General features: G+C 38.3%; 1 long non-coding RNA gene and 1 other non-coding gene across 2 annotated transcripts; both read right to left on the bottom strand.

The window, feature by feature from the left end:
• Positions 1-18,089: 18,089 nt before the first annotated feature.
• On the bottom strand, positions 18,090-109,748 carry LOC147572066 (uncharacterized). Its single transcript, XR_015246917.1, has 3 exons — positions 109,636-109,748; positions 42,526-42,611; positions 18,090-18,123 (listed from the first exon to the last, which is right to left on the bottom strand). It is a non-coding gene; the product is annotated as an uncharacterized LOC147572066 (long non-coding RNA).
• LOC112859834 (U6 spliceosomal RNA) lies at positions 107,662-107,768 on the bottom strand. The gene has a single exon (XR_003223564.2). It is a non-coding gene; the product is annotated as a U6 spliceosomal RNA (small nuclear RNA).
• Positions 109,749-144,179: the final 34,431 nt, after the last annotated feature.

The raw sequence follows: 144,179 nt of genomic DNA on the forward strand, positions 1-144,179 counted from the left end.
GAGCAGAAATGCACTTGCTTCCACCTGTGCAGTTGGAAAATGATGACAAAAATAAGTAGCACTCTTCCCTTAGTGAGTACATATCATTCTGGACACTTTATATATGGTCTTTCAAATATTTTCAGTATATCTTTAAGTTAGAATTTTTATTTCTGTTTCCAGATGAAATGACTAAACTTTGCTGTAAATGGCTGAAAAGAAACTTCTGTCTGGCTATAAAGTCAAAACAGTATCTACTAAATGATGCTGTTTTTCAAATCTCATGTCAACTTGATGGACTAGAGTCAATTGCAGTGATTTGGGCAATTCCTATGGTTGTCTTCTGATGAAGGTGATGCAGTCACATGAGCCTAATAACAGGGTAATGGTGACGTCAAAATCCCGCCACCAGCAGATATCTAGAAAGTGTAAGAGAAGCTGCTGATAAAGAGAATGCTGAATATTATGCATTTCACATCAGTAAAAACCTCTGACTCCAATTCTTATTCAATGATAAATATGGAATCTAAGACCAAAAGAAGTTGGTATCTGAAAAATCCCTGCAAGGCAGTTGAGCTGACTGTTTCTTACCACATCAGGAGACATTAGGTATTAATTAAGAATAAAATTTTCAGTTCAAACTGAATGTTTCTAGTGTGTCTGGCCCTAACGGGATAGGTATGCTTGAGCTATGTGACTCTCTTAAGCATTATACTTCTGGTTATAAGTTTTATAAGTAAATCAAAATTCCTTCCATTGTTTTTCAGTATATTAAGATTATTTATTCATATGTTTTCCACAAGAGATGAAAAAAAATCTCAAGTGCATATAGTGTTTATCCAATCTTTCCCAAGAGTCCCTTATGAAATGATTATAACTTCAAGTGCTTTTGTTACTATAAACAAACTGCTCACTGAAGCTTTGTCCCACAAATTTCAGTTAATCTATGGTAAATGCAAAGCAAAAAAACACCTGTTCATTCTATTACTTCTTGTTTTTCTTATATTTTTAATCTGTCTTACTCTAATTAACTACTTTGCTATACACAGCCCATGTTGCTTTGTCATCAATCAAAACTATCCATTTATTCTTTCATATTAAGTGACATTTAAACCCATCTCTCTAATAATTGCACACAGGAAAATAGGTCTTCTGCTTATTATACAGTTTTATAAGGCTCCATTCATTATTTTAATCATAACTAATGGGATGCATTACATTTTTCTTCCTGAAGGGACACAGCATCAAGTCTGAATAAATATCAAAAACAGGAAAGGTCACTCAGACATTCATTTGTCAACACACATGTGTTGAGTGTCCATTCTGTGCCAAACACTGCTTGAGTCATTAGGGATAAGACTGTGTGAAGGCAAAGTCCCTACTCTCACAGAGCTTATGTTCTAGAGGAAAGAGCCAAAACAACAAATGAATAAATAAATATATAATGCCAGTTGGTGACAAGTGCTAGAGAGGGAAATAAAGCAACATCAGGGATACAGTGGCAAGGAAGTGGTGTCTTCTGATTAGATGACCAGGAAAGTTCTCTTTCAAGGAGGTGGTAGAAGACAAGGAAACTGGGGTGCCTGGGTGGCTCAGTCGGTTGAGCGTCCGACTTCGGCTCAGGTCATGATCTCGTGGTTTGTGAGATCCAGCCCCATGTCGGGTTCTGTGCTGACAGCTCAGAGCCTGGAGCCTGCTTCATATTCTGTGCCTCCCTCTCTCTCTGCCCCAACCCACTCGCATTCTGTGTCTCTCTCAAAAATAAATAAACATTTAAAAAAAAATTTTTTTTAAAAAGACAAGGAAACTGAATTAAGTGAGTTAATGCTATAGGTGGATGTCTGGGTGAAGCATTTTCTTGGCTCAGTGATTGACAAGTTCAAAAGTCCTAAGGCAAGAGTGACTTTGATGTCTTCAAGAACAGCTAGAGTCAAGTCAGTAAAGATTTTGAAAAACAGTAGGAGAACTTATCACAGAGGTAAGCAGTGGTCAGTCACACTGGGCCTTGTGGGTCATGGAAAGGAAATTGGATTTTCTTTGCAGTGTGATAAGAAGCCATTGAGAAAAAGGAAAAGGCTGAAATATAAGTTATAAAAAGAGTAATTTCTCATAGAAAAGATACTGCAGGAGAAATAGGGAAGCCATGCAAAACTATTGCAACAAGTTAGGGAAAAGATGTTGGCTTGGTCTGTGGTGTAAGAAGCAGAGATGCTAAGAGATGACAGACTTAGCACACATTTTGATGGTAGAACGAACGAAATTCTTCTTTTTAGATTAAATGTGAGATGTGAGAGACAGAAAAGAGTCAGTGATAATTTCAAGCATTTAGTCTGAGCAACTGGGTTAACAGGATGCCATTTACAAGATGGGAAACGCTGAGAGAGGAACAGTTTGGGGGTTAATGGAGTTCAGGTTTGGGTATGCCATATTTGCAATGTCTATTAGTTATCCAAGTGGAAATATGAAGTAGGCAGTTGAATAAATAAATGTGTAGCTAAGAGGAGACGTTTGACCAGAGGTACACATTTTTGAATTATTGGTATATCTATAGCATTTAAACCTATTGAAATTGGATGAAATCTCATAAGATATCAGCTCTGAGGACTCAAAAACTATGAGGCCTGGAGGAAGGGGACCCAGCAGTGGGCACTGAAAAGAAGTGGCCTGTGAAGGAGGAGAGACATCAAGAGAGTGTGGTGGCCCTAGAAATCAAGTGACAAGAATGTCTAAAAAAAAAAAAAAAGAGTGATCAACTATGGCAAGAACTTGAGAAGTCAAGCAGGATGACTGAGGACCGAAGGTGGAGGTCTTTCTTAATCTTGTTAAGAATTCTTTTAGTGGAGGGGCGCCTGGGTGGCGCAGTCGGTTGAGGGTCCGACTTCAGCCAGGTCACGATCTCGCGGTCCGTGAGTTCGAGCCCCGCGTCAGGCTCTGGGCTGATGGCTCGGAGCCTGGAGCCTGTTTCCGATTCTGTGTCTCCCTCTCTCTCTGCCCCTCCCCCGTTCATGCTCTGTCTCTCTCTGTCCCAAAAATAAATAAAAAAAAGTTGAAAAAAAAAATTAAAAAAAAAAAAAGAATTATTTTAGTGGATAATGGGTGTTGAGGAAGTGGAGTCTGTGAGGATATACAACTATTCTGAGTGTTTTTCTAGAAAAGGGAGAACAAAATGGGGGTGGCTGTTAGAAGGGAATGTGGGTCAAGAAATGGACCTTCCTTCCTTCTTTTCTTTGTTCCTTCCTTCCTTCCTTCTTTCTTCCTTCCACTTGGGTAATTTATTTATTTATTTATTTTTTCTTCATTTTTTTTTTTTTTATTTTTTTTTCAACGTTTTTTATTTATTTTTGGGACAGAGAGAGACAGAGCATGAACGGGGGAGGGGCAGAGAGAGGGAGACACAGAATCGGAAACAGGCTCCAGGCTCCGAGCCATCAGCCCAGGGCCTGACGCGGGGCTCGAACTCACGGACCGCGAGATCGTGACCGGGCTGAAGTCGGACGCTTAACCGACTGCGCCACCCAGGCGCCCCTCCACTTGGGTAATTTAAAGCCTATCTGTTTATTGATAGAATTATGTATCTGGGAGGAAAATCTGGTGATGTGGGAGCAGATGGATATACAGTTGACCCTGAACAGTACAGGTGTTAGGGGTGCTGACCCTTCATGCAGTTGAAAATCTGTGTATAACTTTTGACTCCCCAAAACCTAACTACTAATGGCCTATCATTGACCAGAAGCCTTCCTGACAACATAAACAGTCAATTAACACATATTTTGGATGTTAGTTTCAGTATATACTGTATTCTTACAATAAAGTAAGCTAGAGAAAAGAAAACGTTATCAGGCAAATCATAAGGAAGAGAAAATATATTTACAGTACTGTACTGTATTTATCAAAAAAGTCCACATATGAGTGGACCGATGCAGTTCAAACCTGTGTTGTTCAACGGTCAACTGTAATTGCAAGAGCAAAGTCCTAGAGCAGGTGAGAGAGAGGTCCAGTTCACGGATGGTGTGGGGGCAGACCAGCTTCAGACTGCAGCAGAAACAGTGCAGTCTGGAAACTCTGGAGGGAGTTCAGCCGCAGCTCAGCTGATTGGCGGGGGGTGGAGGGTCATGAGGGTGTGTTTACGATTACTCCTATGTTCTAACTAACATACACTAGCTGAATTGCAATGAGTGGTGAGAAGTTGAAGGGACGATGGATGTTTGCGGGGTGAGAGGAAGTGCACTAGTTTCCTAGGACTGCTATAACCAAATACCACAGACTAGGTGGCTTAAAACAATAGAAATTTATTGTTTCACAGTTCTGGAGGTTGGAAGTCCTGAATCAGGCTGTCGACAGAGTCATGCTCCCCCCTGAAACCTATCGGGGAAATCCTTCCTTGTCTCCTTCCAGCTTCTGATGGTTTTCTGGCAATGCTTGAAAATGCATTCTTTGGCTTGTAGATTCTTCTTCCGATCTAAGTCATTATATGGTGTCTTCCCTCTGTGTGTCTGTCCCCCCTCGTAGTAGAAGAACACCAGTCATATCACATGGATTAGAGGCCCATCCTTCTCCAGTATGATCTCATCTCCACTAATTACATCTACCATAATCCTATTTCTGAATAAGGTCATATTCTGAGTAATGGGGGGGGGGCACAATTTTTATGGGGACACAATTCAACCCATAATAGGAAAATGTGAAATAGTTGGCCTGGAGAGGAGTGTGAGTCACGAGGTAAGACTTCCTGGCAGCTCTGAGGGTCCACTTAAGGCTGCCTTCACAAAGTTTAAGAGCTCTCTGTTTGGTCACCTCAGACTATGATATGACAGGTACAGGTGTGTTTCTTGTTTTAGTGTTTTTGTGTGCATTGGTTTTTGTTTTTATTGGTTTAGCTTTGATTTTTAAACCAATTTTAATGACTTCACTTTCTGCCTAGAGGACAAAGATATCACCCCTCCAAGTGGAAGCATGACCTAGCCAAGCAGCATATATTTCTTCCTACTGAAACTGCTTTTTGCTAATAGACCAAAAGAATAAAATATATTTTAAAACACCTGTTTATTTTAAAATTTCATATTCTTACAAACATAAAGAGACATTTGTATGGTGTAATGCAAATATACATTTTCTGCTATTAAATCAGCTGCGGAGTAAATCATTCTCAAACCAGATAGATGGTTTCTTTTTCAGAACTATTTCAGCTTATAAACAAAGAAATCCCCATAGAAACCTCACTAAAATAGCCTTCCTTTATGGGGAGATATTTAAAGGCAACACCTGTAAAAACATCCTTCTCTGAACTGTTTTTGAGGGTACGGGGAAGGGAAGGGGCAGTTCTGTGTTTTATTGCTTGAGATTCAGCCGGCACATTCCTAGTAGAGGAGAGCTGAGAATGACCAGACGTTTGTGAGGCAGAGGGAACTAATCCTAACAGGGAAGTTCATCTTTGCAGATGAAGAGAGGTTGAAAATAACTTGCCCTCCGTCTCTGAGTTACCCAGCCGTGGAGACAGGATTTGAACCCGGCTCCATATAACTGCGACCTCTGTGCCTTGCCTGCTTCACTACAGTGCCAGTGCGTACCTGGGCCATGCTGCTCCTCTCTCTGGGTTGTTATACATTATGCTAATCTTTGTTTGTCACCTCTACCAACTAGAATCGAATTGAGGGGAAGGCCTTTGTGGTGCTTTATTATTATTATTATTTGTAATGTTTATTTAGTTTTGAGAGAGAGAGAGAGACAGACAGACAGAGTGCTAGCAGGGGAGGGGCAGAGAGAGAGGGAGACACAAAATCTGAAGCAGGCTCCAGGCTTGGAACTATCAGCACAGAGCCCCAAATGGGGTTCGAACCCATGAACTGTGAGATCATGACCTGAGCCAAAGTTAGATGCTTAAGTGACTGAGCCACCCAGCTCTCCCTAGGTTGCTTAGTTTTGTAATGCTCATGATACTGTATGTATCAGGGTGAGGCTAAATCTGAGAGATATCAGAATAGGGTCAGCCTTCTTCCCCCTTCCACGTTGGTTTATACATGGCCTAAGGAACATCATCTAGTCTTTTCTTTCAATCCACAAATATTTGAGTGCCTAGTATATGTCAGGTATATGCTGAATGCTTCACAATGATCTCTTAACCTTGTCACACTACCAAGACCCCTCTTCTCATAAAAAGAATTTAGACAATGTCAACAATCAAAATTCAGACATACACAGACATGGGTGTGTGATAGTTAATTTTATGTGTCAGATGGTCCCATGGGATACTCAGATACTTGTTTAAACATTATTTCCTCAGTGTGGCTATGAAGGTGTTTCTGGAAGACGTTAGCATTTGAATCGATGGATTGAGTAAAACATGTTCCTCCACAAAGTAGGAGGGCAGCGTCCAAACCCATGAGGGGTTGAAAAGAATAAAAAGGAAGAGGCTGGTAGAGTTGTCTGCCTGACAGTTAGAGCTGGAATACAGTCTTCTCCCACCCTTAAGCTGGAACTTACACCATTGGTGTATCTGGTTCTCAGGCCTTTAGATTACGACTGCGATTACACCACTGGCATTAGTGGGTTTCCACAGAGCAGATCGGGGGACTTGTTTGCCTCCATAATTGTGTGAGCCAGTTCCTCTATCATCTGTATCATCTATATCTATATCTATGTCATATATCTATATCTATCTATATCTATATATCTATATCTATATCTGTATCTATATATCTATATCTTCTATAGCTATATCATGTATATCTTATTGGTTCTGTTTTTCATTTGTAGAATCCTAAGTAATACAGAAGGGTAGTAGTAAAATATTAAAGGAAGGTTATGGGGTTTGAAGAGAGAATCCATGCAGAGGGATTACCATATTACCAGTAAAATATTAAAGAAGTCTATGAGGTTTGAGGAGAGAATCTGTGCAAAGGGATTACCATATTACCAGTATGGCCTGGTGAGCTGCCTTTGCAAAGACCGTGAGCAGTAAGTGAAAGAAATGGCTCCTGGCACAGTACAGGCAGTCATCTGAGCCAATCTTGACCTAACTGCTCTATAGGGATGTGCATACCTGTGTTCGTGTGAATCTTGAAGAACCACTTGGGGCAGGCACCAATGTGCCCGGGCCCTCTAAAGCAGCCTAACACAGAGAGGAAAGAACCGTTATTCCCCTTTTCAGCTCCCAGAAGAGATTGAGTGGGCACTGGGGCCAGGGTTAAGTGTGGGCATCTAGCCTCGGCAGCAACCCAGATGAGTGATGGGAAGGGGCTGGATTACTAACCACAGGGGACAGGTGAAGACTGAACAGCAGGTTCAACAGCTGGGGCCAAACACTCAGGGCTGCAAGGCAAATGCTTAGAGGCAAGGTGGGGGCCTAGAGATGATGGGGACATGTTCAGAGCAAATCTTAAACAAGGGGTGGGTCTGGAATTGGTAGAATTTATGTAGCAAAGACATTGCATTTATGAGGCCAGGCCCTGTTGTAAGCATTTTAGACATATCAGTGCATTTAATCCTCCCACCAACCCCAGGCATCAGGTGTCACGATTCCCTTCAACAACAGATGAGGAAACTAAGCCACAGAAAGCCTGAGTTGCACAAGGTCCTATAGCTAATAGGTAACAAGGTCAAATCCAAAGTTGGGTATCTGGCTTGAGACTGTGCTTTCGGCCACGGTGCTCTGTTGTCTGAGAAATATGAATCTCTGGCCCACAGATTCAGGTAATCATTTGATAAACATCTGTTAAACTCTGTGCTAACCATATGCTTACTGCCAGGAGTAAAGTAGTGAACAGATAAATGAGACCCCTGCTTAAATAAAGGTGAAGATAAGAATTGGAAGGAAATCCCAGAAAATAGCATTTAATATTATAGCTGTATTATCTGATATGATAGCCATTAGAGACATGTGGCCAGTGTGACCAGAGAACTATTTTAAATTTAAATTAATGTGTATTTAAAATTTAAAACTGAGGGGCACCTGGGTGACTCAGTTGGTTAAGCATGCGATTCTTGGTTTCAGCTCAGGTCTTGATTTCATGGCTTTGTGGGTTCGAGCCCTGCATCAGGCTCTGCACTGGCAGTGTGGAGCCTGCTTGGGATTCCCTCTCTCTCCCTCACTCTCTGCCTTTCCCCAACTTGTGCTGTCTCTGTCTCTCTCTCAAAAAAATTGTTTTTAACTATTACTCAATTCAGTTATCAGGAGAGCTTTTAAGTACCTTTGGAATAACATGGGTATGTGAATCTATTTTTTCAACTGTAGGTTTTATGAAATCTGACTACAGATCAACCATTTCCTATGAAAAGTTAGTGTTTATATGGAGATGTGCTATCAGTGTAAAATATGGTCCAGATTTCAAAGACTTAGTCAGAAATAAAGAATGTAAAGTAACTCATTAATAACTTTTATATTGATTACATGTTGTAGTGATAACATTTTGAATGCATTGGATTAAATAAAATAGATTATTAAAATCAATTTCTTCATTTCTGCTTTTTTTTTTTTTTTTTACTTTCTTCTTAAGGTGACTACTAGAAACTTTAAAATTACCTCTGTGGTCTGCATTATATTTTTCATGGAGCGTACTCCATTAGAGAGTGGTAAGTGTGATGGAGAAAATAAAATAGAGTGATGGGCCATATAATGGAGGGTGTTGAGTAGCTAATTTAATTTTTATTTTATTTTATTGTGGTAAGAACACTTAACATGAGATCTGCTCCCTTAGCAGGTTTTTAAGTGCACAGCACAGTATTGACTATGCATGTTGCACAGTGGGTTTCCGAGACTTACTCATTTTGCATAGCAGAAACTTTCTACTCATTGATTAGCAAAGAAAGGTATTCGCTGATCAGGAATTGAACCCAGGTCACAGTGATGAGAGCACTGAATCCTAACCACCAGGCCCCCAGGTTGCTAATTTAGATTGTGATGTTGGGCTGAGATTTGAGGAATTTATTGGGATAACAGGAAAATGTACTAGGCGGAAGGAACCATTAATACAAGGAGCCTGAGGCAGGAACCAGTGTGCCTCCTGTGAGCGAAAGCAAGCAGGCCAGCCTTGGAGCCCAGCAGGCAAAGATGTCAGATGGGATGGCAGAAGCCAGATTACGTAGGGCCTTGTCAGCCAGGGCAGAGTTGAGAATCTTCCTGTAAATGTGATAGGAAGTGATGGGAGGGGATCTGAACAGGATCGTATCAAAATGTGATTTATGGAAAAGGGAGCTGGCGGTGTCAGGGCAGGTGGGGCGGGGATGAGGGCACAGCTCCTGCAGATCCTCACGCAGAGCAAAGGTCCTGCATGACATCCTAATGTTACCAGCGGCGCACTGTTTGAGCCGCCACAGTAGCATGCCTTTGGCTGTGGCCACAGGCTGGGGGTGGCCCTAGAATATTTGGGTTTCACTAGGAGCCGATCGGCATATATTACATATTCAATGGGTGTTTACTGAATTGAAAACATTGAGGGTTGCATAGTTTCTTGTGAGAAGTATAAGCCAAGTCCCGTGTCAGGGATATCCTAATTCCCTTTCCTCCCGCTTGGCAATGTTTTAGCAGTGGCTTTCTGAAGGTAATCAACCTTAAACCTTGGTGTGGAAACCCTGCTAACGGTCACGCAGGACCAAGAGGCTGACAGCCAGTGGCTGAATTCTCCTGCCTCTGGTCTTGTGGTGGGTTTGCGTGTGAGTGTGTCTGGCTATACAGCAGGCGATGAGCGACACTCTGTTGAGGGAGGAGGAGGTGCAGACACAGATAAGTGCTGATTTTGAACCATAGGCTTTCAGTAGGTGGGACTTAGCACATTTGGTTTCCTCAGTAGGAGGCAGCTGGCGCAGAGGTGAAAGAATGTTGTCACGGAAATGAGCAGGGTTGATCTTCACTGGCTTGGCCATTCTCTTCAGGGTGACCTTGAACAAACCACTTGTATTTCCTGGGCTTCGGGTACTGTTGGGGTGAACTACTCTTCTACCTCCTGATTGGGTATGTGAATCAAAGAGTGATTGGGTATGTCACTGATTGGGTATGTGAATCAAAGACTTAGTGAATACTACAGTGTCTGATTTAATCTCTTTATTTTCTCCTCTGGACTATCAGATTGCCACATAAACTGTGTCTGTCTGAAGACTATTAGTTCTGGACAATTTACATCTTATTTGAACAAATCTTTCCGACCCAACAGCATAAATTAATCAGTGAAATTTCATAACTCGTGCAAATTGGCTTTATCTTTATGTCCTTACAATAGATAGTTAGGCGAAACACACTGTAAGCAGTGTCTGCTATGCAACCCAAATATTTACATAGAGTCCAGAGGCGTAAATGGATATCCCAGAGTCTAATTACTGGTAAGATATAAAAGGGTTATCCAATCAAACCACAATTTTATAAATTATCTAAGGCCAGTTAGATGTTATAACAAAAGGTAAAGGGTAGTGAATTTATTAGGGTTTTTAGTATGAATTAATTTTTTCTCACTTCAAATGAGAAGGAGTTTTGAGAAATCAGATATTTTTAAGCTCATTTAAGTTTTAAAATCTAGTGAAGGGAAACAACCACAAGGTTGTGTCAACTCTGATTTGGTATTACACCCTTTTTAAACTCTCACGAGGGGTTCTGAAAAATCTGATTGTAAAGATGGAATGCTATGTGTCTCATAGCAGAGACTTGTGAGTTACAGCCTACAAAGAAATAGTTTTTGATACTTTCAACAGAAAAAAAGAGAATATATAAAGTGAAACCCACCTCTTATCACTATGCACTTGAATCCACAGTGCTAAAGTATTTAGGGCAAGTGCCAAAAGAATCATGTCCAAATCCCACCATAAAATTAAATCTGAATTGAGGAAAAAAAAAAAATCTGACTCTAAGAGATAAAATGTAGAATGAACTATGTTAGAGAAATCCTTACCATCTGTCTGGAAAGGAGAAGGTGACCAGGCAAAGGAAAAGGAGATTTTCCATGTTAAAAATGCATCTTTTTTAAGACAATAAAAATATTTGAAAAAACATAAATCATTCCTTCTTTCAACAAGTATGTGTTGAGTACTCTTAATGTTCCAGGAACTGTTATAGGTGTGAGGACCAGTTCTAAGTGTTGGATATGCTAAGTGACACAAACAGTCAATATAAATGGACTGAATAAGTCTGTGAGATTACATTAATTTATCGGGGGCCTAAAATAGTGTCTATGAAATGCCTAGCACTTTTTTTTTTAACTGTAGTAGTTCAAGAGTATATAAAATGTAGCATACTTCCACTGAAAAGACCTATGGTCTAGCTGGGCAAGCAGAATGCATGCATATGAGGAATGGTAGACTGAACCAAAACAACATAGAAGCAAACGCTGGAAAATCTGGCACAATTCATAGTTCTTACACTCTGATGGCACCTGAGACTCATTTTGTGATGTAGATGGATAGGAAAAGATTCAGGAAATACATAAATGGTGAGCTATTGCTTGAGAGAAGTGGAGAATGTAGATAATAGGTAAAAAAAAAAAAAAAAAAAAAAGGAAGAGCATGCATGAATTTGTTCTTTTTCTGGGCTTTGAGGACATGGCCCCCAAGGCCCTCCATTTAGTGGTCAGAGAGGAAGCTGAAAACCTCCACCAAAGCCATTCTGTAAAAATTAACTACCAATCACAACCCCTTTGGAGGAAGATAAAGCAGTGCCTTTCTGAATTTAAATGAGAAATCAGTGATGTAACAACTTTGGATACATTTGTCAAGTTTGCAAAGGTGCAAAAGTTATTGCCTGAGGGGGCCTTTGGGGACCACTCCACCACTGTCCCCCATCCCTGGTGGGCCAAGGACTCTCTTCTCACAGAGCAGATTCTATAAAAGAGACTTTTTTTTTTTTTTGCTTTTCTTCTCATGCCGATTAAACAGTCAGCATTTACTTTCAAGTAAATAATTGCCATATTTGCTTTTTTTCTCTCAAAATATTTCCTCCAGTCATTTCCTTGCCTGTACTTGTTAACTTTCTTCAAATTTATTACAGCAGCACTGTCTGGCTTTGAAGACCCTAAAAGCCATGGTGAGAAATGATCCTTCCTTAAGGAAACATTCTGGTGGATCTTCTTGCCACCATAACAAAGGTAACATTTCTAATAATAGATATAATTGTTACTTAAAAGTGTCAGCAAAGGACCTAAGACACACACTTTACAACAAACACTAAGAATCCCTGAGGGAGTTAAATAAATCCTGCCTTGCAGGAGTGTACAAGTTAAAACCATCGCTGAAATCATTTAGATGACCATTAGTTCATCTCTATGATATTATTGTGTAATTTTAACTAACACACGTTTTCAGAAAAAGCATTATTTCGCAATGTGGTATCCAGAGTTATACACTATATCTGGATTTCAACATACGTCATTGAAAGCTGACATCAGAATCACTCAATACGTTTCACCAAATGATTACATTTAAAGCCTGTTTTGAATATTTTCCCAGGTTTCTCCCTTTCATGAAATATCTACATCCACAACTTTTCTTTGTCAAATGAATCAGCTTAGACTTTTCTGTCCTGATCTCACTTGATCATATATCTACAATCCTATCTTAAGTATGTATTTTTTTAATAATGTCTCTACCCTTGTTGAAATATAATAAATCTTTAACTAATAAGCATAAAAAGGCTCTATTGATAAAAGGGCTGAACAGACACCCCACCAAAGAGAGTATACAGATGGAAAATAAGCATATAAACACATGTTACTCATATAAGAATGTGTGTATTACATGGTAACAAACTCAATTTTCTCTTTGAAAGAAAAAGAGTGACCTTCACCTTAAGGATCTGCTCTAGTACTTTTTTGAACGTACATCTGAGCACTCTCAAACATACATAGAAGTTCAAAAACTGGTAACAGTTTCTAAAACTCCAGTCCAATGTCTCTAACTGTAAGGAAATTCACTCTGATTATCCAACAATACTGAAAATGACAAAAGCTGAAATTGACAAGATTGGGATGCTTTTAAGAGATGCATACTATATTTGGTCTATATAAAGGCGTATGGCCAATACGTGTATGTGTGTATACACACATATATATCTGCTTATCTACACACAAACATATATATCATCATCAGCCTTCTTACAAGAAAACTGAGAAAAGTAAGAGGCGACTCAGGAGAGAGAAGAGAAAAGAAGAAAAAGACAGAAGGATTCAAGGTGCAGCAGTGACAGCTTTCAGAAAAGGCCATGGGAGAATGAGAAGTCACAGGATTCACAGAGAAGGCCAGTGACAATTCACAGAGAAGGCTTCCTGACAACAAGGAAGAAATGTTCTCTGCATTTGGAGTTGAAGATGCCTGTGAAAAACTGTACTTCAACTGTCCTTGAGAGCACCATCATAGGAATGGAAAAGAGGTGGCAATGAGATGGGTGAGAACACAAAGTCACAAACCTAAGAAAGCGCACTGGGACCTCAGGAGATCCTCAGGGCCTGCTCTCAGCCATCCTAAACCCAGGGGAGAATTGTAATCCATTTCTTACCAATGTGCTTGCTGCAGGCACAACAGGCAGTATAACAGAGAAAGAAAAGGAAGAAAGAAAGAGGGAGAGAAAGAGAGAGAAAGAGGGAGGGAGGGAAGGAGGAAGGAAGGAAGGAAGGGAGGGAGGGAGGGAGGAAGGGAGGGAGGGAGGAAGGAAAGGAGGGAGGGAGGGAGGAAAGGAGGGAGGAAGGGAGGAAGGGAGGGAGGGAGGGAGGGAGGAAGGGAGGGAGGAAGGGAGGGAGGAAGGGAGGGAGGGAGGAAGGAAGGAAGGAAGGAAGGGAGGGAGGAAGGAAGGAAGGAAGGGAGGGAGGGAGGAAGGAAGGAAGGGAGGGAGGGAGGAAGGAAGGGAGGGAGGAAGGGAGGAAGGAGGGGAGGAAGGGAGGGAGGGAGGATGGGAGGAAGGAGGGGAGGAAGGGAGGGAGGGAGGGAGGAAGGAAGGAAGGGAGGGAGGGAGGGAGGAAGGAAGGAAGGAAGGGAGGGAGGGAGGAAGGAAGGGAGGGAGGAAGGGAGGAAGGAGGGGAGGAAGGGAGGGAGGGAGGGAGGGAGGGAGGAAGGGAGGGAGGGAAGAAGGGAGGGAGGGAGGAAGGAAGGGAGGGAGGAAGGGAGGGAGGGAGGGAGGGAGGAAGGGAGGGAGGAAGGGAGGGAGGGAGGGAGGGAGGGAGGGAGGGAGGGAGGGAGGAAGGAAGGAAAGGGCAAAGAGAAATTATAAAGTGTGAAAGAAAGTGCTGTAGATAGTAGAATGCTAGCTTGCACTATTTTAGCGCAGGCATAGTGTAGCAAACCCAATAACACACTCTAGACCCCTCCTACTGTGGGATCCTATGGACAGTTATATCCACATATCATTATCTATTGCCAAGCCACAGTGAAATAAAGAGTGAAAGCAAATTTAGATTTATCTACTCTGGATACTGCTTATTACTTATCCATCAATAAAAATATGAGAATTTCATCTACTTGGCAACACTTGACGCTCCCTTCTTCCACTATTGTTTTGTTCCTTCTTTGGTAAACTTTAGAACTGGGATCAACTTCAGCCTCTACTTCTGTCCCATCAACTGTCTTCAGGGTCTCTCTCCCACTTTCATGTCTCAGATTCTGCCGGCTGTACCTTTACTTCGTGATTATCAGGACTCTTAAATCCCGTTTTATAACCATAAGCAAATCTCACATGTGCTTTATGTATAGGTTGATTCTGAAAACTGAAAATCAATAGTGCTTATATTATCATGAAGATGCATCTATTTTTCATTGCTTAGTGAATACTGTTATACACTTTAAAAGTGAAAAATAAAAGGGCTTATGAAGGAAAATCTTGATTATTCAGTGTGATATTAGTTCAATTACCTTGTATAGTAGTAAGACTTAGGAAGGGCTGTCATTAAAATTCTTTACAGATTCCATGTCATTCATTTAAAAGCTTTTAAAAAGAGGTATATCCATCACTTGCCTAATTAGAGCACCATGATTTTATAGCAACGATTCTCAGGAATCTCAGGAAGAAGGGTGTTTTTAAATGGCCATTATGCTTATTTTTAAAGGCAGAATATTTTATTTTAGTACCTAACTATGTTTATCTTCCAGAGAATAGATTTAGTGCTTCTAATTGAGACAATATATAAAACTTGATGTAGGTTATGGAAGTTGCAAAGAATAATACTGAAGTACATTAATGTGGCTTTTCCAGACACTGGATTTCTGAACACTGTTTTAGAGTTAAGCCACGGCTAGAGTTTAGCTTTCGCTGTGCTTGCATCCAGTGGTCACTGGTGAATAGAGAGAAGCATTGCTGAGTATAACCAGAAGAGAGGCTGGTTTTTCTTTCAGTTTTAGATTTAGGCTTTTCTTGTTTTGTTTCTTCCTTCCTTCCTTCCTTCCTTCCTTCCTTCCTTCCTTCCTTCCTTCCTCCCTTCTGCCTCCCCCTCCTTCCCCCTCCCTCCTCCCTCTTCCCTCCCTCTCTCTCTCTCTTCCTTCCTCCCTCCTTCTTTCTTTCTTTCTTTCTTTCTTTCTTTCTTTCTTTCTTTCTTTCTTTCTTTCTTAATGTTTATTTATTTTTGAGAGACAGAGAGTGTGAGCAGAGGAGGGGCAGAGAGAGAGGAAGATGCAGAATCTGAAGCAGGCTCCAGACTGAGCTGTTAGCACAGAGCCTGACACGGGGCCCAAACTCATGACCTGCGAGACCATGACCTGAGCTGAAGTTGGCTGCTTAACCAACTGAGCCACTCAGGTACCCCAGATTCAGGCTTTCCTAAGAGAAAGCCTTTGGTAACAGAATAAATCATTGCCTTTTCAAAGTTATTGCACCTTTGCTTTCTGTTTATAGGAAGTAAACTAGCACATGCAAAAAGAGTTTTCTTTCTACCTTATTCTTTTATCTTTAATAAATTTAAATGCATGTATCCTAATATCCTCAGGTTACCTGCCTTACTTATGCAACCATTTCTGAGGAAAGCCAGTTGAATGGCCCCGCCAACCCAGTCATAGCTGATTGGATCACAGATGGGTGCCAATACCCACCATAATGAAGACCTGGGGTGCAAGCGAGATAAATTTCTACCTCACCAAAAAAGATTTCTGCGGGGAGGATAGATGTTGAGAAATTCACAGAATTTATAATGTTTGAAAAATCATTCCTATAATGCCTGGCTCAGTTGGTTGGGCATCCAACTCTTGGTTCTGGCTCGAGTCATGCTCCTGGGGCTATAGGATGGAGCCCTGCATTGGGCTGTGCACCGAGCATGGAGCCTGCCTGGAGTTCTCTCTCTCTTTCTTTCTCTCTCTCTCTCTCTCTCTCTCTCCTCTATCCCTCTCCCCCATTTGCATTCTCTCTCTCTAAAAATAAAAACTAAAAAATAATCATACTTACAAAACAGGAGTGTAAGAGCAGTGAGGGACATTGTCAAGAGAATGTCTCAGGTACAATCTACTTTTTTTTAAAAAAAAAATTTTTTTTTAACGTTTATTTATTTTTGAGACAGAGAGAGACAGAGCACGAACAGGGGAGGATCAGAGAGAGAGGAAGACACAGAATCTGAAACAGGCTCCGGGCTCTGAGCGGTCAGCACAGAGCCCGACGCGGGGCTCGAACTCATGGACCACGAGATCATGACCTGAGCCGAAGTCGGACACTTAACTGACTGAGCCACCCAGGCGCCCCCCTTTTTTTTTTTTTTTAATTTTTTTTTAACGTTTATTTATTTTTGAGACAGAGAGAGACAGAGCATGAACAGGGGAAGATCAGAGAGAGAGGGAGACAGAATCTGAAACAGGCTCCAGGCTCTGAGCGGTCAGCACAGAGCCCGACGTGGGAGGTACAATCTACTTAAGATAACACTGCTCAGGCTATTGGAATCTTGATCATACTGCCACCATTGCAGTGGCAGTCTCTAACTGGTTCTGGGAATTTATGTCACTTTGTCTTGATTTGAATACCAGGTGAAGACACCTGGTTTTCTGAGCGTAGTTCATGCGACCATTCTTTGAGCCAAGCAACAAGGAGAAATTCCTGGCTTCCTGTGGCTGCTTCCAAAACATGCACCATGGAAAGTCTAAACAAATGGGAAGGAGGTTGGATGCGGGGCAGCCCAAATTGACAAAATCTCCTACAATACTTGGCCTAAGGGCTGCTCAACACTAGGCTCCCAGGAAGTCTATGAAGCGGTCTGAAGTGAGCGTTCTGCCCAACAGAGCTAACAGTTACAATGGAAACCAATCAGATGTTTTCTCTTAAAATGTGAGTCATACGGACAGAGTAGTTTATTTGAGGTTCTATAAGCTGAAAAGCAGAAAGAGAGAAGCCAATCAGCAAAAAAAGTAGAAAAAAGGAGGTGTGCCTAAGCAGAAGTCATGAAATAAGACTACAGAGAGTAATTAGGACCAGCAAGACAAGGATTTGTTCAATCGTCATTAGCACAAAACTAGAGAAGGGAGGGCACCTGAGTGGCTCAGTTGGTTAAGTGTCCAACTCTTGATTTACGCTTAGGTCATGAGCTCACAGTTCGTGGGTTCGAGCCCCAAGTTGGGCTCTATGCTGATAGCTCAGAGCCTGCTTGGGATTCTTTCTTTCCCTCTCTTTCTGCCCCTCCACTGCTTATGCTGTCTCTGTCTCTCTCTCTTAAAATAAATAAATAAACTTCTAAAAAAAGGAAAACTAGAGAAGGGAGTATCAGAAATGTTATACTGAAGAAAAACCAGATAATCTGGTTTCTAGAGATTATTGTATCACAAATGACTTTCCCATTCTTGATCTTTCATAAAACACAGATATTCCTATATCTCTTATTTTACATGTCTCTTTAAAATAATCTCTGCTTTAATTAGGTAGAAAGCAAAGCTCTTCCCACAAATAAATTTAAAAATAGAGTAGCTTACAAGAAATAGACATCTATATCTTGCAAAAGTAACATTTCACAGTAGACAGGTGGGCTTTACTCCACAGAGTGGAGGCATCTTTGCTAACTTTAACATGATACTTATGGGATTGTTCTAGTAATTTCCACTTAAGCCTGGAGAAAGGAAAGGGAAGAAAAACAAGTTCCAGAAAAGCATTTTTTAAAAGGACCTAGAAGTTACCCATTCAATGCTATGCACATCGTAATGGTGAGAACTTAGTCACATGACCACACCTATTCACAAGGGAGGCTGGGAAATTTCGTCTTTAGCAGGGCAACTGTATGCCTAGGAGAAAAATAAAAGAACAGATTTGGGGTGGAGGGAGGATGATAAGTTACCCTATATCCTAAGGTAATTTGAGCATGTCCCTGTTCCTAACGAGCCCTACTTTTATTTGGAAGTTATCTGATTCATGAACATCTGAAGAAGAAAACAAAAAGGGGTATTTTGTAGATAGACAAATGTAGACATCTTCTTGATTTTAAAAGATTAATATGTGATAGTATTCTTGTTATCATGCTACCAAATTTCCCAAGTTCTACCTGAATGATTCAGTCTATAGAACAGACTTTTAACCAAAAAATATTTGGTGCCTGTCCCTGATCTTCTTTTCGGGGCTTATGGATGCATTCTCCAGCTTCCAGAAGTATCAAATGCTGAAGGCTCACTGCTCTGCCTTCACTGGACTCATCCTTATCTGCAAGGAATCTCCTTGCCCTTGTCTACATTCCATTTTTTCACCCCCATTGGGGGTCTGCTGATAGCTAATGGCATGGGACACATTTGGAAGATCTACTTAGGTCCAGAACTCCTTGTAGGATTGATTGGCTGAGGCTTCAGTTGCAATCATAGTGTCAGATTTTCCCTTTTCCCAGTCCTGCCTTCCTCACTTACACAAGACCTATCTCCTGGGAATACTCTCCCAATAAATGTTTTGCATCCAAATCCCTGTATCAAAGTCTATATTCATGGAACCTGAACTGAGACGTCATGTGACCTGCAGGAGATTTTCTAAGAACTTGATCAATAATGAGTCAACTATAAGAACATTTCAATATGATACAGTAATTTGGTTATAATTTTTATATAAACTGTGGAATTCTTCATCACACACTATGAAAAAAAGTACTGCAAATGGGAGATATGTCAGTTTTAAATTAACAAAGAGGGAGTACCTGTGTTTCATTACGTATGAAGGAAAAAAAAACAGAAAATATTCTAAATGCTGTTGAGCATTCAAAGGACAATGTAAGATAAAAAGATGGAAGGTAAAAAAAATCACTTAGGAGAAACATTATTGACTTTTTATTCCATAATGCATTTATCAGAATAAATAGTACATGAACCAGGCAGCCTTCTGAAATCTTTTCTTTACACCATCTTTAGGAAACAGAATAATTAATGGAAATTTTGTGGGAAACCACATAGATTCAAAATAAAGTTCTCTTGTGTTTGAAATCAACATAAATTTATTTTCAACTGTATATGAAAAAGAAAATTTTAATCTAAATAATATTCTGTATTACAGAATGTTAACTATCTCTGTACTGTATCTATTCTGTTACATGAAATTCAAATTTCACATTTGCTTCTTTATCGTTCCTAAAGCTACCATGAGAAAATGTTAGTCTTCCAGCAGTTAAAAGAATTATCCATCTGTTAATCAGATGTCCAATATTATTTACTCTCTCCTCAGTAAACATATGTTCATTATATTTAGCTACCAAATGTGGCAATTCAATGAGAAAAATATTCCAAATAATGAATATAAAATGTGACTAAGTTTTTGGTAGCTAGTCCTTAATGCTAAATTCTAACAGTCTGAGAATGGGGTGAAAATGAAGGACATTACAAAGCATTCCTACTCTCTGATGAATCTAATCTATCAAACATCTCTGGACAGCTTCTTTTACTCAGTTCAGGTGGGTTTTGTTTTGTTTTGTTTTGTTTTGGTTTGGTTTGTTTTGTTTTGCTTTGTTTTATTTTGAAATAAGAGGAGCAGCCCCCTGAAACAAAAACAACAAAACTGAAAATCACTCTGAATGGTTTCTAAAATATAGACATCTGGTCACAAGTTCTCAAATATTTTTATTTTAAAAACCACACTTGGTTCTGACTGAAGTTTGGAGGGTTTGCATGATTGCTGTTTGTTTTATCATATAGATGTTTCTCTTAGTTTAGAGACTGGTGGTTACAAATTTCTTGCCTTCCCACACCCATGTATGCCTCTTTTTTCCTCCTCTGTGAGAAAATTTGAATATTGCTTTCAGCCACTATAATTTTCGTTCTTTCATTCCTTTTGTTTATTTAGTGTTTAAACATTTATTTGTTTATTTTGAGAGAGAGAGCGTGAGCATGGGTGTGAGCACATGAGATCAGGGGAGGGGCAGAGAGAGAGAGAATCCCAAGCAGGCTCTGCACTGAGGGGCTCGACCTGATGATTGTGAGATCATGACCTGAGTCGAAATCAAGAGTGGGAACCTCAACCGACTGAGCCACCCAGGTGCCCTCCTTTCACTCCTTTTAGACCTTAAATTCCCTTTCCCCAAACTAGAGAATTCCAAAGAAAGACCACAATGGACCTTAATACGTCTTTGAATCTGACACTGAAGAAGCAAGTATTAAAAACACGTGGGGGCAGGGGCACCTGGGTAGCTCAGTTGGTTAAGCGTCTGACTCTTGGTTTCCACTCAGGTCATGATCTCACAGTTTCAGGAGTCTTGATTCTGTGCTGGCAGTGTGGAGTCCGCTTGGGATTCTCTCTCTCTTCTCTCTCTGTCCCTCCCGTGCTCACGCTGTCCTTGTTTCTCTCAAAATAAATACACTTAAACAAAAAAAGGGGGAATAATAATGTTACTGTTGTTGTTTTTCATTTGTAAGTATATTGGTCATGAGGAAGAGGAGAAGAGTTTAAGATAGACAGTGTGCCTGTTAATGTTAGCAAATAATAGAGATATATAATCGAGGCAACTAATTCTTTATGACCCTGCTCTGGGCCCTGCATGAGGTTGCCATATTGTCACAAAAAAGGGATTTGGTAGTTGGATGTAGTGCCTGCCTTTCTTCATCTTTATTTACTTCTTAACAAACACATGGGGCTTTGACCTTAAAATTAGGTGCCCTGGGTTTCTAGTTTTCCTGTCTTACTTACCACCATGTCTTAGAGCTCACTTGTTTTAAATTTAACTCTGAGTTCATCTTGGGACATTATTCTGCCCTCAATTGTTCTGATGAGTTTGGCCTGAGGTGTCCAGGCCCTAGTACACCGTTGGCACAACACATCTGGGTAAAATATCAGTATTATCAAAAGACCCTATAATGTCAGGGTCAATGATTGGGGAAATCATGCTGAAGAGGTGTCAGGGATGTTTCACATTTCCTCCCTTTGTTAACTGAGGATAGCCCAGAAAAGGAACTGATCTGAAATTGACAGTGCCTTTCCTTGCCACTAGAATAAGTCAGCTGAGGATAAAGATATTAGAAGCTACCTTAACTATAGGTATCTATACCCAGAGAGCCCTGGCTTCATCATAAATTGTGGTTTTCAGGGGTCGGTACCCAGACTCAGGCTCCTGTAGACTCAGCCCCATTAGCAGACGTATCTGTAAAGCAGAAGTGTGAAGTCTGCCTTGGTTCATATAGATATTTATTATTGATAGCTGTCCTCTGATGCTAAGGGAAGGCAGTGTGCGTTGAACACCTTTGCTCTGTGCTAGTGCTAGCATTTGTTCTGGTACAATAGTAACCTCGGTTTGATTCTTTTTCTTCCTTCTGTGATAAGTTAACTATCGTGATAGTCTGAAAGGAAGTTCTAACTTTTCTTATGCTATAATCTAAAATGGACAGGAAGAACAGCTAAAGGTTTTGAGTGGATCGTTCTAAAAATAAACAGGAAGCATTGTTTTTATAAAAGGATTAGAAACTGAGTAAATTAATCTAAGCCACATCAGTGAGTTAGTGAAAGGGTTGAGGAACAGATTTCATGTTTTATGACATCTGGTCTGGTTCTTAGACTCCTTGTCTACTGTCTCACTGTGTGTTCCTGGAAAAATCACTTCCCATATACTCATTTTATGGGAAAATTACATTAAATCCATCTTATAAATGTACTTAGGGAAATCTCAAATCCCCTGAGGGCTGGGCTGGTGTCTGTTTTCACTTGCTTACACATGCATTGCTGCCTCTTGTAATTGAGGAGGACATTCCTGATGACTTACTATCTGCACGTTTCAAAAGACCAACTCAAAGCAAAGTCCTTTTCTCCTAACCCACAGAACTTTTATAGACCTTCATTCATGGAATGGGCTGTAAGGATCCTAGTGAAGCACGTCAGACAGTTGAATGCTTCAGACTTCTGTTCTCTGTCTCTTCAAAATTTCTACCTCTCCTTCAATTTTCAGTATTTATATAAGAAAGACTCCATTACTTGTAAATAGTTTTTAACACTTTCTAGTGTGTTAGCATGACTGATTAGATTCCACTGGCCATTCCAAGCAGCACTTGTGAAGGGCAATGCGGCGGAGACCAAGAGAGGAGAGCTCCAGGGAAGGAGGGGCCACCATGACTTTCTTACATTGGAGTGACAAGGGGTTTTATTCCCTGCCCTTGATTTTCTGCTTGGAAACTATTGCCTCAAGTACTAACTTTGAGTCCAGTATAGGTAAAGAAATGAAAGTCCCCATTTTGATGTGATCTTTATGAACGCATCATAGTCATATGGGCCAGAAAGCTGTTGAGTCATGCACCCAAATTCATGATGATTATTTGAGAGTAGCAGAGGGGACACTTCTGCTGCAGAGGAGTCTCTTGCCAGGCCCAGGGTCATGCAACTGGTGATGCCAATCAATTTACCTTTCAGTTCTACCTGATATTCTCAAGGAGACCTATTCACAGACATTCTGCTAAGTCAGTGTGTGTCTTTAGTCTGCCGGGTTCAATTGTGGAGGTGAGGTGGTGAAAGAGGCTACGGAGGTGGATTCCAGAGTCCCCACTCCTATTCAAACTCTAAAAAAAAAAATCCTGATTAGATCAAGACTTGGGTTTATGATTTCCTTGGGGGAAAAACACCCCCATGACTTCTTCATTCAGGTTTTTATACATAAAACAGAGCAACGTCATTTTTTCAGTAGAATTGTTAGCATAGCTTAAATAACTGGGAAATAAACATACATGTTCTACTTTTAAATATTCATGTCACAGTAGAGTAATTGATCTGAATATATTGCAAGGAACAGAGCTCTATCTCTCTCGATGCTGTCATCATGGGCAGAAAGAGATGTTTCAGTGAAGTATCATCAAAAACATGGGCCACATAAAAAATGTGAGTCAGAGACCCTATACCTAATCAGTCTTCTGAAACAAATGGTACTGATTACAACATGCCTATAGTTTCTTTCAAATTCTTCCAAAAATGATATACTGAATGAAATATATAAGCTATTAAAAATGAAGAGCAAGCAGGCAACTGGAAATAAAAGTGCTAACATGCCACTTTAAGTGGGAACACATGGTCCCATGGAATATGGGTGTGGACAATCTAATGCTAAAACAAGGGATTATAAGAATGACATTGCAAACAAGTAGCTTCAGAGCCCGAAGGAGAACTATTTTTCTCCTTTTCCACTGTCTCTCATTACTCCGTCATTTTGGAGCAATTTCCAGGTTCAGTGGGATTCAGGAAAAGCAACATCACTGGTAAAAACTCACCAATATTGGCAATATTCCCCCAAATGAAACCTACATGGGACTGTGTTAAAGCTAACACTAGTTTGTGTGATATTTCATAGACAGAGTGCAAACTGGACTGATTTATGTCTTTGTTTTGGAGATGGAATTTTTCATGATCCATTAATGGATTTCTTTTCTTGAATTCTGTAACAAAATGAGTAATCTGCTTCATTTTAAAATAAACAATGGGCCTTGAGAAAGCTCAACTTTCCCCTTTAATAACAATACTCAAAATATGCAATGTCCCAAAGGACAATTAAAAAAAAAAAAAGATAGTGCTGAGGATGTAATAAGTAATTACACGGGTATCCAAGATTATTTTTACGTACATAGGTGTAATTAACTTTATTCAGCATATGTTTTTATAAACAAGTAACATTAGGGGCACCTGGGTGGCTGGGTCAGGTAAGCCTCGGACTCTGGATTTCCACTCAGGTCATGTTCTTGCAGTTTGTGAGTTTAAGCCCTGCATCATTGTGGAGCCTGCCTGGGATTCTCTCTCCTTCTCTTTCTGCCCCTCTCCAACGCTGGTTCTGTCTCTCAAAAATAAATAAATAAACTAAAGGAAAAAAAAGCACAATTAAACAAGTAACATTACAACTGAAGCCTGTGGAATAGAGACACATTGTGTCTCATCACTCCTTGGTATAATTACCCATTTCCCTTAGTCAGTTGAAGGCAAACCAAAATAGTGTTTAAGCTATAGAATGGGAGAGATTTTAGTGACAGAGAAATAAAAACAAAAGAAATGGAAAGAGGCGAAAGGAAATTTGGGTCATCGGTCATTCTCTTTGCATGTTTTCTGGTTTTATATGTTGAGTGGTTTAGAAGATTTTGCTAACACCTGTGAACACACGGATACTTCTCTGCTAAAACTTGAGATGGTAACCAAGGCTATCAGGTAGCATGCCCCCTAATTAGAACATGTTTGGGAATGGACAATATGGACAGTGATTTACTACGGCAGCTGTACAGGGTCACTAGACCTTGAGTTTCGGCTTATGGAGTTGTACCATGTATAGCTTCCTGCATTCACTCACCAGCTAAATATAGTTTGTTTACTTGCTTGAATGGGAGGTGAAAGGACTATAGCAATACATTTTATACTATGCACCTGTTAGGAGGAAGAACTAACGAGTGAAGTCAGGAAGGAAACATTAAAACGTGTTTCCAAGGAAGCAAAAAAGAGTTCGAATCTGCCAGTCCTTTTGTCACAGGTTCTCTTCCAGCTATTGCAAACTGGTCTGTCTGCCCAAGTTACACTCTGTTTGAGATCATGGTTAAGGGCACAGATTTTAGAGTAAGGCAGGCATTAAGGTCAAATCTTAGCTTTGCCACATGTTGATTTGTTGAATGCTTGGCAAATTGTTAAGCTCTTGGAATTTCTAGCTCTTTATCCGCTCAGTTGATTTTCTCCCATGGGCGAGAATGAAATAAGGCAATGCATGTAAAATGCTTACCAGAATACCTATCACTTATTAGAAGAATAATCTATACTTGGAGGAGACTGTGATCTTCTACAACCCACCCTCTGTGTCACCGTGCTGAGGTCAAGTTTGATTCCCCTTCTTCCTCAACTTGGCTTTCCAGGCTCATTCTCATTTCCTACTCTGATCTTTTATCTTTTGTGAATTTTGCCCATGATCCCATGGTAACTTCCCTGTCCTTCCTGGAAGGAAGGAAAGCTTATCTGTTTCTTAGGACATTTTCTTTTGCCTTTCCTGCCTCCTTGGCAGGTTTTCCCCTGATCTTCATGTGGCTATTTTCCTTCTTTGGTTTGGTGTCATTTTTCATATCACACCCCCAATTAGACTTTTCCTGAACAACATTAGCCTTCTGCTTTCTCACCATTGACATTGCCCTATTTTTTTGTCTTCATAGCCCTTCTATTACCTTACAGTGGTTTTTTTGTATTTATTTTCTGTCTCTCTCCACTGGAACGTGAGCTCCATGAGACCATTGCTGCAAAACTAAAGTACTGTAGGACATGTAGTTAATGTTAAAATAGTATGTTGAATAAATGAATAAATTTATTGAACCTCTACTCTGTGCTAGAGACTATTGGGGATTAAGAATATTGTGGTCAGAAAAACAGACATCATCCATGTATGCTTGGAATTGCAGGGGAGGAAAAATAATTTACCCTTCTGTGTTCTCTGTTGAGATTTCCCTGTAATAAAAAGATTAACAAGAAAAAGACAAGCAGAATCTGAACAATACATATACCTTCTGTATACATGGGAAATACTCAGGAAAACAGAGTAACTCCCCCAAAGTGGCCCAAGCCATCACCTTAAATATCTTCCTCAGCCAAAGACAAAAGATGTAGAGAGGGGCGGGGTACCTGGGTGGCTCAGTTGGTTAAGTTTCAGACTTCAGCTCAGGTCGTGATCTGAAGGTTCGGTTTGTAAGTTCAAGCCCCGCATTGGGCTCTATGCTCTCAAAGAGCAGAGCCCAATTCAGATCCTGTCTCTCTCTCTGCCTCTGCCCTCCCTAGCTCTCAAGCGTACCCTCTCTCTCCCTCAAAAATAAATAAACATAAAAAAAAAAAAAAAAAGAAGTAGAGGGGTGGAGGAGTCAGTTTGGGGAGGTTTTCAGCAAAGCACAGTAAAGGAGAGTATAGTTGTTATGCAGATGTAAGTCTTGCCCTTCTCCATTGATAAGAGCTTCTCTTTTTCTAGAGGGAGGGAGACACCTTTACAAATGGAGATTCCCCTTATAAATGTAAATGTCTTTTACAAAGGGTGGCAGAGGAATTCCATACAAAACGTGCTGGCCCTGAAATGGCTCAGGATGGTGGAACCAGAGAAAGATAATGGTGTGGCCCACTGGATTCTCAGCCCACTGCCAGCTCCTTTGGGAATAAATCCCGGGAAGGGACTGTAGTGACTGAAATCCAGCTGAAAATCTGCAGATGGTTATTTTTTCTTTTCTTTTCTTTTCTTTTCTTTTCTTTTCTTTTCTTTTCTTTTCTTTTCTTTTCTTTTCTTTCCTTTCCTTTCCTTTCCTTTCTCTTTTTTTTTCTTTCTTTTACTTCTGCTCAGTTTTCTCAGAATGTTGATTCCTTCTTTAGCTAAGAAGGGAAGCGGGTAAGAAGGAAAGTCCCGCATAAGGTTTTTCCATGTTTTCACATTTAACTCAGAATAATATATATAAATTCAAGAATAGAAATGATTAATAATAATTTGAGATTAAATATACTTAAATTTTTAAATAAGACTGGTAAATAGAATAGAGAAATAGGAGTAAGCAAAAGTATATAAAATCAGCTCACTCATGGAACAGTCTAAAGATACCATATTTGTATAAAACTTGGATAATTAAAGAATTATGCCTCAAGAATGTCTTTGAAAGATCGTGATAACCACTAGTACTATTAAAAATATATTGAGTACTTTTTAAAACACTAGAGAAGCCAAAAGCTAAGAAAACATATTCTGCAGTATTTCACACAGCAGAAAATATAAAACAAATAAGACAGATGTATAAAATAAGTTGATAAAAGTGAAGCTGAAACCATCAGTTATGGAAGTAACATAAATTATTTTAAAACTATTTAAAAACAAAGACTCTTGGATTGCGTTACTAAACAAAATCCAGCTAAAAATTATGCATATGCTATAAATCTAACAAGTGAAGCAAGATATTAAAAAGAAATGGGCAGAGCCATCAGGAAAAAACAAAAAAAGAAAGTGAGGGAAGTATGGGTGTATAAAGTTAGCTGTAGGCAAAGTGAAAAGGTATTAAATGAGGGGGGGGGTCATTTGTAATTAAAGGAAAAATCTTACAAAAAAGCTTACCTTAAAATTGCAAATGTAATTCCCATGAGATAGCAAATGCTGACCAAGCTAACATCAAACTATGTAAAACGAAAACTATATAAGTCCAAAGAAATAAATAAAAACAGAATTGGAAGAAAATTTACTACCTTACTCAGTCCTGAGATTTAAAAAATTAAAACAACACCACCCCCCACCCCCCACCAAAAGAGCGAGAGAGTAAAACATTATAGGAATGTATTTCTTTTTTTTTTTTTTTTCAACGTTTATTTATTTTTGGGACAGAGAGAGACAGAGCATGAACGGGGGAGGGGCAGAGAGAGAGGGAGACACAGAATCGGAAGCAGGCTCCAGGCTCAGAGCCATCAGCCCAGAGCCCGACGCGGGGCTCGAACTCACGGACCGCGAGATCGTGACCTGGCTGAAGTCGGACGCTTAACCGACTGCGCCACCCAGGCGCCCCTGGAATGTATTTCTTTAAATTTGAATAATAGATGTAACAATTAAAAAAATTATTTTTAATGTTTATCTTTATTTTTGAGACGGAAAGAGACAGCATGAGTGGGGGAGAGGCAAAGAGAGAGGGAGACACAGAATCTGAAGCAGGCTCCAGGCTCTGAGCTGTCAGCATAGAGCCCGATGTGGGGCTCAGGCTCACAAACCTGGAGATTATGACCTGAGCTGAAGTCAGATGCTCAACCGACTGAGCCACCCAGGTACCCCAATAGATATAACAATTTAAAAAATCAAGTATTATTTTTCTTGTCTACTAGCTATGTGATTTCAATGCTCCCTCTGTAAATGAAAGATATTAACAATATATCGTCACACTGATGGAGTTTGGGGGTGACGATGGTGGGTTTGGAGCTGTCGGCCATGAAAGAATTCTTGAGGATGTCTTTGGTGCAAAAAGGTGATTTTATTAAAACAGGGGGACAGGACCCATGGGCAGAAAGAGCTGCACTGGGGTTGTGATGGGTAACTGATAATATACACTCAGGTTGGGGGAGGGGGTCAGGGATAAAGTCTCTAAGACATATTTTGGAAGCAAGGTTTTCAGGACCTTGAGGGGCTAGGTATTGTTAGGAAAACACCATTTATTACTGTTTAGTAAAACCTCAATGGTGAGACCCTTCAGGTGTATATCAGAGGGCCACAAGCTTGGAGTATGATTGTCAGCATATATCTTGGGGGAGTTGAGATCAAAGAAGTTTCCAAAGGAATTTTTATATGTCAAAGTAGACTTACAAGATCGTGAGGGGTCAGGATAATGTTAAGCCAAGGTTCTCTTTTGCCCTTAGAAAAGTATCATCATCAAGGTGGCTGAGCTCCTTAGAGGGAGGTCACTCTGCCTGTTTCAAGGACTTGTCAGTGGGCTATAGGCAGGAAGGGAATTTGATTTTTCATTTACCTTTGTTTCCCACATCATCATGGCAAGAATTTATGCCCCCTTACATCTTGATGAGGGTGATATTAGGGCTCCAGGAAATGGAGTCTGTAGGTGTCTGGACATTAGTTTATGGATAAGATTGCCTTTTTCTTGCAGTTTACTAAGTTATCCGTAAACTGAAGGAGACTCCTGTCCTGCATGTGACAGTCTATCAGTCAGCCCTTTGCTTCTTTTCCTCTCCCTTGTTCTTGGGCAGCTAGGAGTGTCAGAGGAATAGCACACATATCCCACCTGGCAGTTGTGGTGGGGGGGGGGGAATGCCCTTAGCCTGTTCTTGGCCTTCAGCTTGCCCCATGTTCCCTCATCAACAGTATGATTAGGTAGATTAAATGAGATAATATCTATAATTGCATAGCATAGTACCAGCTATACTCTTAAAAATGCTATTAATATTATTGTTATTAGTAAGAAAAATATTGCCTACTTATTTATTCTATCTTTGGGTGGAATGTTCTTTTTTCTTTTAATTTTCTTTTAATTTTTTAATTTTTTTTTTTTTTTTTGAGAGAGAGAGAGAGCACAAGTGAGTGGGAGAGCAGAGAGAGAGGAGGACCGAGTTTTTTGAGGCAGGTTCTATGCTGACAGCAGAGAGCCCAATGTGCGCTCCAAATTCATGAACTATTAGATCATGACCTGAGCCAAAATCAAGAGTCAGGTGCTTAACTCACTTAGTCACCCAGTCACCCCTGACAAAGAAAACTTCTAAGGAAAACCTGAACCAGCCAATTTCTATTAAAAATAAAAGTAAATAATAAAAGTTTATTTAAAGATAACACAGATACATGTAAATTTAAGTCTACCAGTTCTAACACTTAGAAACTATCTAGACATTATTATAACCTCAGAGATATAGCCAAAGTTGTACTTAAAGGAAAATTCATTGATTTAAAACTTTTGTTAGAAAGTGAAAATAAATAAACCAAACACTCTACTAGAGCTTTTTGAATGGCAATGGAATTACATTAAGGAAGCAACAAGAAACAAAATAAAAAGGAAAGCAGAAAGATGATGTTAAATATAAAAAAATGTAATTGTTACTTTGGTAAGCAGAATCATGTGTTTTCCCATCCCTCCCAGAAGTTCATGCCCTGATCCCTGGGACCTGTTAGGTTCCACAACAAAGGAGAATTAAGGTTGTGAGAGAATTAAGGTGACTAATTGACTGTTTGTAAAACAAGGAGGTTATTCAGGCTAGTCTGGATGGACTCAACAGAATCCGAAGAGTCCTTCAAGTGAAAGAGAGAGGCAGAAGAAGAGACAGCATCAGAGGCAGATGTGACTACAGAGGTTTAGTGACACGACGTGGAAGAACTGGATCCCTCCCTTGTGTCTAGCTTTGCAGGTGGAGAAATGGAACCTCAAGACAAAGAATGGAGGTGACTCTTGAAGTTGGAGAGGCAAGGATATGGAATCACCCCTGGCATTGCACTCCGAAAATGTCCTGCCCACATCTTGATTTCAGTCTTGAGACCTGCATCAGTTCTGACATACACACCCATGAAATGATAAACTGGTGTTGTTTTCAGGCATCAGCTCTGTGCAATTTGTTAGGGCAGCTACAGAAAGCAACCACAAATATATCCAAGAACTTGTATTAGAAACAATTAGATAAGACAAACTTCTGATTTTAAAGAGGATCAAAAAGCTCAATAAATAATGAGTAATATTTTAATGAGATTAACAAGAGATGAAAGTGATTAGAGTGAATATAATTCTATGGTAATATATTTGAAAATCTTGAACAAATAGGAGATTATATTGGGAAATATAAATTAGCAAAGCTGACTTAGATATAGGGGCCTGAATTAACTGATAATCACAGAAAAAAAAATACAAATATGTATAAAATAATTTTATTCAGGAATGTGTCTTTTTAGACTTTGGTGAGCTTATTTTTTAAATGCCAAGGAAAAGATTTCTATATTATGTAAGTTATTCCAAGATTTAGAAGAATAAAAAAGTCTATTCTATTCAGAGTATTTTATGAAGTTGGTAGAACCTTGACATTAAAACAAACGAAAGATAATCCAGAACAGTAAAGTGGACAACTTTATTTACAGATATAAAAATTAAAATTCTTGGAACAGAACTTAAAATATGGTTCATTAGTTTGAGATGTGACAAAAGTGGTGTCACCCTACAGTATGAGAGAAAGGTGCACAGCAGAAAGCGGATAATTATATACCCTACATTACACCAAAATATATTCCAGAGGAGGAAACAGTTAAATATTATTGCCATTAAAAAAAAAAAAAAAACTGGAGTATGTAATATTATCATGAAGGAAGGATCACAAATCGATAAGGAAGGGATACATCATTTTTAAATGGCACAGAAAAATCTAGCTATTCGCATTTAAAAGATAATTTTTAATACTGAGCACATCTTTCTCACTAAATTAAAAGCCAGATAAATTAGAGTTAAATGACAGAGCCATTTAAAAATGGAACTTTAAAAAAAGTTGCTTTGTGACAGGTAGGTTGCTCGGAGTCTGGACCAATTCTTGAAGATGTTGGAGGACTCTATTTGTTGGGATGCTGTATAAATGCCACTGGAGAGGTCTCTGATCATTCAAGCAAAAATATCTTCCTCTGGCCACTCCATATCTCTGCCTTTGTATCTCATTTACGGGACTCATTACAGTCTATGAGTGTCTCATTTATTTCTTGCTTTGTTTATGATCTGATAACTCTCTGAAATGTATGTTGCATGAAGCTGGGGACTTTATCTCATCTCCATTCTCTAGACTGCATAGAGCAGCCTATCAAGTAATATTTTTTTAGATAAATGAAGGCATGAATGAATGAATGAATTCATTTTTTTTCTGTAAGCCTTATGTTATTTCCTTGAAATCCAGGGGATATTCCATCATTATGGTTTATTCATAAATCATATAATCCATTTATACTTCAGATGGGAAATAAATTTGCCCAAAATTAGGTAGGGCGGAATAAATACCAACGTCCCATGTACTAAAGATGCAAGGAGCCCCTCTGGCATCTTATGATGCATCCATCCACAGACTTAAACCTAAACTCATGCATATGGATAACAGAGGGAAAAGCTTTTACTGCTGCAGGGGAATCAGAGAGAGACGTGCATAATACAACATCTTGATCGTATGAAGTTAAATTAATTACAATGTAATAGCTATCAACCAACCAGTTGGTGGAGTTGAATACCAGTTACAATTTAATACAGCCTCTGTTTATCCTCTAAGGGAAAGTTTCTATTTATCTTCAGAAGTTGCTTTGTAGGCACAGTTAAATTTTATAGCATCAGGAAACCAGTTGTAGCTTGGTAACCTGAAGGCTACCTCACTAGGAAAACAGAACTCTGATGATCTAAGATGTCTGACAGAAGAACAAGACAGGCATTGTGAAAAGGCTCCTGTTTTTATTTTTGTCTCTTTTCCATATTTACTTCCACATAAACAGTGTTTTCTCCACTACTTAGTTCTCATTATTTCCAAACCTACCATGCCTAATATTTGGTTTATTTAACAATCTTACTTTTGTTCTCAAACAAACCTGATGATAGTGTAACTAATGTCTTCTTGAATATGAGGAAACAATAATGTACATCACTTGATGTTTCCAGAAGTTTATTTAATGGTGTATACAGGAAGTATCAAGCTGATAATGATTCTGGAAAATGGAGTATCTATTTTCATCATATACTCAGGGCTGGAAATGATTTTTTTCCCCTCCTGAAAGCCCTCCCGTACATAAAGCATATGGAAAATACTGACGTTCCAGGGAAATACTGATGCCATAGAGAGAACACAGTTGCCAGGAAGAACAGAGCACTCAAGAGAGAGAAATGCATAAAACATCACCTGGCACATAATAGATTCTCAACAATATTTGTTTAATAAGTGAATAAATATGTTCTCTGTTAAGAAATCAAGCAGGCAGCCTGGAACGAACCATGCAGATTGAAAGGAAAGAAAATTTGGGCAGGAAATACATTGTTGATGGCTTTCAGCAAATTGATTTGTCAAGACTCTTTGTGATTAGCAATAAGGGTTCTGAAAAGAAACACGGATTTCCAACAGTGCCCAATGGGAGAACAATAATAATTGGAACATAGTAAAGGACAGAGTAGATGGGAGAGACCAAATTGTCAGCAGAAAGGTCAAATTTTGTCACCAATTCTTCGGTAAGAAGGAATAGTGGATTATTGTTGTTTATTCTATGATTATTTTCTTCCAAATAACAGCATTCATGTATGCATTTGGTCATTTATTCATCTTTCACTAACTGCTCATTGAACACTTTTTGTGTGTTTACATGTACCAGGCACTCCTATAGGCAACAGACACAGCAAATGAACAAAATAGGTGAAGTCTCTGGTTTCACGGTGTGTTTGCTCTTATGGGAGGATTTAGGCAACACATAAAAATGTGCACTCCCACTACTCTAAGTCAACAGGGTCTTGGAAGTTCTAATAATAAGATAGGAAAGGAAATGAGGGGCATACACATTAGATAGGAGGAAGTAAAATTGTTTCTCTTTGCACATGACTTGATTGTTTACATAGAAATTCCCCAGGAATCTACCAGAAATACTTTGTAGAACTAATAAGTAAGTTCAGCAAGGTCACAGGATAATGTAAAATCAAAAACAAAATCAGTTGCATTTCTGAATACTAACATTGAACATGCAAGAATCTGAAATTAAAAACATGGTATCACTTAGAATTGCTCCAAAGAAAAAGAAATACTTGGGTTTAAGTCTAATACACATATACAAGATTTCTGTGCTAAAAATTACTAAACACTGATGAAAAATTTAAAAAAGATCTAAATAAAAGGAGAGACATCCATGCTCATGGACTAGGAGATACTATATATTAAAGATGTCAATCTAGTCTAAATGTATCTATAGATTTAATATCTTTTTTATCAATATCCTAGTGAGGTTTTGTTGTTGTTGATATAGATTTGTTTACTCTAAAATGTATATAAAAGGGCACAGATCCTAGCATAGATTAAAAAAAAACCTTGACAAATAAAACTAAATTTTGAGGTATCACTCTACCTGATATGAAGGCTTGTAGTTATAGGAATCGAGACAATGTGGTATTGTGAGAGAAACACATAGATCCATGAAACAGATGTAGGACCAGCACTCAACCCACACAAATATGCTCAACTGATTTTGACAAAAGTGCAAAAACAGTTCAATGAGGTAGGATAGCCTTTTCATCAAATAAGCTCACATTTTTACAAAAATGAACTGAAAATGGATCATGGGCTTAAATGTAAAAGGTAAAACTAGAAAACTTTTTAGAGAAAAAAGTAATAAAAAATATTTGGGACCAGGATCTAGGTACAGAGTTCTTAGACTTGATCCAGGAACAAATAATAAATTGGACCTCGTAAATCAGGTGAACAGACAAACTACAGACCAGAGAAAATATATGAAAACCACATGTCCATCTAAGAACTAGTATCTAGAAAATACAAAGTGCTGTCAAAACTCAACAGTGAGAGGGCTTCCAGGGAAGGTGGCAGAGTAGGAAGACCCTAACTAACTCACGTCATCCCATGGACTCAACTAGATAACACCTACATCAGTGTAAATAACCCAGAGAATGACCTGAAGACTGGCTGAACTGACTCTCCACAACTAAATGCAGAGAAGAGACCATATTCAAGATGGTAGGAAGGGCAGAGACATGGTCAGGAGTCAAATGGACCTGTAAAACTGTCTACAGGAGGCAGGGATGCTGTGAGCTCAGAATGGAGAGAGAAATAGACTCCAAACCAGGCACCCAAGGCATGGGGGACCCACACAAATGAATTCTCCATAACATTTGGCTTTGAAAACCAGAAAGGCCTGGCTTCACGAGTTTTTACAGTCAGTGGGGCTTAACACCTGGAACTTTAAAAATCATCAAGTTAAAGCTCTGAATTCCAGAGGGTGATAAGAAACTGAGTCATTGCCCTTAAAGAGACAGAACAACAAACAGTTCCACTGAGATACTGCAGAGAGGAAGCGGTTTGAAAAATGCCTGGGGTATACACGAAGGAGATTTATTTAGTAATCTGAGTGTGTGCTGGAGGGGCAGGAATCTGTGAGAGACTTCCTGAGGAGCAAAGGAGCTGGTGGGTATTTCCCTTCCTGACCCCCAGCCTAGATACACTGACACCTGCAGGAACCAGGAAAGCACTAATACCCTCCACCTAGTTTGTTAAAGTATGTCCTGTCTCTGGGCTCTTCTGTGGACCTGCTCCATCCATCCTGGCCTGGGCAGGAGTTTTCCCGGGTGGCTACAGTTTCCCTCCACAAGTGGACCAGTGTGGGCTTTGCTAGCTTTCTAAGACCTGTCCCTCTGTTCTCTTGCAGACACACCCTCCATCCAAAGTGGTGCCACAAGCCTGGTAGTGTGCAAGCAGCCTCAACAGAGGCCAGCACCACTCCAAAATGACTTGTGCTCCTAAGAGAGGGGATTATAACCACATAGATCAATCTACCTGCAACCTCAGCAGTGGGCTAGGGGCACACTTTGGGTCTGACTGCAGGCCCTGCCCACCAATGAAATCTTAGGGGACAACACAGGGAAAGTGCCCTATAGTTTGGTGCTACTGCATCTCTGGCTAATGCCTGGTCTCCCTCAACTCAAACCCAAGGCAGCCACAGATGGCCCATTAACAACACAGGGACCAAACCCTGTCCACAACAGGCAAAGAGAGGCATTGCAGTTGACTGGACTGAAGGCAAACACAGCTCAGTCACGACAGCAGGGTGCACACAACACACATAGGAGATACCTCTGCAATGCCAGGTTTTGGTGAACAGAGGACATTGCACTACAGGGCACTACAGAAACTCTTCTTCATAAGGCCACTACTTTCAAGAGCAGGAGATATAGCTGGCTTTCCTAACACATAGAAAAAGACACAGTTAGAGAAATTAAGGAGACAGAGGAATATGTCCCAAATGAAAGAACAGCATAAAAGCACAGAAAGATGGCTGAACAGAAAGGAGGTAAGTAATATACCTGATAAAGAATTTAAAGTAATGATCATAAAGATACTCAGTGGACCTGAGAAAAGAGTGGAGGACCTCAGTGAGATCCACAACAAAGAGATAGAAAACATAAAAAAGAACCAAATAGAGATAAAGAACTCACTAAATAAAATTAAAAGTACACTAGAGGAGGCAGAATAATGAATTGGTGACCTGGAGGACAAAGGAATAAAAAGCAATGGAGCTCAACAGGAGAGAGAAAAACAAATAATAAAAAGAGAAAAATTAAGGAAACTCAGTGACACCATCAAGTATAATAACGTTTGCATGATAGGGATCCCAGAAGGAGAAGAGAGAGAAAAGGGAGCAGAAAATTTATGTGAAGAAATAATAGCTGAAAACTTGCTGAATCTGGGGAAAGAAACAGACATCTAGATCCAGATGATACAGAAAACTCCCAACAAAATCAACCCAAGGAGGTCAGCATCAACACACATAGTAATTAAAATGGCAAAAAGTAGTGATAAAGAATTTTCAAAGCAGGAGAAAAGAAAATACATATAAGGGAAACCCCACAAAGCTATCAGTTGATTTTTCAGCAGAAACATTGTAGGCCAGAAGGGAGTGCCATGATACATTCAAAGTGCTAACAGGGAAAAATCCACAGCCAAGAATACTCTATCCAACAAGGTTATATTTCAGAATAGAAGCATAGATAGAGTTTCCCAAACAAACAAAAGTTAAAGGAATGCACTACCATTAAACCAGCCTTACAAGATACATTAAAAGGGACACTGTAAGTGGAAAGGAAAGACCACAAGTGGGAGTAAGAAAAGTAGGAAGCACAAAAGCAATAAAACTAGGTTTACCTATAAAAATCAGTCAAGGGATTCACAAAATAAAAGGATGCAAAGTATGACATCATGTATCTAAAATGTGGGAGAGAGGGATAAACATTTAGTGCTTTTAGAATGTTTCGAACTTGGGGCATCTGGGTGGCTCAGTCGGTTGAGTGTCCGACTTCAGTTCACGTCATGATCTCATGGTTCGTGGGTTCGAGCCCCGCATCAGGCTCAGTGCTGGCAGCTCAGAGCCTGGAGCCTGCTTCAGATTCTGTGTCTCCTCCCTTTCTACCCCCCCCCCCCCCCAGCTCATGCTCTGTCTCTCTCTCTCAAAAATAAATGAACATTAAAAAAAATTAAAAAAAAAAAGAATGGTTCGAACTTAAGCAACCATCAACTTTATATAGACTGCCATATGCATAAGATGTTAAGATGCATGTATAAGCCTAGTGGTAACCACTAATTGAACCAGTAATAGATGTCCAAAAAAGAAACAGTAAAGAATCCAAGTACATCACTAAAGAATGCCAGCAAACCTGGAGGGAAGAGAGCTGGAGAAAAAGGAACAGAGAAGAAATATGAAAATAATCATTAAACAAGTACCAAAATGTCAATAAATACATACCTATCAATGATTACTTTGAATGTAAATGGACTAAATGCACCAGTCAAAAGACACTGGGTGATAGAATGGATAAAAAAGCAAGACCAATTTATACACTGCCTACAGGAGACTCATTTCAGACCTAAAGTTACATACAGATTAAAAATAAAGGGATGGAAAAGCATTTATCATGCAAATGGAAATGAAAAGAAAGTTGGGGTAGCAATACTTAATACTGGACAAAATAGAGTTTAAAGCAAAGACTGTAATAAGACACAAAGAACAACACTGAATAATCAGAAAAAGAACAATCCAACAAGAAGAAATAGCAATTGTAAATATTTACACGCTCAACTTGGGAGCACCCACACACATAAAGCTGCTATTAGCAAACATAAAGGAAGAAATTCATATTAGTACAATAATAGTAGGAGACTTTAACACCCTACTTACATCAATGGAGAGATCATCCAAATAGAAAATCGACAAGGGAATAGTGGCTTTGAATAACACATTGGACCAGATATATTGGATCTAACAGATATATTCAGAACATTCCATCTTAAAACAGCAGAATACATTCTTTTCAAGTACACATGAAATGTCTCCATTACAGATCACATGTTATGTCACAAAACAAGTATCAACAAATTTAAAAAGACTGAAATCATACCATGCAACTTTTTTGACCACAACACTAGAAATCAACCACAAGAAAAAATTTGGAAAGAATACAAATACATAGATGTTAAATAACATGCTACTAAACAATTGATGGGTCAACCAGTAATCAAAGAGGAAATTAAAAAATACATGGAGACAAATGAAAATGAAAACCCAATGGTCTAACATCTTTGGGACACAGCAAAAGCTGTTCTAAGAGGGAAATTCATGAACAATACAGGCACACCTTAAGAAGCAAGAAAAACCTCAAATAAACAACCTAACCTTACACCTAAGGGAGCTAGAGAAAGAAAAAGAACAACAAGCAACATCCCAAACCAGCAAAAGGAAGGGAATAATAAAGCAACAAACAAACGAGAAACTAAAAAATGGTTAGAATAGATCAATGAATCCAGGAGGTGCTTCTTTGAAGAGATCAACAAAATTGATAATCTTTAGCCAGACTCATCAAAAAACGAAAATGATAGAGGACTCAAATATACAAAATCAGAAATAAAAAAGGAGAAATAACAACCAATACCACAGAAATACAACATATTTTAAGGAAATATTGTGAAAAATTTTATGCCAAAAAATTGGACAACTTAGAAGACATGGATAAATTCCAGAAACATAGACTACCAAAACTGAATTAGGAAGAAATAGAAAATCTGAACAGACCAATTACCACCAATGAAATGGAATCAGGAACAACAACAACAAAAAAGATGTTCTCTCTCACCACTTTTATTCAACATAGTATTTAAAGTCCTAGCCACAGCAATCAGACAACAAAAAGAAATAAAGGCATCCAAATTGGTAAGGAAGAAGTAAAACTTTCACTATTTGTAGATGACATGACACTATATACAGAAAACCCTAAAGACTCCACCAAAAAACTACTAGAACTGATAAATAAATTCAGTAAATTTGCATGATACAAAATCAATATACAGAAATCTGTTGCATTTCTCTACACTAATAATGAAGCAGCAGAAAGAGAAATCAATAATCCCATTTATATTTGCACCACCACCACCAACAAAAATACCTAGGAATAAATTTAACAAAGGAAGTGAAAGGCCTCCACTCTGTAAATTATAAAACATTGACGAAAGAAATTGAAGATGACACAAACAAATGGAAAGATATGCTATGTTCACGGATTGGAAGAACAAATATTGTTAAAATATCCATACTACCCAAAGCAATCTACACATTTAACGCAATCCCTACTAAAATACCATCAGTATTTTTCACAGATCTAGAACTAACAATTGTAAAATTTGTATGGAACCAAAAAAGATCACAATAGCCAAAGAAATCTTGAAAAAGAAGAACAAAACTGAATGTATCGTAATCCCGGATTTCAAGATATAATACAAAGCTATAGTCATCAAAATAGTATGGTACTGGCACAAAATAGACCCTTGGATCAATGCAACAGAATAGAGAGCCTAGAAATAAACCTATGATTATATGGTCAATTAGTCTTTGACAAGGGAGGTAAGAATATGCGATGGGGAAAAGATAGTCTCTTCAATAAACTGTGTTGGGAAAGCTAGGCAGCTACATGCAAAAGTATGAAAATGGACCCTCTCTCATACCATCCACAAAAATGGATCAGAGACCTAAATGTGAGACCCGGAACCATAAATATCCTGGATGAGAACACAGGCAATAATTGCTCTGACATCAACTGTAATAACAATTTTCTAGGTACGTCTCCTGAGGCAAGGGAAATAAAAGCAAAAATAAGCTATTGGAGCTACATCGAAATAAAAAAGCTTCTGCACAGCAAAGGAAACAATCAACAAAACTAAAAGACAATCTACTGAGTGGGAGAAGATATTTGCAAATGACATATCCAACAAAGGGTTAGTATCCAAAATATATAAAGAACACCAAAAAACCAAATAATCCAATTCAAAAATGGGCAGAAGACATGGACAAATGTTTCCCCAAAAGACATCCAGATGGCCAACAGACACAAGAAAAGATGCTCAACGTCATTCATCATCAGGGGAATGCAAATCAAAATCACACGAGATAACACCTCACACATGTCAGAATGACTAAAATCAAAAGCATAAGAAATAGCAAGTATTGGTGAGGATGTGGAGCAAAAAGAATCCTTGTGTGTTGTTGGTAGGAATGCAAACTGGTGCAGCCACCAGGTAAAACAGTATGGAAATTCTTTAAAAAATTAAAAATAGAACTAGTGTCTCATCTAGTAATTCCACTACTGGTTATTTACCCAGGGAATACAAAAACATGTTTTCAAAAGGTTATATGCACCTCTATGTTTATTGCAGCATTATTTAGAATAGCATAAATATGGAAGCAACCCAAATGTCCATTTATAGATGAATGGATAAAGAAGCGGTATACATACACATTGGAATATTACTCAGTCATAAAAACTTATGAAATCTTGCCATTTGCAGCAAATGGTTGGATGTAGAGGGTATAATGGCAAGTGAAGTAAGTTAGTCAGAGAATGACAAATACCATATGATTTTACTCATGCATGGAATTTAAGAAACAAAACAAATAAACAATGAAAAAAAAGAGACAAACAGAAAAACCAGACTCTTAACTATAAAGAACAACCTAATGGATACCAAACTAATGGGGGAATGGGTGAAAGAGGTGAAGGTGATTAAAAGTAGACTTATGGTGATGAGTGCTGAGTAATGTATAGAACTGTTCAATGACTATAATGTACCTCTGAAACCAATATAACATTGTATTTTAATTATACGGCAAATTTAAAAAGCAGTAAGAAAGCAAGCGATCCAACTATAAAATTGTCAAAAGACACGAACAGACATTTCATCAGGAGGATACACACTTGGCAAATAAGCACATGAAAAGATGTCAGTGTCATTAGCCATCAGGTAAACGCAAATTAAAACTTCAAAGATACATCAACATAAATCTAGCAAGATGACTGAAATAAAAAATAGTGACCATATCTAATGCTGGCAGTGACTAGAATACACTAGATCACTCATGTATTGCTGGTGGGAATGTAAAATGGTAGGTTACTATGGGAAAAAGTTTGGAAGATTCTTATAAAATTAAATATGCCAATGTCTCTTACCAACCATTTACACTCCTGAGTATTTACCCCAGAGAAACAAAGACATGTTTACATAAAAACCTATGCACGATTGTTCGCGGCAGCTTTAGTCATAATTGTCCCAAACTGGAAACAGTGCAGATGTTCAACAGGTAAGTGGCTAATAAAATTATGGTATAGTCAAACCATAGCAAAGGAAAGGAACAAGCTTTTGATACATGCAACAACTTGCTTGAACCTCCAGGGAGAAAAAAGCTAATCTCTAAAGTTTATGTACCGCATGAATCCATTAATACAATATCTTGAGATAACAAAATTGTCAAAATGGAGAGCAGATTTGTGGTAGTCAGGGATTAGGGATGAGAATCAGGGAAAAGCTGGAGGTGTGGCAGGAGAGAGGCAGGTTTGGTTTAAAAGAGCAACATGAAGGATCCTTCTGGTGACAGAAATTTCCAGCATCTTGACTGTGATGGTAAACTGCATAACTTACACATGTGATAAAATCATATATAATTACACACACACACACACACACACACACACGTACCAGTAAAACTGGAGAAATGTAAGATCACTGGACTGCATTAATATCGATATAGCGGTTGTGATATACTGCAGCATTATACAAAGGAAAAAACTGGGTAAAGGGTATAAATGATCCCTTTGTATTATTTTTTTCCAACTGGCTGTGAATCCACAATCATCTTAACAAACAGAAAAAGTGAGTGTTGGGGGGCCTGGGTGGCTCAGTCAGTTGGGCATCCGACTTCAGCTCAGGTCATGGTCTCGAGGTCCATGGGTTCGGGCCCTGCTTCGGGCTCTGTTCTGACAGCTCAGAGCCTGGAGCCTGCTTCAGATTCTGTGTCTCCCTCCCTCTCTCTGTTCCTCCCCCTCTTGTGCTCTGTCTCTCTTGGTCTCTCAAGAATAAATAAACGTTAAAAAAAAACTTTTTTTTAAAAAGTGAGTGTTAATTCCTAGATTGTTTGAGTATCTTAGTCAGGAACGCTTGACAATTTGGGGTCAGGGAATCTTAATCCTCAGACCCAATCCACTGCCTGTGATGAGTTAACAGTTTCTCATCTTCAAATAAATACTTAAGGATCTTCACAGTATATTAAGACTGCATAGACTTTAATTTTTTTTTTTTATCACTGTCAATAGTTTCTCTCTCTCTCTTTGTAATGTTAGCAGAAATAAATAAGAGTCATTTCCAAAGCTTCCTTTGAATGAGAGCTGGAGTCCTATTTATTCATGACTGGACTACAAGAACAACATAGGGCAGACCAGGGCTATTACTTAATAAGCACCGGCCTAAGAGAGTTGAGCAAACAGCCTCCATTTATTTCAAATAATTGCTGAAACCAAGAATGGAATAATGAGAGAATAAGCATAAGGTATTAATTGAGTCACTGTCTCCATTTCTTCCTGGGAAAATGCAAAAATATAAAACACACACACTCAAAAGGATACACTGAAATCCCTTTAGAGATGCCTTTCATTTCATTGGGAGACAGGAAATGACTTAAATAGATTTTATGGTATTCTTAAGAAATAAATTACCTTGAGTGATGAAATGATGTAAATCTTAAATAGTGTGTTCTGTGAAAATGTCATGGAGAAGGGTTCTATAGCCGCAGATCTTTTATCTAAAAATAAACACAGAACAGCAATTACTCACCGCCCCTGTGTAAAACACTGAGCCATTGCAGTTGCATAATTTTTTTAAATTCTGAAGTATTCAGTATTTTGTTTGCAACACCTTTCCCAACATGAACATACTCCTTCCACATGAATAAAGACATTTGTGCTTTCTTTGAGTCAGATTGTTTAATAGACAAACTCTCAGAAGAGTCAGTCTGAATCACAAAGTCCTATGTCTGCGAAAGTCTTTTCTTTCTTTTATCTATTTACCATCTTTGTCGTGTGAGAAATGAGTATTCACCTTTATATCCATGTCACTTGTATGTGCAGAGCTGGCCTGTATCAATTATCTTTTTTTTTTTAATCTTTTGTATTCAAATCATTCGGTTAGATTTGGAACAATTTATCTTGCTCCTTTAAAAGATATTCTATACTACTCTAATCTCTGTTTTCTGTGAATGCATATGATCTCATATTCCTGAAATCGAAACTACTTTTCCAAGACACACTTTCCCACATCATTCATGAAATATCACTTTATTGTATTAGTTTTGGGGCTGCTGTAGCCAAATAACACAGACTGGGTTTAAAACAAAAGAAAGCCATTCTCTCACAGTTTTTGGTCTGGAGTCCAAAATCAAGGTGTTGGTAGGCCATGGTCTCACTAAAAACTCTTGGGAAAAACCCTTCCTTGCCTCTCTTAGTTTTTGCCGGTTGCTGGCAATCCTTACCATTCGTTGGCTTGAGGCTGCATCATTGCAGTTTTGGTTTTCACTGTTACATGGCGTTATCTCTGTGTATCTCTGTGTCCAAAGTCCCCTTGTCTTATGTGGACACCAGTCATAGGTTTGGGCCCACTCAAATTCAATATGACCTCATCTTACTTTGATTATATCAACAAAGACCTGATTTACAAGTAAGGTCATATTCACACATACTGAGGGTTAGGACTTGAACATATATCATTTCTGGGGACACAACTCAACCCACAACAATTGTGAAAATGTATTTTGACTTATGCTGATAGATTAGGATTTAGAAAATATTTATTAGCTAATAAAGTCCACATGGAACTTGAAGGTTAATGAAATTTTCTCTGATTATTGTTTTCTTAATGCAATGAAACTAATTTAAAAATTTTTTTAAATTAAAAAAATATAAACATGATTTTCAACCTTTCTAAATTAATTTGTAAGATGCAACTTGAATGAAGAACAATTAAATCATGTTCACAGTTGAGCACAATTTATATAATATTTTTTAAAATTATTTTTGAAGCTTATTTATTTTGAGAGAGAGAGAGAGAGAGAACACAAGAGGGGCAGAGAGGGAGAGAGAGAGAATCCCAAGCCGGTTCAGCGCTGGCAGCATAGAGCACAGCACAAGGCTGATCTCAAACCATGAGACCATTACCCCAGTTGAAATCCAGAGTCTGATGCCCAACCGACTGAGCCACTCAGGCACCCCTTCGTATGGTATTTTAAATAGTGAATTGTTTTCTTTCTGTATGGATGATTCAAGAATATGGCATGAAATTGAAAAGCAAAAAAGGAAATGATCTTCTACCTCTTGTCTTTTAGCTACCTAATTTCCTTATGTGAATCCTTCCAGAAATATTCTTTACATATTTGTATGTACAAGCATCTCTCTCTCTCTCTCTCTCTCTCTCTTTCATCTATCTATTAAAACTCAGAACACACAAATGGTAGCATACTATACACATTCTACACATTTCTCGTTCATTTCATAATAAACAAAACTCTTTTTACTCCTTACTCCCCTGTAGGTACTATCCTTCTCGTCTCGTTTATAGCAAAAACACATCAACAAAGCCATCTATACTCATTGTTTGCTTTCATTCACATCCTCCTTTCTCCTACCCTCCACTCCCACCTCAATCAGAATGGTCCACACCATCTACAATAGCTGTCTCCTCCTTCACTGCTACTGTCATTTTATCTTGCTTTCTGTGTATCTCTTGTCTTTAGTGTCCTCGTAGCTGTTGTGCTCCTAGCAGTTTGATGATGAAAAATGTTATCTCATGGTTTTAATTACACTTCTCTTAAGATGAGTGAGGATGACCATCTTTTTAGATGAGTTATTTCTATTTCTACTTCAGCGCACTATCTGTACATGTTTTTTGCTTATTTTTCAATTAGGTTTTGGTTTTATTCCTATTGACTTATAGAAACTTTCATATATCAGAAGAATTAGGTCTTTTTTTTCTGACACGCTCTTTACCACCATACAGTAGTCTTTCCTTTCTTTACTCGGCCATTCTCATCTGGATTTAAATAGTCTTTGCTTCTTATCAAGCTCTGTCCATATACTGTACTATTGAAATATCCTGTGTTTCTATTACAGTATCCATGAGTGAGATATAAACATTGTCATCTTACATCCTGTTCCCTCGCCCTCCTTCACACAAAGTTGGATGCTCATTTACTCAGTTACTCTGAAGAGTACTTGATTTCCGTAAGAACATTTTAATCTTATTTTCTGTTCTGTGTATCATCAAAATGTGTAAATTTGCCATTAGTTAGCAATTTGGAATATTTATAAATAAGGTTCCGTGCTAGAGAACATAACTCTACCTCTGCCATTCCGAGAACCACTCAGGTTTCCTGTTTTGCTTTCTTCACTAGAGACCTTTGAACCACACGAGCTAATCCCTGTTAGCAACCGTTGAAGACCGTCAGCTCATTGTAACTGTAACTATATCAGTAATCATAACCTCTTTTAACTTTATGTTTATAAGTTACTTAAAAATCTGTTAGAAAGAAGTGAATCGTAAAAATGCATTTTTTTTGGTATAGCACCCAGCAGAATATCTGATACATACACCCAAAAAATGAGATGCTGATGATAATAAACTCTATAATACTTTGCTCAAGGTAAAAAGGCTTTACCTAATGTAGATTGTTGAAATGGTGAAATATAGCATAAATTTCCAAAAAGTAATAAAATTATTGATTAGCTACAGTACATACTTTTTGCTATAATATAAATCAACAGCATAAGGTGTTTGCTTATAGCTAGGTTGTATTAGACAATATGTGCAGCTTGAGGTAGATTTGTTACTTATTCACTATGCAGAATATAGCAATTATAGATTTTCATTCACTATCTCTCCTTATCATAAGAAATAGATGATTTGCTTATCCTGTAAATTTGTAAAAATGTGGAGCCGTTCTGCACAGAACGTACTTGATGCGAGTGGGAAGCAGAGATACATGCATTCTTACAGGTCAGGTTGAGTACATAATTTTCAGTCCCTTGAAAAAAGGAAGCAAAAACTCACAAACCACATCTTCGATGCAAGATTTCTGGTACAGTGAGTGAGATTCAAGGCAGAATTTTATGGGACACTTTGTATTAAATTAAAATCTGTATTTAAATTTAAACTGACTGAGTTGTAGGGAAGATGGCGGCGTAGGAGGACGCTGGGCTCACCGCGCGTCCTGCTGATCACTTAGATTCCACCTACACCTGCCTAAATAACCCAGAAAACCGCCAGAGGATTAGCAGAACGGAGTCACCGGAGCCAAGCGCAGACGAGAGGCCCACAGAAGAGAGTAGGAAGGGCGGCGAGGCGGTGCGCGCTCCACGGACCGGCGGGAGGGAGCCGGGGCGGAGGGGCGGCTCGCCAGCCAAGCAGAGCCCCCGAGTCTGGCTTGCAAAAAGCGGAGGGGCCTGACGGACTGTGTTCCGACAGCAAGCGCGACTTAGCGTCTGGGAGGTCATAAGTTAACAGCTCTGCTCAGAAAGCGGGAAGGCTGGAGGACAAAGGGAAGGAAAGCTGCTGAGCCCCCGGACGACAGAGCTCAGTTTGGTGGGGAACAAAGGCGCTCGCCAGCGCCATCTCCCCCGCCCATCCCCCAGCCAAAATCCCAAAGAGAACCAGTTCCTGCCAGGGAACTTGCTCACTCCGCGCAAACAACCAACTCTGCGCTTCTGCGGAGCCAAACCTCCGGCAGCGGATCTGACTCCCTCCTGCTGCCACAGGGCCCCTCCTGAAGTGGATCACCTAAGGAGAAGCAAGCTAAGCCTGCCCCTCCTGCCCCTGTGCACTTGCCTACCCACCCCAGCTAAGACGCCAGATCCCCAGCATCACAAGCCTGGCAGTATGCAAGTAGCCCAGACAGACCACCCCACCCCACAGTGAACCCCGCCCCTAGGAGAGGGGAAGAGAAGGCACGCACCAGTCTGACTGTGGCCCCAGCGGTGGGCTGGGGGCAGACATCAGGTCTGACTGCGGCTCCGCCCACCAACTCCAGTTATACACCACAGCACAGGGGAAGTGCCCTGCAGGTCCTCACCACGCCAGGGACTATCCAAAATGACCAAGCGGAAGAATTCCCCTCAGAAGAATCTCCAGGAAATAACAACAGCTAATGAGCTGATCAAAAAGGATTTAAATAATATAACAGAAAGTGAATTTAGAATAATAGTCATAAAATTAATCGCTGGGCTTGAAAACAGTATAGCTGACAGCAGAGAATCTCTTGCTACAGAGATCAAGGGACTAAGGAACAGTCACGAGGAGCTGAAAAACGCTTTAAACGAAATGCATAGCAAAATGGAAACCACCACGGCTCGGATTGAAGAGGCAGAGGAGAGAATAGGTGAACTAGAAGATAAAGTTATGGAAAAAGAGGAAGCTGAGAAAAAGAGAGATAAAAAAATCCAGGAATATGAGGGGAAAATTAGAGAACTAAGTGATACACTAAAAAGAAATAATATACGCATCATTGGTATCCCAGAGGAGGAAGAGAGAGGGAAAGGGGCTGAAGGGGTACTTGAAGAAATTATAGCTGAGAACTTCCCTGAAGTGGGGAAGGAAAAAGGCATTGAAATCCAAGAGGCACAGAGAACTCCCTTCAGACGGAACTTGAATCGATCTTCTGCACGACATATCATAGTGAAACTGGCAAAATACAAGGATAAAGAGAAAATTCTGAAAGCAGCAAGGGGTAAACGTGCCCTCACATATAAAGGGAGACCTATAAGACTCGTGACTGATCTCTCTTTTGAAACTTGGCAGGCCAGAAAGAATTCGCACGAGATTTTCAGTGTGCTAGACAGAAAAAATATGCAGCCGAGAATCCTTTATCCAGCAAGTCTGTCATTTAGAATAGAAGGAGAGGTAAAGGTCTTCCCAAACAAACAAAAACTGAAGGAATTTGTCACCACTAAACCAGCCCTACAAGAGATCCTAAGGGGGACCCTGTGAGACAAAGTACCACAGACATCACTACAAGCATAAAACATACAGACATCACAATGACTCTAAACCCATATCTTTCTATAATAACACTGAATGTAAATGGATTAAATGCGCCAACCAAAAGACATAGGGTATCAGAATGGATAAAAAAACAAGACCCATCTATTTGCTGTCTACAAGAGACTCATTTTAGACCTGAGGACACCTTTAGATTGAGAGTGAGGGGATGGAGAACTATTTATCATGCTACTGGAAGCCAAAAGAAAGCTGGAGTAGCCATCCTTATATCAGACAAACTAGACTTTAAATTAAAGGCTGTAACAAGAGATGAAGAAGGACATTATATAATAGTGACAGGGTCTATCCATCAGGAAGAGCTAACAATTATAAATGTCTATGCGCCGAATACCGGAGCGCCCAAATATATAAAACAATTACTCATAAACATAAGCAACCTTATTGATAAGAAGGTGGTAATTGCAGGGGACTTTAACACCCCACTTACAGAAATGGATAGATCATCTAGACACACGGTCAATAAAGAAACAAGGGCCCTGAATGAGACATTGGATCAGATGGACTTGACAGATATATTTAGAACTCTGCATCCCAAAGCAACAGAATATACTTTCTTCTCGAGTGCACATGGAACATTCTCCAAGATAGATCATATACTGGGTCACAAAACAGCCCTTCATAAGTTTACAAGAATTGAAATCATACCATGCATACTTTCAGACCACAATGCTATGAAGCTTGAAATCAACCACAGAAAAAAGTCTGGAAAACCTCCAAAAGCATGGAGGTTAAAGAACACCCTACTAACGAATGAGTGGGTCAACCAGGCAATTAGAGAAGAAATTAAAAAATATATGGAAACAAACGAAAATGAAAATACAACAATCCAAATGCTTTGGGATGCAGCGAAGGCAGTCCTGAGAGGAAAATACATTGCAATCCAGGCCTATCTCAAGAAACAAGAAAAATCCCAAATACAAAATCTAACAGCACACCTAAAGGAACTAGAAGCAGAACAGCAAAGGCAGCCTAAACCCAGCAGAAGAAGAGAAATAATAAAGATCAGAGCAGAAATAAACAATATAGAATCTAAAAAAACTGTAGAGCAGATCAACGAAACCAAGAGTTGTTTTTTTGAAAAAATAAACAAAATTGACAAACCTCTAGCCAGGCTTCTCAAAAAGAAAAGGGAGATGACCCAAATAGATAAAATCATGAATGAAAATGGAATTATTACAACCAATCCCTCAGAGATACAAACAATTATCAGGGAATACTATGAAAAATTATATGCCAACAAATTGGACAACCTGGAAGAAATGGACAAATTCCTGAACACCCACACTCTTCCAAAACTCAATCAGGAGGAAATAGAAAGCTTGAACAGACCCATCACCAGCGAAGAAATTGAATCGGTTATCAAAAATCTCCCAACAAATAAGAGTCCAGGACCAGATGGCTTCCCAGGGGAGTTCTACCAGACGTTTAAAGCAGAGATAATACCTATCCTTCTCAAGCTATTCCAAGAAATAGAAAGGGAAGGAAAACTTCCAGACTCATTCTATGAAGCCAGTATTACTTTGATTCCTAAACCAGACAGAGACCCAGTAAAAAAAGAGAACTACAGGCCAATATCCCTGATGAATATGGATGCAAAAATTCTCAATAAGATACTAGCAAATCAAATTCAACACCACATAAAAAGAATTATTCACCATGATCAAGTGGGATTCATTCCTGGGATGCAGGGCTGGTTCAACATTCGCAAATCAATCAACGTGATACATCACATTAACAAAAAAAAAAGAGAAAAACCATATGATCCTGTCAATCGATGCAGAAAAGGCCTTTGACAAAATCCAGCACCCTTTCTTAATAAAAACTCTTGAGAAAGTCGGGATAGAAGGAACATACTTAAAGATCATAAAAGCCATTTATGAAAAGCCCACAGCTAACATCATCCTCAACGGGGAAAAACTGAGAGCTTTTTCCCTGAGATCAGGAACACGACAGGGATGCCCACTCTCACCGCTGTTGTTTAACATAGTGCTGGAAGTGCTAGCATCAGCAATCAGACAACAAAAGGAAATCAAAGGCGTCAAAATTGGCAAAGATGAAGTCAAGCTTTCGCTCTTTGCAGATGACATGATATTATACATGGAAAATCCGATAGACTCCACCAAAAGTCTGCTAGAACTGATACATGAATTCAGCAAAGTTGCAGGATACAAAATCAATGTACAGAAATCAGTTGCATTCTTATACACTAACAATGAAGCAACAGAAAGACAAATAAAGAAACTGATCCCATTCACAATTGCACCAAGAAGCATAAAATACCTAGGAATAAATCTAACCAAAGATGTAAAGGATCTGTATGCTGAAAACTATAGAAAGCTTATGAAGGTAATTGAAGAAGATTTAAAGAAATGGAAAGACATTCCCTGCTCATGGATTGGAAGAATAAATATTATCAAAATGTCAATACTACCCAAAGCTATCTACACATTCAATGCAATCCCAATCAAAATTGCACCAGCATTCTTCTCGAAACTAGAACAAGCAATCCTAAAATTCATATGGAACCACAAAAGGCCCCGAATAGCCAAAGTAATTTTGAAGAAGAAGACCAAAGCAGGAGGCATCACAATCCCAGACTTTAGCCTCTACTACAAAGCTGTCATCATCAAGACAGCACGGTATTGGCACAAACACAGACACATAGACCAATGGAATAGAATAGAAACCCCAGAACTAGACCCACAAACGTATGGCCAACTCATCTTTGACAAAGCAGGAAAGAACATCCAATGGAAAAAAGACAGTCTCTTTAACAAATGGTGCTGGGAGAACTGGACAGCAACATGCAGAAGGTTGAAACTAGACCACTTTCTCACACCATTCACAAAAATAAACTCAAAATGGATAAAGGACCTGAATGTGAGACAGGAAACCATCAAAACCTTAGAGGAGAAAGCAGGAAAAGACCTCTCTGACCTCAGCCGTAGCAATCTCTTACTCGACACATCCCCAAAGGCAAGGGAATTAAAAGCAAAAGTGAATTCCTGGGACCTTATGAAGATAAAAAGCTTCTGCACAGCAAAGGAAACAACCAACAAAACTAAAAGGCAACCAACGGAATGGGAAAAGATCTTTGCAAATGACATATCGGACAAAGGGCTAGTATCCAAAATCTATAAAGAGCTCACCAAACTCCACACCCGAAAAGCAAATAACCCAGTGAAGAAATGGGCAGAAAACATGAATAGACACTTCTCTAAAGAAGACATCCGGATGGCCAACAGGCACATGAAAAGATGTTCAGCGTCGCTCCTTATCAGGGAAATACAAATCAAAACCACACTCAGATATCACCTCACGCCAGTCAGAGTGGCCAAAATGAACAAATCAGGAGACTATAGATGCTGGAGAGGATGTGGAGAAACGGGAACCCTCTTGCACTGTTGGTGGGAATGCAAATTGGTGCAGCCGCTCTGGAAAGCAGTGTGGAGGTTCCTCAGAAAATTAAAAATAGACCTACCCTATGACCCAGCAATAGCACTGCTAGGAATTTATCCAAGGGACACAGGAGTACTGATGCATAGGGGCACTTGTACCCCAATGTTCATAGCAGCACTCTCAACAATAGCCAAATTATGGAAAGAGCCTAAATGTCCATCAACTGATGAATGGATAAAGAAATTGTGGTTTATATACACAATGGAGTACTACGTGGCAATGAGAAAAAATGAAATATGGCCTTTTGTAGCAACGTGGATGGAACTGGAGAGTGTGATGCTAAGTGAAATAAGCCATACAGAGAAAGACAGAAAACATATGGTTTCACTCTTATGTGGATCCTGAGAAACTTAACAGGAACCCATGGGGGAGGGGAAGAAAAAAAAAAAAAAAAAGAGGTTAGAGTGGGAGAGAGCCAAAGCATAAGAGACTGTTGAGAACTGAGAACAAACTAAGGGTTGATGGGGGGTGGGAGGGAGGAGAGGGTGGGTGATGGGTACTGAAGAGGGCACCTTTTGGGATGAGCACTGGGTGTTGTATGGAAACCAATTTGACAATAAATTTCATATATAAATAAAAAAAAAAATAAATAAATAAATTTAAACTGACTTTTGAATACATTAGACAAAGAAAGACAAATTCTATTTTAAACCCAGTACACTGGAGTAAACAACTAATATACATAATTTTATACATAAAAAAATTACATAGGACTGTTATAATAAAAGCCAGATTGAGTTCTGCTGAAATTTGATAAGGCTTGAAGTGATTTCATTAAAATAAAGGAGAAAATTTCAAGTGAATTAAAAATGGAAAACTAAGTGCAATCAAGCTCAGTATCATTCTTATTTTTTGAAATAATTCAATTATTTCATTATTGAGTATATATGATATATGCCAAGATTATTTGGGCACGAGAATGAATGAATATATCATGTTAATGGTCCGATATTCTAACTGGTTCCTTGGACTAAACCTTTAAGATTTTCATAAATATTTTAATTTTATTTTGCTGTGAAAATACCTGCCCTTCAAAAGTTTCTTGTATTCATTCTCTTCATTTAAGTTTTTCTTCTCCACCCTCACCCCCCATGATTCAGGTCAATTTCTGCCCCTTCTTTACCATCTTTTCTAACTTCTTTGGTGCACGTTTTTCTAAAGTATGTATTGTGTGATCAGTAAATGCTTGTTAATGTAATAGCCACGATGTAGCCAGCATTCAAACGTACTACAAATATGCCTTCAACTATATTCATTTTTATGAGTAAAAATGTGGGTCAGGTACTATGTGGTAAATGGAAGTCAAGTGGAAGAGGGAAATATAGACACCCCTAACTAAAGAGTTTCCATAATTCAGTAGATTTGGATAACTACCTAATACATTGAAGATAAGTATATTTCAACTTAAGAAGGTTGCATGATTGCAAGAGTCAAACTTACACAGTAGAGTTGCCAGATTTGGCACTTCAAAATACAGGACACTCAGTTAAATTTGCATTTCAGATAAACACTGAATAATATTTTAGTATAAGTATGTTGCTGTTTATCTGAAATTTAAATTTAACCGGGCTTCCTGTGTTTTGTCTGGCAACCCTAAACTTGAGGTGTAGTTCTCTTAGCCTGGTTCATTCTGAAGACCAAGGTTGGCTTCAGTAATGGGGAAGTTAGTGGGCACACTGCCACTTTGTGGCAGCCAAGAGCAATGACATTACAGCTCCTTGTGGAGCTATGGGCGTTCATTTTCATTGTGCAGAACACATCAAGTACCAGGAAAGGCTAAAGTGCCCTTTAAAGAAAGAAGTATGGACATTACCACATTTATCTCCCATAACATTAGTTTTGGTTGGCATGGCGACAAGACTTATCTGCTTTCTGAAGAACGGATATTCCAGCATTTCTAGATAAGGTTTTGAAGAAATGGGAAAATGACTCTACTGGTGAAGATTCCCAGTAACAATACGTAAACTGTTCTCACGTGACAAACGGTGATTATAAAAAATGCTTACAAGAACATGACGTTTCGAACTGCTAATATGATTTTGTTTTTTATATCAAACCAATATTTGGGAGAAGGATAAAATAATTTCCTGAAGTTTGCATATCAGATCAATAATAGAGCTGGAGAGAAGAGTAATAATCTCCTGACTTCTGACCCTTGAAACCTTTCATTAGCCCGGAATCACCATTGTTTTCTGAAGTGAATCTCTTTCAGGCACCCTAAAATATTAGTCCAGAAATACTAGCCACACATGTGGTAGTGATAATCTTGTGATAACTTAAGACATCCTATTGAAACTGAAAAATTCCAAATTAAATTTGTCAACTATCTTTAGAATCTCCAAAGCAAACAGAACTTTCAAAAATTCATTTGCTCTTGTCCTTTCTCCTAATTTACTGTCATAATTGTATTTTCATGTTCTTTGGAAAAAGTGGGTATTCTTGAAAAATAGTGATATTTTTAAGTTTATTTACTTATTTTGAGAGAGAGAGCGGGGGGGGGGGGCAGAGAGAGAGAATGAGAGAGAGAGAGAGTCCCAGGCAGGCTCTGCACTGTCAGCATAGAGCCTGATGCGGGGGGCTCGAACCCACAAAACCATAAGATCATGACCTGGGCAGAAACCGAGAGTCAGATGCTTAACTGACTGAGCCACCCAGAAGCCCCTAGGATGGTGATTTTTTTAAATCTACACAAGACTGTATAGAAAGTTAATCGATAGTAAGCTACCAAACACTTATTCACTAACACTGTCAAAAGTTTTAATTAAGCTTGAATTTCATGTGGCTACACTTAAATATTTGAACCTAGACAATAAACAAAGGTAGAAAATGGAGGTTCAAATGTATACCAAATCATTATTTTTATTCATAGTAGAAACTATAGTTTCTTTGTATAGTCTACATTGAAACATTTAAAGCTGTTTTTACCCTGAAAAATATGAAGAGATTAGACCCTGAGGCTGTTACATTAGAAAATAAAAAGTTATTCTAAAAAACAAAATCATGGTCCTGCTAATCAGTGAGCAGAGGCAAACACTGGTAGACTTAACCAGAACTGCGGTTTGGTATAATACTTTATTTATTTATTTAAAAAATTTTTTTGAATGTTTTCCTTATTTTTGAGAGGGAGAGTTGGAGTACGAGTTGGGGAGGGGCAGAGAGAGAGGGACACACAGAATCCACCAAACAGGCTGCAGGCTCCAGGCTCTGAGCTGTCAGCACAGAACCTGATGTGGGGCTCGAATCTGTGAACCATGAAATCGTGACCTGAGTCGCGGTCAGATGCTTAACCGACTGAGCCACCCAGACGCCCCTGGGTACAAAACTTTATTAAGGATGTTTCACCTTAATCTTGATGGAAAATCACCCAATAAATCAAAATTGTAGTAATTTGTCTACAGACTGTAGACAATTTGAGAAATATGCGTATGTCACATTATTTAGTTTAGCAATCTGCCAAACATGCCATGTAATCCTGTGATAGAAGAAAAAGGGCAAGGTCACTCTGGCCTTAACCGCTTACTGGCAGAGCGTTGACCTTGTGCAATGAACTGAGTGTTCCAGAAAATAAGCAGTTAGCATAGAGAAAAGAGATAATATGAGACTGGGTGGGAAATTATTGTGAAAAGAATCTATTCTGTTAGCACCGGTTCCTTTGGGATATTAAGTGACTTACAGCATATGAAAAGATGACTCTAATGAATTCAGACAAAATCAGTACTGCCCCAGAATGCTTTTCTAAAATACATGCTTGTGTCGTAAAATAAGCTGATAAATGGGTGGTGGTATTGGAAAGTGTTTCTATTTTAGACGTAGTCAATCATAACCTCTGGACCTCTTTTGCTACCTTTCTCCATAAAAACATACTGACTCCTAAGTTTTTGAATATAAACACAAAGGTGTGTTCCTTTTTTTCTGTTATTTGTTTTGCCTGCAGTTCTTTCTTTTTGGTCAGCCTTCTGCAATATTCTCTCCGCCTCTTTGGTATGTCTGAATAGTATCCAGTTCCATTTGAATCACTTCCTTCCTATTCTTAATGCGAATGATGTCATAAAAATGATGTGTGCATGAAGAGTTTCTCCTGGAGCTCACACAACAAGTCACAGTAATTGTCCTATCTTTGACAGTGAAGAAAATCTTGAAATAGATGAACAATTTTAATCCATAGACACCCAAGTCACTTTTAAAACTCGATTTCATTTTATCAAGATGCAGTCCTAAGAGATAGTACAATAACAAAATTGAAGGCAAGACCATTCACTTAAAATGTAGGCATATTTTGCTGGGCTTAAAAGAAACAGGCAACATACAAACTCTGAGGCTCCTAACAGTTATTTTGATTGCTAGTTCAATTTTGATAGCATGTGAGTGATTATGTCCTTGAGAAGAGCTAAAACTTCAAAACAATACCCTCATCTGAAAGTTTGCCTTTTGGTCAACTAATATGAATTACCAGTTACTAATGTGAACAGCCTGTGGAAGGTTAATTTCAGAACTGAAATGATTAAAAAACCATGGTGAAGAAACTCATAGTTTCATGCCTTGAAATTCTGGCAATGTTCCTGGACCTATGCAGGGCCTTCAGAATTATTAATAATGTTTAAAAAGTGGACCTGGAACGAAAAATCCAAATTCTACGCAGAAATACAAAACAGATCTTTCTTCTATTCATCTTAATTTTCATGTTGTTTCATCTGATTCCAGTTTTTATAGCATAAAATCTGTTTTTGAGCATTGCAGTCTTTCTCACCTGTTCATGTTATGGGTCAAGCCAAAATTTCCTTAACTCCAATTATTGGCACTGAGGCCATTTCTAATGTTCTAAGTGTCTCCATTTTCAAATGCAGAAATGGAAAAGGTGAGAAAGTGACAACTGTGGAAAGGCACTGCTGCAAAAGAGCCACTCCTTCTTTGTGACATTGCTCAAGTGTCACCTCCTATGTAAAGTTTTTCCAGACTTCTTCACCCACCCAGAGTACTAGCTGGACCCTCCTGCATTCCCGTAACATCCATCGGTGTTATGCCCTCACTACACTACGAGCTCTTAGAGTTAGCTGTTCTGTTTCTTATTTGTAACTATAGTGCCCAGAACATTGACCTTGACAAATAAGTGAAGGTACGAATGAATGGACAGATCTGCAAAGTACTTGGAATCGCTCTGTACACTAACGAAAAGTGGCAACCTTAATTAGTTTGGGACCAAATATTGAGTTGTCTGATTAAATACTCAAGTCTGAGTGAATTAGTGAGGTTAAAAAACAAAAACAAAACTTGTAAGTCTGGTGAATACCGTTTGCAGGTTAAGATGTTAAGTTTCAGGCAAACTTTTGTTATTCTCACCTAAAAAAAACCTGTGTTCTGTAGTCTTTTATTTCATTGGTTTTCTAATACTTTGTGGTTAATGGTCAACACTCTTGGTTACAAGTGACAGAAATCATCTCTCACAAACTTAAGTTAAAAGGAGGAATTTATTGGCTCACAGAAGGGTGATGGAAGAGCTGGCCTTGGGCCTTAAACAAAATTGGAATTCTCTCTCTTTCTCTTTCTCTATGCATTTTCTATTTGGCTTCATACTCTCCTTCTACAGATGGATTTTCTTCCTTTCTTCACCGTACTGAATGGAGATCACAACCATATTGCAGCACGGGCTTCACACTCCATGATTTCCACCCCCCAGAGATGAAAAGTGTTCTCACAAGCTTTAGATACAAAATCTCAGGAAGCATTTATGTAGTCTAGCTGTGCCTCTATCTGCACTGAGGCCACAGAGATGGTTTTTCCATGCTGGGTTTTGTGTCTGCCTTTGAAATCAGGCCAAGATCTATTAATAGAAAAGGAAAGAGTTCATTTGAGGCAGACAAAGACAATGGCTAATACAAGGAGAGATGTCACATTTCCCTTTATTTCTTTGTAAAGAACCTCTCAATAATTCCAACCAACCTGAGAAAAGTGTTCAGTCCTTGATTAAGATTGTGAGTCATGTCAGCTACCAGTAGAGGCCATTCATGGTGGTAGAGATGGCTCCAGATGGAGATGGTAAAGAGAAAACCCATTGTGGAGGACCAGTAGGAAAGTAAAAACTTGAGTCACAAAGAGAAAGGAAGTAGGGATTCTTTCCAGCCAAGAGCTCTTATTCATGGAATGTAGTGGCAGTCACCAGAATGCTCTGCCCAGACTACTGCTGATTAAAGGGCACCAAATAATTGATTTATCATCTTATATGCTGAATTTAACTTAGTTTGAGGCACAATGGAATTTTGTGATATACATAGAGGGCAAAGTAGGACAGTAGCAAAAATATTCTCAAGACTTGTCCAAACTGATTACTGTCACATGGACAATAAACTTTAAGACTGAGCTTTGAGCCTAGCTATAGATAACTGTAGTAAACATCTAAGTATTGTGAACTAAATTTTACTAAATTTCTACCTTTAGAAACTTCCCAAGTTTGTATTATTTACAAATGACTCAGTGTGTGTGTGTGTGTGTGTGTGTGTGTGTGTGTGTGTGTGTGTGTTTTAAGATTCCAAGCCAGAATGGTGTGCTATTCTGCAGAGCTGGCAGAGTAGAATGCCAACTAAGACTTTTTCCTTATTTTTAGACATCTACTGGAATAGTTTATTCACATTTAAAAAGCCAACTTTACTGTAACTATTGTACTGTGAAATCTTTTACTAAATCTTCCTACTTAACAGATTTCCTTAGTATTCCATGAGTAAGAGTGATAAGACCAGAGCATAATTACATTCATTTTGAGTTCTTTGCACACAAGTCTTGACTGGTATGTGAATAAGCATTTAAAACTATTCATTTCTGGGGCGCCTGGGTGGCTCAGTCGGTTAAGTGTCCGACTTCGGCTCAGGTCATGATCTCGCGATTCATGAGTTCAAGCCCCGCGTCGGGCTCTGTGCTGATGGCTCAGAGCCTGGAGCCTGTTTCAGATTCTGTGTCTCCCTCTCTCTCTGACCTCCCCCGTTCATGCTCTGTCTCTCTCTGTCTCAAAAATAAATAAACGTTAAAAAAATTAAAAAAAATAAAGTTGATATATTAAAAATAGATAAATAAAAATAAATAAAAGTATTCATTTCTATGAAAAAATGGTGGTTTTTAAGAAAAAAAAATGGTGTTTTTAAGGTAGTTCTTCCTGCATGATGGTCAGAAATACACTTGGACATGCAGTCTAAGTTACCAAGATCCAGGAATCAGAGTGATCGACCTCTTTCAACATTTCGTTTAGTATTTCCTGTTTGCAATAGTAAGCAAACGTCAAGAATGAACGAAGGCATTGTATCAAATATGTATTTTTTTTTTGAGAGAGATATAGAAGGTGTAAGTGAGCGAGAGGCAGAGAGAGAAAGGGAGAGAGAGAGAGAGAGAGAGAGTGAAGTAGGGGCTCATCTGAAGCAGGGCTCAAGCTTACCTGAAGCAGGGCACAGATTTACCCTAAGTAGGACTTGAACTCATGAACTGTGAGATCATGACCTGACTTGAAGTTAGATGCTTGACTGAGTTACCAAGGAACCCTGTATTTTTTTTTAAAGTTTTTATTTATTTATTTTGAGAGAAAGAGAGCACAAGTCAGGGAGGGGCAGAGACAGACCGACACAGAGAGAGAACCCCAAGTAGGGTCTGTGCTGTCAGTGTGGAACTCGATGTGGGGCTTGAACTGTGAGATCATGACCTGAGCCAAAATCAAGAGTCGGGCACTTAACCAGCTGAGCCACCCAGCTGCCCCTCTACTATGTATTTTTATAGACTTTTAAGGAGATATGCCTTAACTTACATAAAGTTGTCTAATAATGGAAATTCAAATCTCTGTTAAATGGCATTTTCTGTAAAAAAAAAAAAAAAAGGCAATGAACTTTCCTGCATCTCTGGCATCTAGAGTTGGATTTATTTCTGTGCACAAGCTTTGTTCATTCATTACTTCATTCAGCAAATATTTCTTATACAATTATTAATTCCACAGAGCACATTATTTAAATCCCAAGAGCAAGCCAATCTGTAACCTGTAATTTGCTTCCAAGACTTCAAAGCTGTAGATTCAGTCATGGTACTGATATATTAATGATGAATTTTTCATATGTAAGTGTGAAAAATGACCAGATAGCACTGCTTGGCCATGTTTAAGCAATTTGGGTAAGTAGGATGGTTTGAATTTAGTCACTTTTATGTTATGAAAATAAAACATACTATATTTTTCTTGTATAATGATTTTCTTTTATATAAAGTAGTTTGTTTTTTGTTTTTTTTTTTTTTTTATCTTCTAGCTGACCATGGTCTCGTGACAAACATGGCATAAATAGGGAAAGTGCCAGAGTCCTCCTTGTGTTGCTGGGCTCAGAGAGGTGAAACGGCTTGCAGGGTCATGGCGTGAATAGATGGGAATGTCTGACCTGCTGTTAGGCCATGTAAATTCAAGGGCACTCTCCCTGAAAACTTGGTGTATCACATCAATTCGAGAAAAGAGAAAACTTTCTGGCCCAGCATCACCTCATATTGTCTCCCTCTAGTTCATAACCTCTCAAGGACTCCACTTAACCAGTAGAACACCTAAAACAACCATTTACCCGTCTACTCAACGTCTAAGGCTATAGGGCTAGTCCAAAAACAGCACTATTTAAAAGAGAAGACTTTTATGAATTCCAATGAAACTCAAAGACCACTATCTTTGGATCATTTGCTTTTCTTGTTTATTTGAATTTAAACATCTACAGACAATTCTGGCAAAAAAGGATATTTTTCTCTTGAATTCTTAGCTATGTCACTGATTAACTATAAAGATAGAATTACCTCTGAGGTTAAAGCAAACCCTTGAGATTTAGTGGTTCATTGCAAGCACTTCCTCTAAGATTTTAGTAGTTCATGTTTGTGAAATTTCCTTGACTGTAGTTACTTGATATAGAAAATAAACTACCCTAATCAAATTCAGTAAGCATCCCACTATTTTCCTCTTTGGGCAACCTGGAAATCATGCCAGTTAGCTTCTACAGGGCTGCAGTATTGTGACTGGCAGAAGACCTAAGGAATGAAAACCAAGCAAAATAAGATGGAAAGGTCATATCAAGTTAGTGAACAAAACACTAAAAACACGGGTCATTCGGAAACTTCCCTCTACTAACTGCATTTTATATACAGGCTTGTATTTTATTTTTTGCACACTGATAAGAAATACTGAGTTTGAACGCGTTCCTTTTTTTTGATGTGCTTGTTGTAAAGCAATCCCATGCAGTGCCCCTGAGCAGCAGAGTTTCAGGACTGGTGTCCTCCAGCCCACTTCCAATGGCACTCATTTCTCACCACAAATCCTTTTTTGGGGGAAGACTAACATTAACGAGTCATTTAATAAAGCACATGGAATTGTCACACTTAGTGCAAGCTTGGCTGTGAGAGACAAGAGCAGCAGTCTACCTGCTGGTAATTAAAAAGCTTCTTAACATATAAAAGAAATATTGAGTATTTCCCCCTTACGTCACAAATGAAATCTAATCTACTCTAAATACCTCCGCGTGCTTTAAAAAAACCTTTTCTTCAACAAACCTTATCCTCTACTATACTGGAAGTGAATTGAAATCATTTGCAAATGTTCAGTATGTATCAAACAAACCCCTTGTCATGTCATCTGTGTCTAAAAGACTATGGTTTGACCACTTTCTTTTTTTCTGGACATTCTCTAAAATATATTATGTATCCGAAACACCGTAAAATGCCATTCCTTCCACCTTGCCCATTTAAAAGTGCTCCTTTAAATAGTTTATCAGGAGTGTTCTCTAGTTCCTTTCTTGATCCTCTTTAAGAATCAGTCAAGCAAATACTAGCTAAATTTATTTGCATTTATTAATGTGTCTAAGCCTGAACATTTCTTAAAGAAGAGAAATCACAAGGCCAGAAAGAATAAAATTCAATTCTTGGCTGAAGCTCCAGTAGCATGGGGTAATATTAGATGAAAAATAGAGACTGAGGGAATGCAAACTCTAGTTTATTCAGTTCAACTGAGTTTCTTCCTGTTAAGGTACATTCTGTACCTTAAGATAGCTTCCCTCCCACTTACTAAATAACTCGGTTCTGACATCATAAAGAAAACTGCAATTCACATCACTAAGGCGAATGTCACCCAAAGATAGCTTGCTATTTTAAATAATATGGAAACTGCACTGGGATGACAGATAAGCAAAACAATCCACTTTATTTTTAACTGCTTTCGATGTGGTCCAGACCTAGAATATTCAGACAGAGGAATCATGGAAGAGTTACTATTTTTTTTTTTTTACACTAGATCACCCCTCCACACCTCAGACTACTCTGCTTCCACCCTCACCCCTAACCTGTTTGAACAAAATTGAAGAGTCCAACTTTTCTTTTCTTGCCAGGAGACTAGTCCTGGGCTTAGTTTCAGAAGTTCTCAATCACTGGCAATTTTTCCTACAAGAGCACTCTCAGGTGTATTTCTAAGCAATGTCCCTTCTCTTGTTGGGGGAGATTAGAAAAGCTGTCTTCCTGGTGCCATATCAGCTCAAGGCTGGACTCAAATACTGAAATGCTCTGTCATTTGTCTCTGGCTCTCCGTCTTTGAGCAGATGTCCTGAGGCTCCATAGGAGGACCATGTTTCTGTCACATTTCTCAGGTCTAAAATTTCCATTGGGTTCTTTTCTCCCCCCCCCCCCCCAGTTTTATTGAGGTTTAAATACAAATAAAATTATAAGATGTTGATAGTGTATAATGTGATGATTTGATATATGTATACATTGTGAAAGGACCCATTAGATTAATTAACACATCCATCATTTCATATATTTACATTTTTAACATTTTTTTAAATTTTTTTTTTCAACGTTTATTTATTTTTGGGACAGAGAGAGACAGAGCATGAACGGGCGAGGGGCAGAGAGAGAGGGAGACACAGAATCGGAAACAGGCTCCAGGCTCTGAGCCATCAGCCCAGAGCCCGACGCGGGGCTGGAACTCCCGGACCGCGAGATCGTGACCTGGCTGAAGTCGGACGCTTAACCGACTGGGCCACCCAGGCTCCCCTTAACATTTTTTTTAAAGGATAACATTAAGTTGATAGAACAATTAAGAACATTAAGCTCTTGAAAACATTCAATTATACAATACAGTGTTATCAACTAGTATCATCTATTTGGACCTTTTAGTATAACTGTTATTTCTTTGCTAGGATTGACTTTCATTTTTAATTGTGTGAAGAGGATTCATAATTGCTTAATCAAGTATTTTGACGATGACTGCTTTAAAATCCTTGTCACTTAATTCCAACATCTGATCCATCTGGATGTTGGTGTTTGTTGATTTTCTTTTCTCATTCAAGTTGGGATTTTCTTGTGATTTTACAACTGTCTGCTGGACATTTTGGATATTAGATTATAAGACTCTGAAATCTACTTAGTCTTTTCTTTTTTTTTTTCTTTTTTGTAATGTTTATTTTTGACAGAGGGAGAGAGACAGAGCGTGAGCAGGGGAGGGGCCTAGAGAGAGGGAGACACAGAATCGGAAGCAGGCTCCAGGCTCTGAGCTGTCAGCACAGAACCCTATGTGGGGCTCAAACTCACAGACTGCGAGATCATGACCTAAGCCAAAGTTAGATGCTTAACAGACTGAGCCACCCAGGTGCCCCTCTTTCCTTTCCTTTCCTTCCCTTCCCTTCCCTTCCCTTCCCTTCCCTTCCCTTCCCTTCCCTTCCCTTCCCTTTCTTTCCTTTCCTTTCCTTCTCTTTCCTTTTCTTCTTTCTTTCTTTCTTTCTTTCTGGCAGCTACCTGTTGATGTGCAGTGCAAGAGTCAGGTAGGTGTTTATGTTCTTGCCACCACTTTGCTGCTGCAGAGCTGGGTTAGAAGTTCAGCTCCCTACTGAATCCTGGAGACTCTAGGGGCTTTGAGAAGATATGTGCAGTGCCAACTAGCCCTGCCTGTCATCATCTTTTCCTGTTTTATTGATGCCGTTTGGGATGGATGCTCAGCTCCATAATGTGCCCTGCTGATATCCGAGTGGGGGAGGTGAAGCACTGACTAGATGAGGGCCAGCTCTGTACCTCTTCAGTCAGTGTCATTGCTGCCGGGTGGGCATAGGCATCCAGCTCCTCCCTGGGTCTGCTGACACCAGCAGTGTCGGCTAGCCCTGCCTTGTATCACCTTTTCTGGTCTTGTTGAGGCTGGGTGGGGGTGGAGGCTCAGCTCCCTGCCTGGAAATACTGACACTACTGAGTGAGAAAATAGAACACCATGCTTGCACACACAGGGTGTAGGGTGGAAGAAATTTCATTGCTTGGCCTCACTGAAACCAGGGGGAGAAAGTGTGGGGTACTACTATTATTATTATTATTATTATTATTATTATTAATGTTTGGCTATAGTAGGAAAAATACTTTCTGTTGAAAAGCTACCCTATTTCCATCCTTTGGTAGGGGGAATAAGATATTCTTGAAGGTGTCTGTTTGTTTGTTTCTTTGCTCCTGCACCTGTTGGCAGTTGAGGGTTGAAGCCTCCTAAAGTGCTTTCTTTGGGATACATGGGAGGCAATCAAAGAAACCCAGAGGATTCACCACTGTGTTATTCCTTAAGTCCTGAGGTCCCAAGGCAGTCTGTCTTCCTTCCACCTTTCATAGTCTTCTTAGGCTTCTTTTTTGGTGTTATATCCTGTGTTTTTATTATTATTATTATTATTATTATTACTATTATCATCATTATAGTTTTTAGAGAGAGAAGCTGGAAGGAATGAGCCTACTCCATCTTGGCTAGAGTTACGAGTCCCATTATAGCTGTTTTTCTCTCTTATATGTATATGTACATATACTGAAAATCAATGATATCAATTCAGTACTAATGAAAAAATTCATGTATCCCCTATTTTTTTAGGCAGACCTTCTTGTATATGATTCTGGAATAAAATGATTAAAAAATTGCACCACAAAAACCATTTCTTGTCCTAGTTTGTAAATTTGTGGGCCCACAAAGCACTGTTCAAACCTGAGAGTCCTCTCTGCCTTCTTCAGCCCTTACTATGGGTATTTCATAAATACTTTCGCTATGAGAAGAATGAGACCATGCACAAAAAGGAATATTTTCTTTTCAATTCTTACTGTACCTTCCAAATAGTTTTGTAATACAAAATAAGGTCTTTAGTTACCTCAAGAACCTGGGGCCAGAGCAGTGGGTCAACATATCAGAAGGATTGAGGTGAAGGATACATAATAAACCCTATGAACTTGAATTGGAATTGGAGGTATTCATGTAAACTCATACTTTTTAATATATGTAGATAAACGGATTTAGAAATAGATATACATATAAGTGAATTTGCGAGTGTGTGTGTATTTACTAGTTCTAGTCTCTGAGAGGGCCTATAAAACAATGGCGTTCCAGAAACAATGAGTGCCAAGACCTTGTTTTCTAAATATCAGTTCCCACTCAAAAGAACCAGAGGTCTTTAGAGAAATGACTGATTTCAATACTAGGCCAGGAAAAGTATGAATGAGCTTTCAACATCCTTTTGCATAAGAAAGTAGGCATAAGAAAGTAGGAACTGCACAAGAATGGGGGAGATGTCAAGAGAATACAGAAGTCAGCTTAACTGTACTTTTAGTTTTCAAATCTAGGAAAATTTGAGCAATGAAAAAAGGATGATAGTAATGGATTATGACCCGCTGGATAAAGTAGGAATTTATGAGTGCATGCTGATCTAAGTGAATGAATGAGTAAATAGGTGAGAGAGAAGCGAAGTCTCTATCTTGGAGCAACATGTCACTACTAAGAAATAATAGACTTTAAAAATGAACATTTGGCAACCTCATGGTAATAATTGATTTAGACAAAAATTATCAATAGATACTGAAACTAGAGGGTGAATATTTGATGAGAAGCATGATAATAAAATTGTTATAAAATCTTTTTCCATTAAATACTTGTTAAAATATTTAAAATATAAAAACTTTATTAAGCATCCTTATAGTGGAGAAATCTGGCAGACATTCGGTGAACCAAGTGGTAAATCAACATTATGTGCCTATTGGTATGATACATTGAGAGGAATAGAGCATCTTTGATACGCCTGCCAAAAAAGGTATAACCCAAATCCAGGAAATATCAAGCAAACCCACAATGAAGACTATTCTACAAAGTAACTGGTCTGCATGCCTCAAAAATGTCAAGATCATGAAATACAAGGGAAAAATAAAACCCTGAGGAACTATTCTAATTTAGGGGGCTCAAGAGACATGACAGCTAAATGAATGGATTCTGAACCATAAGGGAAAGAGTTCATAAGTAATATCATTGGAGCAATGGACAAAATCTGAATGGGGCCATTGGACTGGATGGTAGTATTGTACCAATGTTAATTTCCTCATTTTTATGATTGTATCATAATTATATAAGAGCATGTCATTTGTTATAAAATGCATATTAAGATACTTACAGGTAATGGAGCATCATGTCTGTAACTTTCAAATGATGACACACACACACACACACACACACACACACACACACACAGCAGGGAGATGGAGGAGAAAGTGGGGGAGAGAGAGAGAGAGAGAGAGGGGAAGGGAGAGAGAATGATAAAAAGCAACTGTAGACGAATACAGTTAGGATACTGGGATATCTGTGTGAAAAGTATGTCAGAAGAAAAGGTCTTCATTTAGTGAAGTGTCTCACTTGGTTCTCAAGTACCAGTGCTCCTCAGTCCCAATCCCTTGGTAGTTGAATTTGGGAATGAATCAATTTGGATACAGAGGGGTATTTGTATTTGCTAAAACAGTATAATAAAATTTCAGTAACAGTGATTTCACTAAATTTTGCTTGATAAAGAGGATTTAAGTTTATACTTCTTTTTGCAAATGAGTGGTAGAAATTATTTTAAATAATTGTCATGATTGATTCTGGGTGCATGATAGGGTTACACAGCCCATACTACTCCCGGGCCTACCCCAACCCAGTGAATTTGGCTGGGTCATGAAGCTTTCTTTGATTAATGAAATATAGGCAGAAGTATCATGTTTCACTTGCAGATGTAAGCTCTTAAGGACCAATAGCCTAAGTCACCATTGTCACTTCTGTCATTGAAGTGACCAAGGAAGCATGTGCCACACTGAAATGAGGCTTCCTTCATTGTGGGACCTTGAGTGAGCCTAATTTAGAGCTCAGCTGACCAATGACTGACACTTAAGTGGATGACAAGTTAACTTTATCTTTTAAAATCAATGCTATTTTAATGGCTGTTTGTTAAAGTGTCATAATCTACCGGGCTATTGTCACTAACCTTAACTGATCATTACTATGTGCTAGGCACTGTGCTAAGTGTTTCTTTAGATTACCTCATTTAATATAATAACCTATGAAGTTGATTTTATTCTTCCAGTTTCACATATGAAGAGAGTGAGTCTTGGGGAGTTTAAGTAACTTGGCTCAGGTCACAGAGCAAAGCTGTGGCAGAGCTGGGAAAGATGTCTTTTTTCCAGAACGATATGGTGAATTTTGAAACACTTTTTTAAAGCACTTAAAATCATTCACTTGAATACCAACCACCAAAATAATAGAAATAAATTTTAGGTAATTCTCAAGGAGCTTTCTTTATCAACTCTTGGCATGCTGAGGATGTGCTGAGGAACAGCAGAAATTGCAGGGTTTAGGAGTCAGTGGTTCCTAGTGAAAAATCTTACTGTTGAGTTTCTCCTGTCTGTATGACCTTGGACAACTTATTTAACCTCTCGTAGTCTCTCTTTCAGCTATAGAATGGGGTTCAAAATAACCACAGCGGGCTATTCGGAGAAGTGAATTAATTACATGTGCTAAAGTCATATCAATTAAATTCTCTTTCCTTCACTCAAGTGAGGGATATTCTCCTGTTCTTGTTCTCGCTCCTTCTCTCCCCTCTCCTATTTGTCTGTTTCTCTTCTCTTTCTCTCCTCTTCATCTCTGACTCTTTCAATACAAAAACTGCTTTAGAAACACTCTCTGATCCAGACTGCCCAATAATTACCATTTTGCCAGTTACTTCAAATTAATAAGAAAGGATTTCAAAGGATGGAAAAGAACAATATTCATTAAGCGTTTCTCTTGTGGAATTTCAAGCTTAAAAGATTACAGGATAAGAAATACGGGGCTTTGTGATATATGAAGTAGAACTGCAGGTTTTAAAATTCCAGTCGTATAATTTCCTAAATTGTCTGGCTTGAAAATGTGGGCCATTCAGATGGCCTGTGCCACGCACACGCGAGCAGTTCTCCATTCTCTGGGAGGGTGGTCTTTTCCAGGAAATTTCAGTTGCAAACTATTACAGGAAAATCCATTCTATGGCCAGTCCTCTGGCTCCCTATTTCCATTTGAGCATGTTTGTCAGTCAATAAATTGCTGCCTCTTGCTTGTCTCTTAATATATCTGGTGTTCTCCATTGCACAATGAAATACCCAGGCATTTTCCACTTTCCTGACTTCAGCTAAAACTTGTTTGGCAAGGCATGAACATAACTCAGCCTGCCCTTTATGGCTTAATGGGGAAAAGCCATTGCATGCCAATGTGGATTTCCTCACTGTTATGTTATGCTCACTGACACCAAAGGGTGCTTTTCTCTGAAATAAGATGGAAATTTTCTGATATTGCCAGACAATTACTTGATAGTACTTGGCTTTTTGTTTATGCATTTACCAAAGGTCCCACCGGATGGTCCCCAATAAGAGTAGTGCTGGCCGAACTCAAAGAGCTCTTGGAATTCCAATAACATAGGCTGCTTACTTTTCCTCTTCAGTGTTTATTTTCAGTCTATAGTTTGACTGGATTAAATTTCCTTTATTTAGACTTCAGCAAGAACAACTGACATAAAGAAAGGTAGGGTAGTTGAAGCTTAATTTGAAGAGACAGTCAAGTAAATCACTGACATAAAAATATCAGATCACATACACTGGCTTATTTTCCCTGTGAGCCAGATGACCTTAGTGAGACTCTTTAATTTCAAAACCAGGACAATATGCATCCATAGGTCAGCTGGTACATCGACATTCAGAAGATCACGGTTCTCTGATTTTCTATTTGGCATACTGCAGTTTCATTGCAAAGTTAAAGCTTGGCAGTGTGTTTGATATCAGATGGAAATACGTGCTTGTAGTCAACTTGACACTTGCATGGTACTGTGAAAAGTACTCTGAGTACATGACTTTGAACTATTTCATGCAAGAACAAGGAGAAACTCAGATGGATGTGGTGTGCTAACTATAGCTGTTTTCAAGATTCACTTGGTCCACGATTTGAAAATTGTTCAGTGTTTGTGCAATGGTCTTCCAAAGCAAGGGTCATTTTTATGTTTCAAAGAAAACTGAGTAGAGGGGCTAGGGTTTTCCACATTGTTTAATGTATGACTGATTCTGTCATGAGGACACCTGCAACTGTCCCCTTCTTTCTATTATAACTTTCATTCACATGCTCACTCAGCCACTCAGTATTTACTCATCCGTCTTCACCTGGACTGTTAGAGCAACATTTTAATATTTCCTCACTCCAGTGCATTCATAGCACTACAGTTAAGTCTTCCTAAAGAACAATTTGAATATCATGTATTCATCTATCCATACACTTCGACGGTTTCCCACCGCCGTCCAAGAATAGCCACGCCATATAGCCCAGAATGCAATCCTTCTACATGATCCCAACCTCCCTACCGAATCTATCATAACTCCCCCCAGGTTCCAGCAGGCCTACCCAGCATTCCCACATATACCCACACTTCCCCACTCTATGTCGTTGGTGTCTCCCCAAGACTATCTGTCTTTTATCTTTTTATGGTTAGAATCTACCCTTTCCTACCACCTGCTCCCTACAGAGTGAACGTAACTAGCACCCCTTTCTCAGTTATATAATTCTATTGTAAAGTAGCTTTTTACCAATAACTCATATGTATAAGCTAGCAAAAATCTTACATAAATATAACAGTACATGCCTCATTTTTCAGTATATGGAGGTATTTATTCCTTAAACAATAGTTATTTATACAAACATCTTCTTTACGAGTGCTTTAGCTTCTTGAGGTAAAGATGTGTGCCTGACTTATCCATGATTTCTTAAAATTCTGAACACATAATGTTACATAAATTATGAGTCAAAGAATCAATAAATCAATCGGTTGTACAAGTCACTGGTGTTACCTGTAATGTTACTAGACCCACAATTTAAAGTCTAGGTAAAGGTTACATAGCTCTCCAAGACTAAGTCAAAAACTTTACAAACCAAAATATTCAGGAAGATAAAAAAAAAAGTGTAACAGATTGTTCAATAACTTACAACATTTTATTGAGCTTCCATAATTTTATGGATAATTAGGCAACACACTTCAATTTTCCCCATAAAAGCAAATCCCTCCCCCAATTAAACTAAACAAGGAATTATATTAATTAATATTCTATTTTTGTAAGTCTCATTTAGAAAGTTCAGTCATATATTTTTAAGTCATTTACCTGTGTCATTGGCTATGGTGTCATTTCATGGATAAGATCCCCATATACACATGCTGAGTATTTGGAAAGGTTTTAATATTTTGATATCTCTGAGAGTAGGCTATTTGAATTCATTTCTGTTCCATGTAAGGAAGGCTTTTCCATCTGTTTTGAGTCATTCCACAGTTGCTATTGGGATTAATGAGAAATGTTGTGGGACCAAAATCTTGATTGTCAGAGGGTGTGAGGGGCAGAAATGTATCAATAACTCTTAACGTATTTCAGCCTTTACCCCCCGTTCTCCTTCTCTACTTTCACTGCTCTGTCATTGCTACCAAACCATTGGCCAGACAGGACTGCCAGCCGCATTTAAAGGAGAGACATTGGGTGATTTGTTGCACCTCTCTCTAAGATCTTGAATATCTTCTACTGGAAGTGACACAAGGTTCCATGTAGGCCTGAAGAAATGACCAAACCGTAGGGAAGAATAATTAGGTTTCTTTGCAATCCCCATGATTTGGTCACCCATGTTTCTAAGTCCTTGGAAGAATATGCTGCCTACCATAAATTTAAGGCAATAGATTATCTTGGTCACATTTTCCTTTAGAACAGATTGAAAACCAGGAAATAATCAGCAAAAGTGTTTGTAAAAGGCAGAGCCCAAATCCTGCATACCTCCCCAAAGTTGATGGTGTAGTCTTCTGGGGGTAGACTGAGATCCAGGCCTGCCACAAGCTTCAGTTTATTCATTCTTGCTCTACTGCCTGGGTTCAGAAAAATGAGTAAGAATGAAAGAAGAGAGGGGGCAGGAAATTTTTACATTTACTTTAAAAGCATGAAATGAGTAGCATGAACCAGAAATCATAGAGGTCATATTTCACAGGTTAATCAAGGAGCAAAGGGAAGCGGCCACAGGAAGCCTGCTTCAAGAGTCTCTCTTGTAGGGGCAATAGAGAAAAGTTGGTGGTACCATTTTGAATATCCTGGGAGACGACTTGCTCTCGGTTCGTACTAAAAGCTATAGAGTGAGGCCAGTTTCAGTGAAAGGCAATTGTCCAAAAATTCTGTGGATTTTCCCATCAAAGCTTGAAGCTTTTAGTATATTGGGTTCTTTCCTTGGATATTATGTGGTCAAAACTCTTGAATAGCCCAGAAAGTCTAATGTATCTCTGCTAGCCAAGAGTGTAGAAATGTGGCAGGGGCCACTTGGGCAATTCTCATTGCATGTGACGGGGCTCTTCTGACCACCTGGGTAGCCATACTATGGTCACAGCAGATGCCAGTGCTAGGAGGGTGGGTCCTTGTGGCCACTCCAACAGCTAGTGGCACTGTCAGTCAAGCTTCTGACTGGGAGGGTGTGGGGGGTGTCCAGGAGGAGGACTTCTTCCCTTTGTTCCCTTGGCTGCTGGTTCACTCTCTGGTTGACCAATAGACTTAAAAGTCCAAAGGATTTATTAAAATTCTAGCTGCAAAACTTTAGTCTCTTTACTTTCTGATAATAGGCCAAGATCTGCATTTTGAAAGAAGTCTGAGGTGGAGAATGAATTGGGGAGAACATGGATCAGGATGTTTATGATAAAACACACTCTCTTTCTTCTTAAATGGTTTACCACAAAAGATCTAAAAAAGCAGCTGTGGGGCCTTGTTAAGTATACAGCTGGGACAAACCCAAGAGCCTTTTATTTTCCTGCCAATAAGATACTCTATGTTGCAACGCCGAACAAAGCACATTTTTGATAGTAAAAGATAATGTATCCTCCTAGTTGTGCTGTTTCATGTGGCTAATTTATAGTAAATTTCCCATTATATGGCTGTCATATCACATGTCTTGCTTCACTTTGTGGCTGCAGATTTATCTCTAAGAGCTTTCCTTTTTAGAAAATCTTTTAATAAGACCTCAAATTCTTAATATTGACTGACATTATTGCAAAATGGAAAGCATTCCTCCAAGGGTCAATAAGTGTTATATATAGAAGATTACCTATAGCCCATTTGCAGTCATTTATTTTCTTGTAACATATGATTTGGAAAACTTAGTGGTCTGAGCATAGCCATATCCAAAATTATAGTTCTCCAATCACGCTCTCCCAGTTAATGCTAAAGAGTTTTAATTCTAAAACAAGAAGCAACACAATGAAAGCAAGAGGAGGGGAACCTGGGTGGCTCAGTCGGTTAAGTGCCTAACTTCGGCTCAGGTCATGATCTCACGGTTTGTGAGTTCGAGCCCCATGCTGGGCTCTGTGCTCTCAGCTGTGCTGTCAGCATGGAGCTTGCTTCGGATCCTCTGTCTCCCTCTCTCTGACCCTCCCCAGCTCATGCTCTCTCTCTCTCAAAAATAAATAAACATTAAAAAGAACTCCTAAAAAAAAAGAAAGCAAGATGAGAGTGGAATGTGTTTCTAGAATCTTCTACTACTGGTTCATTATTCATAAGCATTTGAAGGAAGGTGTGCACTTACAAGAAATCCAGAGTCCCTGCCTTTTCTTCTCTTCTGCAGCCACTACCCTGTGAGTACTTGCTTGCCAGAATTTGTAGCCTGACTCCCACCCTCAATCTGACCCCCTCACAGGTCACTTATTTTAAAGCAGAAAATATTATTGTCCACCTCAGGTCACTTATTTTAAAGCAGAAAATATTATTGTCCAGTAGATAGGCAGAGTTTAGAGGAACATACAAATGTTTACTTGGTTCAGATTGCCAGCTTATTTCCTAAATCTACTCTTTTTTTTTTTTTTTTTTGTCCTTGGTCCTCCTCTCCAAAGATTTCTAGGAAGACTCTAATCCTTAAAGCCACCCCAATTCTGCCTGAGATACAATGATGCGTCTTGATTCATTTCTGCCGCATTTCAAGAGAGCAGTCACGAAGCTTGATTTCTCATTTCCCATCTCTGGCTTTTGCACATGGCTGCTCTTCCCTTATCCTCTTGAGATCTTACTAATTTTTTCCAAAGAAAAATGATTTCTCTCTCTCCTTTTGATTCACTCATTATTCTTTGCTTTCCACACCAAAGTTAGGGTGGTTCATATCTATGGTTTATTTGAGATATTTATCTTATCTTCAGATTCAAAAACTGAAACTCTAACATTAATGAATGCATACACACATTCATTCAGAATAGACATATTAAAAATGATGTTTTGTTTACAAAGACATCATAGATGGGTTACAGTAGAAGTGATTTTTCACTATTCACCATGATCTTCATGTATTTTGCCTTTGAAAATATGGCTACGATTAAGCATTTCCAACTTATCTACAGGTAAGATATTTGTCCTTTAAGTTTTAAAAAAGTTTAAATTGAGTTAATACTATTGTTTTCTCCTTTATTTGAAGTCACTCATCCTTTTCTACCTTGCCATTTCTTTGTTGACCTGTAGAGAAAATAGAAGACTAGAAAAGATTTGCTGGATGGCCATACAAAAGTGGAAGAAATTTCAAATCAGTGGTAAGTATCTCCTAACAGAGGATCATTACTTGATTTTTACTAAAATGTAGTTACCAAGTGGCTTTTTTGCATGTGGCACTCTGCTAGGTGTAATGGAAACCAAATTGTGAAATTATTGTTATAAAATAATCTTTACAATAAGAATTTATATAAGAAGTTACTACACAGGTTATTTTATATATTATAAAGGTTGGGCGTGGGTACCTCACCTCCCTCCTTGGGGTGTGGGCAGGGTCCAGGAACAACTCCAACTCTGGCTAAATTGGCTTTTTTTTACCTATAACACTGATTACAACTCAACACCCAGGGCAGAATACATAAAACAACTATCTGAGGACCGTGAAAATAAATAATAACAGGTAGTTTGGGGGCAAAAATAAAAACTAAAATAAATCATTATCTTGAAGAGATATATTTGTACTCCCGTGTTCATTGCAGCATTATTCACAATAGCCAAGGAATGGAAACAAGCTAAGAGTCTATCAATAGATGAAGGGATAAAGATAGTGTGTTGCTGTGAATGTTCATGTACAAATTTTTGGTAGAGATCCATTTTCATTTCTCTTAGGTATATACTTATTAAGGAATTGTTAAGTCCTTTTGAGGAAGTGCCTAACTGTTTTAAAAAGTGGCTGTGCCATTTTAAATAACTATCGGCAGTGCATGAGGGTTCCAATTCCTCCACATCCCCAGTGATGTTTATCAACTGTGTCTTTGATTATAGCCATTCTGGTTAGTTGGCTTTCTTACTTCCTTTCCTTGTTTTTTTAAAGTATAGTTTAAATATTTTAAATATATTAAACATAGATATAAAAATCAGCTTAGTGCAGTGGTTAAGAGCAAAATCTCCATGACAAAATCATCTTGGTTTAAAGTTGGCTTTTACGGGGGTGCCTGAGTGGCTCAGTCAGTTAAGTGTCCAACTTTTGATCTCAGCTCAGTTCTTGATCTCATGGTCATGAGTTCAAACCTCACGTTGGGCTCTGCTCTGGGTGTGGAGCCTACTTATAAATAAATAGATAGATGGAGAGATAAATTAATAAAAATATAAATAAATAAGTGGGCTTTTACCACTTGCCAAGATGACCTGTTACCTCTATATCTCAATGTCTTAGGCCACTCAGGCTGCTATAACAAAATACCATAGATTGGCTGGTTTAAACAACATTTACTCCTCCCAGTTCTGGCGGTCCAAGATCAAGGTGCTGGCAGATTTAGTTCCTGGTGAAAGACTCTCTTCCTGGCCTGCAGACAGACACCATCTTACTGTGTGCTCACATAACGTCTTCTTTGCGCTTGCATAGAGAGAGGGAGAGCTTAGTTTCCCTTCTAGTTTTTACAAGGACACTAACCATCATGGAGGCTCTACCCTCAGGTCCTCATCTAAACCTAATTACGCAGGCCCCGCTTCCCAATGCCGCTACATTGCGAGTTATGGCTTCAACGTATGAATTTGGGGTTGGGAGGACACAAGCATTCAGTCTATAGCACTCAGTTTATCCATCCTTATAAAAAACACTTCATAAAATTATTTTCGGGATAAAATGGGTTAATATGCACGAAAGATAAAAGCGAGACAGAGGTCAAGTCCAAGACTGGACAGATTCAGCTAGAAAAGACACAGTGAAGGGCTTTGAAATTTAGGCTGTTTATTACTTACATAGACAGCAAAAGGAAGAGTGGCCAAAAGGTGCCAGCAACCTGGCCCTGTCCCACACACCAAAATGGATGACACCAAGATGAAAAGGGGCAGGAGAGCGCAATGCAAATTGTTGAGATAGTCTGCTGTCCAGGAACCAATTGTAGGCGGCAGCCAAGCCGTTTCACAGCCTGCAGCTATGTTCTGGGGCGTGGGGTGGACAAGAACAGCTCTCACCTTCAAAACCTGGGAGGGGATGAGAAACTGTTTCATAACAGCCTCCCAGGTGAGAGAGGGAGTGGGCGGGAGAAGGCCTCCTGGTGGCTCCTCACAAGACTCCTGTACTCTGTGTTCCAGGAGAATAACGAGGCTTCCTGCCAAGACTCGCTTCTGCATGGCCTGTGTGGTGACCTGTAGAGTCACCTGTGCACCCTACAAAAACAGGTATGGCAATATTACCAAAATCTTGTGTTCTTTGGTAGACATTACATTACTGAATTTTCCTTTCAGTGCACCGGCTTCCTCTGGGGAATATATAATGGGCGAAAAATGAATGGGAGATTTTACATTGAACTTTATACGATTAAGTACCGGGAATGTGAGTGTGTGCGTGTGAGCCTGCACATGTGATTGTTTTGTAATGTTCAAAATGTTTGTAATGTTTTGTAATGTGCTATGAGTTATAAAAGCCCTTTAAAAATTAGATTAGGTATCAAATTTATGTCTTCATAGCAACCATAGTATTGTGAGGTAAGAAGGTCAAATAGATTGGGATGTTTCTCAAAATAAAGGAATGATTGCTGTTGACCTCATAATGGGGCAGACAAACTTAAAGGCCATTTAGAAAAGCAAACTAAGTAAGGGTGAATTGGGACTTGAACTCTTATTTTTCCACTCTGTCAAATAATACTCGATTAAAATATGGGTTCTGAACAGAGCTATTTCTAAATTGTGAAGCAGTATAAGCCAAATAGATTTACAACTATCAAATTGTCACATGGCTAACAAGACATCCATCTAATAAATTTAAGGAGCAATATCTCAGGACAAAAAAAATGTGTAACATTGCTTCAGAGAAATCCCATAAAGAACTTAGCTAAACTGTATCCTTAAGTACGATTTGGATTTGCTTTATATGTAAAAGTAACATTTAAAATATCTCATAATGGCTCAAACACCAACCAATCAAGCTAGATGCTAGCAATCAAGCTGGTCTGGCAACTGTAGGTCCTTGTAGGGCTCAGTGGCTTTGACATGAGCAGTCTTTAAATGAGCAGCCTAAGTACAAAAACAAAAATGAAGAATCCCCTCCTCCCATAATTTATTAAATCGTTCATCTTTCAGCTGCCTTCATATCTCAAGGAAATCTTTTTCAGTTCCAGAAGTTAGGGTTGCCACAAGTTGGGCTCTGAGTTGGATTTTTTTCTCTCCTTTCACGACCCAAAGTCACTCTCCTCATTGGCCTGATAAAACCTTGACAAGGGAGGAAAAAATGCAAGCACTAAGGTAAAATCACCTGTTCTCAAACAAGTAAAACCAAGCACATCAGAAACCCTTAAACTATGACTCCGGCAGTTTGTGTCTCCAAAGCCTTCATGCGTGGCCTGTTTGTGCAGCCATGTTGGATCCACCAAGAGATTCACGATGGCAGAGTGTTCGTAGGACAAAAAGTTGCAGCAGAAGAGAGTTCATGCCTGTATTCATTTTGTGAATGACTTTTGGGTAAAACAAAAAACAAAAAACAAAAAACAAAAAACATCAATAATTCCTTCTGCTGTTGAGTTATGTGGACTGCAGCAAGCAAAATTTTCTTCTCTTTATTTTGACATAGAAAATATAGAAAATTTGAGTTTGAGGTAAATGGATTATATCATGATTTGGAAAAGTAAAAATCCAGCGGAGGGAGAATAGATAAAATAAAAATGAGGGATGGTGTGTGGTTAATTTTATGTGTCAACTTGACTGAGCCAAGAGATGACCAGATAGCTGGTAAAACCTTATTTCTGGGTGTCTGTGAAGATATTTCTGGAAGAGATTAGTATTTGCATCAGTAGACAGTGAATAAGATCCACCTTCATCAGGGTGGGTGGGCATCACCCAATGTGTTAAGGCCTGAATAGAACAAGGAGGCAGAGGAAGAGGAAATTAGCTCTCTCTGATTAGGTTGTAATGTCCCTTTTCTCCTGCCCTTGGACGTCAGAGCTTCTGGTTCTTGAGCCTTTGAACGCTAGGACTTACACCAGCTGCCCCAAGTTCTCAGGCCTTCAGAGTTACTGTATCAGCTCCCTGGTTCTCCAACTGTGGACCATAGATTGTGGGAGTTTTCAGCTTCCATAGCCCTGTGAGCCAACTACTATACTAAATCTCCTCTCACATAAGTTATAAGTTATAAGTGTATGTAACATATATACTATATACAGAACTAATAGTAGGTATAGATAGATAGATAGATAGATAGATAGATAGATAGATAGATAGATATACAAACTGTTAGTTGTGTTTCTCTGGAGAACCTAGACTAATGCAGAAGGCTAACAAAATAATGTTTGGTTTCTTTCTTCTTTCTGAATTACAGAAAACATTAGTACTACTTGCATTTATACAATTAAGGGAATAATTTGTCTTCTCTTTATTGGAAGAAAGTGCTAGAAATATTTCTACCTGAGAAAGGAGACAAGACCATCTCTTCATGGCCTCATTTGGATTCTCCTCCTTAGCTCCTTTTTTTAAATTTTTAATTATTTTATTTTATTTTTAACATTTATTTATTTTGGGGGGGGGAGGGGCAGATAGAGAGGGAGACACAGAATCTGAAACAGGCTCCAGGCTCTGAGCTGTCAGCAAAGAGCCTGATGCAGGGCTCAAACTCACAAACTGTGGGATCATGACCTGAGTCAAAGTTGGATGCTCAACTGACTGAGCCACCCAGGTGCCCCTCTTCTCCTTAGATCCTAGTTTCCTTAGACTATATTCTCCAGTAACAAACAATAGGGAATTTAAAATTTTCCCTTCTTAGCAGGAGAAGTAGCCATATTGGCAAATGACTTTCTAGGGCTGTTCTTCTGACTCAGGTGGCCTTTGAACATGCAGGTGTTCTCTGAGGTCCACTTGCTTTTCTTTTCCCACATCACTCTCCTGATTCTTGTTCTCCAAGATCTCCCATAATGTGTCCCAACATACATCAATTTCTGACATTTACCAAGTTCTGTGCATCACGTAGAGCACATATTCTGTGGATTATGTTAAAATACTATTTCATTATGTGTGCAGGGGATTCTTTAAGATAAAACATTTGAATTATTCCAATCTTTATTGATCAAATTCCAGGTACCTTTCAGGGACCATGCTGTATACCATACAGTCATAGCCTGTAATTGTAGTTACATTTATATTATTTACATGTCACAGAATGTGTTTCAAAACATGATTTTTTAATGGTTGCATTCTATTTTGTTTTGTGAAATTATTCTAACATATGTAACTATTTCTATTTTGTTGGATATTTGGTTTGTCTTTGTTTGTTTGCTTTTGATGTACGTTTGCCAGACCGGTTGGAGAGGGCCCAGATGTAACATTGCCACAGAAGCCTCCTGTACTGATAACAAGGACAATGAGGGAAGTAAGCAAGCTTCTAATTTCTAGCCCCTCAAGGACAGAGCGTTGTGTATACTTTCATCGTGAGTCATTTTTTACTATTTCCCTTAAATATAACTCAGCCACCAATAGTAAAATTAGGACCCAAACCAGCTGTGACTCCAGAGTCCATGTTCTAATCACTGGTTGGCAAACTACAACCAGCCGGTGAAATCTGGCCCCCTGCCTATATTCAAATAGGCCTGTGAGCTAATAATGTTTTTCGCCTTTTCAATGGTTGGATAAAAAAATCTGAAGAAGAAGAATATTTCATGACACACGGAAACTACGTGGAATTCAAATTTCAGTGACGATACACAAAGTTCTATTGGAAGATAGCTGTGCCTATTCATTTGTTTTGTTCAAGCTGCTTTCACTCTCAATGGCACGTCAGGTAGTTGGACAGAGAGACCACATAGCCGACAAAGCTTAAAATATTTACTTCCTGACCCTTTACAGAAAGAGTTTGCTGACCCCTGTTCTGAACTCTTGAGCTAAAGTTTCCTGCTCTTTCTTGATGGAGTGCTAAGATATTGGGACTAAAAGAAATTGCAGTTCCAGATAGGCCTTCTGATTTCCCAAGAATCCTGAGTCATGCTTCCCAAACATGAGTACAGCCATGTGATCTATTGCTGGATCTATTACTGGATTACCAGGAATTTTCCTACAGCTAATGATGTTATGATAAACACAACTTGAAAAAATTCTTATTCATATTTTTGTCCTTAAGATAAGTTATTAGGAGTGGAGTTATCATGTTAACTCTTAACACGTTAAAGAACATTCTATGGGGAGCCTGAGTGGCTCAGTTAGTTAAGCATCTGACTTTGGCTCGGGTCATGATCTCAAGGTTTGTGAGTTCGAGCCCTGGGTCGGGCTCTGTGCTGACACCTCAGAGCCTGGAGCCTGCTTCGGGTTCTGTGTCTCCCTCTCTCTGCCCCTTCCCCGCCGTCTCTCTCTCTCTCTCTCTCTCTCTCTCTCTCAAAAGTAAATAAACATTTTTAAAAATTTTTAAAAAACATTTTGTTACATTTGCCGATCTCCATGTAGGTGAGCAAAATCAAGAAAAGATTAGATTTCTACTATATTATGGCCCAATACAAAATCAAACTTCACCTAAGTTCTCACTGTAACAGCATTGTCCCAAAGAGCTTTCTTTCTCAAAGGAAAAAAAAAAGGAAGTGTCCTCAAAAGTTGTCTGGCAATATACTAGGATCCAAACTTACTTTTGCACACAGTTGGCATGGTATGACCTGCCAGGAGAAAAAGTTAAAATATCCAAAAGACAAGCCAGCACTCATAAAATAAATTATACAGCTTTGTAGGCCCAGTTTGTGTAAACCATGTGCCTATATCCACTAAATGAATTTAAAAGAGAAAGTCAAAATGGAAGCTGTTTATGGGGCTAAATCTCCCTTGTCTTTTATTTTTCCACTTGTACAGTTTGGAAAGCAGCTGAAGAGAAACACCCAATGTTTTTGGCTCCCACTGTCAAAAAATAGGAAGTAAAAAAAAAGGAAGTAAGTAACTTAAGCCTGTAATTTCAGATCTTTCTGAGAAACTGTCTGGCGTACCTAAGATCCTACTAATTATTGAGAATGAGAAGTAGTTGTGGTTAACTTTTCAAGGGTCTCACAATTCTTCTGGAGCGTCTGCTGAAACTGATGTCTGGGAGGAATATAAAAACTACACTTAGAAAAGTAAACTAGAAATGATGCAAATCCAAACGCAAAAGTGAAATCAGTGCTCTAATTTTCTTTAATACGTGTTCTGTTAGCAGTTGACTTTGAGGTAGTACTGAGAAAAAGAGCTATTTTCATGCTACTATAAGTTTGACATAAATGTTCACAGAAGAGGTGTAAGATTCTGAAATGCCTTGATGATGTATCAAAGGCTTTGGACTCCATTTTAATCTAGAATATACAATACTGCCTGGATCTATGTCAGAATGTCTTGGAGTTCCTGACTATACATTCCAGAAGAATCGTATATTGAAAGGAAAATTGTTCAAGTGACTATGAATATATAAAAACTTATTTGTTTTACACACTGGATATCTTTTCTTTGTGGTAAAAACCTGGGTTTGATCTAGTTGAAATGCTTGTTTAAAGAAATTAAAAGGCTCTAGCTCTTTTTAAAATATATAAATCTTTTATTCCTACAATCGAAGATATTTTTACAGTTAGGGTTATATTTACTTTTATGAAATTCAGTCTAGATTTTATTTAATTTTAGTCAGGGACATTTAAAATTTTTATCTTTAAACAGATTACTTAATGCATTAAAAAGATGCACACTTTATCTATTACACATAAATCTAGAAGTGTATGTGTGTGTGCGTGTGTGTGTGTGTGTTTTGGTTATATTAACTTATTGCATTATAAGGCTCAGCAAAATTGTTCAGGGAATAACATAGAATGGGATTTGTGGGTAAAATTACTGGGATTAATAAATACTAATCAGTAATTCAGGTCACCTTCAACACAGTCCTTTCATTCAAAATATTAATTTAGCATCTTCTATGCTGAAGGGGGAGTTTTTCAAATAGCGAACAGTTGAACTACATGAAAATTTCCTTGCATCCAAAATTCCGTGACAATACTGTTGTCTATAAAACTCTATGTTCATTTTAATTAGTCCTCAAATCTTTTTTTTAGCCCTCAAATCTTGACTCAACTCTCAAAATACCATCATTTTTTTTTATCTGATAGTAAGAAAATCTCAGTGTGTATTAACATTTTAAGAGTTTTTCCATGTTAGTTTATATAATCTTCAAAAAACTGCAAAAAATAGTCACATTGCAAGAAGACTGGAACAAAAGTTTGTGAGAGTTGCCTAGATATTGAAACATACTTCCCAGAGATTTCCCATACCAGATTATGTTTCCTGGCTAGATTATATTTGCCACAAAAATACTCTTTATTTAAAAAAAAAGTAATTTTTATTTTAATATTGTGGCTCTGGTTTGAAGCATGAAGATTTAGGGGGCTAATGGAAATATCTGTATATTGAATTTCTGGTGGTGAGTGGTTTAAGACCGGGTTAATCTGAATATCTACTTACCTCAGGATCCAACCATTCCCAGAAGGACTCACTGAATGGATGTAAGGGGTTGGGGGATTAAATCATATACCTTTGGTACTGGGAGTAACACCCTCAAGCAAAGGGATTGGTGGTTACTCCAATGCCAGGGAAGATGGCAGGAGTCAGGTGGCAATTGGGTGTTAGATGAGAGACAAATATCCTAACAAAGAAGGGTATTCCCTCTATCGTATGACAAACCAGAAACACATATGCCTATATCAATCCACTAGTGATTATCAGTGGGAATAAATGCTTTTCAAACACTCAGCTATCTTCCTTCAAATTTTATTCCATGCAGAATATATTCTAAGTTACTTAGGAACCATTGTAGCTGTTACTAAAGAGCTAGGAATGATGAGAATCCTCTCCAACAGCAGCAAACTCAAAGCAGTGATATCAGGCTGGAAAAGGAGAATATCAGGAGGAGGGGATGGGAGGCACAGAATTGGGACAAATGACATGAGCAAAAGAGAGAGGCATGATTGGCTGTGGCTGAATGAGGCAGAACCCAGCTGCTGAGCAAGGCCAGCTAATATGGATGAGTACAGTGGGCCAACAGTGACAGAAGCAGTAGGAAACCTTTGTCAGTAAAGACATCAGCACTACAGAAACTGCTTAATCGGTTCCCATATTTGCATCAACTCAAATAACTATTAAATTTTATATCTGTATATCTATTTATATCTATCTATCTATCTATCTATCTATCTATCTATCTAATCTATCATCATCATCATCTATCAACTATCTATCATCTACTATTATTATTTATTTATCTATTATTATTATTATCTACCTCAATCTACCTATCTATATCATCTATCAATCTATTATCTATCTATCTATCTATCTATCTATCTATCTATCTATCTATCTACTTACCTTCCTATCTATCTATCATCTATCTATCTATCTACTTACCTTCCTATCTATCATCTATCTTTCATCTATCTATCTATCTATCTATCTATCTATCTATCTATCTATCACCTATCTGCCTCCTAGTGGTTCTGCTTCTGACTGATACACCCTTCCTTGCATTCTTTTCTCTTGCCATATCAAACTATGTACATATAGTTTCTCCTAAAACACAAGATGCTCTGTCTATCCATGGTTTGTACATACTTTGTACCTGGATCTTTTCCTGTTCTTTGCTAACTATTCTTTGTCCTATTGTTTAAAGGTTCATTCAGGGGCCATTTTCATAGAGCCTGTCATAAGACCCTTCATTTCAGTTTGCTTTAGATCCATCACTCCAGTCTTCCTGAATACTGTCCACATACCACTGTTAAAGTGAATTGTAATGTGTCCTTGGATTGTACATCCCTTTCAATAGATTCCTTAAAACCAGGAGCCTGCTCTTTCCATTAAATTTTAGAACAGTCTCTGGCATAATATAAATATCCATAAGTGTTTCTCTATATTTAAATGAATTATGTTTTATTTTCTTAGGCCTAGATAAATTTAAAATATTTACTTATCTGTGATATGCAAACCAAATCAACTGACGTGTTTGTATTTTTTTCTGTTCACTTTAGCAACCTCTATATTTAATTAGTATTTATGAAGTTCAAAATATTATAATGAATAAAACTTCTATTCATTTATACAATAAGTATTTATTGGGAGCATACTATATTCCCAAGTTCTGAGAATATAGCACTGAATTCTTTAACCTCATGAAGTTTATATTCCAGTGGAACACTATGAGATCTAGTGATGTCTTTGAAAGCTAATTCATTAAAAATGTAGAAATCTCTAAAAATAAACAAGTTGTACTTTTTACAGACTGAATATATGCCCTACCACCTGGTGTGAGAATATAGTCCTGTCTCTATTAATTTTCAGTGTAATTGATGGATTCAACACCTACTTTGATAGCAAGAATTCTAGGTCCTTCTCCTCCCCCTGGATTTTCCATGAACCCAAGAGTATTACACATCCCCAAATGGAAAATGGGGTAGCAATTGGCTTCTGTATCAAATTCAGGCTAGTGTTAACAGTTTATCAGTCTATTATTGCACCTACCTCTTGCTGCCATGTGGTGTCACTTTCAGAAATTGACCCTACCTGGTGACAATGGTGGCCTTCTGTGGTTTGGTACTCCCATGGTAAGACCTCATTTGCTCTCTCTTTCTCTCTGCAAAATCAAGTATAATCCCTTTCTCTCTAGACTAAACTCTAACGAAGGTGTCCCATGCTTGGATTCTTTAAACTCCCACTGTCAACGTTGAACTCTTTTATTTTTATGCATGTATGTATGTATGTATGTATGTATGTATTTATTTTGAATTTTTACATTTAAATCCAAGTTAGTTAACATATTAGTGTAATAATTTCAGGAATAGAATTTAGTGATTCATCACTTACATATAACAGTGCTCATCCCAACAAGTGTCCTCCTTAATGTCCTTCACTCATTTAGCCCTTCTCCCACCCACTCCCTGCCAGCAACCCTCAGTTTTTCCTCTGTATTTAAGAGTCTCTTATGGTTTGTCTCTAGCTCTCTATTTTTACCTTATTTTTCCTTCCCTTAACCTATGTTCATTCCGTTTTCTTTCTTAAATTCCACATATGAATGAAATCATGTATCTGTCTTTCTCTGACTTATTTTGCTTAGAATAATACACTCTAGTTTCATCTACGTTGCTGTAAATGATGAGGTTTCGTTCTCTTTTTTATCACCAAGTAATATTCCATTGTGTGTGTGTGTGTGTGTGTGTGTGTGTGTATAAAACACTTCTTCTTTATCCATTTATCAGTCTATGGCCATTTGGGCTCCTTCCATAATTTGGCTATTGTTGATAGTGCTGCTATAAACATTGGGGTACATGTGCCCCTTCGAATCAGCATTTTTGTATCCTTTGGATAAATACCTAGTAGTGCAATTGCTGTGTACTACGGTAGTTTTATTTCAATTTTTTGAGGAATCTCCATAATGCTTTCCAGAGTGGCTGCACCGGCTTGCATTCCCACCAACAATGCAAAAGGGCTCCTCTTTCTCCACATCCTCACCAACATCTGTTGCCTGAGTTGTTAATGTGAGCCATTCTGACAGGTGTGAGGTGGTATCTCATTGTGGTTTTGATTTGTATTTCCCTGATGATGAGTGATGTTGAGCATCTTTTCATGTGTCCATTCATTAGCCATCTGGAGATCTTCTTTGGAAAAGTGTCTATTCATGTCTTTTGCCCATTACTTCACTAGATTATTTGTTTTTTGGGTGTTGAGTTTGATAAGTTCTTTATAGGTTTTGGATACTAACTCTTTATCTGATATGTCATTTGCCAATATCTTCTCCCATTCTGTTGGTTGCCTTTTAGTTTTACTGATTGTTTCCTTCACTGTGCAGAAGCTTTTTCTTTTGATGAGGTCCCAGTAGTTCATTTTTGCTTTTGTTTCCCTTGCCTCCAGAGACATGTTGAGTAAGAAGTTGCTGCAGCCACTGCAGCCACTGCAGCCCCCTCTTGATGAGGTCCCAATAGTTCATTTTTGCTTTTGTTTCCCTTGCCTCTGGATACATATCAAGTAAGGAGTTCCTGTGGCTGAGGTCAAAGAGGTTTTTCCTGCTTTCTCCTCTAGGATTTTTTTAATATGAAATTTATTGTCAAATTGGTTTCCATACAACACCCAGTGCTCATCCCAACAGGTGCCCTTCTCAATGCTTATCACCCACTTTCCCCTCCCTCCCACCCCCCATCAACCCTCAGTTTATTCTCAGTTTTTAAGAGTCTCTTATGGTTTGGCTCCCTCCCTCTCTAACTTTTTTTTTCCTTCCCCTCCCACCATGGTCTCTCCTCTAGGATTTTGATGGCTTCCTGTCTTACATTTAGGGCTTTCATCCATTTTGAGTTTATTTTTGTGTATGGTGTAAGAAAGGGGTCCGGGTTCATTCTTCTGCATATTGCTGTCCAGTTTTCCAAACACTGTTTGCTGAAGAGACTGTCTTGTTCACACTGGATATTATTTCCTGCTTTGTCAAAGATTAGTTGGCCATACATTTGTGTCCATTTTTGGGTTCTCTATTTTATTCCATTGATCTGAGTGTCTGTTTTGTTCCAGTACCATACTGTCTTGACAATTACAGCTTTGTAATACATCTTGAAGTCCAGGCTTGTGATGCCTCCAGTTTTGGTTTTCTTTTTCAGGATTGCTTTGGCTATTCAGGGTGCTATCCGGTTCTATGAAAATTTTAGGACTGTTTGTTCTAGCTCTGTGAAGAATGCTGGTGTTATTTTGATAGGGATTGCATTGGATATGTAGATTTCTTTGTGTAGTATAGACATTTTAACAATATTTGTTCTTCCTATGTTGGACTCCTGTAGATTACATACATACCTGCCTATATTCACCCTCTCTTATACTAGCACCAACCAAATACCCAAAGGAAGTGAGCAATGAGTAATCCTGTGGTCTCTCATGGACTGAGATTCAATATCTTATTTTCCACTCCCCAAAATTTAAATTCTAAGGCCTGGAAGTTTAATTCCTCAAAACCACAGAATCCAATGTAAATTCATTCCTTTGTCAGTGATACTTGTAACCACTGACCCCTCATCCCTGGAGGAGGGTACCCCCCATGACCCCATAAGTTCTTACATCAACACCTCTGAAAGAACCTATCTCCTCTTAATGAACAGTGACTTAACATTCTAAGGGTTCTCCAGGGGCATGGCATTCTCCATTAACTTGTACATATTTAAATTTGGAAGAGGACATGGTTAGTAATTCACATGATACTGTTATCTTACTTGCTATTTTTTGTATTATATTTACTTTTCAGGGTTTTTATTTTTTTGTATGAGATTCTGTTATTGTGCAGTTCTTTCTATTTGATCTCTCCAAAGTTTACTTTAAAAAAATGTTGTCCACATCCTCCCTTAAGAGAGATTCCAGGCCATCTCATCTTCTAAAGTCTCTGAGCTGGCCTCAGAGTCATAAAGCAAATGATTGCATTGGTCACATCCTTGTCTTTGTCTGATTACACCACATTTACTCTCCTGGCTCCGCCAATCATTCTGGCTTCATGGTCACCCTAACCACAAGCTGAACCTCACATTTCTCTCCTGTTTGGCTTCTCTGACTGATGACACAGTTTGTGCTGACCGTCCACACAGTCTGTGACTGTGTTTCAGGGATGGGAAAGGACTATGGGAAAAACCAGTTCCTGGCACAACGCCACTAGAAAATTACCCCTTTAGGAGACAAACTGACAGTCTCTCTCTGGTGTTTTCCTGTTTCTCTCCTTCGAAATGTTTCTAGCTAGCACACTTAAGAAACAAAAGGCCATACTTCACAAAATCTTCCCCTAAATCACTACTTTCCCTGAAGAGAAGCCATTTGGTAATTCCCAGCCTTCAGTGCTTTCCTGCCCATGATGTATGGATATCCTTCATATTCAATATTGGTTGATAATAATATAGAACAAATTGAGTATCCAAAGTGGTACAATCAGAAGTAGATGATAGGGTTTTTTTTTCCTGAAAGGAACTGATGTGAATGGAAAGTACTTGGAAATGTTAAAAAAGAAATACATCAATTAAGATAATTAAACTGTGCAATGGACTCAAAAATTGATGAGAGAAGAGTCAGACATGACTTAGTCCAAATTTAAACCTGCACACAGTGCATTATAAAACCTCAGAGAAGAAGGACTTGAACAACAAGCAAACTGAGGACCATGAAGTCACATAGTCAGGAAAAGATGAACTTTATAATGGAAAACAACATCCCCATGGCAGACCTCACTGTGGATTTATAGTTTCAGATGGGACAATTATACTGAAAAAAGAGCTCATATTTATTGATCATTTACTATAGGACAATCTACCATCTCTAAACATCTTGACAACCTCTAAAGGATTATTACTGTTTGTAATTATTTTGTAAGATGAGGAGTGTTTGGCTGAGGAAAGTTATGTGATTTGTTCATGGCTACATTGCTAGTGAACGGTTGAACCAGAATTCAGATTTGCATTACGAAACCAACTTGTTAGCCAGCCAGTCTGGGACACAGTCATATCAAACAAATGCTATTATTTTTTTAATTAAACAATTTTTTTAACACGTATTCATTTTTTGAGAGACACACACGCACACAGAAGGGGAGAGGGAGAGGAGCAAAGAGAGAGAGGGAGACCCAGAACCCAAAGCAGGCTCCAGGCTCTGAGCTGTCAGCACAGCTGACAGTGGAATGTACGAGAAAAGTATAACAATTTTTTAATTTCTTTCATACCAGTAATACATTAGGATATTTCTAGTATTTCTATTTCTTCTGCCAGAAATACTTTCTGAACTTCCTGAAACTTTCAAGACATTCTTCTTCTCTTTTATGTAGTGGTAAATTGAACACCATAAAAAAAAAGCATGTTGACTTGCATTTCTCTTCTAATCAAGCCCAGATTACACTGATTCCTGGTATCCTTCCAATGTGATGATGTCAAGTTAATCACCTCTCAACCAAAAGCATTTGAGCATGGAATACTTAGGATTTGACCTCATAGCAACAGAAGGTAAGTTTAGACTTGTATAAAATTAGTTTTCGGATCTCAAAAAATGTCTATCCACTTTGTATCTACATTGTGTTTTGCCAGATCAGTCATTTGTCAATCAGGGACTTTGGGTCTGCAAATGTATCATATAGGCTCCCAATGTCTAAAATGTCCATCAATTTTAAATCCTGGGAGGCACAGTGAATGTCATCCTAAGTTATAATTTTCTTTCTCCAGGCAAATGTTTATTATTATTTTTATTACATAGATAATTTAAACTTGTGAAATGAACTTGAAGTTTTAGTAAAGAAGTTGAAAAACTCTTGCTTATTTTGCCTGCCCTTCACTGCTTACATTTTTTTTTTGAGTTCTGAAGCAGGCTTTTTTCCCTAAAAGAAGTAATTTTTCGCTGTGTGAGTTTAACCATCTACAGATAGTATCGAACAATTCAACTGCAATCAGTTCATCCTTTTCAGGCTTCTCTGCCCTCTTCCAAGATCAACAAGCAATTTTGGAGATTCAACATATAAATTTATGTTTGACTATTATCTTTTTCTGCACTCTCGTTCTCAATATGTTGAATTAGAGAACATCTTCTTGTCCCATATTTTGAAAATATACATCTTTTTTATGTCTAGCAATGAGAGCCATCTTGTAGGCATATGTCTAAGGAGAGTAACTTCTTTCATTTGTGTCAAGTCAAAATTTCATTAATTGCTTCTGCACATTTTGAAGAAACTGAAAAGCGACCCAAAGCTATCATTATGGAAACTTAAATATCATCAGTAAGCAAATCACATCCCTATCTAGCAGTGTTGTGTGCTAGGTATGCAGGAATTTGCAGGATCTTTTTCTTTTCTAAAGAGAAGTAAGAAGCTTATAGACTAAAGAGAAATTGCCAAAATTTACATTTGCACTATCAATCAAACATGCAGATAAATGAGCAAAGTTTAGTTTGTATTTGGACAAGAAAATAATTTTTGTTTTATGTTTTCTGCAATGTCACTGAAATATTTTTAAAAATCCAGAAGACAATTTTTTTTTAATTTTACTGAAGTATAACTGATACACAAAAATTGCACATATTTTATATGTTAATGAGTTTGGACATTGCACACACCCAAGATGCCATCACTACAATGCAGGTACTGAACGTTTCAAGTAGCTTCCCAAATTTCCTTGTGTTCTTTTACTTGTGTGTGGTGAGAATACTTAACAGGAAATCAATCGTCTTCACATGTTTTAAAGTGCACAATACCATATTATTAACTGTAAGTACTCTCTTGTACAGATCTCTGGAGTGTATTCATCTTGTGTAACTGAAACTTTATACCCATTGAGGTTCATTTCCCCATTTTCCCCTCCTTGCCAGATCCTGGCAATCACCATGCTACTCTCTTCTTTTATGAGTTTGGCTATTTTAGGTACTTTGTATAAGTGGAATTATTCAGTGTTTAACCTTTGTGACTGTCTTATTTCACTTAGTTTAATGTCCTCTGGTTTCATCCATATTGTAAGGCCACTGTTCAGAGTACCAAAGAACTAAAATACTTGTTGTTGTTGTTGCTGTGATTCAACACATCATTGGTATATGGTACAAAGCATGATTTTTTTATATGATCCGACAGAATATGTGCGGTGCTAAGGGGCCAACACATTTTTATTAAAATATTCCCTTTTGTTTGCCCTTACAATATTTTAATTGCAATTTCTGAATCAGCAAATGTTACTCCGTATCCTAGAGCAATGGAAGCAACGATACAATAACCTGTGGTATGCCCATGCTAATGCAGGGGCTATTCTTTCTGGCTGACTATGACATCTTTTGAGGGCACGCACAAAAATGGAGAAGACAGTATAATATCTCTACAGAAATAAAAGTATTTCTGATGGCAATTACCCACACTGTCATCTTTTGCTTTCATGATAAATCTGAAGAATAAAATTGAGCTAATTTTGAATTAAATATTTGCAAGATTTTGAACTTTAATTTGAAGTTTGGTAAATTTAGGTTTAATTTCAATTATAGGACCCCCAGTTTTATCTGTTTTGTTTATTTACTTTTTAAGTTTATTTATTTATTTTGAGAGAGAGAGCATGCAGGACGGGTGGAGAGAGAGGAGAGAGACAGAATCCCAAGCAGGCTTCACACTGTCAGTGTAAAGCCTGATGCAGGGCTCGAACTCAGGAACCATGAGATCACGACCTGAGCCGAAATCAAGAGTTGCGCTTTTAATTGACTGAGCCACCCATGTGCCCCAAGGACCCTCAGTTTTAAATTACACAATAGTTGTTGTCAGACCATATTACATCTAGAATATAAATTTAAAATGTTTACTAATAATTTCTTTTGCATAAGATTTAAAATTATAATACTGATGATGGTTTAATTAAGTCAATAATAAAGGGAACTATCAATTTAGCTTCTTGGATTATATGAGGATATAATTTTTTTAAATTTTTTTATTTTTACATTTATTCATTTTTGAGAGACAGAGCACAAGTGGGGGAGGGGCACAGAGAGAGAGAGAGGGAGACACAGAATCTGAAGCAGGCTCCAGGCTCTGAGCTGTCAGCACAGAGCCCGACGAGGGGCTTGAACTCACAAACTGCGAGATCATGACCTGAGCCGAAGTCGGCCGCTTAACCGACTGAGCCACCCAGGCGCCTCAAGGATATAATTTTTTAAACCAATTAGCTTTGGGATTTATCTTATTGAAGATAATTCATATTTTCTTATATATAAGCAGTCAAAATAATTGGTTATGGGCATCTTTTCTTGGCTGGACTTCATGTAAACATCTGGCTTCCATTCTTCCCATGCTGTTTATCCACAGGAAGATGGTTATTACAAAATAAAACAATCTCAGCAATATGGAGAAGTACTGTTGTGTGAGGGTATTTTCACATACACATACAAACACCTCTATAGACTCACATATATTTCTAAAACAGAGCTGGAGGCACCTGGGTGGCTCAGTCGGTTGAGCGTCTGACTCTTGATTTCAACTCATGATCCAAAGGTCATGGGATCAAGTCCCACATCAGGCTCCGTGTTGAGCAAGGAGTCGGCTTGAGATTCTCTCTTTCGCCCTCTACTGTTCTCCCCTGCTGTCTCTCTCTCTCTCAAATAAAAAAATAAAAATAATTAAAAATAAAATAAAACAGAGTTGCTTACTTTTTCTTTACAATACAATAAAAATCCTATTTGGACTACAATTTTACTTGTGTTTACTTTGCAAACTCCTGCTATTCTAGTTTCCTGGAACTGGACTGAAAATAAATTTCTTCACCTTCTTTTTTGGGGGGGAGAATTCATTTATTACCAAATGTTTTCATCATTCTCTGAATCTACACATGACATGACACTAAATTGTATGTATTAATTGACACACTTCAAGTTTCAGAAATGTGATTTTCATACTAAATTTCTTAAAAGCCTAATCTAGTTGCTGCTTAGTGTTATGTTTGTCACAAACTGGGATCCATGTAAAACTTCCATATTCACACAGATCAAAATACTCAAAATTGTGCCTGTAGTTGAAAAGCACATGTCAGTTAATTATCTGCAAGCATAAATTGCATTTTGCTACTCTCTGCTAAACTTGCCTCTTCTACATCAAGTTCAAAGGAAGGACTTAAGGCAAGTATTTGCTAAAGGAGGCCCAGTAGCATTTAAGGCAGTTCCAGATCAATTCCTACCACACTCTTCCAACTTTAGCTGCTTTTCCCCAGCACGTATTTATATGCTCAGAATTGTGTTTCACTCAAAATATCTATTCTTCCTGGTGTTTCTGACTCCACTGACTTCTTCTACATGGAAACTCCCTATCATCTACATCTCTTTAATCTTGCCCTTTCTTTCAAGCACAGCTCAAATATCAGCCCTTTTATGTTATCTTCTGGTCATCTTGGCAAGTAATTCTGAGCACCCTTTACACTTTCTACCTGTCTGCGGCACTTTCTTTATTATGCCCTGAAGAATGGTCTGAGTATTTGGCCGTATCTTGCTTACTGGAGTGGGAACCTCTTGAAGATATAGACTGTGTCTATTCAAGTCTTCTGTTCATTTTTTAATCAGGTTGTTTTTTTGATATGAGGTTGTATGATGCATTCATTTTAGCATGACCCACCCACACTGCCCTGAAATGTGCGCAGTCAAGAAGTGTTTGTTGGGGGTGCCTGGGTGGCTCAGTTGGTTAAGCAGCTGACTCTTGATTTCGGTTCAGGTCATGATCTCACAGTCATGATCTCACAGCCCTGAGATCGAGCGCCATGTCAGACTTTGTGCTGACAGTGAAGAGTTTCCTTGGGATTCTCTCTGTCACTCTCTCTCTACACTTCCCCCCCACAACTCACATGTGCACTTTCTTTCTCTCAAAATAAATAAATAATATTTAAAGAAAAAAGACATTGTTGGAACAATTAATTCCAATCCACTTCCTTACTTATTTTGGTTTTTATGAAAGGAAATTAAATAAAACAGGATAGAAATTATTCTGTTCTAATTGCTGTTTTTCAGCCTTTATGATGATCACTTCCTCATCTTTTTCTAGCATGTCTAAGATTCATTACTTAAATACTGGACACATGTTTCTATTTTAAGTTGCTCTCTTTCTAGCAACCAGTTCTGGGTTCTCCATTCCATTTGAGCTTGGTTTCATTCAGTCTTTTTTTTTTAATGGTTATTTATTTATGTATTTAGAGAGAGAGAGAGAAAGCATGAGCAGGGGAGGTGCAGAGAGAGAGAGAGAGAGAGAGAGAGAAGGAGAGAGAGAATCCTAAGCAGGCTCCGTGCTGTCAGCACAGAGCCTGACTTGGGACTCCATCCCATGAACTGTGAGATCTTCACCTAAGCCAAAATCAGAGTCAGCTGCCTAATCGACTGAGCCACACAGGTGCCCCTGGATTCACTTAGTCTTACTTGTACTGATTCTTTTTGCTTATAGTCTCTTCTTTCTTACTTAGTGCCCATTAAGTGGAGGCCATATACATCACATTTCACATTCAAAAGTGGTTTCTTGCTATTAGTGTGCTTGTTCCTCTCTGAAGGCATTCGAAAATTTTCCCTGTACTCTGGCGCTTACAGGTTAGGCAGTAACCCAATTAGACTTCTGCTTACGTCTTTTGTGGTGATGTACAACACACAGTAGTTAATAAATGCTCAGTTTTTTGTGGTTGGAAAAGTTGGATAGATGACTTATGGTCAGTTCTATGCATTAGTTTCACCATTTTCTATCTTAGGTACCAAAATCCTTTATTTTTCTTTTTTCTCTTTCTTTTGTATACACTACGCATTGCCTCTAACCTCATCAAATTGGATTATCTTTACAGTCTCAAATATACCCTGTGTATACACCCTTCATATACCAATTTTTGTGCTCACCGCAAACAATCAAATACTGTAGCAACATACAGTCAATATCGTATAACTGTTAAAACTGTAGACACCCAAATAGATGAGCCTGGGTTTGAATCCCAACTTTGTCTCTTATTTCCTCACCTTGTTTTCTCTTTTTGGGTAATTTACTTAGGATTTCTAATTTTCTTTCCTCCTCATCAACTGAGCATAATAATAAGATCCACCTTGGGACACCTGGGTGGCTCAGTTGGTTAAGTGTCTGACTTTGGCTCAGGTCATGATCTCATGGTCGTGAGTTCAAGCCCCACGCCAGGCTATGTGCTGATAGCTCAGACCCTGGAGTCTGCTTCGGATTCTGTGTCTCTGTCTCTCTCTGCTCCTCCCCTGCTCACACTCTGCCTCTCTCTCTCTCTCTCAAAAATAAAAAAATAAATATTAAAAAAATTAAAAAGATAATAAGATCCACCTCTTAGGACACTTACAAGAGACAAATGCAACCCTGTATGTAGACTGCTCGTATTTTGTCTTGCACATATTAAGGGGCAGATAAATGGTAGTCGTTATTAGTTTAGTGATGGTCATTCTAGAGGACTTTCTGTTCTGTTATGTGGCATGGTCTAAGGATCTCCAAGATAAACTAACTCATAAATACATCCTCTAGGATGATGAAAATGCCCGCAAGGACAGGGCAGAAAAAAGGACAAAACAGAGTATGATTAATGTTCTTCCCTTTGGCTTCTTGACCATTTTGCATGTTCTGTAGGTAACTGGAATGATAAGAACTTACTTATCGATTCATCAAAGTCAGAAAAAGGAGAAAACTAGAAACCAGAAACAAATTAGTGATTAGCTTTACACATTTGCTTCTTAATTTTATGATCATTATAGAAATTTGTGTACTAAATGTCTAAAGTTAGAATTGCCTTTCGGAGGCTGTGTTTCAAGGGAAGACAGGATGCATGTATCCCTGGTTTTGCTATGTAAGTTTCTAGAAACATTAAGCCATTTACTTTAGCATCAAAACGTTCTTGCTTAAAGTTTGTAAAATTTGAATTACTTACAGATCATTCTTAAACCTTCTCAGCTTTTTAAAATCGGTGGGGTGACATTTATTGCATTTGTTTTGAAAGGCAATTGCTTTTCTCATGTGTCCTTGCAATTCCTCAGAGGTGGTTTCAGAACGGCGGCTCACTGTATAGACGATTTCATTCTTCACTCCAAAAGCTATTGATTATTACCGCTTGTATTTTCCGTGTGAACTTATGCTCTCCTGATAGGAGCCAGCCAAGCATTTATAAAAATCAAATAGATACCATAACTACTACATTGATTTAGAAATACAAGGAATTGGTTTTGATTCAGTGTCTGACTGTAATCTTTAGGGACAGCATGCCTTCACCTTGGATTTTTGGCTGCCTTTGATTCAAATGTTGACAGTAAATAACCTTGTCTGATTCAGTTCAAGTTCTCTTGACACTGGTTTTTCTGGCTTGTTTGCCTCTGTCTCAAATTGAGCCTAAGCATTATTCACAAATCTGGTATGATTCATTGCTTAGGTTATAGAAAAGGCATTCACATTCCACTCTAAGGCTGTCACCATGAAGCCCACAGAGGAAAAAAAAATAAAAGGTTTCCAGTAATTGGGTGGAGCAAGGTGTGGGTCTGAGACCTTCCTTAACCATTCTAAAAGAAGTCATTTTAGTGGAATGAACTCATGTTGTGGGGTGGGAGAGTTGGTGCCTTATTTTTAATTTTAAGGGGATTTACACCACATTCTTCCTTCTTAACAAAACAGTGGCAGCAATAAGGGCATTACCTGCCAACATGAGCTGATGTAAAACAGACTTGAAGAACTCCCTCCATTGTCTACGCTAAAACACCCACTCATTATACACCCTCCAGTTGTGATGAAGGATCTGATTTTGCTGTAAATGTCAGCCAAAGCCTGGTTTGTTTTTTCCCCCCATCAGGATCTCAAAGGTTACTCAAAACAATGTTGCACAGAAATTATAAAGAGACGGAGGTTTTCCTGATGAGAATCTGATCTCTGTGACTTGCTTTTTATTATAATGTTCTTATACGCAGGCTTCTGTTGACTCACCCTTCAATAGTTAACCTCTGAAGTCAGCATTGGACGTCTGGCTTATATGTAAACTAACACCAATTTGTGGCCGGCAAAATATGATTTCAAAGGCCAGTTACTTTAAGAAAAACAAGCTATTTTTTAAGCTGAAAGAGAGCACCACAAACCATCATTGGGTGTGCAGCATTTTTCCTGTATTTAAAATATCAATGTACCATTTTATAGCTAATTAATCCTTCAAATAACAAAGAATCATAGCAGAGAATTGCTATTGTGTTTTGATCATACTGACTTACGGAAATATGATGATTTGGGGACAAAGACTTCTTTTTGTACACACAGTAAAATCACACCTTCTATTTACCCATTCAGCCATTATTTGTTGTTTTTGTTTGGTTTCTGCTCAAGCACATGTCAGCAATTTTGTTCAAAATATGATGATTTGGGGACAAAGACTTCTTTTTGTACACACAGTAAAATCACACCTTCTATTTACCCATTCAGCCATTATTTGTTGTTTTTGTTTGGTTTCTGCTCAAGCACATGTCAGCAATTTTGTTCGTGTCCATGCAGTAAAAATGACAAAGCAAATTGGTATTGGAATCTCCTTAACAAATTCTATGTAGAGATCCATGAACTTCCATGAATGGTGGTGGTTCTATCCTTTATGATGCTGTGGCTTGGGGGTAGAGGGTGATGCTAGAGGATGGAATATAGACGGTGGTCAGCCCTAATGCAATACTTTGGGAAAGTCCCCAAATTTGAATGTTTCAGACATTGTTTCAGGCAATTTCATTGCCTCTGACAGTGGAATGAGATGGAGAGTAAAATAATTCCTGGGATCTGTTTTCCTAACTCATCCCAACAGGTTTTCTTGCACGCAATGCTTATTCCCTCCTCCTCTTTACTCTGTGTTATTCTACCTGGAAGATAGTTTCTTCAATCCTGCCTGGTTAATCTGTACCATTTTTCTTACACCAGTCAACAATCTAGCTTGCAGTTAAACACTAACCAGTTTGCATCACTTCTCATTAGTTCTGGCTACCTCTGAAATCCCAGAACACTGGTCACTGCCAGGGACATTAGCATTGAAGCTATTGTTCTATTTGTCTCGTCTACCAGGTGGGAGAGTAAATTCCTTGAGTTCATGAAGTGAGACTGTTCAATGTATATTTCATATCTTTTTCTTCTCTATCTTCCACTGCCGACATGGTGAGTTTGTCATAGAAATAACAGTCAGAAGACCCTTAATGATTATCTTGTTGAACTCTGCAATTTTCCCAATAAGGGGTTGCCGAACACTCCCCGGAGACCCAGAATTTATGATCATAGAGGCGGTCCCTCTCATTATTTTACAGCATTAATTGTTGCAAAGTTTTCCCTATTTAGAGCAAAGCTCCCCTGCTGTTGTACTGAATGAAGCATCATTGCCAGTAATTTTTAAAGTCCTATTTCCAGGGTAGAAACGCTGAAAGCAGACAATACATCTGCACCTCTGATGAATCCAGGTTTCCATTCATTCAGCTGGAGGCACAACTAAACCAAAATGTGCTCTCTGGGCTGAGATAAATATGAAATTAGATGCATTGCACAAGTGCTGTTCTGTTGGTAGTATTTGTTTGTTTCTTTATTCATTTATTTATTTACTAGTACTCTCCTGGAGAGTTCTTTTTAGCAAATGGGAATGAATAGCACTAGTAATATGTAAAGAAAGGAGTTTCCTACCTCAGATGAATTAAGAAAATGTGACCTATGAAGCCTTCCAGGTACTGTAAAGAAGAAAAGGATTAAACAAGGAAAGAAATCCTAAGTTTCAAATCAGTTTCAAAAGTTCCAAGCAAATGTTTGGTTGAAAGGATGAGGTTTTGTGGATTTCATGAAAACAATAAAATTAAGGCCATGAACCAATTAGTCTCTCTCTGTTTTTAATCACTTGCAACACTGATACTGAATGACAAAATCATTAGGGCCTTTTGTGTCTCTATGGCTTATTTTTCACTCAATCTTAATTTGTTTTTGTAATATAGTTTGTATTTTTGCCAGCATAAAAAGGCCAGTGGCAGTATGGCAAACATTTTGCTTCTTAATAAAGCTCAAAGAAATGCTAAATGCAAATAATGCAGTGGTGGGGTTTTTTGTTTGTTTGTTTGTTATTTTGTTTTTTGTTTTTTGTTTTTTTTTGGTCTGTTCTCTTTAAACAGAGATGTAGTGAAATACAGTGAAATGCTGACATAATGAAGACAAGTTTTCTATGATGTGAAATTTTTATAGTTGCTGGTTTATTAGAAATTTCCAGATATACTTTCCAAATATAAATTCTTAAATCATGTTATCTCTTCATTAAGGCCAAAACCAAAAACAAAAACAAACCCTGCAAATATGCATCTGGTTATTCAATTACACATGTGCTTGCTATAGGAACTTTGCAAAATTGGAGTACATAGTGTCTATTGTGAGAAATTTTCCTTACACAAAATACTAGGGGAGAAAACCAAGAAACTAAATAACTAGAAGAACATATGGAAGTGCATGGAAAATACTGTGGAAAATCCCAGGACAAATGACTAATGCTCAGTTGGAAATAGTTAGATATCACAACAGGGGCATAGAGACTACTGCATTTTGTTTTAAAAATATTAGTTCATGATGAATAGTCTTGGAGCATTTTGAACCAGGGATGTAGCCTTACATTTCTTTAAGAAAAAATCATGCTTTTGTATCTTTTCGGTGAAAATGCTAGCGAGAGGCAAACAATGAGAAACTGAAAAACTGCAGACTTGAATGGGGGACAATCGCGGCGAGGCAAAAGCGTCACTCTTAATTTGTTTCAGTGCCTCGTACTCGAAACTCCATCTCACAGCTTCCTTCAAAGAAGTTTAAAATTGAAAATGTGAACAGTGCTTCCTGCCTGACCAGTGAGTGCTTGTAGCAAGCACCACTCCCATAATTGAACCTTTCTCACAGAAGTAATGTCTATTAGGTGACTTAACAAGGGGGTGCACGAGGTGGTCACGAGGTGGATGTCAGTGACAATGATTCCTTGCTGATGCTTTCTATTAAATCTAGACCTTCTGCCGCACATTGATCAACTGCACAAAACCTAATGATAAATAAGTCAACCAGGCTTCCAAATCGTCGTATCTGTATTGACGAACCCTGAGGTGAGCCTTCTGCACAAGGTTATGATGGAAATGGCAGTAGAATCTATAGCACTGAGACTCACGATGTCCACCAGCGTGTAGCACCATTCATTTTATTTGGTCCCTCCAGAAACGCTCAACTTTTTTTTCCTTTTTGTCTTTTCTTTTTTTTTTTTTTTTTTTGAGAGAGAGAGAGAGAGAGAGAGAGAGAGAGAGAGAGAGCATGCACACATGAGCAGGAGAGGGGCAGAGAGAGAGAGGGACAAAGAGAATCCCAAGCAGGTTCCACGCTGTCAGCACAGAGCCTGATGCAGGACTCTATCTCACCACTGTGAGATCACGACCTGAGCCGAAATCAAGAGTCAGATGCTTAACCAACTGAGCCACTCAGGCACCCCTAAGCCACTCAGGCACCCCTAAAGTGCTAAGGGAAGGGGCGCCTGGGTGGCTCAGTCGGTTAAGCGTCCGACTTCAGCCAGGTCACGATCTCGCGGTCCGTGAGTTCGAGCCCCGCGTCGGGCTCTGGGCTGATGGCTCGGAGCCTGGAGCCTGTTTCCGATTCTGTGTCTCCCTCTCTCTCTGCCCCTCCCCCGTTCATGCTCTGTCTCTCTCTGTCCCAAAAATAAATAAACGTTGAAAAAAAAAAATTAAAGTGCTAAGGGAAGACAGTACATATGCATAAAACACATATTTCAGATGTACTGCTACTTAGAAAGTACATACTCACTGTCTCTGAACAAAATTTTTTGGCAATAGAATCTGGCGAGAGGAAGAGCGGATAAAAGAGAGTGTACAGGCAATGTAAGAAAAAACGAGGAGCAAAGAAAAAGAAAACCTGTGGGGATACCTAAGCAATCTCTGCCAGTGTAGATCTGAAATTTAATACAACGTAAGAAAAGATTTCTAAACTGATAGGGCCATGATGCAAATGCAAACAAATCAAACCAACCTGGAAATAAATTTCAATTTGATTTTAATTAGATATGGTGAAGAGGATAGGTAATAACATGACTGTCTTGTTTCATTAGAGGACTGTGCAAGTATAGTTTAATCCTTGATATTGAACGACAAATTAAATTCATTTGTAAAAAGTTATGAGTGTAATCTAGAGTAAAAAAGATACACACACACACACACACACACACACACACACACATAGTTTTAAGCCCATGAGATGACAAAAGGAATAGAATAAATTGAGTAATCAAACTACCAATAAGAATATGAAATTCATACACAGCAAATATAAAACCTGCAGAAAAATGTCAAGGAAGGGTCAAACAGGTCAATAAACATAATAAGTGGGATGAATTAAATCCTCAAATATAGAAAGGCACAAATTCTAAAAATCCAATTAAAAAAAATCAGTTGCATTTTTTATTCCTTAGATACACATAACAGACAAATTACCCCAAATGAATGGACAAAAATAAATTTATCAATACCTGCACTGGTAACCGAGATAACTACTTAAATATGTTTCTGAGTAAAAAAGCATTCTGTTGGACTGAGCATGAAAACTAAGGGTTAAAAGATGACATTTATCAAGAAGATATGGCATCCATATGCGTTTATGCTTTAAATGATATGGAATTAAAATTTATAAAGCAAAAATCGTTAGAGGTAAAAAGAAATTCCTCAAATCACAGTATGGTAGTTTATACTGTAAGTCGACTGATGTCTGCACTACTGATATTCCAGATGGAATCATTTTTCTTTTGACTAAACAGCACCCTTCAGCATTTCCTGCATAGCATGTAGGTGGTAATGAGTTTTCTGTTTTGATTTGTCTAAAAATATTTTTATTTCGCCTTCATTTCTGAAGTACAGTTTTTTTGGTTATAAAATGTTCAGTTGCAAATTATTTTCCTTTAGCACTTTACATATTCCATTGTCTTATTTTTTTTCTTTTTTTTTTCTTTTTTTCTATTTTCAGCAGTTTATACTATTGTTGCCCCTCTGTGAATACTGTGCTATTTGTCTCAGGCTGCTTGCGAAATTTTTCTCTGTCTTCTCTTTTCACTTTTGTTTGTTTACCCCATTGTGATTTGGTATGCTATTTTTCCTCACTGAACAAAAAAATTCTTGGGGCGCCGGGTTGGCTCAGTTAAGCATCCAACTTCAGCTCAGATCATGATGTCATAGCTGGTGAGTTCGAGCCCCACGTTGTGCTCTGTGCTGACAGTGCAGAGCCTGGAGCCTGCTTCGGATTCTGTGTCTCCCTCGTTCTCTGCCCCTTCCCCACTCATGCTCTGTGTCTCTCTCTCAAAAATAAACATTAAAAAAATGTTTAAAAAATTCTTATTGGAATACACTTTAGAATCTCAGACTTGATTTCCCCATTGGTGTGGAAATTCTTATTCTTATCACCAAGTATCTTTTGTAGTCCATTCTTGTTCTTCTTTTAGAAACACAGCACGCATGTTAGACCCTCTATCATACCTCCTGTTGGTCTCTTACATGTGTTTCTCTTTAATTTTTTTCTTTTCCTCTATAAACTTTAGTCTGCATGATTTATTCCAATCTACTTTTTCAGCTTACGCATACTTTTTCCTTTCTAAATTGATTATTTTGGAATTTCATCTTTTCCAGTTTTATTGAGATATAACTGACATGGAACATGATACTATTAAAGCTGTACAACGTAATTATTTGAGACATGCGCATATTGTGAAATGATCATCCCACTCAGTTTAGTTAGCAGCCACCACCTCATAGTTACAATTGGTTCTTCTCGCAATGAGCACTTTTAAGATCTACTCTTTTAGAAACTTTCAAAAATAAAACACAGTATTGTCAACTGTAGTCACCATGCTGTCCATTACATCCCAAGAATTTATGTTATAAGTGGCAGTTAGTACTTTTTGACCACCTTCACCCATTTCCCCCAGCCCCCACCACCTGCCTCTAGCAACCACCAAACTGTTCTCTGTTTCTGAGTTTGGCCTTTTTAGATTCCACATATAGGTGAGATTATACAGAATTTGTTTTTCTGTCTGACACACACACACACACACACACACACACATATATGTATTTATATATTTACTTATATATTTATATGTATATATACATATATATATACACACACACACACACACACACACACACACACACACACACACACATATACCCCACATTTTCTTTTTGTGTCCATCCATGGACAGGCACTTAGGTTGTTTCCATGTATTGGCTACTGTAAATAATGCTGCAGTGAACATGGAGTTTCAGATATTTCTTTCAAGTAGTGGTTTCATTTCCTTTGATATGTACCCAGAGGTGGAATTGCTGAATCATATGGTAGTTCTATTTTTAATATTTTGAGGAACTTCTATACTGTTTTTCATAGTGTCTGCACCAATTTACATTCCCACCAATATTGCACGTGGGTTCCTTTTTCTCCACATCTTCGCAAACTCCTGCTATCCTTCGTCTTTTTGAAGATAGTCTGAAAGGCTTGAGGTGATAACTCATTGTGGTTTTGATTTGTCGTTTTCCTGATGATTAGTGATGTTGAGTATCTTTTCAGGCACGTGTTGGCCATTTGTCTTCTTTGCAAAAATGTCTATTTAGTGCCTCTGCCTATTAAAAAAAATGTTTTTGCACTATGAGTTGTATGAGTTCTATATATATTTTGGATGCTAACCCCTTCTCAGACAAGTCATTTGAAAATATTGTCTTCCATCCTATAGGTTGCTTTTGTGTTTTGTTGATGGTTTCCTCTGCTGTGAAGAAGTATTTTATTTTGAAGTAGTCCTACTTGTTAATTTTTGGTTTTGATGACTTTGCTTTTGGTGATAAGTCCACAAAATTATTGCCAAGATCAATGTCAAGGAGTTTAACCCCATGTTTTCTTCCAGGAGTTTTATGGTTTCTGATTTTATATTCAAGTCTTTAATTCATTTCTAGTTGATTTTCCTGTATAGTATAAGATAGGAGTCCGGTTTCGTTCTTTTACATGTGACTGTCCAGTTTTCCCAACACAATTTTTTTTAAGTTTATTTATTTATTTTGAGAGAATGAGTACAAGCAGGGGAGGGCCAGAGAGAGAGGGAGAGAAAGACAATCCCAACCAGGATCTATCCACACTGACAGCACAGAACCCTACGAGGGGCTCGAACTCACAAACTGTGAGTTCATGACTTGAGCCGAAACCAAGACTTGGACACTTAACCAACTAAGCCACCCAGGCTCCCCAACACCATTTGCGAAGGACACGATTCTTTCCACGTTGTACATTCTTGACTTCTTTGTCATAAATTAATTGACCACATTTGTATGGGTTTATTCCTGAGCTCTCTATTCTGTATGCCAATATGCTACTGTTTTGGGGTTTTTTTGTTTGTTTGTTTCATTTTTTTTTTTAGTGTTTATTTATTTATTTTGAAAGAGAGAAAGAGCATAACAATGGGAGGGGAAGAAAGAGAAAGAGAGAGAGAATCTCAAGCAGGCTCCACGCTCAGCAGAGAACCCAGTGCAGAGCTCAATCCCACAACCATTAAGATCATGACCAGAACCAAAAGTCAAGAGTCAGAAGCCTAAGCAACTGAGTCACCTAGATGCCCCCATACTGCTTTGATATAGCTTTATAGTATAATTTGAAATTAAAAAGAGTGATGCTTCTAGATTTCTTGTTCTTTCTCAAGATTGCTTTAGATATTTCAGGTCTTTTCTGGTTCCATACCAAATTTAAGATTGTTTAGTCTATTTCTGTGGAAAATGCCATTGGAATTTTGATAGGGATTGCATCGAGTTTCTAGATTGCATTGGATAGTATGGACATTTTAACAATATTACTTCTAATACATGAGCATGAAATGTCTTTCCTTTTGTTTGCTATTTGTGTTTCCTTCAATTTCTTTTATCAATATCTTACAGGTTTTAATGTACAGATATTTTATCTTCTTGCTTAAATTTATTCCTGAGTATTTTATTCATTTTGATGAAATTATAGATGGGATCATTTCTTAATTTCCCTTTCTTATAGTTGATTGTTGACTTATAGAAACACAGCTGATTTTTATTTATTGATTTTAGATCTTGTGACCTGACTGAATTCACTAAGTTCTAATAAGTTTTTTGGTACAGTCTTTAGGGTTTTCTACATATAATATCATGTCGTCTGCAAATAGTGACAATTTCCTTCTTCCTTTCTAATTTGGATGCCTTTATTTTTTCTGTCTAATTGCTCTGGCTAGCACTTCCAGTAGTATGTAAAAGTGGTTAAGAGTGAGCATCCTTGTTTTGTTTCTGATCTTAAAGGAAAAGCTTTTCACTGTTGACTGTGGATTTTTTGTATATGTTGTATATGTTGGCTGTGGATTTGTTGTATATGGCCTTTATTTTGTTAAGGCGTATCCCCTCTATAACCAGTTTGCAGAGTTATTATGAATGGATGTGGAATTTTGTCAATGGGTTTTCTGCATCTAATGAAAAGATCCTATGATTTCTATCCTTGGTTTCGTTACTGTGATGTATGACATTGATTGATTAGCAGATGTTGAAACATCCTTGCATCTCAGGGTAAACCCTACTTGATCCCGCTGTATGGTTGGTTCTTTTAATGTATTGTTGAAGTCAGTTTGCTAATATTTTGTTGAGGATTTTGCATCCATGTTCATTTGGGATACTTGCTTGTAACTTTCTTTTCTGATAGGACCTACTTGTGAGCACACTGAAAAGCTTATGAAATGGACTGGAGTTCTCCATTTGGAGCTGGCAAAAGGCAGGAAAATTTTAAAAACGTATGTTGGTCAAATTTAAAACTTTTCTTTAAACCAAATAACAGCTGATAACTTTGCTTTTCACATCTAAAGTCCAGAATAATTGATTGGTTTTATTAGGTTCAGCCAGTGTTTCCATTTCGACTGAACTAGTGTTTTTAATTTAGGGTGTGATTAGGGCACTTCAGAGCTCTTGGAGCCATCTAAATTACTAACTATTCATCTATTCCACGTGACTTTATTCCATAAAATTAACTCTATCTATCCATATATATTCAACTAGAATTTGCTTCTATTAGATATAACTTTAAAAATGACCAGGAAGTTTGTTTGGCTTTTGTATCTCCCGATGCTGGACAAGGCAAATTGAAAGAACGTGATTTATTTTCGAATAAGCCTGCTACTTGGATATGGAAATAGGCCATGTTAGTTTTTCATTTTTTTTTCCTGACATTATTTTCTTTTTTATGACTATTAAGTCCTTCCTCTTTGCTTGGTTGTAAATACAGGAAGTAGGTCAGCTCTTCCTTCTCAAAAGAACTAAAGAATAGAAAAAGAAGCTGTCTTTAACTTGACAGTACAGTGCTTAATATGATCCTACTTACATGCCAACTCTTTAACAGAGTGTTTACTCTAAAAAGATATGGGAGGGGCACCTGGGTGGCTCAGTTGGTTCAGCCTCTGACTCTTGGTTTCGGCTCAGGTCATGATCTTGCAGTTCGGGGGTTTGAGCCTGCATTGGGATTCTCTCCCTCCTTCCTTCCCTCCCTCCCCCCGCCTCTCTAAATAAGTAAATAAAGGTTAAAACTTTTAAAAATACACGTGGGAAAACATAATCCTAATTCAAGCACAAAGATTTAAACAGCAAACTATAACAAGGCAAGATGTAGGATCATTTATTTTGTTCATAGCTCGAAAACAGTTCGGGAAGGCTGAATAAGTTGTAGTTTAGCATGGGTCGTGGAGCCTTGGTTCAAATTCAGGCTTTCTTTGTAATTATTTATGAGGGTTATTTTATCTTTCTGTGTCTCGATTGTCCTCATCCATAAAATGGGATTAATATTAGGAGTGACTATGTAGAGCTATTGTGCCTGACACAAAGCAAGTTCTCAGTAAAGATTAACTATTACTGTGGACTACAAGTCCTGCATCTTCCATATGGGAAAACCCATCTAGAGGGATGAACAAACCTGGCAGAGCTAGGACTATGGTTCTTATTCTCTGATTTTCATCCACCCAAGATGGCTGTCGAAGTCTGTCAGGACAAATCCTTTCCACTGAGGAAAATAAATTCTGCTTTTACTAGGGGAGAAGAATTGTCTGATGTATAAGTTAACATGGAACATGTCTAATTTTTAAGGTATCTGGAAATCTACCATAAACAAATACTTGAAAATGAAAGATTTTTTGGCACATGCATACTTCTGTTTGACAATTAAAAAAAATCAAAGTGAAAATCTCCTTATGTTGATCATATAACATTACACATAAGAGCATAAAGTATGCATTATAAAAAAAAAAAAAAAGAAAGAAAGAAAAGAAACCTTTGTGTCTCCTGAAACTACTCAATCTACTATGCTATTTCTGTCAACAGAGTATCAGGTTCTAGATAAACAATTCCACCCAGACTTTTGGGTCAATGCTATTTAATATCATTTTAATTTTTTCACTATAAGCAATGCATTATGAAATATGGTTTAGAGTTTAAACTGAGATAAGCCTTTTAATGATCAGGAGACAAATATTATAATAGCTTTTTTTTTAATTTGGAATATGTAGAGAGTTCTTCAAGTTTAGCAAGCATGTGTAGACCATTTTTTCTATACACACCATGATTTCTTTACAAGACCAGAGCGTGCTACATGAATAGACCTTTCCATAGGGCCTCAATTTTAATTTTCCAGAGTTTGGAGAAGCAGTATCCATCAAGTTCCCTCAACTGTTGAGAATAATGCTGTTTTTGTCACACACAAGGTCTGTTTTGAACTCAAACATACACACCAACTGTAGACCATAGACTTGCAGACCTGTCAGCACAATGCCCCATTACAGATTGTCCCTTTAGCAAGATGACTTCATTTTAGCAGCCTGTTCTGGTTTCTACATCCTTCCAGGTTTCACAGTTCAGTGCAGTCAAACAAGGTGATGGCATTTTTAAGGCTCTAGATTTTATTGGTCTATGAATAAAGGTAGGTGGCCAGGTACCATTTCAGGGTTTCAGCTGGCAACCTGGTACTAAATTTGAGTACACTGAGACTAAGACGGTTGCAATTTTTTTTAATACTGGAAACATAAACACTGGCATTTATGGAAATGGTTGCTCTAACAGGAAGTGATTTCATATATCATTAGCTGAAATAAGATTATGGGAATGTCTAACTTTAATCTGAAGTATCATTAAAACTTGGGACATACTATTTCTCAAGAAGAATTTATTAGAATCCAAGCAACCCCTATTTGCATTTTGAGCCTTCTACTTATTGGATGCTAATAAAAACCCTATACCATGGTACTTGCACATTTTTAATTTCCTATTAAGACATAATCATGTCTGAAACAGGCACATATATGGCCCATAAACAGCCATGCCTGTTCTCTAAGTTGTATATATTCTTTACCCAGGAATAAATTTTGCTCAAAAATGGACTGTGCATGTACTGGAAAGAAGAGAGTCAGAGAAAGACTATAGTAGGTAGAGAAAAGCTAATGAAGAGACACCTGGCCTCATAAGACTTTAAACGAATTCTTGGCTTTAATAGGAGTGAATGAACAAAGAAAAAAAAACGTCCAGTTATACAATAAATAAGTCATGGCATTGTAAAATATAGCACAGGGAATATAGTCAACAATATTATGATAACTTTATATGGTGACAGATGGTAACTAGACTTCTCATGGGAATAATTTTGTAATGTGTAAAAATACCAAATAAGTATGATGTACACCTGTAAATAATAGGAAATTTTATGTCAATCGTGCTTCAATAAAAAATCGTTTAGGTTTTTTAATCTTTCATTTCCTCCCTTAGAATAGAAGCACTAGTAACATGTACTCACAGGCTGGTGACTATGAAATGAGACAATGCACGTTAACAAAAAAACAACTAAGATTTGTCTGTCCTTTCTCTAGACAAATACTCTGCCACATCCTGTTTGAATGTGCTGTGTTTTGCAAAACGATATATAAATAAAAGGAAGCATCACTTGTGTAATGTGTGCATGTAGTATAGACATAACTTGAAAAGTATGTGGCTAACTGTAGCTAAATATGGAACACTTCACCAATTTGGGCATCACCATTGTACAGGGGCCCTACTCATCTTCTCTGTGTCTTTCCAATTTTAGTGTATGTGGTGCAGAAATGAGCTTGACTAACAGTAACTAAAAACCGAAGAAATGAATGTACAAAACTTGCTTCTGTGTTTATTGTTCTTGGCTAACCTCAGTGATTTTAGAATTCTCATGTTCACTTTGATAATTAAACTCTCTTGTCTGCTACTTTGTATAATTCTCTCCTTTGTGAACTGAGTTCAGTGAAACGCATTCTATATGGGAATGCACTCTCAAAAGCAGAACTGGCCCTTAGGTGTCTAGGGAAGGTCATTCATTCTTGTATCCAATTTTGTCCTATAAGGGCTATGCAGCTGTCCAAGTTTTGCTTTTGTTTCACAGATCATTTAGAACAATTTGAAACCAACAAAACATCAAAGTTTTAAAAGCAGGCTATTCTCAATGTAAAAATTAAAGTACTTGAGGTGAAACACAAGCTCACTCTCCATGAGTGAGCAAGAAAGAAATTTTGGAGACCTCACAACTTTGCTTTGATAATTGAAAAATGCAACACAATTAGAATCCAAGTAAATTTTTTTTTAAGACATTTTAGGGCATAGGCCCAATAGATAGGAGACCCCAGGGTTGCAAATATTCTTAAAATGGTTAGCATCTATTTAAAGTAGGGTTAATTCAAAAGACATGTATCTGCACAATAAGTATTGATGTCCTCTGGGATTCTGGTTATGCTTTTTATTCTAAACCTACTTGGAGGCTCACAGGATCTGAATCCTGGTTTTGTAAATAATTCATAAATTTATAATCTCAATTTTTCACTCCAGTCCAATATCTCTTCTGTACTTTGTGTCTAATACCCTACTCTATCAATTCCAGTGTTTGCAAGGAAGAAGTGTTCAGGATTTCAGTTACCAGGAAGAATCTGAAATCTTGCCATTTACATCTTTTCCTGGGTGGCAAAAGAGAAGTTTGAGAAGAAACAATTCGTTTTTAAAGTTTAAATCTAAATGAAGGCTAGCTTTCTCTTTTTTGCTTCAGAAGAAAAGTACAAAATAGAGTGCGTAGCCTGCTTGGGATTCTCTCTGTCTCTGTCTCTCTCAAAAATAAAGAAATAAACATTAAAAAGAAGAAAAGCACAAAAATAGAGTATAACCCAATATTTTGTTATATTTTCACTTTCATTGGAAACACAGTAATCCTAATTTCAAATAATAAATAAATCCTAGCATAATTACACTATAATATAACACAAAATTTATAGAACCATAGAATCAAACTAATTTGGAGGAAGTTGTTTTAGATTCTTATTTTTCTGAGTAATACCTATAGGTGAATAGTGACTACTTACGTTAGTAAAATAAATATTCAACTCATTCAGCTAACATACTGTGTGAACCAATGGGGAGAACTTTGTTGAATGAATAATCCAAATGCATCATGTGAAATGATAGGAACACAGAAAGGAATAGATAGTACAATTTAAGAAAGAGCTAGGTTAGAGAGTCAGAAATCACTGTTCTAATTTTGCCCCTAAATTTGATCTTTTCTTTAATCCGGCCTTCTCTTCTCTATCTGCTCCCTGGAGACAGAGGACTAGTGTTAGCATTTGGAGCCCCAGAAGAGGACAGAGCACTCTACAGGAACAGCTGGCTCTCAGCGTGTCTGAGTGACGTGAGTGAAAAGAAAATACGCAGTACGTTAAACCGCTGGGATGTGGTGAGGGCTAGATACTTCATACTTCTCATCTTGGCTAATACAATGATCTCAAAGGGTTGGGGTTAAGAGTAAATAAAGATAATATTTAATGCACCAGCATAGGTGCTCAGGTAGTGTAAAGACTCTCTCCAAAAATTCCCTTTACTTTCTTTTTTGATTCTTATTGATATTACCTGTAAATCTGAAGCATGTCGGACAATTTTTATTTATAATAATAAATAGCGTTACTTACTTTGTGCCATTCATGGTACCAAGCACGAATGGATCTGTTTACTTCTCTATCATCATGAATGATCATTGTCATCGTCTTCTTTTTACTGATGGAGAAACGGGGCATGATCTATAAGAAACAGTACATGACACAATTATTAATATAAAGACCATTGAAGGCGACCAGGAATATGACTACAGTTTATTAAAACAATATAAATTACTCTAATTCATTACAGAAACATTTCTCTGAAATGAGTCAACTAAATTTGGCCTTTTTACCTAAAAGCTACAGTAAATCAGTTTCTCATATGCAATTTTAATGAGAAAGCAGATCATCTCTTTAATGACCAAACTTGGGGAAAAACACAAAACACCATGCCAACAAATGCAAATTAAAAAAACCCAGAAGTGTATTAAGTGAGATACTATACGTTAAACTATTAGATTATACTTAAGCTTCTGGGGAAAGTTTTTATTGGGAAGTGTATGATAAAATCAGCAAAATATACTTTAGGAGATATCTTAGCTTCTCCTCACTAATAGAGTTGTAAATTTTAATTGTTTCTTTTGAAAAGTATCTTAGAATAATGAAGTACTATCATAAGGAATGGTACTGCTTGTTAGAGAAGAAACTCCCCTTTATTAGCTCATTTATCAAATATCAAGAATAACAGATCCAACTTTATTAATTTTATTGAAAAAATATGAAAAACAATAAGTTTACAGTAAAAGGCTTCACTCTAGTATTCTCAAACATAAACACAATTAGAAAAGAACCTATAACAGGTTTTCAGATGAATTTTATTTGTTTAAAGATACACACTATGCTAATTATGTTACTGTTATTCTTAGGGGGTGGTTAAAAAGGCGTTTCTTTCTTCCCCTGCTATTATTTAAAGAAAAAGTAAAGAGGTAGAAAAGAGGCCATAGAAAGGCAGGAGATACAGTTTTTTCTAAATATCTGTCTTTTATAAGTTCTAGATCAATAAATTTATTCTGTCAAACATTTTAAAAAGAGTAAGTTTTTGGGGGCGCCTGGGTGGCTCAGTCGGTTAAGCGTCCGACTTCGGCTCAGGTCATGATCTCACAGTCCGTGAGTTCGAGCCCCGCATCGGGCTATGGGCTGACAGCTCAGAGCCTGGAGCCTGTTTCAGATTCTGTGTCTCCCTCTCTCTCTGACCCTCCCCCGTTCATGCTGTGTCTCTCTCTGTCTCAAAAATAAACAAACATTAAAAATTTTTTTTAAAGTAAGTTTTTGCTTTTATAAATACGAAATATATCAGTTGTAAATATTGAATAACTGACAATTACAAAACATGAGTGTTAGAGTAATTAATTCACCCACCCATCCATTCATTCATTAAAAAATAGTGTTATTAAATACCACTACTAGTTACTAGATATTGTTCTAGGCACTGAGATAAGGAGTCAGGGAGGTGCTGAGAAAGAGATTATCTACTAGTATTCAGTCACTAACAGTATAATTGTAGCTTGATTATCTGGCTACATATCAAATGTATTTAATGTAATATTTTTAAAGGAAAGAAAGTTACTATCCATTTTCTTCAATGTCAATTCCTTGTTTGCATACTTTATGAAGGTGCTATGTGCTCTCAAACACTCTTTGCCAGACTAGAGAAATTGTATATTGGGAAGTATTGAATATCATGCCTAAAAAAATACAAGTCTGAGTTTTTACTGTACTGAAAGTCTGATACTTAGTTGATTTTAAAAATAAAATAGTAGGGCCCCTGGTGGCTTAGCTGCTTAAGCATCTGACTTCAGCTCAGGTCATGATCTCATTTTGGGAGCTCCAGCCCCACACTGGGCTCTCTGCTGTCAGTATGGAGCCTACTGGCGATCCTCTGTCTCCCCTCTCTCTCTGCCCCTCCCTTGCTCGTGCTCTCTCTCTTAAAAATAAATGAACATTGATAAATAAATAAACAAACAAATAAATAAAAGAGCAATGACAACAATAATAACAAACCTGAGGTGTGTCTGAACTAAAACCAAACTACATGTACGTATGTATTTAAGACATTAAGGGGAACGCTCCACATTGTGAGTCATCAGGGAAATGAAAATTGAAACACCAGTGAGATATCACTCACTGCACACCTATTAGAGTGGCCAAATCTGGGACACTGACAACAGTGCATGCCGTGAGTAGAGGAACAGGAACTCTCATTTGCTGCTTGTGGAAGTGCAAAAATGGTGCAGCCACTTAGGAAGACACTTTGACAGTTTCTTACAAAACTAAACACGCTCTTATCATATGATCCAGCAATCACACTCTTGATATTTACCCAGACAAGATGAAAAGTTAACGTCCACACAAAAAGCTGCACGTGGTGTTCATATAGCTTTATTTATAATTGCTGGGAGTTGGAAGCAACCGCATGTCTTTCAGTAAGTGGATTGATAAATATCCAGAAAATGGAATGTTTTACATTGCTAAAAGCTAAAAGGAAATGAGCTATAAACCCATGAAAGGACATAAAAGAGCCCTAAAACATATTACTAAGTGACAGAAGCTACTCTGAAAAGGCTACATACTGCGTGGTTCCAACTATATAACATTCTGGAAAATGGACACATATATGGACACAATAAAAAGACTGGTCCCAGGAGTGGGACTGGGGGGAGGGATGAATAGGCAGAGCCCAGATTTGTAGGGCAGTGAAGATACTCTCTGTGATATCAAAACAGTGTAAGAATGTCATTATACATTTGTCCAAACACAAAATTTACAGTACTAAGAGTGAAACCTAAAGTAAACTATGGACTTTCGTTAATGATGACGTGTCAATGTCGGTTCCTCCCTGGTAAGACATGTATCATTCCGGGGAATAGTACTGACCATAGGGGAGGCTGTGCTCGTAACTATGCATGTGTGAGGTGGGAGGGTACAGGAAGTCTCTATACCGTCCTCTTTATTTTCTCGTGAACTAAAATTGCTCTTTAAAATTTTTTTTAATGTTTATTTATTTTTGACAGAGAGAGAGAGAGAGAGACAGAGCATGAGCTGGGGAGGGGCAGAGAGAGGGAGACACAGAATCCCAAGCAGACTCCAGGCTCTGAGCTGTCAACACAGAGCCCAAGGCAGGGCTCGAACTCACAGACCACGAGATCATGACCTGAGCCAAAGTTGGACGCTCAACCGACTGAGCCACCCAGGCGCCCCTAAGATTGCTCTTTAAAAAAAAAAAAAGTAATCTTGAAAAGAAAAAAAAAGAAAAGAAAGGGAAAAAAAGATTAAGAAGGAATAAAACTGGAAGATTCTTTGATTCAAACCAGAAATGAAACGTATTTTATTCAATGAATATTTCTATTTGTAACAAAGTAAGAGGCACATTTTAGGGATTACCAAGTCATACAGATATATTCCTGGCAACAGACGGAGGGGTGTGGGGAGTAAATTTAAAAATTTTAAAATAATGTGAAAGAGAAAAGAGAAATTCTTCACAAGACTAGATAGAGTCTTAATACACATAATTTTGTTGGGGGGGGCATCAGTTGACATGCATGGAAGTCACATTTTTTAAAAAATATATTGATGACTAACCTGAGAAACATCTTAGAGCAAGAAAGGTGTTTTACTGTTTTATATCCGTTGAGCCCAGCAGAAAGCAGCTGTAATAGGCCGATACTCAGTAACGAGCAAATGAAACAGTGAATCAATGTGAAAGAATTATTAATAATAGGACTATTTCCACACTAATGGAGCTTCCAGAAATTTGCATGGGAAGATAGTATTCTTTTTAGTATATATATTTAAAAAACTATATTTCCTTCTCAAATTAAGGAAAAACACAATTCTATTCCTTATTGATATCTGTTAAAACTATGGTCTTTTCAAGTATTTATTTATATAGGATCCCCTTCCAGATGTGCTGTGTGGTGTCACATGGGAAACATTTATCTTCACGTACTTCTAAATCTCTCTTATATGATTCATACTGAATTTCAGCCCAACCACCTTTAAAAAAAAATAAAAACAAACATTCCCTAAGGTGCTCAAGCTCGTGAGTTCCAATACACCATATAAACTGCAATAAACCATATGCTGCAGGAGTCTAGAATAAATAGCCCTTTTAAAAAACTGAGCTGCCAACAAAATTGAGATTCCATTTTTAAATGATATTCTGCAAAGTAAACATTTTTCAAGCTTGATCTTTGTGTAATTTTTCACTGGCATTTTTCAAGCTAGAAACAACCTGCACATGTTCTTTTCGTAAAGAAGGGTTTAATACTCCACTGTGTCACCAAGTCCCAGTGAGCTAATTTGTTCTAAAGACAACATTACTACATCAATACAACGCAGCTTAACCTTCAACTAACCTTATTCTGTTTGCTTTCCACATCCCAACTGAGGCTCTCAGCCAAAACGTCCCCTCAATTCTGGGTTCATTTCTCTCTAGGTAGAAAGTATGTGCATATAAACTATGCTGCTTTTGTATATCAGAGAAAAGGCAACATTCACACAATCCAAAAATCACACACACACACACACACACACACACACGCACACACACACACGTGCACACACATGCATGCACACACACTCCTTGCTCCCTCTCTTATAAAACATGGAATCACTTCAGGGAGGCAGAAGGTTTAATACAAAACTCCATCTTCAAGCAAAGTCCCCAAAGAGAAATCGTGAAAACCCAGAACAAACCCAAATCCCACAGCTTAGTGTTTGGGCTCAAGTCTGTTTATTTCTTCTTTTTTAAGGTCTCTTGCTCTCACATCCTTTTTCCCATGAGCAGATGATGACAGTTGGTGAAACTGCCATGAAACCAGTTCTTATCTTAATCTCCTCCATTATTTCTCCCTTAGCTCTCCTCTTCCAGATCCAAAATAAAATAGGTACGCTTTTAGTGTTTCTTCATTTGTTGAATTCTGAAATTTAACTGATTTGTTTGCATTCGAACTTGCTAGCACTAGACTCTCCTCTGTGTCAAGATGATGTTCTTTTCCAATTTTCCCTTCAAAAATCAGGAAACATTAGTATGTTGAAACAGTTTCAAAGAAACTTTATTCAGACTTTATGCCAGTTAGACCAGTTGAAACGTTCTCAGGGTTTTTTTGTTTGTTTTTTGTTTTTACAAAAAATAAAAATTCTAATTAGAAACTGTGGGGTGAGAAAGAGAATGTTCTATATTTTATTTTCAAGGATCAGTTTAATTAGGTAGGTGGTTTGCTGACTCTGGGTCAGATCTCACTATCTCAGATAGCCACATATGTCCAAAGACACTCAGCTGTCAGAAAGAAAGGGGCGAGGGGGGAAAAGAGTATGATAACTGACGAATCGCAAAGAATATTTGTTATCCTCGGGATTATGGACTGCCTTACAAAATTGATCTCAAACCTGGAAAGTAACTTATGGGCAGTAGCAACCTTTTTATGAGGGAAAAGCTAGAGATTTTTCATGTAAGATGCCACTGTTTTATCACTACCATTTTAGTTTAAAAATGTCTCCAAGGGGCGCCTGGGTGGCGCAGTCGGTTAAGCGTCCGACTTCAGCCAGGTCACGATCTCGCGGTCCGTGAGTTCGAGCCCCGCGTCAGGCTCTGGGCTGATGGCTCGGAGCCTGGAGCCTGCTTCCGATTCTGTGTCTCCCTCTCTCTCTGCCCCTCCCCCGTTCATGCTCTGTCTGTCTCTGTCCCAAAAATAAATAAACGTTGAAAAAAAAAATTAAAAAATGTCTCCAAGGCAGAGCATTCTTAAAACTTAGCGTGTTATAAAGTCCCCGCTGATGTTTGCAAACGGAGAGGCAATTGTAAAATGTGCTAACTACAGTTTATCTGATTAGAATGGTCAATAGATAAACTAGAAAATCCGATTTCTAAAGCCTTTCACGTTACAAATAAGATTCAGGTTGGGTTCTGGACAATTCACACCACTTGCATTTTATTGAAATCTAATTCCTGGAGAACTGACAGTGCAGATATTACCCATGCCAAAGTATTTTTGGAGAAAGAAGAGGAGACATCTGATGTTCCCAGTTGAATTGTGTCTTCCTAAAATTCACGTGGAGGTCCGAACCACCAGCAGGACCTCAGAATGTGACCTTATTTGGAACGAGGATCTCTATGGAGGTAATTAATTAAAATGAGATCGCTGAAATGGGCCCTAATCCAATATAATTGGTGTCCTTAAAAAAAATAGGAAATTTGGGCACAGACAAGTACACAGGGAGAACGCCATGAGAACCTGAAAGCAGAGATCTACAAGCCAAGGAACGCCAGAGATTGGCAGCAAACCTCCAGAAGCTCGGGGAGGAGTACAGAACGGACTGTTGCTCATGACCCTCAAAAGGAACCAGTCAGGCTGACGTCTTGATCTCGGACTTCTAGCTGCCAGAACTGTGAAACAACACAACTCTGTTGTTGCAGCTGTGTTACTCTGTTATGGCAGCACTGGCAATTTCTAGGTCTGGTAAAGACCCTCTCTTTTTCTGATACTTTCCTGACTCTCAGTGTCTGAATGAATGTCGAAGTTAGTGGCTTTATGTGCTTGTTTTACTTCAGAGCCATCCATGAAGGCTTTTCAAAACACGAACGATCAGGCAAACCCTCAAAACGTACTGAATCAGAATCACTAACACGGGGATCAAAAATCGGTCCTTGGGGCTCCTGGGTGGCTTGCTCATTTAAGCATCTGACGCTTGGTTTCGGCTCAGGTCAAGATCTCACAGTTCATGAGTTCGAGCCCTACCTCAGGCTCTGTGCTAACAGTGCAGAGCCTGCTTGGGGTTCTCTCTCTCCCTTCTCTCTCTGCCCCTACCCCACTTGTGCTCTCTCTCTCTCAAAGTAAATAAGCTTAAATTTTTAAAAAAAAAATTCGGTACTCATAAAATGTTCCATAGGGCTATTGATGCACGCCTTGTTTTGAGAGCCACTGGTCTAAAATATGGGTAGTTCCCACAGTTCTGAGAGTCCTGTTCATTCCTTATTTTGGAGGAGGGTGCTATGGCTTTGTCAGTCATGGAAGCATCATGGCAGCTTCTTCAACCTTGGCTGTACGTTACATTTATCTGAGGAACTTTTAAAAAGCACATTCCCAGTCCGTACCCATATTAAACAAAAGTATCTAGACATTGTATATTTTTGTTAAGCCTCCATATGGTTACAATGTGTACCCAGAACTGAGAACCTTAGGTTTAAGTTTAAGAAGTAAAAGTTGTGAGCAATGACTAATAAGCTAATTAACATTGCCAACGATCAGGTCACTCTAGGTGACCCAAGTAAATCAACTAACAACCTCAAAACGTACTGAACGGATACGTTTCTCCTTTGCTCTCCTCTTCTCTTTCTGTATCCTCCCTTGGTTTCTTTCTTGCCATTCTACTTTATCTTTCTGGTCACTCAATTCCCTTCTTTATCATGATATGTCATCTCTTCTCTAATGTTGACTTGAGAAAACATGAAACTGGAGTCATAAACATGTATCATATTGTTGAGTCAAATTTTATCCCTCAGCTTGAAATTTTGGAAATTGTCCGAGCTAAAATATTTTATCGTTCTTTACAAAACAACATCATCTAAATCAAAATGCTGGTTCCCCTGTTTTGTTAAATATACTCGCCTCTCACTCCTGGCCTTCCCTTGAAAGAGTGATGGTGGACACTCGGTAGCCTCAGGATACCTCAGAATACAGTCGGATTGAACATTAGGCCTCTGATATTAAAGAGCTTAAGGGGCACCTAGGTGGCCGGGGTGGGGGGACAGGGTGACAATGTGTTTCCATTCCTCGGTTTATTTCCCTGGTGCAGCTCTGAAGAACTTGGAAAAGTTCCTGTGGAGCATGACAGCAGCTGCTGGAAGGCAGCAGAAAGTACCATACATTGCACTCCGAGAAGGCGTTGAAAGGAAAACAATGAGTTGTCTCACCACTGACGAAACTTTGAGTGGTGCCAGGAGTTAAGAACTGCCAGCAAAACTTAGGGCTGTGAACAGCGAGATAAACTTATTTGGGGTTGGGTTTAATTCCCTGGGATCCTCTTCTAGGAAACTTTGAGTCCTCCTTTCCTCAGGACTGATTTTCTGTTTCTCATACTATCATTCTGTAAAGGAACAAGATCTGTTTCACTTAGGTCTTTGCCGGGTCACAGAAGGAACTCTCTAGTCACTCCAGAGGATCCACTGCAGACATGACATCAAATCTATTCGCCCCAAAGCAAACCGGTATTAACCGTGCAGGAGCCCAAGCAGAGAAAAGGGGCCACGGGTTTGCAGCCCATTAGGAGCTTTTCTCTTTTAATTTATCTTTTTTTTTTTCTTTTCTGGACCCCTGTCCCACTTCGGCTTCCTTTTCTTCTTTTATCCTCCCAATTGTAGTAAGGAATGCAGTTTTTAAAAAGCCTCCTGTGCCACGAATCTGTGCGCACAAACATGGATCTGTAAGCACAGATAGATCGGATTTCATTGCGATGTTTTTCAAAAGCTGGCCATCGACAAGTGCCTGGTAGAACACAGGACTAGCAAACATTGGCCCAGAGGATGCCCATATAATTAGCTGACCACATTTTTAAAAGTTCACCAAGAAATCAGACTTTCATTTATAATGTCCAGTTGTTTTGGTGTGCTTTGAATAGTTATGGTTTATTTCACAGGAAAAATGCCCATTTCCTTTGTAAAAGTTTGGGATTTTTTTTTTTCTTCCTGCTTCACGAGTAAGTGCTGTAGCTGTCTCTTCTTAGGCTTTGGGACTTTTAAAAAAGAGAACGCAGGGTTGAAATCTGAAAATAAAAAAGTCAACAACCAGTCAACTGTAAAAGATGACATTATTTTTGATAAAAAGGCTTTTGTAAAAACACAGTGAACCACCCTCTCCCTGCCTCATTTCCCCCAACATACAGACACATAGGCGCCAGTCTTAACGAGCTCAGAAGCTGTTATTAGTTTCTTAGGGATGCTGTAACAAAGTGCTGTAACCTGGTTGTCTTCATACTATCAAAGATTATTGTCTCACCATTCTGGAGGACAGAGGTCTGAAAGCAAGGTGTCAAAGGATTGGTTTCTTCTGAGCACTCTGTGGGAGAATCTGTTGCACATCTCTCTTCCCGTGTCTCTTCTTGGTGTTCTTGGCTTATGGATGCGTCATTCCAATCTCTGCCTTCATCTTCATGTGGTGTTCTACCTCTTATTCTCTGTATCCAAATTTCTCTCTGCTTATAAGGACTCTGGCCATATTGGATGAGGGCCCACTCTTTCCAAATAAGGTCATCGTCACAAGTACCAGGGTAGGGCTTTTACATATGTTTTTGAGGAACGTAATTCAACCCATGATAGTGGGTTATAGGAACATTCCATATATGTCCTTATACAACAGCTAAATTTCAATGTTAGAAAAACACGTTTTTTGGCAAAGAAAATTATAACTATGTTCTTAACCTTTTATTTTGGAAAATTTTAACATATACAAAAGTAGAGAAAATAATGTAAAGAAAGGACATGTATCTACCCTCCAGCTTAACTTCAACAAATGTCTGATCCTGCTACTGTTACACTTTTTACATAAAATCACTTTGCACATCCTTCCATATTATTGTGAAGTAAGTTCTAGACATCATTTCATTCATAATAATTCCAAATTATGTCTCCAAGTATTAGCTATAGCCACAATGCCCATATTCATTAATATTATTGGTCAGTGTTCACGTTTTCTTCATTTCCTTATACATGTTCATCATAGTTTATTTAAGTCAGCCTAAAAATACACTTAACCTATTGCAATTAGTTGATACCATGATTACATCTTTTTTAATCTGTGAGTTTTATTTCCTCTGTTTTAATAAATTTTAAGAGACCAGGTCATTTTGGCACTAGTGCTGGCCTGTGGGAGATAAGGGTGTTGACTCAGAATGATAATGACACACAGCTTCCTTCAGCCGAACTGAAGAGTGTGCCTAGTTATATAATTGATTTACAATCTGACACAAGATCCTTATCTCACTATGGACTGGTAACAATTCCCAAGCCTTTCACTTTGGAGACCACATTTTGAGAAGCCCTGTTTTAGAGTGTATCACTGCCTGGGTGGTGTCTTCTGAATCTTCAGAATGCCACTTAACGTATTCCGTTGTCTCCAATATTTCATGTAGGCAGGTGGGCCATCTAATGTCTTGGTCAGATTCAGAATTAATTTTTTGGCAAGACAACTTCCTAGGTGGTGCTGTGTCTTTCCACCAGCAGACATGCCTGTCTGATTATCTCAGTATTTGTGGTGTAACCGCATTTGGTAATTATTTCTTAGAGTTATAGTTCGCAAAGAATGGCAAAATGATAGTCGTATTCGATCATTTCTTCTTCATATATTGGCTGGGATGGTTATGTATTGAGAAACTTCCAATATCCACTATGGGATTACTTGATGTACAGTTCATGGAGGAAAGGCAGGACAAATCTTTGTTAATAAACAAAGATTATAATAATAATAATAAAAATTAATAAACAAACAACAACAATAATAAACAAAAATAAACCTTTATTACTGGTTTTAAAATGACTGAGATGTTTTTCTCAACATCCTCTAAAGGTGAACCATGAAGGCAATGACAGACATGTGTGTGTGCACGTATGTGATAAATTATGGATTCTAAACACATAAGTGTTTCAGTGCACTTCACTTATTCCTAAGAATACTCAAACTATTTCATCTTTGGCCAGTGGGAGCCTCTTCCACTTGATTCCTGAATCCTTTTGATATACCCTTGAGTAATTGTTAATATTTCTTCATTTCTGGTGCAACGCAATGCCCCAGGTTCATCTGCGTATCTGTTGTGACTGACCTGAAATCAGTGTTGGTGTTTTCACGGCCTCTGTTTTTTCACTCTATTTTTATAAGACTATTCTGGGATCCAGTTGCTCATTAGATAGTGTTTACAATCTCTTCCCATATTTTATAAAAGGCTTTTTCTCCCCCCAGAAATAAAGATTACTGTGGATGCAACAGAGCCCTTATGGTCTTTGAGTTACTCAGATAAAACCCAGATGGTTGGTCATAATTACCACAATAAAATTTAATTTTAAAATTTAATAAAGGGAACTTAATGATAAAGTTGCTATTGTCCCTACGAGTGCATTTTGGATCCTCATGTCCTCCTATATACCGTTAAAATATAGCTAAATATCTATGAGATTCAATTCTCTTTAGCTATGATAGTAGGTCCAACTATAAATTCCCCTACAGAGATTTAACCAACAATCTTTCAGTAAACTAATGCAGGCCAGTGTTGTTGCTGTTACTGTTCTTACTGTTGTTGTTGTTTTGGTATTGTTTTGTTTTTGAATCACAGTACGGAGATGTCTTAGAAAGCGTTGATTTCAAATGATGTTAGCTCTAGATTCATGCATTTATTTATTCTTTCAACATATTTATTGCACACTGCTTAAGCATTTGGGGACTGGAAATTCAGAGATGGAGAGATAAGAAGCTACCATCGAATTGCTTACACTAACTAGGGAGATTAAATTTCAAACAGTATCTAAGATTTACACAACACAATTTAAACAGCAGAAGGGCGGGGCGCCTGGGTGGCGCAGTCGGTTAAGCGTCCGACTTCAGCCAGGTCACGATCTTGCGGTCCGTGAGTTCGAGCCCCGCGTCGGGCTCTGGGCTGATGGCCTGGAGCCTGTTTCCGATTCTGTGTCTCCCTCTCTCTCTGCCAGGAGTCTGCTTCAGATTCTGTGTCTCCCTCTCTCTCTGCCCCTCCCCCGTTCATGCTCTGTCTCTCTCTGTCCCAAAAATAAATAAACGTTGAAAAAAAAAAATAAACAGCAGAAGGGAAAAATTAAATATACTTATTCTTTGACTCTTAGTAAAAAAGGTAATTCAAATGTACAATAAGTTCCATTTTTTTTTATTTTTCATTGTTGATGATAGATTATAGAAAAAAAATAAGATTAACAAAAAGAAGTGTGTTTTAGTGGAAACTATAGCTTTCAGTTAGAGAAAGAAAAATTGAGACTTTATCTGCTAAAACTGTGAGACCTTTAAATGCAAAATGCCAGACATCTGGTTACTACAGCCTCAGGGCCATAGCAATAAGCAGAAGAAAAAGGACTATGTCATTCTTACAAATCCTGACCTCAGACTTGACACAAAGCCAAAGTGTTTTAGTGCTTGGCAATGTTATTTTATTGACACATGTCAAATAATTCTAATTTATGGCCGTATAATCCTACATCTTGAGGTTCAACTTTGCAACACACAATGGAATTCAATACAATGATAATGTTAATATTAGAGCCAAGTAAAATGAGAACTCAACTTTTATGTTGAATTTCAGGAATAACGAGGAGAATCATAAAGTACTTAAGTGTTTTGGTTGTTTTACTAATTCTGTGGCCTGTGAATGTACTTACATCTTTACTAGATTTAGCTTTTTTTTTTTTAATTAAATAACCAATGACACAACTTAATTTAATGGATTATGAATGTAAAACATGTCATATGCAAAAGGCTGATGTTTATATCAAATAAAAAGAAGCCATGAAAAGAATTCCTAGGGAGGGTCCAGTCTTTATGAAAAAGAGGTTACATATTATTTTTGATAGATGAATATCTTAGTTTTGAAAGAATCTCAGAAAAATATTCTGTTTCACTGTCATCTTTGCCAGTATTAAGTATCATTATTGTTGGCCACTCTTTCATTTATTTTCACATATCAGGCAGTCTTCCACTTAAACCAATAATTTTTTATTTATTGGTACTAAAATTGGATTAAAAGTACACAAACAACTACAGATTGATTTTATGAATAGCAGTGCAAACACTATGAGAGAAAAATAGCGAACAGAATCCAATAGCACATTAAAAAAAAAGAGTTGTGGGGTGTCTGGGTGGCTCAGTCAGTTAAACATCAGACTTCAGCTCAGGTCATGATCTCTTGGTTCGTGGGTTCGAGCCCCACTTCTGGCTCTGTGCTGACAGTGTGGAACCTGGAGCCTGCTTTGGATTCTGTGTCTCCCTCTCTCTCTGCCCCTCCCCAGTCTCTCTCTCTCTCTCTCAAAAATAAATAAACATTTAAAAAAAAAACTGTGTTTACTTCAAGATTGCAAGTATGGTTCAATATTAGGAAATCCATTGGTTTGATTCACTATATTAGCAGTCCTATGGAGGAAAACCACATATCAAATCTATAGATACTGAGAAAGTATTCAAAAATATCTCTTTCTTGACATTATAATACATATATCTCAGTCCCCAAACTAGCATTTTACATATTTTGGAAACTTTAGGCCCATTCCCGCTAAAGACAGGGAGGAAACAAGGAAAACTACATGACATTAGAGATGTTAAACAATACAGTCAGAAAGAAGAGGGACTTTAAAATAGCAACTCAAAAGACATATCTTTATCAATACTATTTTAAATATCATTTTCTTTTCACTATATCTTTAAGTGACCGTGTGTATGTGTGGTGTGAATGTGTGTGTATGTGTGTGTGAATGCATGAGAGAATACATACACAATAGATTAGGAAGAATGTTCATCAACACATTAACAGTGATTATTTCTGATATATCTGAAGGGACATTTCAAAAAAAAATATTGACTTTCTTCTTTATACTTTACTGAATATTACCTGAATCTTATTTTATAGAAAATATATAACTTTTAATTTTAAAAGTTGCTTAGAAGAAGCAATTATTCTTTTAAGATCTGTCAAAGTGGAATAATGTAACATAGATAATGACCTGGATATCAAGTCAAACTACCCAGACCACAAGATAGGATATGACATAATTTGGATATCTGGCATCACATAACTTACTGCTTAAAGTCTTTTGACTCATGCCAAAATTTCAAGGCAGTAAAAATTATTTGATTTTTATTTATTTTAATAGATACTATCTTTAATATTAAATACAAAATAAGGAATAGACAGTGGGCTCTCCACTCTCACTTGATTTCAGCACACCATTCCTTTTTAAATTGGAAATGATACACTTAAACATTTTTCTTAAGAAAGTTATGTATAGAGGAGCACATGGAACCTAATTACTGACCACTAAAATCCTTTTCTCCTAGTCTAGCTTTACAGAGGTATTTTAACAGCATGTTTTAATTTTTATCACCGAAAAATCTTTCAAATTGTAGGAAAGAATGGGCTCCTTAAACATCTGATATAGTTTTTCCATAAATAAGTAATTCTCCTTCTTAAATGCATATTTATCGACTTTCCACGGTGCCAGGCATGGTTTTGTGCTTCAGGAATCCATGACTACTGGAAAGTAAGCCTCCATGCTAAAGGGACTAGAAGGGGAGACTCATATGTAAACAACTAGATGGCAGGAAGTATTTGGGGACACAAAGGTAGGAGAGGTTTTATATTGGGACTAGGGGGCAAAGACAAAATAAGAGTCAATGAAGAAATAAGAATTTGGATGTGCTTTTAAGAGCTGAGGATGGTTTTCAAGCAAACTTAAGCGTAAGTTGTAGGTGCAAATCATTAAGGTAGATAGCTAAGAGTTGAGTCTGATTGGATATTATGACATGAATAGAGGAGAGGAAGAGATAGACGGCTTGAAGCAAAGCCACATCATGAAAGGCAAAGAAGCAAAGCCGCATCATGAAAGGGCTTGTCATGTGAAGAGCCCATCAGTACTGACCCTATTCTCTAGCTAGAATGAGCTCTTCCTGATGTCTTCACTGATGAACTGCTGGTATAGCCTTTTAGACGCAAGTGAAGGGGCTCCCGGGTGGCTCAGCCGGTTAGGCATATGACTTTGGCTTAGGTCATGATCTGGCGGTTCGTGAGTTGGAGCCCTGCGTTGGGCTCTGTGCTGACAGCTCAGAGCCTGGAGCCTGCTTCAAATTCTGTGTCTCCCTCTCTCTCTGCCCCTCCCCCTCTCATGCTATCTCTATCTCTCATAAATAAACTTTATTTTTTTTTTTTATTTTTTTTTTTATTTATTTTTGGGACAGAGAGAGACAGAGCATGAACGGGGGAGGGGCAGAGAGAGAGGGAGACACAGAATCGGAAACAGGCTCCAGGCTCTGAGCCATCAGCCCAGAGCCTGACGCGGGGCTCGAACTCCTGGACCGGGAGATCGTGACCTGGTTGAAGTCGGACGCTCAACCAACTGCGCCACCCAGGCGCCCCTAAACTTTAAAACATTAATAAAAAAAGACTCAAGTGAGAAATCAACTCTTCTTTGAAACCATCCTGGCTTAGCATTTACAACAAAGCATTTATCACATAAACGCTTGTTAGATGACTAAAACACAGGTGAATAAGGTTAGTTGGATTATTAGGGGATGTCAGAAATAAAACCTCATTTGTTAGAATAGGCCATATCCTTGGCATAAAAGGATATGCTGGGTTTGAGCAATTGAATTCCACTAGTACTCTCCTTAAGTAGGTTATGATTGAATGATTTGAGAAAGACATTTGTTTCCCACCTGCTTTTACCCTTCAAAGATCTATTTTTCTTGGCAGAGTCACACCCGGATATTTGGCTGCATATGAAGTTTGCATTTCCATTAATTCTGAAAAAATATAGTCAAGATTTAACACATGCTTAAATTTTAGTTAAGTTTGCTCTTTTTACAAGCCCCAAGCACAGGTGTACTCAGCTTTCATTGGTCATTATGTTATGACATTACGTTATTTTAGGCAACAATATTGATTTTGCTGAAAAATAGGTTAAATATGTATAAAAATGGTTTTGCATAGGTTTTTTTTTTTTCTGGCTGAGGTATTCAAGCATTACAATAACCAAGTCAGCTATGTTCCAATAAAATAATTCATAAGAGTTATTTATGGTATCATGTATTCTATCCCTGGGAGCATTTTAATCTGTAACATTACCTATCATGCAAACAAAAATGAACAAATACACAAACAGAAATTTAGTAGAACCTGCTACAACATGTAAACTCTAAAAGGTAAAGTTACTACATTATCAGAAGAATTTGACTTTTTATTTATTTAGTGGATATTATTCAGCTGACATATTGTGCCAACATCAGAGTAGGCACTTAATAATGTAGTAAATGCATATGGAACTGAAGTATTAGGCATAATGGAAACTATGAAGAAATTAAACAAAAAGTCTTCCCTCAAGGAATGAAACATATATTTTGGGATCTTACACATAGAAAGCAGAGGTTTCTAGGGACAGAGATTTTAAAGACTCTTATCCAAGTTCTTTGTTTCACAGCTGAGGAAGCACAGGCCCCAAGGGAAGAAAGGACTTGCCTAGAATTGGCCTTGGGGCATCCAGAGGAAGAGTCCTGAGGGGCAAGTGGTGTCACATCAAGGGCAAATGTAAAATCAAATGAATTATCTTAAAATGTATATAGAGATGACTTAGTCAAGGAGGTTATAGGGCAATACTTGCGATATGTAGGGAAGACACAGCCTAGGAGCCCAGGCCTCGGCTACGCCTTGACTGGATGTCTTCATTCCACAACCATCTCCCCATATCCTAGACTTCCAATCCCAGTTCCTGTGAGAAACACAACCCGTTCACCAGTGTCCACAAAAATCCACACAGCTGGGAGGACATCAGTTAGAAGCTTTACTAAAGATCTAAATGGTTGTTCATTGGACACCAAGGGTCAGACTTGATGGTGCCTGCCATCTCTCTGGCTCCACTCCCACGTTTCTTTCCTTCATCTTTCCCCCGTTTCCTCTTAGGACAAAAACTATGATCGCAGTCTTTATCTCTGAGAGGTGGAATTTTAGTAATTTTAAAAACATAAAAAATTTTACTATAATCTCTGGATTTGTAAACTGTTATATATATAAAGATCAAAACAGTAAGCCATCAATGAATTTGATGCATTTGACTTAATGGACCATGACCAAATGATGTTCAGTTTTCAGAAAATAATATGATACATCCAACTGATTTTTCTTTGATGAAAAAGTTAAAAGAATGGAATGCTTTATTGTTAAGAATTCCCCAAATTTACCAACTCATACATTTGTTTTATTTTATAATCATTTGTTTTTATTGCTGTGATTTATTCCTTTTACATATTTTGGCAAGAGAAAAAACTAAGGAGAAATAAATTCTAAACCGTTAAATATCATAGTCCGGCACTTATTTTTAAATTTTTCTTTTCATATATTATTCACAAGTAACTTATTTTAACCCAAACAATGTCTGCTATTAAGCTGTTATACCTATCGATAAACTGGGATAGAGAATAAATAACTGGGTGACTTATCTCATTTAAAGGTATGACCATAACTAGGGATGCCTGGGTGACTCAGTCAGTTAAGACTCCGACTCTTCGATTTCAGCTCAGGTCATGATCTCAACAATCGTGAGATTGAGCCCCATGTTGGGCTCTGCGTTGACAGTGTGGAGTCTGCTTGAGATTCTCTCTCTTCCTCTCTCCCTCTGCCCCTCCCCTGCTCACACACATGCTCTCTCTCTCTCTCTCTCTCTCTCTCTCTCAAAATAAATAAACTTAAAAACATAAATAAAGGTAGGACCAAAACCAAAAATTTGGGCATGGTGATGAAGTAGCATTCTTGTCTTAAGCAGCACAAAATCTGTCTAAGCAGCCTCTCTGTTCTATGTGCCCTACCGGGAAGCATGCCTCATGATCACACCAAGCAAGTATAGTATCCCTCTTGTGGTCCTCCATCCTGATGTTGATGCAGTAGAACAAATCTGCATTTTAAAATTAAAACGATCCACTAGTGGGTGAAATCAGTTTGGTAGTCTGCGGTAGGATTATTTCTTTAAAGAAGAGAAATACAATGATATCAGTTTTCCTAAATGTTTTAAGTCACATGCATAAAGCTCTTTTACGACTCTCTACCTGTATTGGTCAGCTGAGGCTGCCATCACAAAATACCACACACTTTGTGGCTTAAATAACAAAAATTTATTGTCTCACAGCTCTGGAGGCTAGAGTCCAAGATAAAGGTCCTGATAAGGTTGGTTTCTCCTGGGGGCTCTTTTCTTAGCTTGCAGACAGTCGCCTTCTCACTGCGACCCTACATGGCCTTCCTTTTCCCTGTGGGCATCCATCTGTGGGGTCTCATCTTTTTTTAAGGTCACTGGTCCTATTGGATTAGGGCCCCAGACTTATGATTCCATTTAACCTTAATTACTTCTTTAAAGATCTTATCTCCAAATGTAATCACAGAGGATTAGAACTTCAGTATATAGATTGGGGGGTGGGGCACAATTCAGACTGTAGCAACATCCTACTTGTTCTTTTCCTAAATCCCCACCATAGCTTTTAATGTGAAAGCCAGCACCACAGGTATGTTCTGCCACAGAGCAGAAAAATACTTGACTCAAAGTTAATATAGGAAGAAGTTAGACAAAAAGTGACAGTGGAATTAAAACCAATGAACCTGAATTAAGCAAATGAAACTGTAGCAATGTAGTTTAAATTAAATTGTTGATAACTGACTTAGCAAATGCAGAGAACAGAATTCTGTCAGCAGCTGAGAAGCAACTTGATTGCACTGCAGACCCCCTCACCTCCCCAGCTCCCCCACCCCCGCCCCTGCCCCAAAGCTCAGGCATTGGTACCAGCTACCTCTGGCAGTAGAGTGAGATTGGGCTGAAAAGAAAGGCATGGAGTGAGGTTCTGTTTAAAAATCTTTCACCCCGGGGCGCCTGGGTGGCGCAGTCGGTTAAGCGTCCGACTTCAGCCAGGTCACGATCTCGCGGTCCGTGAGTTCGAGCCCCGCGTCGGGCTCTGGGCTGATGGCTCAGAGCCTGGAGCCTGTTTCCGATTCTGTGTCTCCCTCTCTCTCTGCCCCTCCCCCGTTCATGCTCTGTCTCTCCCTGTCCCAAAAATAAATAAACGTTGAAAAAAAAAATTAAAAAAAAAAAAAAATCTTTCACCCCCTGGGCCCCTGCGTGGCTCAATCTGTTGAGCATCCGTTTTGGCTCGGGTCATGATCTCACCGTTTGTGAGTTTGAGCCCCACATCAGGCTCTGCAGAGCCTGCTTCAGATCCTCTGTCTCCCTCTCTTCACCCCTCCCCTGCTTGTGTTCCCTCTCTCAAAAATAAATATACATTAAAAAAAAAAAAAAAGAAAAAAGCGGTTACCCCCAACACTAATAACTGCCACTATAAAAAGCAGCTGGGGAACTCCTCCTTTTCTACTGGCAGAAAACTGGAGGCATATTCTTCAAAGACAGCACAACATGTTTTCTAGGTTGGAGAACACCAGGTACGATGGGAGACAAGGTTATTATGCTGTAAACAGGCAGATTAAGGAAAGTATACATATTGAATGCTAAGAAGCCACTCTCTCACCCCTTGTTTCAAGTCAGCCTACAGAGTTTGGCAGACAGATTTATACTTCACAGGCAAAAGAGCAGAGGACTCTTTTCTGTTGCCTATTGAACAACCCCAAAGAGACCTAAAGTACTTACATCATGGGTTCTCCATTGAAACAACATCAGTAGCTACAAAACTGCTCAGCGAAGTACCCTGTAGTGAAGCCTACAGGTGATGGCCCTACTCACAGAAGGCTTGTGGTCAGTGCTTTGGTCTCCCTCTTACATTAACGGACAACCAATAAAAACTAGACATGTTGAGAAAGCTCTCACATGAAATATAGCAAGAAAGTAACCTAGTCAGAAACAGCAGAGAACATGGGACATAGAAACTAAATAAAAATTATAACATTCTGAGAGGGATAAAAAACACGTGGCATTGAGGTGCCTGGGTGACTTAGTCCAACAACACTTTAGAAAGCAAGTAAATAAAAAGCAAGAAATTCTTAACTCCAGGGGAAACAAAAAGTTGTAATGAAGATTTAAAAGTAATCATATAATTTGTACATGGTTTAGCGGTGAATATGATTGCATAGCCATGTTGATGTAGGCACTGAATACTGACCTAAGAAATAGTATTATTGTACTGGTATGGAGCAGACGTGTAAGGTGCTTGTGGATAGCGGGTGGCAGTGAGGGAGGGATAAATCTTCATTTTTCACAAGAGGGAGTCAAAGGTCATGGCTGATATTAAAAAAAAAAAACAAAAAAAACAAGAAATAGAGATAGAAGTATGCTATTTAGAACTACAAATATAAATGCCAAAAGTGAGATACAAAAAATGTTAGTCCCACTTAGAAATGAGAAATTCTGGTGGGAGACTGAAATACAGAGATAGATAGATAGATAGATAGATAGATTAAACTGTCTAGAATTACTTATGCTAAATTAATTGCATATAGATCTTTGAAAAATTAAAACTAAATTTAAAACATTTAGAAATTGAAAAACAATAGTCAAAAGTAGAAAACTATTTGTAACAAATATTACCCAAAGTTAAAATCCTTAAAATACAATTAAATAAATTAATTTCCAATTAATTTAAAAATCAGTAAGACTCCAGTAGAAAAAAAAATAAATGAAGGAGAGATAATTTGCAGGGAAAGAGATGCCAAATAGTACAATTTTTTAGTAGTAAAAATTGAAACAATGATGAGATTTTTTTTACCATTCAAATTGGAAAATATTAACAAAGCAATATTACTCTACATGGGCACAGATGCTCTTCCATGAGCCTGTTTATTGGATCTATGAAATGATTCCATCTTTCCCAGAAGGCATTTACCAATATATATAGAGAGAACTTTAAAAATTCCCCTGTTATTTAACTAGTAACTCAATTTCTAGGAATCTTTCCAAAGGAAATAAAATCAGAATTGTAAATAAAGTTTTATGTGTTGGGAAATTGGAAACAACCTAAACATTCAAAATTATGCTTTTTGTGTGTGTTTCTTAGTCTGGCTGCTGGTTATACCAGTGTTTTCACTTCATGAACATTTATCAAACTATAGAATAATGATTTGTTCACTGTTCTGTATATATATATTATACGCAATAAAATGTAACAGTAAAAAAACAGTTAAAGACTTAAAAACCATATTTTAAAAAATCAGTAAAGTAAAAATGTTCATATTGTAAGTAAAAAGGCAGAAGCATGTATGGCATTGCACAATTTTTGAAAAAGTAACAGTATAAAAAGTAAATACACAATGTATTATAAGCTGGTGTTACAGAGGTATATTAATTTTATAATTACACTTAAAATAATGATATTGAAAGAACTGATATAGCTAGTTTTGGCAAAGCATTTTGTAATCTGTGGCACATTTTCTCTTTTTCCTATCAAAAGTATCTTTGATAAAAGGTCATTGTGTAACCAGCTTAGTAGGTTGTCTCTCCTTAGGTGTTAATTTTCTGGAATTGTCCTTAATTGTGCTCCTGGTCACATGAATTGTTACAATGAGAATATAAGACCTTTCAGCAATGTTACTAGACCACCAAAGAAAAGTCATTAGCCTTTATCTACATCAGAAAGAAGCAAGTAGAAAATATAATAGAAAACAAGATGCCAGTCACAATAGCTAGAAGCTAAAACCGGAAAGAACAACAAAAAATGCCTAGAGTTTCATAAAGGATATAACAATATCCATGTTTTTGTTTCTAAAACTTGCAAACTGATTCTAAAATGTATTTTAATGAATGTCAAAGGCAATTTTAGAAAAGAAACAAAGCAAAGAAAGGGGCATTCCCTATTAGCTCTTGACATGCTATAAAATGGCCACACTTAAAACCCAGTAGTCTGGCACAGCAACTGTCAAATAAGCCCACTGAACAGCCAGAGCTCAGAATCTGGCTATTTTATATAACCAATTTGATAGAGATGATATTACATAAATTTTGAAAATGAGAAATGATTCAGCAAAAGATATGGAGTAATTAACTCACAATATGGAGAAGAGATGGTTAAGTTAGATCCTTATCTCATACCATATATAATTCCCAATAATTGTAGACCTGTAATTTTTTTTTGATGTTTATTTTTATTTTTGAGAGAGAGAGAGACAGAGCATGCATGGGGGAAGGGCAGAGAGAGAGAGGGAGACACAGAATCTGAAGTAGGCTCCAGGCTCTGGGCTGTCAGCACAGAGCCTGACGTGGGGCTTGAACTGGGGAATGGCAAGATCATGACCTAGGTGGAAGTCAGGCGCTTAACCAACTGAGCCACCCAGGTGCCCCCCAAATAATTGTAGATTTAAATGGGAAAGACATCTATACAAAGCTAAGAACAGAGAGAAATAAAATGTATAATAACTCTTTTTTTAAAGTTTTGTTCAAGTAATCTCTGTATCCAACAGGGGGTTCGAACTCACGACCTTGAGATCAAGAGTCATGTAGGGGGGCACCTGGGTGGCTCAGTCGGTTAAGCAGCCGACTTCGGCTCAGGTCATGATCTCGCGGTCCGTGAGTTCAAGCCCCGCGTCAGGCTCTGTGCTGAAAGCCCAGAGCCTGGAGTCTGTTTCAGATTCTGTGTCTCCCTCTCTCTGACCCTCCCCTGTTCATGCTCTGTCTCTCCCTGTCTCAAAAATAAATAAAACGTTAAAAAAAAAAATTAAAAAAAAAAAAAAAAGAGTCATGTAGGGATGCCTGGGTGGCTCAGTTGGTTAAGTGTCCAACTTTGGCTCAGGTCATGACCTTGCGGTTGGTGAGTTCGAGCCCCACGTTGGGCTCTGTGCTGACAGCTCAGAGCCTGGAGCCTACTTCAGATTCTGTGTCCCTCTCTCTCTGCTCATCCTCCGCTCACACTCTGTCTCTCTCTCAAAAATAAATAAACATTAAAAAAATTTTTTAAAAAAGAGTCACATGGTCTTCCAAATGAGCCAGTCAGGCACCCCTATAACTCTTTGACTATAGGTAAACATAATATAAACAATAAGGAATTTGAAAATATTACAATTATAGTTTCTACTCAACTACAGGTATCGAAGCCAAAATTAACAGATAGGTGACATATTAAGGTATTTGTAATTTCTAAAACTGGCAGTTATTTAAAAGTTAGAATGTGAAACAACTAAAACAGCAAGAGAAAGACAAAATACCCAAAAGAATGCTGAACAAAGAACACGAAGAAATATTCGGCCTCACTGGTAATCAGATACATATACTTCAACCAACAAGATACCTTTTCAATCTCACTAGAATACCAAAAATAGGATTTATTTATTTTTTTTTTTAATTTTTTTTTTTGTTAACGTTTATTCATTTTTTTGGGACAGAGAGAGACAGAGCATGAACGGGGGAGGGGCAGAGAGAGAGGGAGACACAGAATCGGAAACAGGCTCCAGGCTCTGAGCCATCAGCCCAGAGCCCGACGCGGGGCTCGAACTCACGGACCGCGAGATCGTGACCTGGCTGAAGTCGGACGCTTAACCGACTGCGCCACCCAGGCGCCCCCAAAAATAGGATTTAAAAATACTTACTGTAGGGAGATACACAGAGAAACAAAAGCCTTCAAACACTTCTGATGGGAGGTTGAACTAGCACAAGATTTTTGCAGACAAGTCTGATAGCACTTAGTGAAATCATGTATGTGTATGCCCTATAACACAGCACCTCCATTCCTGGATATGTAGCCCTGAGAAACTCTCACACAGCTCCATAAGAGAACAAAGGATGTGATTACAAAAAGTTGGAGACAATCCAGTTTCCAATCCCAGAGGACTGGATGAGCAAATTGTGATTCTGAATAGGACAGAATGCTTTACAACAGTGAGTAAAAGTGACTAAAAAAAAAGTAAAGGAGAACTCGAATGAGATGTATAGCACAATGTCTTTTGTTGCCAATCAAATAAAACACACATCCACAAAACAACATTGTGTATTTATCAAGAATGTGCATATATTTAATGACACACAGAAGGTGGATTAGCAGAATAATACTAAGTATGCTATAGCCACTGTCTTTATTATATAAATAAGTAGACATTTAAAATTTAGTTTCAGTTGTCTCCATGCATTTTTTTATTTCCTCTTTGATTTCCTGCTTGATCCATTCCTTTTTAGTGGCATGTTATTTAACCTCCATGTATTTGTGTTCTTTCCAGATTTCTCCTTGTGGTTGATTTCTAGTTTCATAACATTATGGTTGGAAAAGATGCATGATATGATTTCAATCTTTTTGAATTTGTTGAGACTTGTATTGTGGCCTACTGTATGATCTATTCTGGAGAATGTTCCTTGTGCCCTTGAATGTATATTCCTCTATTTTAGGATGGAATGTTCTGAATATGTTAGATCCATTTGGTCTCATGTGTCATTCAAAGCCACTGTTTTCTTGTTGATTTTCTGTTTGGATGATCTATCCATTGATGTAAGTAGGTGTGTTAGAGTCCCCTACTATTATTGTATTACTATTTATTTCTTCTTTTATATTTGCTAATAGCTGCTTTATGTAGTTGGATGCTTTCATATTGGGTGCATAAATATTTGCAATTGCTATATCTTCTTGTTGGATTTCTCCCCTAATGATTATGTAGTGTCCTTCTTTGCCTCTTGTTACTATCTTTGTTTTAAACTCTGTTTTGTCCAATATCAGTATTGCTACCTCAGCTTTCTTTTCACTTCCATTTCACTTCCATTCACTTTTCACTTCCATTCATTTCCATAAATGTTTTCAATCTGCATGTGTCTTTAGGTCTGAAATGGATGTCTTGTAGGCAATATATAGATTGGTCTCATAATTTTACCCATTCTGTCATTTTCTGTCTTTTGATTAGAGTATTTATCCCATTACATTCGAAGTAATTATTGATAGGTATGTACTTATTACCATTTTCTTACCTGTGTTATGGTTGTTTTCATAGTTCTTTTCTGTTCCATTCTTTTCTTGTTCTCTTCGGTCGCATTTGCTGGCTTTCTTTAGTGATATACTTGGATTCCTTGCTGTTTATTTTTTGCAAATCTATTGTGGGTTTTGATGTATGGTTACTATTCAGTTTGTATATAACATCTTCTGCAAGTAGCAGTCTATATGAAGTTGATGGTCGCTTAAGTCTGAACCTATCCTTTACTTGCCTCCCCCCCTCCAAAACACAAACATTTTAGGTACATGGTGTCATAATTTATATCCTTTTATTTTGTGAATCCCTTGACTGATTCAATTTTAAGGCTTTTGTGCTTCTGAGTTTTCTTACTTCTGTAAGAAGTCTTTCCTTTCCACTCAAAGAATCCCCTTTAACATTTCTTATGAGGCTGGTTTAGTGGTGGTGAATTCTAACTTTTGTTTGCCTGAGAAACTCTTTATTTCTCCTTCTATTCTGCATGGTAGCCTTGCTGTATAGAGTATTCTTGGCTACTGGATTTTTGTTTCAGCCCTTTGAATATATCATGCCACTCCCTTCTAGCCTGCAAAATTTCTGCTGAAAAATCAGCTGATAGCCTTATGATGTTTTCCTTTCCTTGTATGTACCTGTTGTCTTTTCTCTTGTTGGTTTTAAAGTTCTTTATCACTATTTTTTGCTATTTTAATTACTACAGTAACTAGAAAGCCTTGGTATGGACCTCCTTAAGTTGATTTTGTTGGGGGCTCTCTGTGCCTCCTTGACCTAGATGTCTGTGTCCTTCCCCAGAATCGGGAAGTTCTCAGCTAATAAAGTTTTCTGTTTGAAGTTTTCTTCAAATAAATTTTCTGTCCCCCTTTCTCTCTCTTCTCCTTCTGGAACCCCTACAATGTGAATATTATTATGCTTCATGGTGTTGCTGATTTCCCTTATATTTGCACTTTTTTATTATTCTTTCTTCTCTGTTCTCTTCAATTTGATTGTTTTCCATTACTCTGTCCTCCAGGTCACTGATCCATTCTTCTGCTTCCTCTAGTCTAGTATTTATTCCCTCTAGTACACTTTTAATTTCAGTTGTTGAGATTTTCATCTCTGAGTGGGTCTTTATGTTTTCTCTTTGTTGGTCTCACTGAGGTCCTCCACTCTTTCCTCAAGTCCAGTGAGTATCTCCATGACCATTACTGTAAATTCTCTATCAGGCATATAGCTCATCTCCATTTTGTTTAGTTCTCTTGCTGTGATTTTGCCATATTCCTTCATTTGGGACATATTCCTCTGTCTCCTCATTTTGCCTAACTGTCTGTGTCTGTTTCTATGTGTTAGGAGGGTCAGCTATATCTCCTGCTCTTGAAAGTAGTGACCTTATGAAGAAAAGGCCCTATAGTGCCCTGTAATGCAATGTCCTCTGTTTAACAGAACCTGGCACTTGAGGGGAATCTCCTAGGTATGTTGTGTGGGCCCAACTATCATGGCTGAGCCATGTTTGCCTTCGGCCTAGTCATCTGCAACGGCTCTGTTTGTCTATTGTTGGCAGGGTTTAGTTCCTGCGTTGTTAATGGACCAATCTGGGGCTGCCTTTAGCTTGAGTTGGGTCAAACCAGGAGTTTTCCAGAGCTATGGTGGCATTGAGCTGCAGGGCACTCTCTGTTCTGTGTCCCCAAGCTTTCATTGGTGGGTGGGGCCTGCAGTCAGACCAATGTCTGCCCCCAGCCCACTGTTGGCACTGTATTCAAATTGGTGTTTTTGGTTATCTTCCCCTCTCCTTGGGCCAGGAGTCACTTTGGAGTGGTGCTGGCTCTTGTCAGGGCTGCTTGTATGCTGCTATGCTTGTGGAACTGCTTTGAATGGACTCTTGTCTCAGCTGGGTTGGAGGGTGCAAGTCCACAGGAGAATGTGCAGGGGTGGGGCAGGCAAGTTAGTAAGGTTTGTGCTGATCAGCTATGGGAGGACACCTGGCGCTGCTTTGGGTAGCTGTGGAGGGCAGGTTGGAGGGGGCGGGTCTGCAGAAGTGTATTTGGGTGGGGTGTGTTGTTAGCAAGCAAAGTGGAGAGTGTTTCTGCTTCACTGGTTTGTGCAGATGTCCGTGTATCTAGGCTGGGGATGGGAGAGGGAAATGATTCCAAAAACCCTTGTTCCTCCATTTGTGATTTTATTTATTTGGATCCTTTCTTTTTTCTTTTTGATAAGTCTGGCTAGGGATCTGTCAATTTTATTAATTCTTTCAAAGAACCACCTCTTAGTTTTATCGATCTGTTCTACTGGGGTTTTTGTTTGTTTGTCTCTATATAATTTATTTCTGCTCTAATCCTTATTCTTTCCCTTCTTCTGCTGGTTTTAGGCTTCGTTTATTGTTCCTTTTCTAGCTCCTTTAGGTGTAAAGTTAGGTTGTGTATTTGATATTTTTCTTACTTCTTAAGGTAGGTCTGTACTGTCAAATACTTTTCTCTTAGTAATTCTTTTGCTGCATCTCGGATGTCTGGACCATCGTGTTTTCTTTTTCATTTCTTCCATGTATTTTTTATTTCTTCTTTAATTTCCTGGTTAACCCATTCATTCTTTAGTAGGATGTTCCCTAACCTCCATGTATTTTTGGTCGTTCCAAATTTTTTCTTGTGATTGACTTCAAGTTTCATGGTGTCGTGGTCAGAAAATATGCATGATATGATCTCACTCTTTTTGTATTTGTTGAGACCTGATTTGTGACCCAATATGTGATCTATTCTGGAGAATGTTCCATGTGTACACAAAAAGAATGTGTATTATGCTGCTTTAGGATGAAATGTTCTGAATATGTCTGTTAAGTTCCTCTGGTTCAGCATGTCAAAAAAGATATGGTATTATATATAATACATATAATATATATGTATGTGTGTGTGTGTATATGTGTGTGTGTATATCTATCTATCTATCTATCTATCTATCTATCTATCTATCTATCTATATATATAATGGAATATTACTCAGTCATCAAAAAGAATGAAATCTTGCCATTTGATTTGTGAGGACCTGGATGGAGCTAGAGTGTATTAAGCTAAGTGAAATAAGTTAGAGAAAGAAAAATACCATATGATTTCACTCATATGCAGAATTTAAGAACCAAAATGGATCAACATAGGAGAAGGAAGAAAAAAAAGAGGGAGGCAAACCATAAAAGACTATTAACTATAAAGAACAAACTGAGGGAGGGGAGAGTGGGGGATGGGCTAAATGGGTGGTGGGTATTAAAGAGAGCACTTATTGTGATGAGCACTGGGTGTTCTACATAAGTGACGAATCACTAAATTCTACCTCTGAAATCAATATTACACTGTATGTTAATTAAAATTTAAACAAAAACTTAAAACAAAGAAACAAAAACAGAACCTTGCCCCTCCTGCACATGCTCTGAGATTAGTAAAGAAATCTTCCCATATACCCCAAGCATTTTTCAATTGCTGCTTCTAAGTTGTATCTCAGAGGGGCTGTTTGTTATGCTGTCTCTTTAAAGTCAGGGACTCAGTTTCTTATCACTCTTTGGTTCTCCCAGAGTAAAGCTACTGATTTTTAAAGTTCCAGCTATTAAGCCCCACTGATTGTAAAAACTCGTGATGTTAAGCTTCTCTGGTTTTCAAAACCAAATGTTAGGGGAATTTGTCTTCCCAGTGAGGGTCTCCCATGTCTTCTCTGTGTTTTCAGTGGGCCTCTTTCCCACAGAGTCTCAGGGGTCACCTTGGTTCCCCAGCACATCTCCACCCTTCCTACCATTTTTGATGTGTCCTCTTCTCTATGGTTAGCTGTGGAGAGTCTGTTCAGCCAGTCCTTCGATCATTTTCTGGATGACTTAGGCTGACGTGGGTGTTATCTAGGTGTATGTGTGGGACAAGGTGAGTTTAGGACTCTCCTCCTCTTCCATCTGCCTGGAAGTCTGCATTTAAAATTGTAATCTGTATTTTTAACAAGCACGGCAGGTGATTCCTATGCAAGAGTGCTATGGGCCATACTTGGACAAACGCTAATAAAGTCTGAAATGCTAGGGTTCCCACGACCCATTCTGTGATTTTTCTAGGTCTTTTTACTTATCTCCTCTGTGGTAGCTAGAGTTCTAATTCCCCTGATCCACTCTGATTCCTGGCCCGTGGTGTATACACATCTCCTCCTATGTGCTCCATCAAGCACTAATCTGGCTCCTGCTATGAAGGAATTTTGTGGTTGCAATAAGATCCCAAATCAGGTGACTGTAAAGTAGGGAGATTATCTGGTAGGTCATCCTAATCACATGAGTCCTGTGCAAGCAGGAAATTTTATCCAGTTTGGGTCACAGACCAGGGAAGCAGAGAGGTAAATTTTTTTTTTTTTTTTCCCCTGGAAGAAAGCAACATTGTGGCTGTGAACAGCCACATGGCAAGAAACTGAGGATGGCCTCTAGTTTCTGAGAGTCTTCTCTGGCCTATAGTGGGGAGTAAATGGGGACTCGCAGTCTTAGAGCCACAAGGAGGTGAATTCTACCAACAACCAGTGAACTTGATCGTAGAGCCTAAGTAAGTCTCAGAGAGAACTGTGCTCTTTATTTTTTAAAATTTTTTGTATGTTTTTATTTTATTTTTGAGAGAGAGAGAGAGACAGAGTGTGAGTAGGGGAGGAGCTGAGAGAGAGAGACACACACACAGAATCCGAAGCAGGCTCCAGGCTCTGAGCTGTCAGCACAGAGCCTGGTGTGGGGCTCGAACTCACTGACCATGAGATCATGGCCTGAGCAGAAGTCGGACGCTTAACCGACTGAGCCACCCAGGTGCCCCTGAGTACTGTATTCTTAATTAATACTTTTATTTCAGTTCCTGAACAAAAAATCCAGCCACACTATACCCAGACTTGAGACCTACAGAAACCGTGATATAATTAGTGTGCATTGTTTAAGGCCACTAAGTTGGAGGTAGTTTGTTATGAAGCTATGGAAAATTAACACAATGTCCGGGATGTTCTTTCCTCTGTTAAGGATGTTCTTTCTCCTGATACCTACCTCTAGGCTTTCCTCTGCTTACCTGGCTCAGTGATCTTTTAAGGCTTAATTCAAGATTTACCTCTTCTAAGATTTCCTTGATATATTCTTATCTATTCTTTTACAGTATGATATGTGCATGTCTATTGGTTTCATTGACGATTCATTATTTTCTTTAATTTTTTTTAATGTTTATTTATTTTTGAGAGAGACAGAGACAGAATGCGAGTGGGTTAGGGGCAGAGAGAGAGTGAGACACAGAATCTGAAGCAGGCTCCAGGCTCCGAGCTGTCAGCACAGAGCCGGACGTGGGGCTGGAACTCACGAGCCGTGAGATCAGGACCTGAGCCGAAGTTGGGTGCTCAACTGACTGAACCACCCAGGCGCCCCTCATTATTTTCTTTAAATGTGTATTTATTTGGGGGAAAACAGAGTGGGGGAGGAGCAGAAAGAGAGAGAGGGAGAGAGAGAGAGAATCCCAAACAGACTCCACACTGTCAGCAAGGAGCTCAAGGTGGGGCTCCATCCCACCAACTGTGGAATCGTGACCTGAGCGGAAATCAAGAGTCCCATGCTCAACTGACTGAGCCACCCAGATGCCCCAGTGACACATTATTAATATATTTTTATGCTTGTGCTATTTATCTCTGTATCCTTAGTTCCAAGCACAATGAATACCACATCCTAAGCAGTGAGTAGATGTTTGCTTACTTCCTTGATTGATTGATTGCTGAATGAATGAATGAAAGCCAAGAGAATGTAAGATAAAACTCAGATTTCTGATTGGGTAATAGAAGAATGGTAATTTCATTTACTAAATTTAGGTGGGGTGACCATGTAATTTAGTGTCCAAATTAGGGCATTTTTGAGTGAAAAATTGTGCTATTAATAATTACTCAAATAGGGGCACCTGGGTAGCTCAGTTGGTTAAGTGTCTGACTCTTGATTTTGGCTCAGGTCATGATCTCACAATTCGTGGGTTTGGGCCCTGCATTGAACTCTTTGCTGACAGTGTGGAGCTGGCTTGGGATTTTCTCTCCCTCTCTTTCTCTCTCTCTCTCCCCCTTTCCCCTACTTGCTCTCTCTCAAGATAAATAAATAGACTTAAAAAAATTACTCAAGGATAACGATTACTGTTCTTGCTGAACTGGGATGTACATTCTAGCTTCTCCTTAATATTGAGAGACTACAAAATGCCTCACTGTTGCATAAAAGTCAACCTCCTTTAACTTGGCAAGGCACCAGATTTAAAAACACTTAATGTGTTTATGCCTACCTACATTACTACCCTTTTTGCTAACTGATGGAAATCTGAAAAGGATTTTCACTTTTACGGAAAAAGGCAAAAAAGCGAAAATAGCATTCAACATTATTTTGCAGTGAGCCATTATGGAGGCAATATGCATTCCGTGTGGTGACAGTGGCGCCACCAAGTGCCCTCCTAGGGAACTACACTCTGTCTACCCATCGAGCCGCCGTAGCTTTGAACTGCGTCTGTGAGCATCCGTGCTTTATGTAAATTTACTCCAGGCATTCTTCAGCAAGATGTGTTCTAAGGTACCAGAAAGCCTGAGAAGTCATTCTGGAGGTCTAGGAATGCTCAAAGCCTTTTCCATATAAATTAGTGGTTGCTTCTTCATTTTACACCATTCCAGTTTACAAAAGTTTTTATAGAAATGCTCTACTTTCAGAGAGTGGGGAACCTATATTGTATTTCTTTACTAATTCCTTTGTCTCTCATGTATCTCACTTAGAACTGGGTTTCTCTTTAATTTCTTGTTTCTTGGGACTGCCTAAAGAACTGTATTCTTCACTTTACTCTCCAAATTAGTCCCTTTAAAAAAATTTTGTTTTAATGTTTATTTTTGAGGAAGGGGGCAGGGATGGAGAGAGAGAGACAGGGAGACACAGAACCTGAAGCAGGCTCCAGGATCTGAGCTGTCAGCACAGAGCCTGACCTGGGGCTCAAGCCCACGAACTATGAGATCATGACCTGAGCTGAAGTCAGACACTTAACCCACTGAGTCACCCAGGTGTCCCTCCAAATTAGTTCTAATACTGAATATTTACAAGGTGGACATGTGTATAATTATGGGGAAAGTGCACCTCTCTCAGTCAAAGGGTAAAATTGAGTAGTTCTTGCCACACTGTGAAGTAGCAGGGAATGTAGAGGAGGAATGTGCTAAAATTGTGAGGGAATTTTCTTTTGTAATTCAAAACTTATTAATTCATATGTCATGGTGTTTTGAGGAGTATAATTTTTATTTAAACAGGAGACTGTTTATAATAACAACAATGGCAGCTATGGCTTATTGAGCCTGCAATGTATCAATTACAATATACATGGTGGTTCTTTTTATCTATATTTTATTGCTTCCTAAATTCTTCTGTATGTTTGAAATATCTTGTAATGAAAATATGTTTAATTTTAAAACAGCATTATGAATTAGTTACATGTAATGATGAAGATATGAACTTTCATTTTATAATTACATATATTACCTTATTTAATCCTTATGAGAATATGGAAGAATCCCAGTTTTTGTCACTTACTAGTTTTGTAACCTTGGGAAAGTTCCTTAATTTTTTTTTAATTTCAGTCTCCTCACCCTAAAATAGGAATAATAAAAGGACTTACCTCCTAGAGCAATCATTAGGATTAAATAAATAAGTATAAATCACTTCAACATAGTAGTTTGCTAAATAAGCAGTTTTTGTATTGTTAGAATATCCCATGTTTTAGAAGGGGCTAATAAAACTTACAAAGAAGCCTTAAGGTTCTCGATCTTAGTACATCATGGCTATCTGCTTACACAGTGGTAAATTCATTTTTGTGGTATTAGTAGATAGGGAATGGCAGATTGTCCTTTCCAAAGATGGCCACACAAATGACTTCGATCCCATATCATCTTTCGAAATGTGACTAGACCATTCTCCCAACAGATGGAGTTTATTTCTCTCCTCTCTTGAATCCTATTAGGGTTCAGGCAAGCTCTGTGGCTGCTTTGCCTGATAAAATATGGCTGAAGATACTCTGTCACTTCTGGGTGTAACCCTTAATGCCCTGGCAGCTTCTTCTTTTTGTCTCTTGGCACTCTTGTTCTTGGGAGGCTCCCTCTTTGAACCGACAGCCACGCAGTAAGAATCCCAAGTCTAACGAGAGGCCATGTGTAAGTGCTTTGGTTGTTAGCCTGCTGAACTCCCAGGCAAGAACCAGCATCGATTGCCAGCTATGTGAGTGTTCATATTGGACATTTCCACCCATCCAGCCCCAAGATACCTGCAGCTCAATGTAACATCACAAGAAACATAAAAACCAGTAGACTCAGAAAATTGTGAGAAATAATAAAAAAGATTGTTCTTGCTCACTAAATTTTGGGGTGGTTAGTTATGTAGCAATAGATAGCTAGTAGTTACTATGTGTCTACATGGTTTAAACAGACTTTCAGGGCGGGACCAGGATCCTATCTATGATTTAAGGCACTGTTTCTCTGGGAAAGCCTTTTCTAGATTCTAAACAAGTGACACATAAATCAGTTTTAGATAATGTGCTTGTAAGATTGGAACTACATGTATCAAAATTTGTCCAGAACTTAGTGGAATATTTGATTTTGGTGCCCAGAGCTCTCCAGGAGAAACGTTAAGAATGTGAATTAGACATAGTTGTTGCTGAAGTTCAAAGTCATCTTATTTTTCTCTGTGTTAACCCTCTTCCTCTCTTTTCCTCCTCCATGTTTTGAATGTCTTCCAGCTAGCTATGCCTCTCCAACTAGAACCAATCCTAGTTCCAAACTCCAGATTTTTCCTTCTTCCCTCAGACACATCAAAATCTTTTTTCAATGAACTGGGGATACTCTGATAAAGGATAAATAATGAAATGTTACTGACTGAGATTAGCATCATATATATGTAACTCCCTTCAGAGATGTTTGCATTTCAGTGAAGATCACAAACTCAATTTAGAGTGATGCATGCATAATGGTGAGGGAGAATGTAATATTTTTCAGGATGAAGGCTTGGTAAAATCTCTACCCAGGCCATTTATGCACATACAAGTAAGGCCTGTAAGACAAACCCACAGTGGATATAATATAATATATACACACACATATATACATATATAAAGTAAACTAATTTTAGAAAAATAATTAATCCATGTGATAATGTCTTAGTGTCAGTTGTCAACTTTTTGCCCTTTAAACTGGTAGACTTTAGTTCATTCAATTATACATATGTGTACATTAGGTATATGCACCTGAGTTTCTATAAGGATGTGCACAGTTCACATGCTGTATTTCTTGGCAGGGACCCAGCTTCACACACTGATTTACATAATGCAGTTTGAAATAAGACAGAGGATCTGAAACCAACCACTAACTTTCCTCTATAAAAAGACTATAAATGACTTCAGGATTAATATGTGTTAGTGGCTGTCTTCTGTCCTTGGCTGTTTTCTGTTATACAGCTATTTTACAAATGTGCCTCATCATGTCCTCAATAGCAAATAGCCATGCATTATCAAATTCATTAATTAGGATTCTATTTGTTGTTCTATAGTGAAAATTAATCACTAAATTAAACATTCTGCCTGCTTCAGAACTGTTTCCCTAAAGATATTAACTAAGGCAGTCCTACAAAAAAAGTGAAAATGGCTGAACTTTGTATACATTTGTGAAATTCTAAGACATTGTTACTTACATAATGACTATCATTAAGTAGACTGCTGCTTAAAGTTAAAAGATGATTTATAGCTGACAAATGGCAAGTACATCCCAGTTAGAGGCGTGGTTAGGAAGAATTACTTTCAAGGACATTAATTCAGTTTTAGAGTTTAAGTATTTGAATATATGATAGGCTTACATTAAATATCATAGGTACATCTCACGATTAACCATCTAACAAACCTTGATATAAAAAAAAAGAGCCATTAGTGGGGTGCCTTGGGTGGCTTAGTCAGTTGAGCATCTGACTC

This window comes from Puma concolor, chromosome F2 (genome assembly GCF_028749965.1).
Source record: "Puma concolor isolate L17-30 chromosome F2, mPumCon1.1.hap2, whole genome shotgun sequence".
Lineage (NCBI taxonomy): Eukaryota > Metazoa > Chordata > Mammalia > Carnivora > Felidae > Puma > Puma concolor.